Source organism: Phascolarctos cinereus, unplaced genomic scaffold (genome assembly GCF_003287225.1).
Source record: "Phascolarctos cinereus isolate Bilbo 61053 unplaced genomic scaffold, phaCin_HiC Scaffold_5;HRSCAF=322, whole genome shotgun sequence".
In the NCBI taxonomy this organism is placed as follows: Eukaryota; Metazoa; Chordata; class Mammalia; order Diprotodontia; family Phascolarctidae; genus Phascolarctos; species Phascolarctos cinereus.
In genome coordinates, this window is record NW_027555958.1 from 20,110,030 (window position 1) to 20,247,987 (window position 137,958).

The window sequence follows — 137,958 nt, forward strand, 5'->3', positions numbered from 1 at the left end:
AGATGTTCTGGGGAAACCTTAGTCTCCATCCATTCAGTGGCTATTTATTAAGCATCTTCCACATGCTAAAATTGTGGCAATGCCAGACAAATGTAAGATATGCCCCCCGCTTTCAAGGGCTCCACTCTCTGAGGGAGGAGATGCCAGATGCACGTGGGATACAGATCAGAGCATTGGTGGGACGCAGGACCCCCAGGGCCAAGCTCAGCTCCGGCACTGTCTTGCTGTGTGACTCTCAAAAGCCACCCTCAGTTTGTATTAACAGGAGGAGCATCGGCTCATTCATGAATTCACTCAAGAACATCTATTAAGCTTCTGTGGCGAGCAGAGCACTGTCCTAGACTTCAGGGCTGCAGGAACAAAAACAGAACAGCCCCTGCACCCAATGACTTTTCCTGCTACTGGTCCACGAGCTTCACTTTAAAAAACTTTTTGATAACTGTATCTATATCAAGACATTTGTTTTCTTTGTCATCCTTCATACTTTATCTTACGAATTTAAAAACATGTTTCTGAGAAAGGGGCCATCAGCTTCAGGGGGAGGCAACTATGTGCAACGAGCCATACACAGAATAGGTCAGAAATCATCAAGGAAGGGACGGGGCGCAAAAGGAGATCAGGAGATGCTTCTTGCAGAAAACGGGATTTTAACTGAGATTTGGAGGAATCCTAGGGATGGAGATGAGGAAGGAGAACGTTCCAGGCATGAGGGACAGCCAATGGGAATGTCTGGAGTTGGGAGGTGGAGGGTTTTGTTTGGGGCACAGAGAGGAGGCAGTGTCACTGGCTCTCAGAGCATGTGTGGGATGGAAGGTGTGTGAGCCGGTAACGGGGGCCGGGGACAGGCTAGGAAGGACTTTAAAAGCCAGATGGAGGGCTCTGCATTTGATGCTGGAGATAATAGGGAGCCAGCGGAGTCAACTGCATAGGGAGGCGGCGCGGGTAGACCTATGCTGTGTTTTAGGAGGATTAATCTGGTGGCTGATTGAAAGGTGGGCTGGAGTGGGGAGAGATTTGAAGCAAAGTCGTCTTGGCGCGAAGCGCTAAGGGCCTGTGCCAGGGCGGTGGCCATGGGAGAGGAGGGCAGATTTAGGAGAGAAGTTACAAAGGCAGAATCCACAGGACTCGAGAGGGATTGATAGAGGAGGAGGGAGGAGAAAGAGGGGGAGTCAAAGACGGCACCCAGCCCAGGTGATCGGGAGGAGGACGGGGCCCTGAACAGTAAGAGGGAGGCTAGGAGGACAATAGGGCCTGGGGGGCAAAGATCGTCAATCCACATTGGACACGTTGAGTTTAAGGTGTCTACGGGACGTTCAGTTCAAGATGGCCAGTAGGCAGTTGGAGAGGCAAACCTGGAAGTCAGGAGCAAGGTGAGGGCTGGATAAGTAGATCTGAGAAGAATGGAAATGATCATGGAATCCATGACAGCTGATGGGACCACCAAGAGAAAGAGTATAGAGGGAGAGGAGAAGAGAGCCCAGGACAGAGCCTTGGAGGGCACCCACATCGCGAAGATCCATTCAGGAGCCCGAGATGGAGGGGTCAGGCCAGGAAGAAGATAACCAGGAAAGAGCAGCCTCCCAAAAACCTGGAAGGTGATTGACAGTGACCCAGGCCAAGAGGTCAAGAAGAATGGGAACTGAGAAAAGGTCATCAAGAGCTTGTTGGTAGCTTTGGGAAGGGCAGTTTCAGTTCAGTGATGAGGTCCTAAGCCAGACTGCAGAGAGTGGGAGGAAAGGAGGCCCAAGCACTGGCCCGAGATAGCCTTCTGGAGTTTAGTCCAGAAAAGGCGGATTGATTCAGGACCACAGCATGGATGGACAGCTCAGATGGAGCTTCTTGAGAATGGCAGAGCCATGGGCATGTTTGTAGGCAGGGAGGCCAGAGGGGGCAATTCAATGGAGAGGATGGGATGGAATGGAGACAGTGACCCCAGAATCAGAGCACCCCGCCTCTGACGTCTAATACCTTTATGATCTTGGGCAAGTAACTTTCCATCCTCGGCTTCATCTTCTCACATGAAAGGTCCTTTCGTGCTCTATGACACCAGCCTTGCTGCAAAACGGGATTTGTGCTGGAGAAAAGTTCAAATGACATCACTAATAATTGTGATTGTTATACTGGCTCACATTTACCTAGTTCTTCACATTGCTCCTTACTTTCTGCCTTACAAGCATGCCTAGGTCTCAACAACCTACCTTTGAAGGGATGCAACTTAATGGATGGATTAGAGTCAGATGAGATCAATATGGTTGGTTCCTTGGAAGGGAGTTGAGTTTTGAGCTAGCTTCGCAGAGTAGCGTGTGCAAGGGCCCAGAGGCAAGAATAAGCCAGCTGTGGAGGGTTACACACGGCTGCCATGCCTGGCAGACAGAGGGACAGCAACAACATTCCAGATGTGGGTGTGTGAACAGGGCTGTCCCTTGGCCCTCAGTCAAGCCTTTGCAGCCCTTATCAGCAGGAAGTGTGACAAGCCCCAGAGTCCCTCCAGGGAGGTCTGGAGGACTTCAGCCTCTGTGTTTGGGTTCTAGGAGCTCAGACCCAGAGGCCTGGACATTAGGCAGGAGGAGCTGGGAGACTTGGTGGACAAGGAGATGGCTGCCACCTCAGCTGCCATTGAAACGGCCACAGCCAGGATCGAGGTAAGTCATTTACTGGCTGGGCCCAAGATTCAGAGGGAGAGGTCTTGCCCTATCAAGACATGGGGCCTTGGCCATTAGAGGAAAGTACCTAGAGACCACAGGGCAAGAGCCCTACCAAACCAAGGCCAAGATCCCTTTGATTACCTGAGGGCCAGAAAGTACACAGAAGTTATCCAGGGACAGCACATCTAGGAGAAGCCTGGATACAGGTTAGAAATGAGTCCTTTGGTGTAAAGGACATTGCCCATTTGGCATGGATACCCAGAGGCCAATCTGCCTCTCTTGTCTTGGGCAATGGAATGTGCTGATTCATGTGCTAGAGGTCTGGGTACTCTTTGGTTTTTTTGTTTTGTTTTGTTTTGTTTTCGGTGAGGCAATTGGGGTTAAGTGACTTGCCCAGCTAGTGAGCATTAGGTGTCTGACGCCAGCTTTGAACTCAGGTCCTCCTGACTCCAAGGCTGGTGCTCTATCTGCTGTGCCACCTAGCTGCCCCACGGGTACTATTTGTTACAGAAGGAGAAGCATCCTGTCACTAGTGAACAGCTATGCAAACAATTGGGCTGGATCCTCTTCCTGACAGTCCCAAGGGCTTGGTGGGGCACCTTGGAGGAAGGACCTTTCTGGGGCTGGGTTTCTCCTTGGCCACTCTCCATGGGATAGACACTAGAGGTTTACCCCTTCCAGCACCCACCCTGCTTCCAAACTGTGAGCTAACCCCTTCCCTCTTCCTCTTTGTTAACAGGAGATGCTCAATAAGTCCCGAGCTGGAGACACAGGGGTCAAACTAGAGGTGAATGAAAGGTCAGTATGACCAGTGCTCTGACTCCAAGGTAGCCAGGGCAGGCCCCTGAACCCTTGGTGGTGGATTTCAGTTTATGCTCACCTTGTTCTCCTGGCCTCCTCTTGTGCTTTATCATGGAGCAGAGGCGACTCTGGGCTCTCAAAAGCTGTCCAGCCTGGTGTCAGCTCAAGCAGGCAATGCGCCGATGGCAGGGCTCAGAGTATGGTCCCAATGATGAGCTGGCTCTTGCCATAAGTCCAGCCTAGCTAAGCTTAGAGGTTCAGCCACAGTTTGGCCACAGAGGGGCGACTCTTGAAGATCATCAGCAAAGATAGTTTGTTGAGGTTTCAGTGGAGTCATGCCAACAATAGTAAGAAACTCTAAGGCCCCGAAGTTTGGAAGCCTGCTTTAGGCTCTTTCAGGTAGGAGTTGGGTCTGCGTCGTCCCCCTTGTGCAGTTAGTAGAGGATTCCTCGGGATACTCGCATGACAGTGGAGGACAAATAGAAAAGAACATCCCACTCACAGGGAATGTGACCGCTGGCTGACCCATCTCAGGAGGCAGCCCATCAGCACTGTCTCATTGGGAGGACCTGTGATCAAGATGCCTCGCCACCCCAGCTTCTCCTCAGAGGTCTCTCTCTGGAATCCTTCCAGAAGAATCCAGTTCATTCCTAGCTCTCCAGTCCCTCAAACGCTCTGGACTTGGCTTCGCTGTTGAGGGGATGATCATCAGTGGGGCTTTGTTTTGCAGGATCCTGGGCTCCTGTACCAGCCTGATGCAGGCAATTCAGGTCCTCATTATGGCCTCCAAAGACCTTCAGAAGGAGATAGTGGAGAGTGGCCGGGTGAGTGTGGAGATGGGCTGGCAGAAAGCGCCAAGAGGGACAGTCTGTGGCTTCCTGGTTCCTTGAGTCCTTTGACAAGGCCAAGAGCAGCCTGTCTCACACAGAGACACCGTTAACACTCATGACAGTCTCCCCCCATCTCTGCCTGGACACTCTCTCTTCCCTGAGGTTTTACTCAACCTGTCTGGCCACTCCCCTTCTCAGTCTCCTTTGCTGCCCTGGCCCCCAAAGCTCTATGTCCTGGGCCCTCTTCTCCTTCACTCTCTCAGTGATTTCATCAGTTCCGACAGAGTTCCTTATCCTCTCTCCACAGGTAACTCCCAGATCCATGTATCAAGCCCTGGTCTCTCTCCTGAACACCAACCTTACCTCACCTTGCCTAGTGGGCATTAAATGTCCTTTGAGCATCTCAGACTCAACAGGCCCAGAGCAGAACTCATTATGTTCCCACACGCTCCCAATCCCATCCATATTCTACCTCCAATTTCTCTGTCTTTGTTGGGACTAGTCTCCTTCCAGCCTGCCAAGTTCACAGCCTCATGGTTATCCTCACCTCTCGCCCCTCCCTCAGTCAGTTGCCAAGTCTTGATTCTACCCCACAACACATGTCCCATTTGTTCACTTCTCTACTCACCCAGCCACCATCACGGCTCAGAATCTCAGAACTTCTGCCCCCTGCCTCCGTCTTTCCCCTCTCCAGTGCATCCTCCACAATAAAATAATCTCCCTAATGCCGAAGTCTGACCATGTTAGTCCTCTTCCTAAGAATTGTCTGTGGCTCCCTATCGCCTACGTGATCATAGAGGAATCCACAAGGTGGTTGGCCTGGTGCTCAAAGCCCTTCACAAGCGCTGCAGCCCACCCTTCTGGGTTCATTGCACGTCACTCCCCTTCACCTGGGCCTTCCTGCTGTTCTCCAAGCTACACACACTCCTGCCTTCCCTGCCTGGAACATCCTCCCTCCTCACCTCCACCTCTTAGAATCGCCAGCTCCCTGTAAAGTTCAGCTCCTGGGCTGACTTTCCCGAGAGGTCCCCTCACCTTGTTACTGCCTGCTCTTCCCCCTAAACCATCAAAAACAGGGTGTCCCGCGAGTCTTAGTGCCGTGCTAAGCGATAGAAGCCTGTGAGTGCACTAAGACTTTTGAGATGCCCTGCATAGGCTTCTCTGCCTGGCTGTTGTCCCTTCCCCCTCCCTCATCTCTGCCTGAAGTGGTCTCTTCTCCATCCATCAGCCTGAGCAGGGAGGAGGAAGCTCTGGAGCTGCTCCTCAGGGGCTTGGCACATTTGTCCCAAATCATGAGAATATCAAATATTCCCAAACTAAAATGCAGCTTCTAGAAGTGCCTTAAATCCTAATACAGTTTTTTTAAAATGATCCGCCCGTTGCATAACGTTACTGGCGTGGATATCAGTCTGGATTGTCTAAATTGTAAACTATCTAGGACACAGGTTGGCCAATCTTATTACTGTCTCTGATTTCTTGTGGGGTTTTTTTGTTTTTGTTTTTTGCAAGGCAATTGGGGTTAAGGGACTTGCCCAAGGTAACACAGCTAGTAAAAGCAAGTGTCTGGTCTGAGGCTGGATTTGAACTCAGGTCCTCCTGACTTCAGGGCCAGTGCTCTATCCACTGTGCCACCTAGCTGCCCCTTATTACTGCCTCTGCTAAGAGAACAAATAAAGGTTTGCTCCTTGCCTCTCAGCGGACACCTTAGTGCAGAGCTGAGCCTGGAGTCAGGAAGACCTGAGTTCAAATCCAGGTCAGACACTTACTAGCTGTGTGACCTTGGGCAAGTCCCTTCACCTCTGTCTACCTCAAGTTCCTCAGCTATAAAATAGAGATAATAACAGCATCTCCCTCCCATGATTGTTGTGACAATCAAATCGGATAATTACAAAGTACTTAGCACAGTGCCTGACACATGGCAGGTGCTATGGAAATGCCAGCTAGTATTATGCCTACTTATTATGTTATTATTACTATTACTCTCCAGGGTGCAGCCTCCCCAAAAGAGTTCTATGCCAAGAATTCCCGATGGACAGAAGGACTGATCTCGGCCTCCAAAGCTGTTGGTTGGGGAGCCACAGTCATGGTGTAAGTAGCCGCCAACTCCTGGCTCCTCCAGAGCCCCAAGACCACAGGAAGCTGGCCCAGAGCATTTAAGAATTTTGTCCAGCCTCGGGGAGCAGACCCTTGGCCAAAGAACTCTACAAATAGGAGAGGGAACGGGGGCTTTCTGCAGGTGGTGTAACAGTAGGTAGCATTTGTCAGGGAAGTTTTTGCTTCTTTTTCACCCAGTCCTATAGGGAGTAGCCTGTAAGCCTCTGGGGGTCTGAGTTGTAAGAGACAGACCTTCTTTTTCTTTCCTGCTCATCAGGGATGCAGCGGATCTGGTATTTCAAGGGAAAGGGAAGTTTGAGGAGCTGATGGTGTGTTCCCGTGAAATTGCAGCCAGCACAGCACAGCTGGTGGCTGCTTCCAAGGTAGGATGCCCCAGGATATGAAGAGCTTGGGTGGCTTAGGAGGGCCATAACTACCTTCTCTCCAGGTTTCCAGAACAGATGTTTTCTTCAGGATCCAGATGGGATAATTCAGATGTTTAGGTCTCTAAAGTCAAAGCCACCCTATTCCCCAGGAGTCACAATGCAGAGCTCCTAGGGCAGCCTGCTGGTTTATCCAACGTCCCCCCAGAAGTCTTTCTCCCTGCCCCCCATCTCGATTCTCCCGTGCCCTCACTTCTTGCCTCCCAGCATGGAGAAGTTTCTCCCTGAGTGTTCCTGACGCGTCAGACCGACTTGCAGCTAACGCTCAGATTGAGGCACGCTTGGCACGGAGGTCACGGAGAGCAGGCTTCCTGCCCGGTCTGACCCAGCATGAGTGGCACAGCTGGCGCCAGCCCTTGCTTAAGCATCAGCACGGTCCCTTTACTCAGAATCGATCCTTTGCTTCGCTCTGGGCTTCGCCACCTCATGTTTCGGTTCCACTTTTCATTGCTGCTGCAGATGCACAGACTGGCAGCTTCCCGATCCCCCGGGAGATTTCACTGCGTAACCCACTTACTGGTGCCTCAGGTAGAACTTGTTGGCATAGCGTTGGCTGCTAAAGTCATGATGCGGATCTGCAGCCCCACGGTCAGGAAGGCTTTTCAGGAACAAGAAGCAAGCCAAGAGTGAAAGTGCGGAGGGCAGCTTCTGCCACTGGAAAACCACGTGGTAGTGTTCCAGTCCCTCAGAGGGCAAGTGTGCCCAGACCAACCTATTTCAGGCTGCATGCTGTGTGAATCTGAATCCACTTTGGCCTCACCTAGGTGAAAGCGGACAAGGACAGCGCAAACCTCGCTCAGCTGCAGCAGGCCTCTCGGGGGGTGAACCAGGCGACAGCAGAGGTGGTGGCGTCAACCATGGCAGGGAAGTCGCAGACTGAGGAGACAGGTAGTCTTCCCTCCCCCTCCTGCACAGACGTCCTTTCCATTCTCCCTCTGTCTCCCTTTTCTACAAACTCCTTTACCCTGCTTTTGCCTAAATATTCTTTCTCTTATGTTTCATCTTCTCCTGCCCACGTTCATCTCACCCACAGGTTGGACCACCAAGCTAGGCAGGTTCATCAGCATGTAAGCAGAGTCTTCATGGACTGTGGGTCACCGCTCTTCCTTTTCGTAAAATGGGCCTATGATTTCATTGGTTTAGAGGAAGCCTTTCCTGTACCAAAGCAGATTGATACCTGCTTCACAGGAGTCTATGTCTTAGAGAGTTGCCTGGGGTACTCAGAGACTAAGTGCCTTGTGCAGGATGTATCGGGGCATGACTTGAACACAGGTCTTCCTGACTCTGAGGCCAGGTCCTTATCCCTTAAGCCACATTGCCCTTGCCCACAGAAACTACAGAAAGCCCCTGGGCAAGTTCCCAGTGGTCCCGGGCAGGGGCTGCTCCAGGCCATTCTATGCCTCCATCATCCCTGGTTGCTTTCAAGCAGTGTGCTGGCACTGGAGAGATTCGGCCAGGGATACTTTGACAAGGTCTTCTTGTTTGCCTCATTCCAGAAAACATGGACTTCTCCAGCCTGACGCTGACCCAGATCAAACGGCAAGAGATGGACTCCCAGGTACAGGTGTAGTCTGTCTGTGTGTGGTTGCTGAGATGCGCCCCTCAGAGTCCCTCTGGTGCAGGGAAACGCCTGGCAGGGAGAAGAGCACGTGATGCATCTGCCATCCAAATGTTAGGAAACTTGGAAATCCTGGTGCAGGGATGACCAGGGAGGGGCAGAATCTTAGCCATCAGCCAGAAATGGACAGTGAGTCTAGAGGCAGGTGACCTGGGGAAGCCGTGGTGCCCCAGCAGCCGCTCTCCTGGGCTAGTACCGAGGTCTGTATTCCTGGCATGAGTTAATTACCCGTTCAGGAAAGTGAATAAAAACTAGGCATCAGGCATCGGTCACGTTGGCATCTCAGGTCCACAGGACCATTCTTCCTGCTATTTCAGGTGAGTTTATTTTGTGGAGAACAGTAAAAGGGTCTCCGTAGAAAAAGTTCTAGCTAGCAAGAGAACTGCTAGGGGGCGCCACAGTGCACAGAGCCGTGGTCCTGAAATCAAGAAGATTCACCTTCCTAAGTTCAAATCTGGCTTCAGCCAGTGACCCTGGGCAAGTCACCTAATCCTGTTTGCCTCAGTTTCCTCATCTGTAAAATGTGCTGGAGAAGGAAATGGCAAACCATTCCAGGGTCTCTGCCAAGAAAACCCCAAATGGGGTCACAGAGGGTCAGACACGACCAAAAAGTCATAAGAAGCTGTTCTCTCTCGGGGCCGGCCTGGCAAACGCTGGAGGCTGGCCCCGCGGTGCCGGACTCTGTGGCCAGAGGCTGACCAGCTGTACAGAAGCAGCCCCTGGGCCCTCCACCAGCTTCCACCGCTGCTTAGGCTCCCAGGAAGTGCGCAGGAGAAAGCAAGAGGCTCAGGATGCACCGTTCTCGGTGATCTGAAAGCGAGAGGGCTGGTCTCCTTTGGTGGTTCACCAGAGAAATACAAAGTAGGCACTTCCTCTTGCGGTTTCCTTAGGTTCACAAAGCAGCCACCTCCCGTGGAGTATCACGCTGGTTGGGAGACAGTTGGGCTTGAAGGGTGAATGAAAGAGAAGACGGTAACACAGGGGACCGTAGGATTGTAGGCTTAGCACTGAAAGGGCCTGGCAGGCCAGCTCCCTGAGGCCCAGGGAGGTAGTAAGGTAAGAAGGGATCTGACTCCAGAGTCAGTGTTGTTCCCACTACACCCCTGCCCTCATGCAAGAGGAGGAGACAGCCTAGTATAGCGGGAAGAATGTTGGCTTTGGGGCCAGAGGACCTGGGTTCAAATCCCAGCCCTGCCTGACTGCCTGGGTGACCTTAGACAAGTCCCTTCACCTCCCTGGGTCTCAGTTTCCTCATCTGTAAATTGAGAGGCATCGCCTTTTAGGTTTTTTCAAACTTTAGATCCTGCAAACCTATGAAAATGGCCAGTACGACAGTGTTAGTTTTTAATGGAGGAATCACAGCAAGGAAGAGGAATGAGAGTGGGAACTGAAAGCGGGATTTTTGGAAATGGAAAGTGAAGGAAGTAGAGAACAAGGAGGAATGGATGCAAAGCTAAATGAGACCAAAATGAATCCAAGTCCAAATGAGACCATCCTTGAGTCCGTGATGAAGCAAAGCTCCACTTATTCCCCCCACAGGTAAAAGTGTTGGAACTGGAAAATCAGCTGGAGAAGGAGCGGCAGAAGCTGGGCTACCTTCGGAAGAAGCACTACGAGCTGGCCGGCGTCGCCGAGGGCTGGGAGGACGGTAAGCAAGCCGCAGAGGGGGCAGCAGAGCGTGGCTGCATCCACTGAGCCACGCTCCCTGCCAGAGCACAGCCTGACGCTCAGGCTGGCGGCCGTCTGTCCAGCCTAGCGAGAAGAGAGGGAAGGCAGAGCGCAGGCCTGCACCCAGGCCTCGGCCAGCCAAGCTGCCCACACCTGTGGTCATCGCTTAAGGCTTTGTCAGGGACGATGGAGGTGACGGCTGCCGCCGCAGCCAAGACGCTGGGCCCTGCAGGGATAGCCTAAGTCTGGGGCCTGCAAACACACCGGGCCATAACTCCCTCTTGACCTTTAGGCAGCAGCTGTCCCTGGATCCCAACACTGGTCCCATGACTGCAGACATAATTTGCTTACCAAAGCTTTAGGAGAACAATCGAGTGAAAAAGAATTCTGGGCTTGGAGACAGGAGAAACCTGGGTTCCGATTGTGCCTGACGTTTGTTAGCTGTGTGGCCCAAACCTCTGTGAGCTCAGTTTCCTCATTTGTAAAAGAGAGTTAATAATGCCCCCAGCGCCTCCCTCACAGAGCTGTTGTGAGGGCTGAATGAGACACTGTAAGTGACTCGCATTGAAAGCAGGGCTTCTTAAAGGGGCAGTGTGGATGCCAGCCGCTGTATTGTCTATGATTGTTTTTTAAATTGTTTGTTAGAGCCCGGAGCATCTGCAGCTGCTGTGCCAGAAGCCGAGTCAGAGAAGGACTAGAGCCCGGCCCTCGCCCCAGACACCAGACTGTAAACGCTCATAACTCGTCTCTGTGCTTGTCGTGCGGCCGCTCCACTGTCCACCTGCCCGTGCTGCAGACTCACCACCTCCCCCGGGGGTCAGCCCCCCACGGAGCCCCGCCCCACGGGCCACACTTTGATGACCCTCACTTCCCATTGCCTGCTTGAGATGCCGGCAGGCCTTTGCTAGCCATTCTGGCCCCCAGGGAGCTTGTAGGGAACACGTCTTGGCCACGTGACTCACTTCATCTCCATGCTCATTTCCTCGGGCTTGTTTGCCCAGGGTTGGGGGCCAGGATTGCAGGGAGAGGCCAAGAGAGAGACTTCATCAGTACCCTTTCCCTTTCCTCCTCAGTCTTGTCTGTTCCATTATTTGCACAAACTGGAGAGCATCCGAGGTGGATCCAGGCCGAGAAGCTCTCCTGGATCTGTCCACAGGAGGGTCCTGCCCGAGAAGGCCCCGGGCAGTTCTTCCCCCTCCTCGGCAGTCTCATGGACTCCCCACTGCTTCTTAGGGTGGCTGGGTTTTTGTTTTTGTTTTTTGGAAAGTCAATTCCTATAGCCAACTTTCCTCAAGGGAGCCCCTCTAGAGCTCCTGGGACACAACTGGGTCCCGGTACCATAGTGGTTAAACAATTAATGGTGCTGCTCAGGCTTTGCCCTCGGTGCTCCACATTCGCCACATCACTGGAGTGCGGCATCGTCACGTCCACTTCCTAGAAGGGAATAGCTTCCTCCTTAGGGGAAGGCAGGTCGAGTGCCTTGTGTTACTGTACCTGGACCCCGGCTGACCCCCAACAATTCACCTCCACACGCGTGGGGACCACAGAAGAGGGGGGGAGGGAAGGGTCCGGCCCAGGTCCTCGAGGAACCATCATCTGCGGCAACAGCTCGTGATCAGACTCCAGAAACCCCGTGGTGCCCTCCTTGGGTGGGGATGCTGAGAGCAGCAACAGGTCCTTCCCTGGCCACCACCCTCCATTCCTGACCAGGGTACCAAGAAGGGGAAGATGAGGGAAATCTCGATGGCTTTCACCAAGTAGTCAGCCTTGTCACCTACCTGAACTGAAGGTGGCTAACTCATTAAGAAGCCCTGGTCAGAGAGAATCAAGCAAGCCGTGTCCCCAAAAAGAGTGGAGGCTCGTAGCTGGTGTCCATCTCCTCCCGTCCCTCTTACAGTGCCCTGTGCTATTTATAACTGACTGGCCACAAGCAGCAACACCCTACGAAGAAATGCTTGGAGCAGTCAGTGTCGGAGGAGGCTGCGTCTGACTGCTGCTCTCCACCCAACAAGCTTCATGAACATGAAAGAAAAGGCAAGGATACCATCTTTGGACTCCTCACCAAAGAGGCTCCTCAATTAGATTAGATGTGGATGGTTCTGCCCAGATTTCCCAATCCTCCACCTGAAACGTAATTAGGCCTGTGACTTTAGACCCAAAGCTGGAATGGCCATGTGTTGACCCAAGCTGCTCCTCTTGGAATTGTTTCAGCTGCCAAACTGAGCACTTGGCTTCGGAGGAATAAGTACCATGTTGGCCATGCCAGTTACCACTGGCCTTTCTAACTTCCAGGCCAGAGAAACGCTTACCTCCTGGCCAGCACCTACACCCACGAGAGCCCAGTGAATCTGCCCTGCCTGATCTTCACCATGCTTTGTTGCCATTACCTTTCCAAATCAATCAGAAAGGACTTGCTGCTGATTAAGCCTTTGGTTCCCACATCGGCCTTCCAGCGGAGGCCTCTCCAGCCCGGTTGTCTCCAACCCCTCTAAAGCCCACACTGCCTGTTGCAGAGAGCGATATAACACTGGGGTCTGCCGGATTCTTTGTCTCTCACACAAACCCAGCAAATCTTTCCAGCTATTTGCTGAGGACTTCCATTATTTCCCAGGTCCAAACCAACTGTAATACCACCACGCACTGATGTGGTACGCTGCCTTTCACCCCAGGAGCCAAAGCAATACAGAAGATCTATTGGTTACTGCTGGGCCCAGTGCTGAGAGCAGAGTAGCCACATGTCCAGACCCACTGTCTTTCAGGTGACCCTTAACTACCTCAGGTTTGAAGGCCCTAGACTAAGCAGGTTACTACTCAAGGGACAAACCGAGGGGGTTCAGATAAATCTTGGTGATAACTCAATTTTTGTCTCGATCCTATAACTTTTTCTCGTCTATTTTGGTTTGGGGGAGACGGGAATTTTTTTTTCTTTAATTTTTTAACCTTTACCCAGATGTCCATTAGAAGTATTCCTGTAAATTAAGTTGATTTATCACTCTGAGTGCCTACCTTCCCAGGGCAGGTGGCCACTGACATTTGGTTTCTTTCCAACAAGACTTTTGATTATTATAGTATTAAGATCTTTCTTTGTATAATATGTTGTATGTGTGTTTTCAATTTTTAAAATAAATATTTCAACCCAGCAGGAAAGCATCTTCATCTTTTTCCTACGGGATAAGAATGGGCTGCCTTTTTCCCAAGGGCAGCCCAGGAAATGATGATGTTGATAATAGGATTGACCAATGGGGTCTTGATCAAGGATGGGTTACATCTAATGAGGATTTCTAAATTGACAATGGAGATGAAAAGAGAGCCCTGCTAACTTATGTCTGCCCAGCTAGATACTACAGAGAATAGCAGTTAAACTATAAAAATGTTCATAGAAAAGGACCCGTAATGTATAGGTTAATGGTGTCCAAGAAGAAAGTAAGCAATAAAATCCCTGGTTTCAGATGTCTACATACAGATGCATGAATTTCGACTAACCAAAAAAGGTGATCTTAAAGAGATCTTAAAGCCAGGAGGTCAATCTGACCTTACTAAGGCATCACTGAGATTTGGGAGGATAGAACCACTGACTAAAATGTTGCTATAGATGGGTCTACTTTGTTCAAAGTAAAGAGGGCGAAGCAGTGGTGTGGTATTGTATTTGAAGAGGACATGATCCCATAAAGAGGAAGGAAATGCTTTGGATTTGGGGTGAGAATAAAGGAAGGTAAGGGCCAGCAAGCCGACCAGTCAAAGGGAGGGAAGAGACGAGTTCACAAAACATCACGATCCCTGCACCAAGGTGTGCCATAGAAGTGATAGAGGACTCCAACTGCCCCATGTCTGCGAGAGTTTTCTTTCCACCCAAAGCACAGCAGCTGATAAATTCATGACTTCTCTTAAGGATAATTTCATTCTTCAAAGACTGAGGGACTATGATAAAAGGAGAACGGTGATTCTGAAGCTAATTCTGACCAATAAGGAAGGACCAGCTGCTGAAATAGAAATAATGCCCCTTGGGGAAAGCGGTCAACTAAGATTTTGTGATCAATTAATCAACAAGCATTTATTAAGCACCTACTGTGCGCCAAGAGCTGGGAACACAGACAAAAGCAAAAGGAGTGTGCATTCTGTTAGGGGAGGCTGTGTATACAAAATAACATATACCCAAAAAAGCAAGGTAAAGTTAATAAACTAGTAAAGGAATAACTACATTTATATGGAACTTTAAAGGTTATAAAATGTTTTCTTTACAAGAGCCTTGTGAGGCAAGGAATGTAAGTATTATTGTATGTATACCCACTTTATAGATGAGAAAGCAAGTTCCGAAAGATGAAGAGATTTACATAAGATCATAAAGCCAGTCAGTGTCAGAGCCTGTATTCAAACCTGGGTCTTCTGGCTCTCAGACCAGTGTCCCATATCACAGCTCACCACTGCTGTTGAAGACGCCCTGTCCTTCACAGTCATCTAGCTGTGTAACTGGGATATCACCCTCGAGTCCTCATGCTTCTTCACTTCACGTTTCCCATCGGTTACCAAATCCTGCCATTTCTCCCTGCATCACCTTGGCGTTCACCCAATTACTCCAACTGATCTTCCAACTCCGAGTCTCTCTCCACTCTAGTCCGTACTATGCACACCGCTGCCAAAGCGATTTTCCTTAAGTGCACAGCTGACCATGTTTCTCCCCTCATTCGGTCAAGTGGTTGAAGTGGTTCCTCTGTGTCTTTTTGGATGAAATATAACCAGCTCTGTTCAGCTTTTCTAAATGTCTTTACAGCTTGGCCCCAAACTATCTTCACAAAGTGGCCCCAACCTATCTTTCCAATTACCAAACGTCCAGAATAAAACCAAACTTGCCTCCTCTCCTTCACACCAGACCCTCCGTTTTCATTGCCTGTGTACTGGGCATCCTTAATTCCTAGAGGACACTCTCTCTTCACCTCTGCCTCAAGGAATCCCTCCCTTCCTTCCAGGTACAACTCCACCTTGTCCACGAGGCTTTTTTCTGAATCTCTCCCTCCCTCCAACTCAAGGTTCTCTCCCTCCTAAATCCATGGTACTTATTTGTACTGATATGTGGTCCTTCCGTAAGGGTCATTTCACTCATTGTACTTTTGTCCCCAGTGTCTGTCACTGTGTAGGCACCGGAGGGGAAAATCAGGGCATTTAATTTGAAAGCAAGGGAGGGGTTGGGGGAAATAAGGAGTTTCATTTTGAATGTTCATTTCACACCAGGCCCATTTCCTCTGTTTGGAGGGTAGAGAACCCCCCAGGATCCATGTAAGGAGTGCCAGGCTGCATTCCTTTGGACTTTCTACTTCCCCCAATCTAATTCCAGCACTCCATGTTACGACACACATGGATCTCTGATCTCCTCAGTTCTGAGATCACCGTGACAGTAGATTGCAACCCTTCCTTGTCTATTCATCCTGTATGCCTCTGCCTTCTGCACCTACTGTGCTTGGGTGGGGTTGAGGGGTAGTGGTGGTCTTCACTTTCTCCAGAAAATTGTGAGGATGGCAGTAGAGCACTTTGGATTATCTTTCCTCTTGTGTAATTCTCAGCACAACTCATTATCCATTTATTCTGTGCATACAGGTGGGAAGTGTTACATATTTGTGTGTTCAACCTGGACTAGCACCTCTGTTGTGAGAGCTGCCAAACCTTTTTCAGGCCTGCTCATCCACCTTTGATATGCACCTGCCCCCCAGCTCTCACCTGTGGTTCCAAGAAGTCGTGGCATGTGTAGCGGCCACACCCCAGTAAAACCAACTCACTAAATGGGCTAAACCAGGCTGAGGGTAGCTGACAAGCCAATGCTCTGTCAGTGAGGTAGGGGGAAGTCTCCCCAAGCACATAAAGACTTCCCCCACTGGGATGGGCCGATGAGAACAATTTGTTCCAACAGCCCTGAAGGCGGCTCAAGCAGGTGCTGTGGAGCTCTTAGAGCTTGGGCAGGCAGTGAAGATGCCAAGGTCATCCACTGCATCCAGCACCATCACCAGTTCTGTTTTGCCACTGGATGTTGGTGATTATAAAAGAGAGGGTGAGGCCGATGACTCACTTAAATCCAGATCACACACAAGCCACGACATCACCCCGTGATGTCATAGGTCTTCTTCAAAAATGAAGGATGAACAGCATCACGGCTCCCTCTCAGACCACAGGCGAATTTGTGACATTCACCTTGGAATCCGGGAGAGAGGATTTCACAGTTCAGAGGCAGGATCCCATGGCTTCCCCCCATCATCCCCAAAAAGAGGAAAGACTCTCAGGATGAAATTCTGAGGACAAATTATCCCACAAAAAAAGTGTGAGCGGTCTTGAGACACCAACATGGCTACACTGGGAATTCAATGAACAATATATATTTTTAAAAGCCACGAAGAGAAGATGGAAGCAAAGTTAGGTAATTGGGGATCAGTATAATACTATATGGCACAGCAAACATTGATGTAGTATCCAAAGCAAGGCACTATTTGTGAATGATACAGTCCCATAAGAATTGGAAAGGTTGTTATGTGGAAGAAGGATGACAAGCTTTGTTCTGTTTATATCCACAGCATTGGACTAGGAGCAGCGAAAAGAGGTTGCAAAGAGAATGATGAAGGCTTGGAATAAGGAAAAGTTTCCTAACAAATCAGGCTCTCCAAGAGTGTAGTGAAGCTGCCTTGGGAAGTAGTGAGTTCCCTCTCCTCCCTAGAGTATAACCACTTACTTACTGGGCGTGTCATAAAAGAGACGAGTAGAAGAGGCCCGGGGTAGGCTGGGCAGCCTCGAAGAACTTCCAATTCTGAGCTCCTGGGGTTCTGTCAGGAGCACGAAAGCTCCAAATGGGCTAGAGCCAGCGAGGAATGCCAAGGACAAGAAGAGAGCTTCTTTGGCTATCTTGGGGCTCGAGGGAAACCAAAGAGGAGCTAACCACTCAGTAGGCTCAGCGGGCCCTGATGGAGGGACTGAAGGCAGATGGCAGAACTTTTCTACTCCTCCTTGGTCTGTTTCCTTTGTCAGAGGAGGACCTTCAGACTAGGAAAGGTAGGTCTAATATGGACAACAGGTGGAAAAGCCAGCAGAATACCTAACACCCTTGGTAGTGTCCTGCACCATATTTGGGCTGCACCCAGGGCACTGAAAAAAGCAGCAAACGTGACCACTGAATGGGAGAAATTGATGTCTCCATTTTTTGAAAAAGGGAGAAGAGGATTGTTCAAACTATAAAACAGTGAGCCTGACTTCAATTCCTGGAAAACCACTAGAATGTATTACTAAAGGGATGGTTTGCACACATTTAAAAAGGGAGGTAGTTATGACCAAAAAATGGCTTGGGGCTCTCAAGAACAGGTTATGCCCAACAACCTCATTTCTAGATCAAAAAAGAATGCTGTAGATAAAATACAATAGGATTTCAGAAAGTTGTTTAACAGTCCCTCATGCTAACCTTGTGAACAACAGAAAAGCGAAGTGGGCCAGACACTGGACGCCAGGACCAGTTGGGTGGCTTTGAGAACTAGCTGAATGACTGACTGCAAACAGCTACTGAGGTTAGTCAGGGGGAGAAAGAGGCAGCAACTTTTTGCCCAATGCCATGGGGGCTCACAGCTGCCCAGAGTGATTTATTATTTCTAGGGATAAACGAATAAGTAGAACATTCTGACAGCGGCCTTCACTAGAGCAGCAAGTTAGGAACCAAGCCTTGGGGGTCTGGATAGAGAGTATTGAAAACACTTTTCAAGTGTGCCCAGGACAGAGTGGATGTTTAATTTGCACAATTAATAGTGTGAGTTAGTGAGAAAGATTGATTACGAAGAAGGGAGACTGAGAAGATAAGTGAGTACACAGTTTGAGTTGTGCGAGCATCATCCAGACTGCAGCCAGGCGCCCGGTCTGAAATTAGGGCATGCCGATCCCCAAACAGTAAGCAGTGATGACATGGATCTACATCTGACCGGCCCAGTTCTGAGCCCCCAATACTCAGCCCAAAGACACAAGTGGACCTTGAGCCAGGGAATGAGGCTGGCTGAGTGCCACAGTGAGGAGAGTCAAAATGGTGGGTGACAAATTCAAAATCCAAAATGATATCTACAGGCTCAGTGGGCCAAAAATAAGGCAGATCTCATGGAGATAAAGATAAATATTCTCCACATAGATCCAAATAAATTAACTGCATACGTACAGAACAGTAGAGTCAACAGTTCATGTGAAAACTATCTGAGGGCCTTCAATGACAGCCAGCTCCATGTGAGTCAACAGAGGAACACAGCAGCCAAAAATGATAGAGGTCCAGAACGAGGGTAGTGACAGCCTCATTTTCATCGAGGTATCGACAGACTGGAGCACACCCACAGAAGGGAACTGGGATAGTCAGGGAAGCGAGACCCAGGCTGTATGAGGACCAGCTGAAGGACTAGCCTGGAGAAGAGAAGCCTTGGGAGCAACCTAGCATTTGTCTTCACTCATCTGAAGAGCTGCCTGTGGAAAATGGATCAGACTTGCTCCACTTGTCCCTTGAGCGCAGAACTAAGAGGAATGGGTAGAAGTTGTAGCTTGGGCACAAGAAAGGGAGAAACTTCCAAATAACCAGATTGTGTGATTCTGACTCAAGTATCTGAAGAGCTGCCAAGGGAGAGGAGGGACTGGTTTGTTTGGTCCTGGGACAGGCATGCGCACGCGCGTGTGCACGCACATGCACACACACACACACACACACTCCCTTCTCTTCCCCTCACCCAGCTACCACCTCAGCTCATGTCCTCACTTCCTACTCCCCCGGATCATGGCATTAGTATTTTCATTGATGAGTCTCCAAGTACCAAGCCAACCTCCACACAGCTGTCAACATTATGTCTTCAAAGGAAGGTTTAACCACGTCATCCCTACCCCCCAACCTCATTCAGTAATCCCACCTAGGACCAAGTATAGACTTCTCTGCATACACTGTTTGAGGACCACCAGCCTTGCTGAGCAGGAAGAGGCTCATTGCCGGGTTTGCCATAGGGCGATGAATCTTTTGGGTAAGGTAACTCTTGAAGAGTAGAACTTGTGACGGTTGGTGGAGCGGCTACCCACCCCATGAAACCATGGATGCCACTGATGTCAAAGAAACGTAATTGTGATCAATGGGAGGGAGAGGAAAGGAGGTGAGTGCAGGAGACAGTATGCTGTGTCTACGTGGGCCTCGTTTGCTGGGTGGTGAGGGTTAGAAATGGAATCGATCAGCGCTCTCCGTTTGCTCTGTAACGTCTGGTGTGCAACATGTAAGACGTGTGTGTTGTGTGTGTGCTAGGATTGCTGTAACACGGAGGTGTGTTACGTGATGTGTATAGCATGTATGCTGTGTGTAAGTGTTGGAGGTGTGAACGCAGTAAGGGATACGTGTGCCGTCTGTCTGCCAAGCATGGTCTCCATCCCCTGCGAGGCCTTTCCTGATCCCCTAGATGCTAGGGCCTCCCCCCTCCAAAAACCAACAACAATTACCTTGTGTCTGGTACATATTTACAATGTGTGACCCTAGGCAAGTCCCAGCCTCTCAGCACTCCAGGCAGCTTCTGATCTGTGTCCTACCTAGAAAGAAAACCGCAAGTCAGTCCCCATCTTTATATTTGGTAAATGTTTATACACATATGTCCGTCGAACCTGGGTTCAAAATTCAGGTCCTGTCCCTTATATAGGATGTGCTCATATATTCTGATAGAATATAAACAATTTAGGGGCAGGAACCAGTTCACTTTTACGTGTGTGTCTCCAACACCTGGCACACAGCAGGTGCTGAGTCCGTCTTCGTTTGGCGCGCCTAAGCGTGGGCATGCGCACAGGAAGTTTTCAGGGTTGGATTTTTATGTGGGCTGTGTATGTTTACGGTGTGGTGTGTGTTCCCTTCGTGGGGCTCTGTGGACAGAGCCCTGGGCCTGGAGTTAGACAGCCAGAGCTCAGATCTGGCCTCGGACGTGGACTAGTTAGTTGTGTGACTCTGAGCGAGTCCCTTGATCCTGTTTGCCTCAGTTTCCTCATCTGTGAAATGGAGCCTCACAGACTTGTTGTGTCAAAGGAGACAATAATCGTAAAGCACTCAGCACACTGCCCGGCCCATAGCAAGCACTACACAAACGGTAGCTGTTGTCGTCGTCCTGACGTGTGACTTCTTTTGTGTGTGTGACGTGTGCTCCCTGCGTCGGTAAAGTCTGATGTGTGTGATGGGGAGGCCTGGCTGTCGGTGTGAGATCTGTTTGGGGTCTGTGTCTGCTGTGCATCCGTGTCTGTTGTGTGTGCGTTCTAATACACAGTTATTACACGCGTGATGTGCCGTGTGTGATGGGATGTATGTGTATGGGAGCGTGAGCGTGGGGTGCTGTATATACGGTGTGTGTGGTATGTGTGCCTCGTGTATGTGCGGTGAGTGTGTGACGTGTTACATGGTGTGTGTATGATGTGTGTGCCGTGTGGCATGTGTGAGCTAAGCGTGTATATTGCATGTAGTGTGTGGTGAGTGTAGTATGATGTGGTGAGCATGGCGTGTGTGTTCAGTGTGGTGTGTGAGGACTGCATATGTGTACGTGTGGTGACTGTGCGAGGTATATGGTGTAAGAGCATAATAGCGTGTGTGAGCATAAGTATGGTGTATAGAGTACGTATGTGGGTGGTGTGTATGATGGAGTGAGTGTGGGCTGTGTTGTCTGAACGCGCTGAGTGTGGTGTCTGTGGGCGGGTGAGTGTGTGTGTGCGCGCGCGCGCGCGCGCGTTTAAGGTTGAGCGCTAGGAGCGGGGGTGGGGAACGCCAGACAGAGACTGGGTGGCCAGGGGGTCCGTGTGCGCGTGCGCGGAGCTTGGTGGGCTCTAAGGTGTGGAGCTCCTACCCCCTGGAAGGGGCCGCCCTTCTCCGGTGCAAACGAGGCGCTCCTCCGCGGCCCCCGCGCAGTTGCCTAGCAACGGGTCGGCGCCTGGCCCGTCACCGTTCGCCGCCAGTACAGGGGTGGGGGCCGGGCGTCGGCAGGAGTCGCGCACGCCGTGACGCTCCGCGCCGGCGCGGTGCACGCTGGGATATTTAAGCCCTCCCCGCGGCGCGGAGCCGCGATGTCTCCGGCTGCGGCGGCTGCGGCGGCGGCGGCGGCGGCGGCGGCCGGGGCTGGGGCCGGGATCAGGACCGGGACCGGCACCGAGCGGAACGAGCGGCGGCGGCGGGCCGCGGCGTCCGGGAGCTCCCGGAGCCCCTGGGTGCGGGGCCGGCCGGGCGGCGCGGCGACGCTGCTGGGCCTGTCGCTGCTGGGCCTCGTGCTGTACCTGGTGCCGGCGGCGGCGGCGCTGGCCTGGCTGGGCGTGGGGGCCGCCGCGGCCTGGTGGGGCCTGAGCCCCCGGGAGCCGGCCCGGGGTCCGCGCTGCAACCCGCCGCTTTCCTCCGCCTCCCAGGCACGGGCCCGCCGCCTACCGCCGCCCGCCAAGGCCGCGGTCAACGGGGCCCCGCTGCAGCCGCCGTCCCGGGGCCCCGGGCCCGCCGGGCAGCCGCTGCTCATGGGCGGTTACTTAGGCAAGCCGGGCCCGCCGGAACCCCCGCGGCGGGAGCGGCAGCCCCAGGCGCCCTCGCCGCAGCTGCTGAGCCCGGCCGCAGGCTCCAGCTCAGGTAAGGCCAGGCCTCGGGGTCCCGTCCGGAAAGGGGGGCTGGGACCGGGGTTTCCCCCAGAGAGGACCCTTCCTGGCCTGCCCCTGGACCCTGGGAGCCCTCCCCGAAGCGTCGCCCCATAGCCTGGGGGGGCGGCTGCGAGAGAGACCCCAGCTCACGAAGGCGGGGCAGATCCCTGGCGGGGGCTGGGGGTCCCACCTCTGGGAAGCGGGAGGGCAGATTCGAACTCAGGGCTCCACTCTCATCCCCCACCACACACGCCGCCTGCCCCCCATGTAGCGAGAGGTTCAAGGGCGTTGATGGGGGCTTGTCTACGGCCGATGTGAGCCTTAGAGAAGGATGTCCGGGGGGAGCAGAGGCTTCAGACTGGGGGGACGCTTCGTAGTCAGGATCAGTGTGCTTGGTAAGGCCCAGATCAGGCGTCGTGTGTCCCCTGTAATATACGGTGGGGCTCCCCATTTAGGGAGCGGGCAGGTGGTGGCGGTGGGAAGGATGAAGGACTTCCCTCAGCTTACAGTCACTCTGGTCTCCCCAGTTTGGGAGGGAAGGACAGGGATGCCAAAGGGATAAAGCTATCTCTTCCTAGAACCCCACCCCCCACTGCTAATTCATTCTATGGCATCTCTGCTTCCCAGTGTCTAGAGCAGGGGTGGGGAACCAGCAGCCTCAAGGCCACAAGTGGCCTTTAGACCAAGTCCAATTTTTACAGAACAAATCCTTTTATTAAGGGGATTTGTTCATCGAGGTTTGGATTCAGTCAAAGGGCCGCACCCCAGGACACAGAGGGCCACATGTGGCCTCGATGCTGCAGGTTCCCCACCCCTGGTCTAGAGCAAGAAAAAAATAAATCATGAGCCACTGAAAATAACTCTTAACCTTTTTTTTTTAAAGTTAACTCTTGTTGAGATCATTATCTTCTTACCTTGTGACTTAACACATGAATTCTTGAAAATTTATTAGAGTTTTACAAAGAGAAATGATAAGTATGAAAACAGGTATTGATACTGTAAAATAGCCTAACTTATACACACACACACACACACACACACACACACACACACACACACAGAGTTTGGTTTTTAAATTCTTATTTTCCAGAAGAGATATAAAAAAAAACATGTTAAAAAGAGGTTTGTGAATGAAGTTAGTTCTGAAATGCTACGGGCATGGTCCTTGGTAACTTTCTGAAATTTGAATTTAAGAGGCTTTACTAACAGCTACATTCTTTCCCTATCCCACAGTAGCGCCACAGATCTTTTGTTTCTCTCAGACTGTGACAGATGTCAGGCTGCTGTCGCACTCCACCATGAAGTTGTGACTCCACAGCTCAGCCTCCTTGAGGGTTGGTGTCTTTGTTGATTGCTGCCTTTGGTATAACGGCACATTTCCCCTGCTCTGTCCAGGGACCACCTGACTCCTCCAAACCGATTCTCATTAGCTCCACGGAGAAGATATCCAATTCAGCAGGCCCAGTACTCCGCACTGGGGACGCTTCCCACAGTGTGTTGGGAAGGCCACCAGAGGAAAAACGTACTCTCTGCCCGAAACTCCCACATGGTGTCAAGCCCTGTGACCGTGAGAATTGCTCGCCCAGATCTACCCCGTTCCCCGTGAGTATGCGTTTTATGACTTGATGTTTTTCAGAGGGGAAACTCACTTTGTATTCCTGGCAGAAGTGACCAAAAAACATGTCAGTAGAGAAAGGATAACAGCCTTGATCCAAAGATCCCAAAGCATCCTTCATAGGATGGAAAGAACACCAGCTTTTTGTGAGTCAGAGGACCCAGCTTGGAGCCCTGCCTCTGCCACTTAGTACATATGGGACCTTGTCTCATAATTTTACTGATCTCGCTTTCCTTTTCTCCCAGTTGAGGTGGATAGAGTAAGAACAGACAGCGTCTGAGGACCTCTCTAGCTCTAGAGCTATGATCGTTTTTTCATTTGGCCTCGAGGGCATCATTAATTGCCAGTGGCTGTTCTGTGAATGGACAGATGATAGGTATCTCTGCTTCTGTATAACCAGGGGGAGGACTTTGGAGACTTCTCAGTAGATTGTGATGATCTCTGTCTACACGGAGTAACAGTATTGGTCTCTCAGTGGCACTGGACTTCCTCTTCCCATTGCAGCCTGGAGCAGGTTGTGAATTCAGCCATGCCCTCACCATCCAGTAATGCCCCAGACCCGTGTGCAAAGGAAACTGTGATGAACGCACTCAAAGAGAGCCGGAAAAGGGTGGTGGAGGAGGATGATCAGATATTCTGTGATGCCCAGGAAAACAAGCGAAGGTAACAGCCTGGTGGGACCAAGCAGCTGGTTCTCGTGGGGTCCTGAGAGCTGGCTCCTCTTAATGAGGCTTAATTACTCCTTGATTGCAGCCTTCCCTTAAGGGTGGCACGCAGTAACACAAGCCTTAAGCCTTCCGTGAGATGGCATGAGAAAGGAGTTTTTCTATAACTTGCTGCTTTCCCCAAAGTACCGAGAATTATAACGCCAACGACCCTGAAGCGTTTTATTGGCAGTGTGCACGTTCTTCATCCCCTGGCCCTTGAATTTTATCCTAAGAAGAGCTGACTGTGGCGAGGCCATCTCTCGGTGCCCAAAGTAACACAGGAGGATTAGCGTGTGCTCAAGTAGTCACATAGTGGGTACGAGCCTCGGCAAAGAACGCTGAACCTGAAAGAACCGTCAGAGGCAGCGTGAGTCATTCTTGAGTTTGTGTGATAAGGTCTTGGAAGTGAAGAAGATTCCTGCCCGTGTGCAGAGCACGGGTGGGAGTGAGGAGCAGACGTACCAGAGCTCAGCCAGCTTCTCCAAGGAGTCCTTTCAGGTTCCCTGCTTTCCCCTCTTGGCCTTGCCAAGATAGCGTGTCCCAGACAGCACAAAGCCAGGCGTTTGACACTATCCCGGTGTGTCATCCAGGAGCCTGCCTGCAGCTGTGGCTTGTCTGCAGCGAGTGGTCATTCACAGCACCATAATTTAGAGTAGGTTTGGACAGGTAGGACAGGAATGAGGAAGTCCTTCCCAGTGAGGTTTCCAGGCTGCTTCTGTTGGCACATGAGCCTGGGCTCCCTGCACACTGGCCAGCTCGCAGCTCAGTTGCCTCTTGTGTGCATCTTTTCTAGAAGGGGAGCTCAGGGCTGTGCGGTCAGTGCCATGTTGGAGGGAGGGGCCTGGGGGAAGTTTGGCTTTGTGTTTTGTGGAGACAGCCACGTTCTGCCCTTAGGGACTGAAGTGAAGCAGGCGGGATCAAGCGTCTTTGGGATCCCCAGTTCTCTGTCCTTGGTTGAGCCTTTATAAATGCAGAGCTGGATTCAGTTTTATTCTGATAAGAACAGCAGTCACAGAAATGAGCGCCTTGGATGAGATCTCCACGCTGCTTGCCAGGTGTTCAAGAAACTCAGCTTCCCAACTGAGAATGAAGTAAATGTTTCTTGATGGTGTTGTAAAGGTCCTGAAGTCACGGCAATATTGTCGATGCCATCTTCCCAGTCTGCCCTCTATGCCACCGCCCCCCCCCAAAAAAAATCCGTTTCACTGTGGATTGTTTGTCATTGCAGGCGCCACGACAGTAGTGGCAGTGGACACTCAGCATTTGAACCCCTGGTCGCAAATGGAGCCCCGGCATCTCTGGTTCCCAAGTAAGTAATAGTTCCCTTAATAGAACGTTTAGCAAAGAGGTAAACAGCCTGTGTCTAAGTGCTTCTGCCCAGGCCTGCCCTCGTTAAGAACATCACACCTAATGAGTGACCCAGTAACTGTTACTCTTGGCTTATCGTGTTGGTTCAGCCTTAAGCAGGGTTAAAGTTCAGATACTGAGATCTTCCTCATGTTCCCAGTTTGTTTTCATAACTGCCTAGCTGAACTGTTACCAGTTACATTCACATAACTCCTCCTGGGTTACATGAAGAAAGAAACCATGGCCAAGTTAGATGTAGCCCTGAGAAATCTGTGTTCCTTCCATTAGGCCTGGATCTCTGAAGAGAAGCCTCACTTCACAGTGCACAGAGGACGGCTCGAATAAGAGATCTCGAACCTCTTCCACCAGCTCTCTGCCCAGCACCTCCCCGGGGGGCATCCCCAGCTCCATCCGCAATGCCATCACCAGCTCCTATAGCTCCACGAGGGGTTTCTCACAGGTACTGCCTTGAGGGTGATAGATCACTTGTGGGGTTGAGGTTGGTGACAAGAATGGCAACTGTCTTAATGCATCTGCTCCATGCTGTTCAGCTTCTGGGGTGCTGAAAGATGAGTCTGTCCCTTCTATGAACTCCTGATTTCAGAACTGAGAGACCAAGAAATTGTTCATAGGGGAAAGGTTTTCTCTACGGTCCAGTGTGGGGACATATAATTAGAGTCTTGTTCTAGAAAGCGGCACAGGTGACTTAGTTTCCCATTAATCTCAAAAAGCAAAAGGACTAGTAGAAGGTAAATATGAGTGGCTTATCTTGTTACTCAGATTTAATTATTGGAGTGGTCTTTTGAAGTAGTTTAGAGTGTAATCTCCCTGTCACAATGACCCTGAAAATAGACCAGGCATGAAATGCATCCCTGGACTTGAGTGATCTTCGACCTTTTCTGGCTTATTAATTCTATTCCACTATCACTCTGTTTAATTTCCAAGCCCCTAGGAAGCTGTCTGGATAGGCCCAGTCAGTGAACCCTAACCCTAAGCCAGATCTCACCTGGGGAGGGCAGTCTGGGAGGACCCTGCAAAACACCACCTCTGTGGCTCACAGAAATTCCCATTAGAATCCTAGGCAGGTTAGTTTTTCAAAACCATCCCCTTTGTTAGCTTCTGTCCACTCTCAAGTCTCTGTCCCAGTCACCAACGTACTACACCAGTCTGCCTCCTCCTCTTCCTCTTTCCCTCTCCTCCTGCTCCATTACTCATGGAGTGTTTCTAATTTCTCTATCCTTGGTGTCTAGTCTAAGTAAATTTGAGCACATCCTTGAGTGTTTTCTCAAAAGTTTCTTGTCCCTCCTTGCATTAACTTGAAAAGGCGGCTTTCTTCTGAGGAAACAAATCCTTTCTAACACTCTCCACTAGAAACCATTCCATTTTTCCCTGACTCTTAATTCACAGGGCTGGGGAGAAGAGCTGGCCCATTCAGGCTTCCATTGCTGCTTCTAGACTGTTCTGCCACCATCTCTTACTTTATTTTTTCTTCCAAGTTCCCCTTGCTCAGTGACCTCAGCATCTGATGTGAAGTTTTCCTCCTCCATCTCAATCCCCAGAATAATACATGGCAATAATAATGGTAATTCACACATAGAGCCCCTTTCCCGCTTACTGAAGCCCGTTTCCTCGGGACAGCTGTGAAAGATTGGGGAGGAGGGGGAGTACTTTTATCCTCATTTTCAGAATTTGAGAGGTGGGGGAAGGACCTGAGCAGTCATTTAATTGAAATCACACAGACAGGAATCCTCATTGTAACATACTCAGTATTGGTCCTCTAGTGGTCATCCATTAAGATGTTTAGGGAGAATGAAGCAAAAGGGAATCCTTTCATAATGAGACTGATCTTTGAAAGGAAATTTAAAAAAAGATAATGAATGGTAAATAGTCCCACTGATTGTAGGTGACAGACAGCTCTTTTTTGCTCTAAGTAGTGATTTGCAAATGGTCTTAATTGTAGCTTTTTCTGACTTAGACTGAGAGGCTGAGGAAGACTAGGAAACGTTTTAGTTCTGCAGAAGTCCTAATTAAGCAAATTGCTATTTTCATTTAGCCTTAAAATACCAATGTTCTTTCCCACCTCCTTCTCAACTTGATGACTTCCTAAAATGTATGTTGGAGCATCATTATCAATGATGAAACCCTGCTAAGCGGATGTGTATTTGGTGGTGGGATGCTATTTCTTAAAAGATTTGACTTTTTCTAAACCCACGCCAGTGTCACAACCTTGAAACCAAGACATTTGGTGTCTTACCTTAGAATCATCTCTCAACATCCTGTTTTGTTTTGTTTTGGGGTTAAACAATGGGGTTAAGTGACTTGCCCAGAGTCACACAGCTCTTACGTGTTATATATCTGAGGCTGGATTTGAACTCACCTCCTCCTGAATCCAGGGCCGGTGCTCTATCCACTGCACCACCTAGCTGCCCCAATGTCCTGTTTTTAAAAAGCAAAAAATAAATAATTTTGACAGCACTAATCTTCGTGGATTTTTTTGGAGGCCAAACCTACTCCCAAGAACATCCTCCTTGACTCAATTATAATTACGCTACATAAAAAACAATGTAGTGAGGAGACATTTATTCCATAACATCCCTTTTCTAGCAGCAGTCTCAGTAGCCTACCTTTTTCCTGTTAGGGAATTTTTCATAAGATATTTTGGGGGTGAGAGTTGAGTAGGATGCTTTTGAAAGTTTGAGATGAGGTAATAGTCAGCAGCAGTTGTGTGATTACACAGATATACATGTAAGGGAAATGTCTGTATGTTTAATCACTTTCCACACTAATGTCACTTGACTTTCAAAATAACCTTGTGATGTAGTGGCATGGTATATAATCTTATAAATTAGGTTGCTCTTAAGCATCACTTTATTCCTCTCCACAACATAAGTGCTTGAATTTGAAATTTAAAAAAAAATGATAGGTTCATTGTTCGCATGTGGTCAGGCACTGGCTGTTTTGTAGGCCTTCTGTTCTAACCTGCACCTAATCAAGGAAAACCCTCCACAGCCTCCCTGACAAGTGGTCAGCAAGCTTTTTCTTGAAGACCTCTACTAAAGGGACACTCACCACGTCCATCTCTGTCAAGAATTGGGTAGCATGTTCCATCATGAAGTCATTCAGAACGTGGTTGGTCCTGACACTGACCAGAGTTCCTCAGTCTTACAGTATTGTTACCATCGTATAACTTGTTCTCCTGATGCTGCTTACTTTCCTCTGCATCCGTTCATACAGGTCCTCCAGGTTTCTCTGAAACAAACCCCATCATCATTTTTTACACACAGTAGCATTCCACCACCCTCATAGACATGACTTGTTCAGTCATTCCCCGGTTAATAGGCATCCCCTCAGTTTCCAGTTCTTTGCCATCACAAACATTGCTGCTGTAAAAAGTTTTGTGTGTCCTTAGCGTTTGTTTTGCCTAGAACTGATCTGCCCTCCCTCTAATTTGCCCTTCTCCCTCTTGCTTCCTTGTGGAGTGAAATTCACCTCTGTGGCCAGTGTACAGGTACAGTGCTCTTCCCTCTTTTGAGAGTGAGGTTCAGGGGTCACCCAGTGCCCACCTCCCTTCTTTGTGTAGACTTGCGTACCCTGCTTATGAGAGATGATTTTCCCTAACATTCTTTCTCTTTGCTTCCTAGTGTATCCCTCTTCCGCTTCCTTTCCTTTTTTCTCTCAAAATCATCAAAATGTAATAGGATCATTCCTAGGCCTTTGACAAACTATGGACTTTCGCCCTCCTCCTGTTTTTTATGGCTCCGCCGATGAAGAATGGTTTGTACATTTTTAAAGATGATAAAACTTTATTTAGAAATATAAAATCCATTCTTAGCATGTGAGTCACAGTTTGCAGACCTCTGCTGTAACTGGATTCTCTTTGTGGCCCCTGGTGACAGGCTTCTGAGGGGACACAGGTGTCCTCTCCCATATTAGAATGTAAACAGTTTGCCCTTGTTTAGCCCCTTATGATTATTCGTTCGTGTTTACTCTTTTACATTTCTCTTCACGCCTGGGTTTGCACTTCACTGTTTCTGAGCAGCTCTGGCATTTTGATTAGGCGTTCTTGGAAGTCTGTTTCCTTAGAGTTCCATTTTTTTCCCCTCCAGGATTATACTCAGTTCTTCTAGGTAGGTGATCCTTGCTTATGAGCCTAGATCCTTTGCCTTCTAGAATACCACGTTCCTGGCTGGTAGCTGCTGCAGTGTTTTTTCTTTGACCTGGAAGCTCTGGCTTTGGGCTACGCCATTCATGAGAGTTTTCATCATGGGGCTTCTTTCCCGATGTGATCATAGGATTCTCCCTGTTTCCACTCTGTCCTCTGGTCCTAAGAAATCTGGGCAGTTTTCTTATAATATTTGGAATAGTTTCCCTAGGCTCTTTGTCTGGTCGTGGCTTCCAGGCAGTCCAGTGGTTCTTAAGATTTTTCCTCCTAGATTTGTTGTGCTGGTCAGTTGCTTTTGCTTGGAGGTTTCTTTTTTCCTATTTTTTCAGTCTTTTGACTTTGGTTTAACATTTCTTGCTTCATGGAGTCTTGGCTTCTTTGTGGTCCATTCTAATTTTGGGGAAGTTTGTTGCTTGGGGTAGGTCTTGTACCTCTTGTGCTCAGCTGTTAATTCCCATTCCTGTTCTTTCTCCCGCAGCTCTCGTTTCTTTTCCAGTCTTTCCTCAGCTTGCTGTCATTCTGTTTACACTAACATTTTTAACTTCTTGCTCTGTCTCATTCAGGAAATCTAGTTGGATTTTGCTGTGTTTTTCTTTGAGGTTTGCTTGGAGTCATTCTCTTCCGGGTTTGAATCTTGAAGGTCCCTGGCACTGTAATAGCTGTTTATGCTGGAATTCTTTTTTCTTTGTTGGCTTCCTTATTCTTCCACACTGCCCTTTGGAGGGGCAGATCCTGTGCACTTCTGGAGGAGAGGTCTGTGCCAGTCCAGCTGCTTCTCTAGGTATTGAGTGTTGCATTATTTCAGGATCTCAGGGACAGCTCAGCAACAGGGCAAATTCTCATAGCTGCCTTCCTGGTTGGTCCCAGCTTCAGATGTGGGTTTGGGGCTGAGCAGCAGGTCTGCAGGCTTGCCCTGTTTGTAGTGTCAGTAGACTGTGGCGGGAGTCACCTGGGAAGCTCTGCTCTTTTGAGTGGCAGAGTATAGTCTTCCTTTTGGTCTGGGTTTCCTTCCCAGCTTAATTTACTCTGCAGTTTTTCAGACTGGGCTAGGGGCTAGATCTTGAGACCCTGCTTTGCTCCTGGGATCTGAGCCACATGGCTGCTGCTGCTTCCAAATTCACTTCTTGCTCAGAACAGAGTTCAGGGCCTACATCTGTTGCTTGCCTTGGAACACCATCCCCTCCTCCATCAGCTGTGGACCTGCATCCAGGAGCTCGGTTGTGAGCAGCAGAACTGCCCCCTCTTCCTGCCACCCGTGCAGGTGTAGACTGTACCTCTGCTAGACTCTGGACTCATGGGCTCGGGGCGCACGGCCTCTCCAGGTGCTGTCGCCCCAGGGTCAGCGGGCCTCTCACTGTCTCCCTTTGACTGCCTAGGCTGAAAACAGCCCCGCTAGGATCTGGGTCAGTGTTTTTTCCAGCTCTCTTTGGAGGAGTTTGGGGAAGGGAAGGGAGGAGGTCACTGTACTTCTTCCTGATGCTCTGCCAGCTTGGCCCACCTGCAAACCTTCCACTCCTTGAAGATAGGCCTTTGAACTGTGTTGTTTCTTACCCAGTTTTGCTTTGCATTCAGCCCGAATCTGCCTCTTTGTAACTTGTGCTATCGTTCTCAGCTCTGTCCTCTGTTACTTGTCAACAGGCTTCATGACATCTTCCCCCATGATGTGAACTATAAGTTGCTCTAATTTTGGGAGAATATTAACATTGACTTTGTTTGGATTTCAGTTGTGGAAGAGGAGTGGCCCTAGTACCTCGCCTCTCTCTAGCCCTGCCTCATCTCGCTCCCAGACCCCGGAGAGGCCTATGAAGAAAGCACGGTAACTGCTTGGAGTGAGGCCCATGTGCATGATCCCGAGGGATCTGAGAGTCCTTTTGGGCAAGGGAAGGAAGAACAAAGTGAAAGGTAGTCAGAGTCCCCCCAGAGGTGCAGAGTGGTGAGAGGTCAGGGCCTAGAGAAAGAACTCACAGGCTAAAGTAAATTCTCATGACCCATACCTTTCTGTCCTGGAACAATATCGACAGAATTATCAGGTGCCCAAAACACCAGGTTTAGAGCTGAAAAGTCCCCTTAGAAATCAAGGTCCGCGTTTTTTTATAGAAAACAGGCCTAGCAAGGGGAAGGATCTTGTGGTGGGGAGCAGAGGAGGGGTGCGGGTGAGGGCGCACGCTCTCGTGCTGTCTCCTTCCTCTTCCTCTGCCCACAGACCTGATGGCATGGGGGCGGTGTGATGCACTAGACCTGGCTGGGAGTCCAGATTCTTGGACTGGTGTGACCTGAACTCTGTGAACCTCAGGTTCCTCATGTAAAATGTGGGGGTGATGAATTCTAGTGCCTCGCAGGGCGGTTGTGTGTGTCAGGTGCTGAGGAGGCTCTGCAGAGGCAGCTGTTGGGTTCTGAATAATGGTCACGCCGGTGTCGAGGATGAATGGGCCGGGAGGGCAGCAGACCCTCCGTCAGGAGGCAGACTGGGGTCTGGTGCATTCAATGCCAGCTGTGTCCCTTCTGTAAGACAGGGTAAACGCTTCATATTGGCTTCTCCTTATCTCCTTTTTTCCGGTCTAAGTGCTAAGTTAAGATGTTTGCCCAGAGTGAAGCATTTCCTGTGGCCACTTATGATAAGAATTTAAAATAGAATGTTGAATGAGTAAGTTTGGCAGCTAGCAGGGGACGAAGATCTGTTGGGAACAGTGACCACAGACACATAGGATCATGGCCTTATTCTAGGTTTAGGGATCGTTGGCTCAGTGACATTGCAGCCCAGTGTCTTTATCTTTGTCCAGGAAGTCTTGCGAAGTTTGAGTCTGACTTTTTTTTCCCCCCACAGGGAAGAAGAGTCTCATCAGTCTAGCCGTTTGACCCCCATGACCTCAGACAAGGAATCTCAGGCAGAGAAGGGTCAGTTGGTGAGGGAGGGAGGTTTTTCAGTGGGAGGAGTCAGGAGAGCTCTCAGTACAGCAGGGCACAGGAGCCTAGTTTTGAAGGGGGAAGGGGGACATCAAGCAACTTCTGGCAGCTGTGGTTAATCAAATTAGAACAGGCCTGAGTGTCCACTCCTAGCCTTTGGAGACCTTCCAAGAGGTGTGAAGGATGTGACACCCAGGCTTTGCAAAGGGAAGACCTGGGCAGAGGTACAAAACAGTGCTGCCTGGGGATAGAAGGTGGACTGTGCCCGAGCTATTCCTTTAAACTCCACTGTCTCTCTTTTAGTGACGGATACCCCCACTTGGAAGAAACAGAGCTCCTGGAGCACCCCACCTACCTCTGGGAGCGGGGGGAAGCGCAAACGCAAAGTTCAGTTATTGGCTTCTCGGCGAGGGGACCAGCTCACCCTGGTACAATGTCTTTCGTGGAGTTCCCCTGGCCTTTTCTCCCACAAGCCTCTAGCCTTAGCTATCTATTTTGGTGCTCCTAGAGAAGGCCCAGCCTGGCCTCCGAGACATTCTCTTTTAACCTGTGTACATAGACCAGAAGGGTCTGCACCTCTGTTCTCCAGGTTTCGAGGTCTCCCTAGAACCCCCTTCTCTCAAACATCTTACCCAGGCCAGCAGCCCCCATAGTGCACCAGGGTGTCCTTACTGGTTTCCCCTTCTGATAGGCTTGACTGTCTCTTTGTCTCTGACAGCCTCCACCTCCCCAGCTCGGTTACTCGATCACTGCTGAAGACCTAGACTTGGAAAAGAAGGCTGCATTGCAGTGGTTTAACAAAGTCTTGGAAGAGAAGACAGGTGAGGGACTCAGGTAGCATCCCACACACCCATGAGAAAGAGTTCCCTTCTGAATCTGAAGGTCATTCTTTTCCCAGAGGGAGGGGGACCAGAAACTTCCAGTTGACTTTTGGAATTGAGTCTCATCTGAGATGCTAACCTGGGTTCTTCTTGTCTCGTTTTCCCCTGAAACCTGGAGAGCACTGGATACTAGGCTTCCTTAGCACAGAGAGGACAGCCACTAATGTGTCTCTCTCTCTCTCTCTCTCTCTCTCTCTCTCTCTCTCTCTCTCTCTCTCTCTCTCTCTCTCTCTCTCTCTCTCTCTCTCTCTCTCTCTCTCTCTCTCTCTCCCTCTCTCCCCCTCCCTCCCTCTCTCCCTCTTTCTCTCTTTTTCATTCTCACTCTCACTCATATATATATGAGTTAGGAGATAATAGACTTGGAGAACCCATAACATGGAAGGCCCAGGAATGCTTAGGGGCCCTGTGATTTATAGCCTTTATTTGTTTGGAGCTCTGTGACTTTCACAGGAGACCTGTTTCTAAACATTTTCCTCTCTTGTAGATCCCCCTGCTGTTTCTGTCGCAGAGACCTCCCCCGCCCCTCGACCTCTTTCCTTCACTTTACCATCCCCAGAGACAACTTCTTCCTCACCAGCTGCCCCTCCAGTTTCCAGTGCCAACCCCTTGCTGGACAGTCTGAAGAAGATGCAGAATTCCCCGAGCCCAGCCACCCTCGCAGGTTAGAGAGGACTTGCTGCAGGCTTCTGGGCCTCTCCCTGTTAGGAGGAGCGAGCTGAGGCCCGGCAGAGATGAACCCCAACCATGATAAACCTGCTGTAGTGCTCGGGTCTCTAAACGTGGTCTGATTACTTAGCACGAAAAGCTGGAATCTGGAGCTTTCAGTGCTGCTTTTCCAAGTGTCCTCTGTTCCCAGTGTCCATCTGTCCTGGCTAAATGCATCTGGAGACGAACAGGGTCCAAACGAGGGTACCCCCTTGACGGCTGGGGCCCTGCTTTTGAGGTTTATGCCAGCATGCTGCTTGACTGGGCCCAGGGTCTTTCTCTTTTTGAAGTTCTAGAATAACTGACATTTGTGAGACTGCTCTGGGCAGAGCACATTTTTCTGGGACAGTGGGGTCCTGTCTGCTCCTGACATGTCCCTCTCTTGTCTTTCACAGACCCAGACGGAGCAGCCAGTGCTGGGGCGCCTTCCCCGCTGAAGCCGGCCAGCCCGCCCGCTGCCACAGGGCCCACAGAGCCAGGGCCCCCTGCTGCCGCCTCTTCGTCCTCCAAGCCCATCCCAACCTTCTCCTTGTTGACCTCTTCTGCCACGCTCCCCGTCGCTACCAGCAGCCAGGCCTCCCCAGCGCCTGCATCAGACAGCTCTCCCAAGCCACCCCCCACTGCTGCCTCCAAACCAAGCATTCTCTTTGGGATGCTGAGTACCCCGCCTCTAAGTTCCACAGCTCCCGCTGCTCCCACTCCTGCGGCTGCTTCGGCTCCTCCTCCCACCACTCCCATGTTCAAACCCATTTTTGGGGTTCCCCCTAAAATGGAGAGTGGGGCTTCTTTGCCAGCTGCCCCCTCTGCCACAGCTGCTGTGTCTGGTGGCTCTGTCCTACCCCTAGCCCCCAGCACCTCCACCTCGACCTTTAAGCCCATCTTTGGTAGCATGGGCCCCCCCCAATCTGTGCCCTTGGCCTCAGCTTCCCCTTTCTTAAAGCAGCCCTTTTCCGTAGCCCCCACCACAGCCGTTACCAGCGCCGTCCTGGCACCCCTTTTTAGTGGCCTCCCTGGCGTCCAGCCCACCACGGCTACTGCCACCATGACCACCGCCACAGCCACTTCCAGTGGGACCACTGACTCGGGCTCCAAGCCCACCTTTGGCTTTGGGTTGAGCGGCTTGGCCAGCACCACGGCCAGTGCTCCCGCTACCACTGCAGGCGCTGCCACCACTACCACCCCCTCCCTAGCACAGCCTTTCCTCTTTGGGGCAGCTCCTGCCTCTGGGGCCAGCTTCACCCCGTCCACTAGTTCCATGTTCCAGTTTAACAAACCTGCTGCCACTGTTGCAGCCACCACCTCTGCAGCAGTACCCACCACGACCTTTGGTGCCGCGCACACGGCCCCCAGCAGCACTGCTGGCTTTGCGTTTGGCGGGACCGTCACCACGGCAGCCCTGCCAGCCACCAGCCAAGTGACGCTGACGTTTGGCCCCGCCGCCGCCACCACCTCCACCACTACCACCACCACTGCCGCATTCAGCAACCCCTTCGGTTCCAGCGTCAAGACGATGCCACCCCCACCCTACCCTGGCGCTGCCCCTCAGTCTGCCTTTGGGACTGCTGATGCGCAGCAGCAGCAGGGGACCACCAAAGCGGGCCCCATAACAAGCTTCAGTAGCACGTTCAGCTTTGGGGGCTCGGCAGCCCCGGGCCCCGCCCTCCCCCAGCCCACCTTTGGCAGCGCTGCTCAGCCAGCCTTTGGCGGAGTGAAGCCCCCCACCTCCTTTGGCACCCCTGCCAGCACTCAGCCGGCCTTCAGCAGCGCCAACACAGTTTTCTCTTTTGGCACAACCATCACCTCTAGCTTTGGGGCCACCACGCAGACCACCAGCAGTGGCACCAGCAGCTCCATGTTTAGCAGTATGAGCATGGCCCCCTTCACGTTTGGGAGCTCCACACCTGCGGCCAGCAGCGGGGGCTTTGGGGCCAGCACAGCCGTCCCGGGAACCAGCTCGAGTACTGTGGCATTCAGCTTCGGAGCAAGCCAGAGTGGGGCAGCCAGTGCCACTGCCCCCTTTGGGGGCACCTTGAACCAGAACCCCCTGGGCGCCCCAAGTCAGAGCACACCCTTTGCCTTCAGCGTGGCCAACACCACCGAGAACAAGCCTGTGTTTGGAGGTAAGTTGGGAGGGGGGAGGTCTCTGGTGGCCCTCATTCAGGAAGCAGCCTTTGAGCCCCCTTTGGGGGGACTTTAGAGATTCCCTAGTTCAACCCCCTCCTTTGACGGGGGCCCAGAGACTGGCCAAAGATTGTCCTGAGTCTTGACACGCCAAACCAGGCTAGCCGGGATTTTGGACCTGCTCTCCGATCTCTGCATGTGGCCCTCAGGGTTCTGTCCTGGGTCTGTACCATTGTGGGCTCACCATTGTCTGTGGCCTCAGGGGCGGCCTGCGCCGACCCAGTCACCCATCCCTCCAGTGACTGCCAGGCAGGGCTTGGGAGTGTCACGAAGTTTGTGCCAACAGACTCCATGCAGAGTTTTCAGCTGTCTCCTCTTCCTAGGCACGAGCTCCGTGGGCAGTAGCCTTTCCTTTGGGACGCCAACCACGCCAGCCCAGGGCTTTGTGGGAGCAGGGCCATCTTTCGGTGAGTACCTCTGGCTGAGGGGGGTTGAGAGGGGAGGAGGGGTCCCTAGAGGTTCCTGGCCTCGGTGGGTCCCCCGTCTTCTGCATACCCGCACTTGTCCAGGTGTGGAGCGGGTCGGCCACTTCGCATTGTTTGCAGTTGGGAGGCTCCGATGAGTTCTGGGGAGGGACGTGGGCAACAAGGCACCTTTCTCAAGAGAACCTAGCCTGATGACTGTGTTGGATCCATCCCTAGGACCAGCGACCCCTTCGTTTTCCATCGGTGCTGGATCCAAGACCCCTGGGGCCAGGCAGCGACTGCAGGCCCGGAGACAGCACACCCGAAAGAAATAACCTGCCCTGCCCCCCCCCCCTCGGCTCCTGCTGTGAAGAGCCTCGGCCCTGTCCCTGTTTTTGTACAGCAAGCCCACCCCACCCCACCCCCCACTCCTCTAGCAGCAGCTGCCCTGGCAGTGGCAGGGTGGAAACAAACCCTTTTTACTTGAACAGTTCCACTGCTGAAACTGGAGAAGCTTGTGTACATATCGTCAGCCTTGCCTCGCCTCTCCTGACTTGTCTCCTTGTGTGTGTGTGTGTGTGTGTGTGTGTGTGTGTGTGTGTGTGTGTGTGTGTGTGTGTGTGTGTGTCTGTCTGTCTGTCTGTCTGTCTGTCTGTCTGTCAGCTTGGCCAAGGAGCCCCTTTCCTGCGCTCGGCCTGGCCACGCGGAGGGCTCGGCCTGAGCCTCCCAGCTCTCCTCCTGCTCCACGTGGCCGCAAGGGCAGGTTTCGTGCTGCTTTTGCCTTGGGTCTTGGCTTCTGCTCCTTGGACTTTGTCCCCCCAGAAAGCATTCCTCTTCGTGGTGTTGGTCTGGCTTGGGTTTGCCTTGGGGAAGCCTCCAGGAATTGGGAGAAGTCTCCGTGAAGGCTACTCCTGATGCACCATCCTTTCTTCCCCTGGAGAAAGAGGAAGGCTGTAGCCTCAGTCTTCCCTTTGGGAGCATAGCCCTTAAGACCTCAGAGGTTGCAGTTAGCCAACAGAAGAGGAAAGCACCTTTCCCCAGACCCCCTGCTGGCCAGCAAAGGAGCAGGCCAGACACTGCACCACTGCTCCTGGCTTCTCTCCCTTTCCTCCCCAGTGCCGTTTTTGTTTTCTGGGTTTGTCCATATAAAGCCGTGTCCTGTCAGTGTTGCTCTGTCTGATGCTCATTGAATCGAGTTTGGAGGAAAATCTGATGTGTGTGAGTGGCGGCATGTTGGTAGTGCCGGACTTGGTGTTAAAAGCTTTTTGGGGTCCAGGAGTTTCCCACAGAAACCAGACCCACTCAATTGGATGTGGAATGTGGCCGTGAGAGGCTGCACGTGCTGAATGACTCCTGAATTTTCAAACAGTGTTTTGACTTGAAGGGATGGCAGCCCAGGAAGGAATAAGGCCCAAGGGACAGGGTGCTGTGAATGTAAGCAGATAAGACTCCCCACCTTGCTTTGGGCTCCCCTACACACATACACACATCTTTGTGATCTCACAGTAGGGCAGGGTATCCCTAAATTAGTGGGTAATCTTATTTTACTGCCGGGTTGCATGCTTTTTTTGGGTTTGGGGGAAAAGGGAGGGTAAGGAAGGTCACCGTGGAGGAGCCCCGCCTCAGTAAGGAAAACCCTGGGTAAGGTAGCTTCCTTCTGGTTCCTTTGAGCCAAGAAGGAAAGCCCCGTTACACAATAGGTGAGCTCCACACCCACCTTCCAGATACCACTTGTTAATGATTAGGGCTGTCCTCTGAATACCAACTCGGCCCAGAGCCCCCTCTCCCTGGCCCAGGAGCCTTGCTGCTCTGCCATCACTTTTGGGAAAAGTGTGAATGTGTGTGGGTGATTTGCCTAAGTCTAAATTTAAGAAAAAGAAAAAAAAGAAATATTTAAGCATTTTTTTAACAAAATAAAATTTATTTTTATATTTAAGCTAAATTGCCTTTTGAATTCCTTCAAGCTTGGTTCATTGAGGCTGTGAAAGTACAAAGCTGTTGTCCAGAAATTAGATGAGCAGTGAAAGCTGGGGGAGGAGGGAGCCTGATGTTGCCTGGGGGAGGAAGGGCTCACTCAGACTCCCTTTTCACCCAGGGAATCATTCTGTAAAATGTACTTATTTCTTTTATAATAATGTGATGTATGTGAATGTGGCTAGGGCGAGGTTCCCCCCCTGTGATAGCAGCTCTGGTGGTTGTAGTTTTGGAGGTGGGAGAGGGGCATCGGAAGGTCTCTAGAGCTCCATCTTAAGCCTGTGTCTCAGCCACTGCTCAGTCCACGAGGACCCTGGGGAAAGCGGAATCAGGTCAAACCAGCCTTTCCACGGCAGTGGTGGCAGCAACAAGCCTGCTAGTTACCAGAACAGCCCAGAGATCTGCCCACGCCCACCCAACTCAGCCTCGGCCCCGTGCAGTACATGCACAAGACCGAACAGGAACAGCAGACAAAGCTTTCCTTAAGACGCTGTTCCTGTTGAGTCTGGTGGGAATTTAGTGTGAATGTGCAATTTTTTTTTCCTTGCTTCTTATAATGTCATTGATTTTAAAAATAAACAAAACTGTGATCTCCAGTGGACCCAGCCTGTCTTTTTTTTCCCATGGGAGGTAAGGGCAGACTTGGACTTTGCACACAGAAATAAAGGACTGCTCCGTCTCCCTGCCTTAGGAAGCGGAGCAGTGAGAAGTGCCCCTTGAGGCTCAGGCAAGAACTGATCCCAAGAAGCTAACTGCCTGCTGCTCCCAGATGCCAAGGAGACCCAGCCCAGGGCAGAGGAGGGAGGAGCACAGTCCACGTTCACGTAGTTGATGCGTTTTGCCGGCATCGTTTCTTCTTCTTGGGAGCCACGCTGGGCACGGCTTTTCCAGCCAGCAGCTGTGGTTCTGGACTTGAGCTAGAGGGAGAAGAGAAAATCAGACCTAGACAGAGCACTCTAACTCTTCAGCCATGAGAGCCAAACACTCACCTTTGCCCATCTGCCCGTTCCAGTACAGCGACAAAGAAGCCTCCCGTGAGCGTGGCTTCCGGAGATGCCCGGATACAGTGTTCTGCACCTGGGAAGGTGCCAAGACCTCTCTGGGGCCACAGAGGTAACGCATGCACAAGCCTGGGAGAAGGGGTAGAGATCAGAGACACCGCAGCACACCTACCCCACCCCTAAAGGGAGGCCACGCCACACAGCAGGCTCCGTCCTAGAATACCTAAAGGCGCCCCCGTCCTGCTCCAGGATATCTTGGACCACATCCTCATTCTCCTCCCGGCACACGGAACAGGTCGAATAGACGACGCGCTGCAGGGCCGGGAAGGAGAGTGCATGGCTCAGGGCACGGCGCTGGAACCCGGCCAGAGCGTGTAAGCGCTCCTGACTGGGGGTACCTGCACCAGGCTCCTCTAGCTGCCTCGACGCCATGCCTGGGGGAAGAGAGATGCATTTATCAAGCGTCTGTGCTTGGGACTAGCCATCCCAAGCCTCCAAGAGCTAGAAGAAACAACCTGTCCACAAATAAGTAAAAACAAAGTAGTTGTTTTGGGTTGGGTTGGGTTTTGTTTTTTGGTGAGGCAGCCGGGGCTCAATGACTTGTCTAGGGTCAGACAGCTAGTCAGGTGTCTGAGGCCAGATTTGAACTCTGGTCCTCCTGACTGCAGGCCAATACTCTATCCACTGTGCCAATACAAAGTAAGTTCTTGCAGAAGGTGGCACCTGAGCTGAGCTCTACACATAACTAGAGATTCCAGAAGCTGGAGCTTCCAGGGATGGGCCTTTCTGGCCCCTAGGGGCAGCCTGTATAAAGCCACAGAATAGAATCAGGCAACAGCAGGGAAGCCATCAATAGGAAATCCCATGTCAGAGCCATAAGTCAGGACAAACTAAGCCTCCTGAGACTCCCCAGAACCCCTCAGCATCACCTTTACCCATCTGTTCAGAGAGTTCCCTGAGGTTCTCCCCATCTCACCAGAACCACTGCAAGAAGGGTCCAGCAAGATGTACTGGACCCGGCAGTACCGTGGGTCAGAGGGAGATACAGACAGAAAGTCCTCATTGGCTATCTCACAGCAAGAGACTCCAGCCCTGGTCAGCAGTGTGGCCATGGTGGCCAGCCGCCCAGCATCCAGGTCAAAAGCAAAGATCTTCCTAGAGAAGAAATCAGTGAGTGAGCTCCCCAAGCACAAAGCACTTGGCGGGGAGAGGGTGGGCACACAGGACATGAAGAGAAAATGCAACTTCCTGCCAACAGGGAGCAGCTTGTAGTCTGGCTGGGGAAGGAGGGAAGACAGGGCACAAATCAATGAAACCACCAGAAAACCCTCAGGGAAAGGTTCTTTCTAAAGGAGCCTAAGGGATCAGAAGAGACTTGACGCTTACTAGCTCTGTGTGTGAGACCATTTCAGCTGAGCCTCAGTTTCCTCATCCTGTCACCAGCTATCCCCTCAACCTCACAATCCTCACCCTACAACTAGAAGGAATCCTCAAAGTCACCTGGTCCAACCCCTCACTCGACAGAGAAGATCCAGGCCCAGAGAGATGAGGTACCTTCTCCAACCTCACAAAGCCAAAATGTATGCAGCGAGATTTGAACTCATGCCTTCTTGACTCTGGGTCCAATGTCCCTTTCACTAGAACATGACACCTCTCAAATGAGGCATAAAGAAAGGCAAAGGCATTAACAATGCCTGGATTCCTATCCCTGGAATTTCCCATCCAACATCCTGCCATTTGGACCCCCACAAATGAGGGGTGCAAACCCAAAAGTCCCTAGCTCCGAATGAGGTTTTTAAAGGAAACTGTCACCCAGGGCACCATCAATCTCTATTCACCAGATTTCCTTCCCTGTCAGGAGACAGTCTAGACTGGATGCCACACGATTCTCCCCACCCCGACCCCTTCCCTCCTGCCTCACCCTTGGTTTTTCAGCAGAGCAGCGAGGTGGCTCGTCTTATTGCCTGGGGCAGCACACGCATCAATGACATGGGAGCCAGGTGGAGGGGCAAGCAGCATTGCTGGGAGGCAGCTCGCCTGGCAGGGGCAAGACATCAGAACTGAGTGAACCGCCCCCCACCCAGGGCCTCTTCTCCCCATCTGTCCCCCACCCCCCTTCAGCACGGCCCTTCCTCCTGACCTTGTCTTGCAGGATGAGATGGCCAGCCTGGTACAGCGGGTGCTTATGGAGGTCAGTGCCCGAAGAGAATACAAGTAGCTCAGGAAGCAGTGAGTCTAGGAAAAAAAGTTTCCCCTCTAAGGCCCGTAGCTCGTCCAGTCTGTCAGGGAAGAGAAGGAAGAAGGCAGCCTGAGAACAGGCTAGAGACCACCCCCCCCCCATCCAACTGCCCAGGAACCAGGAGGCTGCTCTCACCCAGAAGCACGGCCCTGGTAGGAGTAGCCCTCACGCTTCAAGTAATCAATGGTGTCGTCGAGGTTGGTCTTGAGCGTGTTCACTCGCACAAAGCGAGGGAGCTGCAACTCTGCAGACAAAGGGAGAGGCACTGAGACTCCCCTCCACGGCCTTCCCAGCCACTCCCCAGGGCTCCCACTCACCCTGCACGGCCCCAGGAGTCGACTCCAGGAGGTCTTCATTGCGGCTCACACAACGCTTCACCTTGAGCCGGGCAAACTCGGCCTGCAGCCTCGCCTTGTGCCGGGACAGCACAGGCTTCCATCGGCCTCCACCCCGTAAGCCCCGGCCCAGCAGCAGCTCATACACCAGGACCTGAGAAGGGACTGACGGTCTGAGCTGAGCCACCCCGGCATCACACCCAACCACCTTCAACCTGGGGCTAATCTCATCTGTAAGATGGAGGAACTGGACCAGAGGGCCTCAGAGGGCCCTTCTGGGTCTACATCCATGACTCTCTGACCTCTTCTAATGAGCCAGGCTCCAGAGGGTAAGTCGAGTCAAGAACCATTTACTGGACATCTAAGAAGAGCCTCTGGCAGCATCTGTAATCCACTCTTTCTACTCAATAACTGTTTGCTGAGCACCTACTACATGTCAGGCACTATAGGAGAGCCCTGAGGAGACAAAGACAAAATGAAACTGTCTCTGCCCTCAGAGAGCTTCATTCTATCTGCGAAGCAGCATGTCTGTGAACACAGTCATAATAAATACAAGGTAATTTAGGGGTGAAGGCGTTAATTAGGGTGGGAGGGAGATCAGGTGGGGTTCCCTGTGGGAGAGCTTGAGTTCTGGGTCCTCTGGCCCCAAAACTATTGATCCAGAGACTTTCCAGGTAAGCTATGGATCCCACATTCATCCCTTCCCGGACTAACAAGAACATGACTTTGGGTGGGTATGTGAAAAAGTCTCCCTTAAAATAAGAAATATAGGAAATGGGGTACAGAAGTCTGTCCTGCCCTATAGGAAAACAGAAGGGGAAGGAGATAAGAGAAGGGGAGAGAGATAGAAGAGAGGACAGACTAGGGGAAGGGATATTCAGCATGCATGACATCTTGGGGTGGGGAGAGATGGGGTGAAAATTTGGAACTCAAAAACTTGTGGAAGTGAATGTTGAAAACTAAAAATAAATAAATTTATATTAAAAAAAGAAAAAAAAAGAAAAAAAAAGCCTCCCTTAACAGCCTCCTTTGGGTAGGGCGTGGGGTCCGGGCTCGGTGCCGACCTAACCCTCTCCACGCCCTTCTCTCCCAGAAGCCTCACCTTGGCAAGGTGGGGCTTCAGCTTCTTCTCCGCCTCTAGGAGCCGGGCGCTGCCGATCACCGCGTCCAGCACGGCCGAATAGCGCTGCGTCTCGCAGACCAGAGCGTACAGCTGCCGGACGTTCTGGGGCCCAGGTGCGTGGTGGAGACGCGGGCATCAGGCGCACGCCCCCCCCTGACCTGGACACCCCGTCCCTGACCCCCGGACGCCCGGCCCCCGACCCCGGGCACTCCACCCCCGGCCTCTGACACCCGGACATCCGACCTGCACACCTCGTCCCCGACCCTCGGACATCCCACCCCGGAGACCCCGTCCCTGACCTCCGGACACCCTGCCCCCGACCCCGGACACCCAAGCCCCCGGCCTTGGACACCCCCAGCCCCGGACGACCGGCCCAAGGCTGACCACACTCCGGTCCTGCTCCCTCGCCGCAGTACCTGGAAGCGGCTGCCATAGACCAGGCTCTTGAGGGAGCCCTGGTGCGCCTCTAGCCCCGAGAGCACGGCGGCCGCAGCCCCGTACAGCGCCATGAGCCTCCTCCGACTCCTGGCTCCAGTTCCGGCCCCGCGGCGCCCCACGTGGCTGCCCCAACCACTGCGCAGGCGCGCCACGCCGTCTCGTCCGGATTTGGCCCGCCGGCCTGTGGCTCCGCCCCCTTCTGGTCAATTCCACCCCCGCTCCTCATTGGCCAAGCATTTCCTGGCACCGCCCTCGCATCCTTAGAGTAGCTGGGTCAGAGCTTTAGAGGCGGAATCGTTCTTAGGAGTTAGCCTTCGTTTTACGACAAAGCTGGAGCGCGTAAATAGAGAAGTGTTTCACTTAAGGTGACACAAGTAGCGTCTGTGGCGTGTTTTGAACCCAGACCTTCCTAACTCCAAATTGCAAGCAAGGCAGCGAGCATTTATTAAGTGCCAGCTGTGTGCCAGGCTCTGTGCTAAGCTCTGGAAATCCAAAGGCAAAACCAGTGCCTACCCTCAAGGTACAAACCCGTACTATGAACCCGATATAGGCATTTCTTCTGTATATAGCTTGCTTTGTATAAGTGTTGGCTCTCCTATTAGAGTGTAAGCTCCTTCAGGGCAAGGGCTGTCTTTTGCCTCTCTTTGTATCCCCAGGGCTTAGCACCGTACCTGGCATATAGTAGGTCCTTATTAGATGATTGATTACCCTATACCAAGATGAAGTCAAAGTGGGTACGGGATTTAGGTATAAAACTGATACTATAAGCAAAGTAAGTTTACCTGTCAGATCGATGGAGAAGGGAAGAATTTATGACCAAACAACAGATACGAGAACATAATGAAATGCAAAATGGATAATTTTGATTACATTAAATTGAAAAGTTTTTGCACAAACAAAGCCAGTGCATCCAAGATTAGGAGAGAAGCAGAAAACTGGGAATTTTTACAACCAGTGTCTCTGATAAAGGCCTCGTTCCTAAAATATATAGAGAACTAAGTAAAATTTATAAGAATATGAGTCATTCCCCAATTGATAAATGGTCAAAGGATATGAACAGGCAGTTTTCAGAGGAAGAAACTAAAGCTATCTATAGTCATACGCAAAAATGTCCTAAATCACTGCGAATCAAAACAACTCTGAGGTACCACGTCACACCTATCAGATTGGCTAACATGACAAAACAAGAAAATGATAAATGTTGGAGAAGATATGAGAAAATGGGAACACTAATGCATTGTTGGTGGAGTTGTGAACTGATGCAACCATTCTGGAGAGCCATTTGGTACTATGCACAAAGGGCTATAAAATCGTGGGTACCCTTTGACCCAGGAATGACACTTCTAGAGCTGTATCCCAAAGAGATCATAATAAAGGGAAAAGGACCCACATGTACAAAAATATTTATAGCAGCTCTTTCTGTGGTGGCAAAGAATTAGAAATTGAGGAGATGGATGCCCATCCATTGGGGAATGGCTGAACAAGTTGTATATGAATGTAATGCAATACTACTGTGCGATAAGAAATGATGAGCAGGCAGACTTCAAAAAAAATAAAATAACCTGGAAAGACTTACATGAACTGATGCTGAGCAAAGTGAGCAGAACCAGGAGAAGAACATTGTACACAGTAACAGCCACATTGTGTAATGACTGGCTTTGATAGACCTGGCTCTTCACAGCAATGCAAGGATCTGAGACATTTCCAAAAGACTCACAATGGAAATTGCCATCCACATCCAGAGAAACAACTACGAAATCTGAATGCAGATGGAAGCAGACTATTTGCTCTCCTTTTCCTTTGTTGTTTTGTTTCGTTGCTTCATTCTTGTGGTTCCTCCCATTAATTCTAATTATTCTTACATCACGACTAATGGGAAAATATGCTTAATATGAGTGTGTAAGTAGAGCCTATATCAGATTGCATGCAATCTTGGGGGGGGGAGTAGGAGGGGGAGAAAATTTAAAACTCAAAATCTTATAGAAGTGAATGTTGAAAACTAAAAATAAGTAAATTATAAAAAAAAAAAAAAAATAGATGATTGATTAATTGTTAGGCAGGATAAAAAAAATTGTTAGGCAGCATAAGTTGGAGATAATCAACAGAGGGAAAGCACTGGGTTAAGGAGGACTGGGAAAGGCTTCTTGTAGGATGTGGGGATGTGAAGGACGCCAGGATGTGGAGATCAATAGTGAGAGCATTCCTGAAATGGGGACAAATCAATGAAAATGCACAGGGATCAGGAGATGGAGCAGCCAGGGGGGCAGTGCCTTATACATCAGGGCATGTGTGGGGACAAGTCAGCGTAAGGAGACTGGGAAGGTCGGAGGTGGGGCCGGGTTAGGAAGGACTTTGATGCCGGAGGAGTTTCCTGGAAATGATAGGTGTGGAGTTTGTTGAATAAGACGGTGGGGGGTGGAGGTGACACAGTGAGACCTGCCCTTTAGGAAGATCAATTGGCAGCTGAGTGGAGGATGGGCTGCAGTGGGAAGAGACTGGAAGCAGGCAGACCCCCCCCCCCCAGCCACTGTACTAGTCCAGATGGAAGGTGATAGGTCCTGGGAGGCGGGGCAGCAGCATCCAAGGAGAGGAAGGGGACTTATTCTAGAGATGTTGCAGAGGTGAAGTCAACAGGAACTGACAACAGATTGAATCTAGCTCGAGGGCACTGAGGATGCCCCCAGGTGGGAAGTCTAGAATCTGGAAGACTTATTCCCATGGGCACGGGGAAGATGCCCTTCATGTCTTGGGTCATCCCTCCTGAATCTTCTCACTCCCCCTTCTGCCATTTTTTGACCCAAAAGGTCATGTGATCATAGATCTACAAGCCCCCTTGTCCCATCTTACAGGTGAGAAAACTGAGACCCAGAGTGGTGGATGAACTTGCCCAAGGTCATAGAAGCAGACAACGATGGGCTTTGACTCAGGGTTCTCTAGTCTAGTGCTCCTTCCACTGCTGAAGATAGAACTGGTATCTCAGTGGTTAGAGCACTAGGGGGATGGGCAGGGGAGGGTCAGCTCAGATGCCATGGCCATCCTGTCCTCCCTCCCCCATAAATGAATAAGTGAAGGATTTTTTAAAAGCCTTTATTAAGCACCTACTATGTACTCACAGTACTAAGAGCTGGAGGATACAAGTAGAAAAGACAGACCTTGTTCTTTCATATTTGAATAGCTGCAAGAAGCCCAGGGCACTTAGCAGTGCTGTCCCCAGGCCAGGCTTGCTCAAGCTTCTGGGGCTAACTTGCCTGTTCCTCAGGACCAAGGCCAAGTGCCAGCTTTTCCTGGAGGCCTTCCCTGAGGATGCCAGCCCCCCCTGAGGCTCACAGTGCTTACAGTGCTCACCTCAGAGGATGGGGCTTTAAAAACTGCAGGAGAGAGATCTTTTTATTAAATGAGAAAGGTGGGTAGAGGATGATAAGCATGGCCTGCATTATACTGAATAGAGAAGAGCAGCCGTTGGGGGCGTCTATGACCCCACTCTTTCCTGGAACGTCTTCCTACTTTATCGGTCAACAAGCATTTCTTAAGCACCTGCTGTGTGTCAGGCGCTCTGCTGGGCTCTGGGGATACAAGGAAACAGGCTTTGCCTTCAGGAAGCTTACATTTTATCAGGGAAAGCTTTGAATCATGTCATTTTGACAGATGCAGGAGTAAGTCAAGAAATCTGGTTTGGAAGATCAGTCTCTAGGGACGATGGCACTTCAGTGCCCGTAAGCCAAGGGCCTGAGGATGCCTATCCCCTGCCCACCTGCCATGGGCATGTAGGGAGGGTAGGAGGACCAAACGTCTACAGTTTGGTGTGCTCCAGGGTGGGCAGGTGGCCAGGTCCCGGAGGTTGAGGCAGAACCATGGGAAGGGAATTGTTGCCCCGCTCATTCCAGCAGGTGTCCAGGATGGGGTAAAGTTTGCCTTGGAAGTCAGCCTGGAAAGTGTACAGGGGCTGGAGGCCCTCGGGGCGGTCTGCGTCAAAGAAAGTGAGCTCCCCCTGTTCATAGTGGAGATACACACCGATGCGATGAGGGTGGCCGGCCACAGGCAGCAGCACTCGTGGGCACTGGAAGGCCTCATACCCCCGGCCCTCCTTGAGCCCGATCAGCCACAGCCCATGCTCGGGGGACTTGATCAGCTTGCCTTTCCGGTTGGCGGTGCCCTTGATGACCCCCAGCCGCCAGTGACTCTTGCTGCCCACCACCACCTCCCAGTAGTGACGGCCGCAGGAGAAACCTTGACTGGCGAGGACACAGGTGTTGTAGTCAAAGCCGTCAGGGTGGCCGACACTCCGCTGAGACAGGAGGCCACACTCTACCACTGTGTTCCCTTTGGAGAGCTGGAGGAGCGGGTGGGCCGTAGCTGGGTCCAATTTCAGAGTCTCCATGGCTGAGGAAGGAGAAGCCAAAAAGGCCTGCTCAGGCCACAGCAAGACCAGGTTTCTCCCTGTCTCCAGGCTATGGTCCACATGGCTGCCAAAGGGATATTCCTGCAGCCTGGATCTGACCCCGTCACTCCCATGCTCAGTAAACTCCACTGGCTTCCGATGACCTCCAGAGTTAACTACAGACTGCTCTATGCGAAATCTCAATTACCAGGATCCTACGTGCCTTTCTTGCATTATTATATGTTATATGATGTCATACATTTTACAAATTATATATATATATATATACATATATATATATATATAAATATAAAAATAAATAAATTATATACATATATATTATTCCCCATGACACAGTGTTCTAACCAGCCTGGCCTTCTTCTTGTTCCTCACCCATGATACTCAATCTCCCACCTCCTTGCCTTTACACAGGCTGACATACACTGCCCCTCACCATGCCTGAAATGCACTCCACTCCTTACATAGGCCTTGTTGAATCCTGGAAGCTTCCATGAGGCCTTTCCTGATTCCCTAAGCTTTTCTCTCCCCGCCCCCAAGATTCCTTTGTATACATCTCACATATATATACCTGTTGCCTTCTTTGTCAGCTTTGCATCTCTGGTGCCCATGACAGTTCCTGGCACCTAAGTGAGCACCAAATAAACTCTGGCTGGGCATGCTGGTACCCAGCAGTGCCCAGGCTGGGGCTGCTCTCCTGCAGTGACTCACCTGGCAGAACCTTGCGGAACAGCCGCTTCCACACGGTCATTTTGAGATTGGCTGGGTGGAAGCCAGGCTTGAAAGAGACGGCGTTGAAGGTTCCCTCCAGCGGCAGAGTCTGCTGGAGCTTTGTGCTGGGAAGAACGTGGTTGGACAGATCCCGGAGACCGGTGTGAGTGAGTGGTGGTAGTACCGCTTCCCTTTGCTGGGGCCAGCAAACTGAGCCATAACCGAGGATTTGGATTTGGGTGCCCAGGGCAAGTAGGGAGGGGCTGGGGGGGGGCCCTCCAAGCTGGACGATCCCAAGATCCTAAAGTGAGAGCTGGCAGGGACCAAGTCCCACCCCCTCATCTCACAGATAAAGAGACTGAGGCCAAGGAGGTCAAGTGACCTGAATCGAGTCACACAGGCAGGTAAGCATCAGAGGTGGGCTCTGAAGCCAGGTCCTGTGACTCCTGTGACAATCCCCCTGCCCAGGATGCCAGGAGGCTACTCCACTCCTGAAGGCCTGACTGCTGATGGGAAAATGGGGAGCAGGGACTGGAGGAGCCAGGGATCAGGAAGAAGGGCGCCCCAGCCCATGCTATTGGCACCCTCTGAATGTGAGCACACTAGATCAAAGACCCCACCAATCTGCCCTAGTTAAATCTCTGGGTACAACTTCTCCCCCACCTAAACTCACACAGTCCTGCCATCTACCATAGGATTCTACCCTGAGACCCATTCCTGGCTGAATTCACAGCCCTGGGGATGGAGATTTGTGCAAGCAAAAGCCACATAACTGAGGAAAAGACATAGGTGTGTGTGTGTGTATGTATGTATGGCTATATATTTCTGTGTGTATGTGTGTATATATACAGGCATATATGTGTGTGTATATCCATGCATATATATGTGTATATATAAATATATAAATCATATAAATTCTCTGTGTGTGTATATATATACACATATATATACACACACATGTGTGTGTGTATATACATATATATATAAATCATAATTTCCCTCCCACCAACTTGGATTTCACCCCTGGGTCCCCAAGCTCAGACAGGTCAGCTTTCTTTTCCAAGGTCCTTCAGACTGCTCTCATAACATGCCAGCTTACTGCCCCTTCCATTAGAATGGAGCCTCCTTGTATTACATCCCCAATGCTTAGCAGGCTGATGGGCACATGGTAAAACCTGAATAAATGCTTTATCGGGCTCCCTATTGAAAGAGGTCATACTTCATACATCCACATATATTTATATGTGCACATATGTGTTATATGTATATAGGCGTGTATATCTATGTTCCCAAAGGCCATTACAAGTGGGGCTGGAATCCTGACTTAGCCCCATTTGGAAGACGGCTCTAGCTGGTTGAGAGGCCCATGCCATTTCCCAGGCTTCCTCTCCATCCCTCCTCTGTGTGTTCTGCCAGATCCAAAAGGCCTGACTCCCTCTCTCCCCACCAGGGTACTTACCTGGAGGCCATGGCATGGTATTTCTATAAGAAAAGAGAAACAAGGTGATTAAGACATTGGAAGGCTCCTTCAGAAGCCAGGAGTGACGGGGTTTGCTGGGCAGGAACTGTGGTTGGTGATAGAGGGAAGGTGCCTCAGAGGAGGGGCATTGGCTGGCTAGATGTCCCAAGGCCAAAGGTCACCCTTTGGTCCAATGGAAGCACAATGCTCACTTTAAGGAACATTTATTAGACGCCTACTACGCAGCAGACATTGTGTATACGGTGGGCATACAAAGACAAACCCAACACCTGCCCTCGAGGGACCGCCCTCCTGGTCATTCTGTACTGTTCTGTTTATACTGCACATGCACATGTCTCCTCCATTAGAATGCAAGCTCCACGAGGGCAGGCACCCTTGCATCTTTATACTTGGACACCTGTGTGTACAGCCACGTAGTAGACACTTAAATGATGTCAAAGGAGACAATGTCCATAAAGTGTTGTGCAAACCTAAAAGTGTCATATCAATGCTAGATATTGTGATAATTATTCAATACTTTTTAAACTGAATTGAACGTCATGTTCTTCTCCACCCCCCCGAATGTAAGCTTCTTGAGGGCAGGGACCATTGCATTTTTGTCTTCCTGTCCTCAGCTTGGCACTTAGTAAGTACCTAATGAACGTCGTGGATTGACTGACCGGTTGTTCCTTTCCCTGGCTCACCTGGATGAAGTCAAGGTGGCTCTCCTCACTCAGCTGCTCCAAGACTCCCTCCGCCTGGTCCAGCCGCTCCCGGGCGCCCTGGGCCTGCTCCAGCTGGATGTCCATGGAGGCCAGGAGGCCCCGCTTGTGACACTCGATACCCTCCAGACAGCGGGCCTCCTCCTCGTCCACCAGGCGGTGGAGCTCCTGGAACTCTCTCCGGATCACCCAGCTGAAGACGTCGGACTCGTTCTGGGGGAGGGAGCAAAGCCCGTCTCGGCCCAACCCTTACTTTGGTTTGGGCCAGGAGAGAGCAGCTCATAGAGGGAGGGTGGGGCAGATCCAGGCTGGCCTGGAAGGGCCTTCGGAGTCATCTGGTCCGACCCCCTTATTTTACGGAGATGGAGACGCCCCCTCAGCTCACAGGGTCTTGGACTCGGCCTGGAGAGGGGTTTAGACGTCATCCGGGGCCGGGCCCACCCCCTTGTTTTCTATAAGAGAATAGTGAGCCCCGAGGAAGTTAAGTGATTTGCCCAAGGTCACAATGAGGGGCAGAGGGAAGATGTGAACCCAGGATTCTGCCTCCACTGCTCTTTCCCCTGTGCCATGCTGCTTCCTTTGGCACACAGGCACAGCCTATATAAACTATATACACTAGACCCGAACTCCCCCTCCCTCTGCACACCCTCCCCAGACACGCAGGACCCACACATGGGCTGGAGATGCACGTTCTGTTCTTCGTTCTGACCTTTCTTTTACCCAGACCATGGAGGGATCCAGGACACCACCATCGTCCCTCTAGGCCAAGGACGTGTTGTAAGAGGTGACACAGCAGTTGACCGATCAACCAACAAGCATTGCTTAAGCACCTACTGAGTTCCAGGCACTGGGCCAAGAACAGAGTGGCTGTGGCTTCTCTGAGAACCTAAAGTCGTGCCAGCACCCCCCCCCCCAGTGTGGGCCAGTCCTGGCGCTGCCTCTGCAGGGCTCCCCCACCCCAACGTGACTCAAGCACCGGAAGGAGCTATAGCCAGGCTGACCAGAAGGTGGCACAAGATGGTCATTCCAAACCCCTTCGTGGAGGAGGACTACAGGGTTTACCAAGGCCCTGGGGCCCACCCCTCCACTGGAAGGCAATGGGACCCCAGATGCAGAGTGGGAGAGACCCGAGAGGGGAGGCGGGGTCATGCACAGGTGTGGGGTCAGAGGGCCTGCTTTCTAGTGTGTGACCTTGGGGAGGTCCCTTTACCTCCCTTGGCCTCAAACTTCCTCATCTTTAAAATGGGGAGGGGGAGTGTCTAGGAAGTGCTATTCCCCTCATTTTATGAAAAAGGAAGCTAAGGCCTCTGGCAGCGAAGTGATTTATATCCAAGGTCACACCAGTATTACAAGCCAGGGATGGGTTTGGAATCCAGTGCTCCAAGGGAAGATGCAGACCCCCACACCTCTCCTAGGCCTGCTCTGGATCTTAATTTTACTTTTGTGACACCAGGAGGAGTGCCCGTTCCCGGGGGCAGGGAGGCGAGGGCATGGGGCACAATATGGGCGCTGGCTCACAGCAATCCGGGTCCTGTTGTTCCCTAGTCTGGTGACCTGTTCCTCCAGTTTTTCCCGCTGTTGTTTCAGGTCCGAGATGAGGCCCGAGAGCTCCTCCTGGGGAAGGAAGCCAAAGCAGAACCCATGAATCCCAGGGAAACCATCCTTTCCCCCCTCCCCAGGCCTCTGGTGTCTGGACCATACAGGCCATGGAATCTGGTCCTTTCATTTTACAGAGGAGAAAGCTGAGGCCCGGGGAAGTGAACTGTGCCCATGTTAAAAGTGGGATTTGAACCCAGGCCTTTCTGATTCCACGCCAGCACCCAAAGTCTCCCATCAGAATCAGGGTAGAGTTGAAGTGATTCAGATTTCCTTAGCCTCCACCTTGTGTGTAGATACAGTCCTAAATCCAAGCCAAACAAGTCCCAGACGCGTTTCATAGGCAGACCCACCTGGTGGTTGGTGGGTCCCAATCCTCTCAATAACTCTATAATTATTTGGTGTGTTTCTCGTGTTTCCTCAGACTCAGAGGATCAGAGACAGAGTGATAGAAAGGACTTCAGAGGCCATCCGGCCCAACCCTCTCATTTTACAGAAGAGGAAACTGAGGCCAGAGAGATTAAATTAAGTTGCCCAAGGTCACACAGGTGGGAATCTACTCGATTCATGTCAGGCCAACGAGCATTTCTTAAGTGCCCATTACGTGCCACGCACTGGTGATACCAGTACTAAGGATGAAACGATTTCAGGTGGGCAAAAATGAGGAGGTGGGAGAAAGGAACCAATACTGAGCAGGGAGGGTCCTCTTCAGGATGGAGCTCTGGCCACGGGGAGGAAAGCCATGCTGTCAGTCAGTTCTGGCAAATATCCTCACAAAAAATGACCAACAGCTGGAGGGAGAGGGCTTCCTGTCCACCCGCCCCGCCACGTCCCCAGAACTTTCTCTGGTCACTAGAGATAAGCGGGAGCTCAGAAATGGGCTTCATCTTAGCTCCCCACGTTCATATGATGGCTTCGAGGCGATGCATGTGGCCACAGAACTCCCCCGCCCTCTGCACACCCTCCCATGGACACCGAGGACCCACACACGGGCTGGAGATGCACATTCTGTCCTTCTCTTACCCAGACTACTGAGGGATCCTGGACATCACCAGGCCCTTGCAGGCACTCTTCCTGGCATCCCCTTTTGCCTCTTCAGCTTCCTTCCATGGACCCACGAATGGTTTGTATAGTAATGAGGGGCCAGAACTCCCCCCTACCTCACGGGTGCCCTCTCTGGCTCCCCTGCCTCACATCTGCTTTGGTCTCATTCAAAAATGCAAGATACCCCAGTAGATGAAATCTTCATCAAAAGCCTTGAGCAAATGTTAACCTAGTTACTGGATTCTTTAAAGTTTGGAGACTGGCTGGAAAAAGTTAAGGATTTACTTAGGTACTCATTAGGCCAGAGAGACTTCATGACCCCCTTTTTGTTTGTTTTTCATTGTGTGGTGGCTAGTCGCTACTTTTGTATTCCTGCCCCTGGTAAGTCCCCTTGCCCAAACCGTAGAGGAGCTATGATTATAGAAATAATCATGACCATCTGTGCCAAAGTGTGGGCCCTTAGCTCAGGGAAGGCGTAGAAAGGGGAATTTCCCAGAGCCCAGCCCAAGCAAGGCCTCAGTAACATAAATGGCCACGCATTTCAGGCTGGAGTCGAGGCCACACTGAGCCCAGTTCCGTCAGGGTCTGATGTGGCCCACAACCAGACAGTACACCAAACGGAGAGGCGTGAAATAAGACATGAAGTGGGACCAGGCGGAGCAGAAAACTGACTCAGTTTATTCATCTGAGGGTACAGGATAGATAGAGAAAATCTAGCCTAACTTCAAAGAGTCCTCCCCTTGAGACACTCCCCAAAACATCTGCTGAGGACATGACAACATACATTTCCTCGTCATCAGGGTTCCTAGATTGGGTTGTATTTTCCAAGGTTTTCCCAGGCGCCTTGGAGCCACCTGCATAGAGGAGCGAATGTGTAAATCTAAGATTCAAAGGTTGAGAAGGAATGTCTCCGGAGCCTCCCTTGCAAGACGAGATTTGGAGAGCCCTGCTTCCTAAATGATTGAGCCCTGTGGGTTAAGCCTGGACAAGAGTCAAATTCTGTCCTGGATCTTAAACCCAGATTGGACTCTTAGAGCCAACCCTCAACAGTCTGAGGACTTGGTTCATCCAGGATTGACATATCCACGGGTGCCGGACGCTAAACGTCCCCTGATGACTGCTCATCTCTTGGCTCTCCCTGCCTGCTAACTGCTTATTTTAACTTCCTCACTCCAAAGCTCATCCTCATTGAAAAGGAAACCCTGCCCTGCTCCCCATCATCTCCCCCCAGCATCCATTGTGTTAAGTCGCCTGACCTCTGCTCTGGGCATGGGTGGGAGTCCCTGCAGGCTCAGGCGCACAGTCAACCCCCTTGGCCTGCCTTCTCAGCCTTCAACAGAGAATCTGTGGCTGATCTGGTGCCCAGACCCTGGTTTTTCTGGCTAGGGAGGTAAGCAGCTTCCTACCTTCATGCGGCTGTACACAGTGGAGACAGGTATGACCTGGTGCTGCTTGTGGGAGCCCAGAAGGCCACAGAGGCCGCAGATGAGCTCTCTGTCCCTCTCACAGAACAGGCTGAGTGGGTTTTGGTGATGGGTACAGACACTCAGCTCCTGCTCGCCTGGGACATGCAGAGCTTCAATCACCTGGGCCAGGGAAACATTGGGCGGGGAGCTGCTGCCATCGGGTACCACTTGCCGGCACACGGGGCAGAAGAGCTGGTTTCCCAGGTGGTGGGTTAAGGAGTTCAGACAATCTTTGCAGTAAGAATGACCACACTGCAGCATGAGGGGCTCCTTAAAGACCTCCAGACAAACAGGACATTGAAGCCCATTTGCCAAATCAGGGGCCGTCACCTGCAACGCCATCCAAACTTTCCAGGCTGAAAAACAAGATCAGAAGTGACTCCTGTCACAGTTCACTCCCAGAGCTGGGATTAGGGCTAGGCCAGCAGGGCAGTTAACCAGAAGCACAACACAGAAAGAGGGAGGCATGCACACGCTTTTCTAGTACTTCTTTCGAAACTTACTTTCTATTTTAATATACTTTCAATACTTACTTTATACTGTGTGTAGTAGAGCCCTGGATTTGGAGTCAGGAAGAGCCGAGTTCAAATCCTACCTCAGACATTTACTATAGTATGATTCTGGGTCAAGCCATATAACCTCTTTTATTTGCTGCCCAAGGCCTAACCTAGCTAAGTTTAAAGAGGGTTGTTTCACTATTTTTTAATTGTACTATTTACAATTTATTTTACTATTTCACTTTCATTGTTATCTCCCCTGCCTCAGTTTCAACATCTGTAAAATGGGGCTAATCCCAGCACCTAGCTCCCAGAGCTATTATGAGGATCAAATGAGATATTTGTAAAAATGCTTTGTAAACCTTAAGGAGCCATAGACATGCGTGCTATTATTATTTTTATTTCATCAATGTGAATGCTTTTTGCATAGTTTCTCCTCTACCTTGGTTAGCAACCCCTCTACAGCTTAATGTTCAAAAGTGTCTGTGGCCAAAAACTGACATCACCCCGTTATCAAACGCAGCTGGGCTGGTCCCTGGGCAGCAAACAAAAGTCTTTTGAAGGCTTTCCAGCTGCTGCATAAGACAGCTCATGTCACTGCACCCAGGAGGGCAACGTGGGGTTCTGGGGTTTGAAGAGGCCAGAGCAGAGGCCAGGGCCTTCAGGCCCCGTGGGGAAGGAGGCCATTTTCAGATGCAGGTGCCGGCATTCCTGCTGCACGTTTTCATTCCTCATTGTTTACTTTGCTTCCTACTTTAAAGAAATGTCCTTGTTTCTTGATGCCGTGTGGATTTACCACATTTTATGATAGATTTAAAGATGAAAGGAGCCTAGAGTACATCTATTAAACCCCTGCCCATTTCATAGATGAAGAAACTGAGGCCTGGAGAGGTTAAGTAATTTGCTCAAGGTCACCCAGGCATGTGAACCCCAGTCCCACTGACCCCGTACTGCTGCTCCCTGTCAAATCTCCTGGTCTGCCAGTCACAGCTTTTAAGAACCAAAAGTCAGCTCCATATGGCTTCTGGCCCTGCTGCTGCTCCCCAGGCCACAATGAAAACCACAAAGAATTGAGCAAAAAGTCATCTGGCAATGGAAACACCATCCTCCCCTACTCATCTCTTCCCTTTGCTGAGAGGACGAGGGTTCTATTTCATTGCGTGCCCCCTAGGGACGGGTCTTGGGTTTTCTATTACTCAGAATTCAGCTCCCTTTCAGGGATGTTTTCATGAATTCTGTTTCTATTTCTCCATCAGTTCATCCAAATCTTCCTATGTTTCTCTGAATTCCTCATAGCCATCCTTTCTTACAGTGTAGCAGTATTCTTTTTCTTAGCTTTACATACCATACTTTGTTTAGTCATTCGCCAATCAGCGTGGTCTTGAAGAGGGGTCAACTTTGTTGTCTATTTATTTAAATATGTTTAGTGCCAGAATCTTCTGCTACTGATGCCACGTATTTCTAGATTTTGCAATAAGCCAACAAGGCACAGATGAGGCTCAAAGCTTTGGGGAAACAGTAACACCCAACATGAGGGCCTGGGGGAGAGAGTGATTTTCAAGCCTGACCTAGAATGTTCAAATACCTTGTCCTGGCTCTGCTCCCTCCCTAGTTTCTCACCCTGATCCTTTAATAGTCCCAAGGGTTAGAGGATGTTTTAGAAGGAAGGATGCCCATTCACAGTGTATCGTTGAGTCATTTTTTAGTCACGTCCAACTCTGTGACTCCCATTTGGGGTTTTCTTAGCAAAGATACTGGAATGGTCTACCATTTTCTTCTCCAGCTCATTTGACTGATGAGGAAACTGAGGCAAATGGGGTTCAAGTGACTTGTCCAGGGTCACAGAGCTAATAAGTGTCAAAGATCAGATTTGAACCCATGAAGATGAGTCTTTGTGACTGTAGGCCTAGCACTCTATGCACCATGGTGCCACCTAAGTGCTCATTTAGAATGTAGACAAGAGTCTTGGGCTGGGAGACGGGGACATGAATTCGAGTCCTAGCTGGAGCTCTACTATCTCTCTGACATTGGGTATCCAAGAACACCAGATTTCAAGTTAGACAAGATTTCAAGAGCCATACCCCCCCAAAACACCTTGCCTATCACATCTAGCCCCTGCCGTAGGCCTTCCAAGAAGTAGATCCCACAACCTCCTGCTCTTGGATAGTTCTTTTTTTTTTTAGGCAATTGGGGTTAAGTGACTTGCCCAGGGTCACACAGCTAGTAAGTATCACGGTCTGAGGCCACATTTGAACTCAAGTCCTCCTGACTTCAGGGCCCGTGCTCTATCCACTGCACCACCTCACTGCCCCAAATAGTTCTGATGATCAAGTTTCTCCTTACTTTCTTCCCAACCAGAGCTTATCTCCTTGTGACTTCCAGTAATCACTCCTCTTCCCAGTCCCTCTGGGGCCAAACAAAAGTCTATTCCCTCCTCCACACACATGACAGCCCTTCAGTTCCCTGAGCACCACTATCACCTTCTTCCTGTGGCTTCTCCTCTCCAGGCTGAACATTCCCAGTTCCTCCAAGTGATCCTCCCATGGAGTAAATTTCAGGTTCTCCACCATCTTGGTTTTTCTCCTCTGGACGCTTTCCAACTCAACAGTGTCCTTCCCACACTGAATATGAGACTCTCGATGTGGTCTGACTGAGGCAGAGGATGATGGGGACTCTCGTCCCCTTATTTCTGGGAGCCCTTTGGCCTCTCTTGACGCAGCCTTAAACCACCTTAGCCTTCTTGGCTCCCATACTTAAACAGAGCTTGAAGAACCCCAAGAGCTTCAGAACCCCCTTGCTGGGGTTCAGCTTCTTTGTCTGTAAAATGAATGGGGTTCATTCAATTGATCTCTAAGATTCCTCCTAGTTCTATGACCCCATGATGAGCATTCTGAAGGTCCCTTCTAGATCTGGGATTCTAGATCAGCCCAAGAAGGAAACAAGAAAAGAACCAGAAAGGAGGAGCCATCCTGGATGCTGATGAAGTTGATTTTGCCCACCAACCAGGCTCTCTGAGCTCTTCACGGCAGAAACAAGCTGGGACTATGGTTTTAAGAAGCAAAATTCAAGAGCCAAGTCCAATGCCTGTGTGCTAGCCATCCTCCACACTAAGACAACACTTTCTGGTGCCTGGAAGAGCTAGCTGTCCCTAATAATAATAGCATTCAGAGGGGTGTTATTATGTGAGGCAGCATGGCACATTGGAGAGGGGGAAGGGAATATAAGCACTTATATAGCACCTACTGTGTGTCAGGCATGTGCTAAGCACTTTCCAAATATCTCATTTGGACCTCACAACAACACTGGGAGATAGGTGCTGGTATTGTCCCCATTTTGCAGTTGAGGAAACTGAGGCAAACAGGTGAAGTGACTTAGATTACACAGGTAGGAAATGTCTCAGGTGGGATTTAGACTCACTTCCTAACCCCTGGTCTGGTGCTCTACCCACTGGGCCACCAACTAGAGCCAACTTTGAAATCTGGAAGATCTGGGTTCCAGGCCAGCCTCTGACACATATTGGCTCTGTGACTGTGGGCAAGTCATTTAACCTCTTGGTGCTCTAGGAAACTTCCTAAGACTGTCAATCGAAGATAAAGTGCTAACCTGCCTTGGTGCAGGGAGTGTCCTCACCTGGGAGTTCCTTAGACTAGTGAAATTAGGAGTCCAGTCCCTAGGACTATTTAAACAGTGCTTCGAGGCTAGCGCTTTGCCTGCATTATCTCATTTGGTGACAAACAGCCTCGTGAAGTAATATGCTCACAGGCATTATTATCCCCATTTTAGAGATGAGTAAACTGAGGCCCAGGTACAAGGGTCACTTACCTTTGTCAGAGGTGGAATCTGAACCCAGGTCTTAAGGCTCCAAATCCAGCATTCTTTCCCTTCCAGCCTGCTACCTTTCAGTCTAATCCTAGCATGTTCCCAAGACCCCCAGGCGACAACAAGAGCAGAGAGGAAGGCAATCTGGGACACCTGAAGGGCTCTCCCTAGGCCCTCCAAGCCAGCGTTCCTGACCTCTCTGGCCACCACAGCCTCTTCTTTCCAGAGGGACCGGGGACTGCAAGAAAAAACGGTGGGCGCACCCTCACCCACCTAATCTTTGTCGCTTTCTTTCTTCTCGGGCAACTCCCCCTTCCCACCCCAAAGCGAGGGCAAAGTCACCAGTCTGGTCACAGGACCGAGCCGCCTGCCACCGCCGTCCCCGCTTTGATAGCAGCGTTCAGGTGGTTGCTTGGATTGAAGAGGGGGGATGGGTGGGGCTCTGGGGAGGGCTCCCCCGCCCCTGCTCCTTAGCAACACTGGAAGCCTGGGGGATGGAAGACTTGGCGGTGGACGGGATGTCCTCCGTCAGCGCATCCTCAGTCCTCGTGTTACAGAGGTTTGGAAAGCTCAGCATGCCGTATACGTATGTGAGGCTGTGATTGAAAAGGATGGACTAGCCACGGGTCGCGACAGAGGGATGAGGATGGGGACCCCCAGGACAACCCCCCTCGAGGACCAGAGCCATGCAGGATGGGGACCCCTGGGGGAGCTGTGATCTGCGCCAGGGAAGGAGGATCCATCCGAAACCAGAGAGTCATAAAGCCCCCCAGGCTGTGGCTGAGCCGAGGAGGGATAACTGCCCAAGGTCAGCCAGTGAGCCAGGGCAGGATTCCAGCCCAGCCCCCTGCACCAAACTGCCTCTTCTACAAACTGATGACAACAGCACAATAATTATACAGCCCTACTATGTGCACTTTCCCATTATTGTCTCATTTGATCCTTGCAACAGCCCTAGGAAGGAGGCGCTATTATAATCATCTCCATTTTACCGATGAGGAAACAGGTTAAGTGACTTGCCCAAGATCTCATAGCTAGTAAGTATCTGAGGGAGAATTTGAATTCCTGTCTTCTTAACTCCAGATCCAGTGACCTATCCACGGCCCACCTGCCCTGGGCAACTCTCTAAGATTATGTAAATTGCAGAGAAGGTGCCAACAGTCTTTGACAGAGGGAGTTTTCCCACGTGGCAGTCTTGTGTACCAATGACATCACAGAACTGCTGGGTCTGGGTTTTCCCCATCGCAGGGCCCGGTTACATTCTTGTTGAAGGACAGACCTGCCCCAGTAACTAGCTCCAGCCCCAGCACCCCGCCCAGAACTAGTGGGCGGCTAATCAATGCTGGTGGTTGATTGACTGCTTGTTACTCCAGCTGTTGGGGCTGAGAGAGTCGGGAGGAGAGCGGGGGCGGGGGCTGGGGGGGGGAGAGGAGGCGGGGGAGGGGCAAGAGAAACGGACAACGCTCTTCTGGGCCTGAGAAAACACGTGCCTTCCAATCTACCCAGCCCTGGGCGATGATTGGTGGAGAGGCTCACACTTGACCGCAAGTGGGCGACGGCTGATTGGTTGGGCGGGGCACGTGTGGGCGGGAGCTTGGGGCCGGTCTCAAGCGCCTGGCCCCGCGCATGCGCTCTCTGGGCCACCGCCGTGGTCGTGCCGTGGGAGGACAAGATGGTGGAGCCCCTGGTGACGCCTCCGAACGACTTGATGCCGGCCCTGGACCGTGAAGGCACGGGAGAGCTGGTGCGCGCGGAGGGGACACTGCATGATGGGGGCTTCGTCTGGTCGTTTGTCTGTCGGAACCCCCATTTTATAGAGGGGGAGACTGAGGCACAGAGGGGTCACGTGACTTGTCCTGGCAGCCCGTAGTAGAGGGCGGAAAGAGCTCCGGAAATTCGGAGTTGGAGGAGACGGATCACTTAACCTCCCCCCAGGCCTCAGTTTCCTCTGCTGTAAAATTGGTGGGGGGAGTGTAGGGGGGCTGTGGGCCTTTCTGGCCCTAATTGTGATATTAAGTCACTCCCCCCCTTCCTGCCTCATTTTCCTTCTCTGTAAAATGGAGGTTCTGGCCTTTGCCAGATATTATTCTCTGATATTAACTCACTGCCCCCCAGTTCCCTTCTCTGTAAAATTGGGGGTGTAGGGGGGCTCTGGGCCCTTCCGACCCTGTGATCCTGTGATATTAAGTCACTTCCCTCTGCCTCAGTTTCCTTCTCTGTAAATTGAGGGGGAGGGTAGAGGGGCTCTGACCCCTCTCAGCTCTCTATCTTACACTTTTAGGTCCTGATTCGGTTGCTTCCTCTGTGCCTTTCCCTGGGCCTCAGTTTCCCCCCCTATAAAGTGGGCGCTGGGGAATCCATGACCTCTTTGGAGCTCTGACTGTCTGTGACATTATTTGTCCTTATTAGCCAGGAGGGGAATCCAGAGGCAAATCCCAAAGCCAAAGAAAGAGGATTTTCGCGAGTGTTTGCCCTGATACCTGTGACCCGGAGTGGGCTTTGAGATCTGGGAGTTTCCCAGAGGCCCCTGCTGCTCCTCGGGGGGGGGGGGGGGGGGTCTCGGAGTAATGATCTCTTCTCTTCTGACTGCCCCGTACCAGTCTCCCTACCAGAGATTGAGCCAGCGAATGCAGGACGTCACTGGAGACAGGGGGGTGTTAAAGGAGGTCATCCGTGAAGGAGCCGGAGACTTGGTGATGCCCGATGCCTCTGTGTTGGGTATGGCCGCCCCCTGGGTTCTGGCAGAGGGGTCAGAGCAGTAGAGATGTTTGAAGGGGGAAAGACGGGGTTTTGCTTGTGCTCTAGAGCCTCAGACACTAGGGGAGGCCTAGTAGTAAGATCGGGGCGCCCTGTACACGAATTGGGGATGTGGCTTAAGGCCAGCAGTGCAGACATTTTAAGAAGAGCCTGGGCCTCGAAGGTCTTGGGATAAATGTGGCCTGTCGGACTCGCTGGCTGAGGGTCTGCCAGAGACCACCTTTCCTCGCTGTCTGGTTTCTTTGGAAGCAGTAGCTGATGGCTAGTCTCCTGGCTGGTGATGTAGGGTAGCTGCAGCTGGTTCTGGTTCGGGGCCAGCTTCTCTCGTGGATCTGGTTCCATGTGAATTTTGAAGGCTTTCTCTCACAATTCCTTCAGTGAAATACTCTGGGTATCTGGAGCACATGGACAAGCCCTTTGACACCAACTGCTTTAGGAAGATCCCTCGACTAATGAAACTTGGAGAAGGTGAGTCAGGCCTGGCCTGAGGCTAGACTGGTGTTTTTAAGTTAAGTGGCACTTTTGACCCACAGACCCACTGTATGTCCACGTGTTCTTTGTGTTGGCTTTTCCGATAAGGAGTGATGGTTTGGGTGGAGCCACGTGTACTTTCCTTCTCCCATTTCACCTTGTGACCGAGAAATTTATGAAGTGGGCAGCCAGGCTGGGCCATGATCTAAGATCATGTAATTACTTTCAGTCCACGCAGCCCCTATTCAGTACTTTCTCCACACCAGGCTAACTGTGCCAGGTGCTAGGAGAGACAGACACAATGAAAGCACCCCCGTCCTGAGCAGCCACAAGGATATGTCCTTGGATGTCCCTGGAGGAGGGAGGCAGGGAGCACCCGGGTCACAGGGGATCGAGAGAGGCTTTCCAGGGGACTCGCTGCAGAGGTGCGGAGGAAGGACGTGCCTAGGAGGGGGGAGGGAGAGCTGGGCAGCCAGGGAGGCTGGATTGCAGAGTAAATACGTACAGGGAGGAACGGGCAGCTAGGTAACGTGCTAAGCATTGTGCTGTCTAGAAGACGTGTATATGTAAATGTAGATAGAATCAGTCTTCTTTTTGAGGGGAGGAGAGCATTTGCAGGTGGAGGAAAGGGTCAGAAAAGGAATTTTGAAGGAAAGAAGGGCTTCTGTGTTTTGTTTTGTTTTGTTTTGGGGGGGCGGGGTTTGGCTAGGTAATGGGGTTAAGTGACTTGCCCAGGGTCACACAGCTAGTAAGTGTTGTGTCTGAGGCCAGATTTGGACTCGGTCCTCCTGAATCCAGGGCCGGTGCTCTACCCACTGCCCCACCTAGCTGCCCCAAGATGAGGTGGGATTGTGGGCCAGACAAGTTGCCAGATGAAAGGTTGAGAGTGTTGTGTGTGAGAAACAGCGAACAGTGTAGTTTGACTGGTCTGTGTCAGATGGGAAAGGGATCACTGTCGAATCAGGTTGCAAAGATCAGTTGGGGCCAGATTGGAGAAAGTGTTTAAAAGACAGGTCGTTTATATTTGATTCTAGAGGCAGTAGGAAGCCAGCTGAATTGAATAGGAGAGTGTGAATGATTTTTAAAACTTTTGTTTCACTTAAAATGTTTTTCTCCCTCCCACTTCTTCCTCTCCTCCTCCCCACATTGGGGGGAAAAGAAAAGAAAAAAGAAATTCTTATAACAAATGTGCTGAGTCAAGCCAAACAAATTCCTGCATTGGCCCTCTCCAACAGCGTGCGTTTCATCTGCACCCTAAGTCCGTTGCTTCTCTGCAGGCGTTGTCCTCAGGCCTCTGCAGCTGTGGTCTGTCAGTACACTGGCCAGGATCCTTTAGTCTTTCAAAGTCATTTACAGTGTTGTCCTTACTGGGCCTGGTGCATGAAAGTCCTCCCAGGTTTCTCCCAAACTGCCCCTTTGGTCATGTCTTGTGGCAGAGGAGACTTCGTTCCGTCCACATCCTGTAATGTGATCAGCCATTCCCTGTTGATGGGCACCCCTTTGTGTCTAGTTCTTTGCCACTACAAAAAGAGCTGCTCTAAATCATGTTGTGCATATGGGCCTTTTCCTCCTATCTCCTCAGGGTGTATGCCCAGTGTAGTGACTTGGGGCATAGTCCCAAATAGTTTCCACGATGACTGATAGGTAATCATTTAGGTACCGGTGTGGAGTGGGGGGGGGGGGTCAGGGAGGCAGGGAGATTGGAAGCAGCCTCCAGTTAGGAGTCAACAATGTTATATTGGTTGAGGTAAGGGAGCCCATGACAGACCACTGGGGGGAACTGTGGTTATCAGCTAGAACAGGGATTCTGATGCATGGCCTCAATTCATTGGTATTAGCCTCTGATACCCAGAGTGAACCTTACAGAACAGTGATTTGATGTCTAACCAGTAGTTTTGCTGTAACTCTTTCATTTCCTTTTTCCTCCTTTGGAAAGCTGGAAATAGGCAGGCTTAAATCAAGCCTCTGTCTCTTCTGTTCTAGAGATAACCCTGTGGGGAATGGAGGTGGGCCTGTTAACGATGCGCAAAGGCGAATTGGCCCGATTTCTCTTCAAACCTCGCTATGCCTACGGGGCTCTGGGCTGTCCACCCTTGATTCCGCCCAACACCACGGTCCTGTTTGAATTGGAGCTGCTGGACTTCCTGGACTCTGCCGAGTCAGACAAATTCTTCGCCTTAACTGCTGTAAGTCCTTGAGAGCAGACTGGACATCTTTAGATGCGCTCTCTGTGGCCTCAGTATCCTGCATAATGGCATTTGTTTCTTCATGTTTGTCTGACCTTTCTGATTCTCCTTTCTCCCACTTCCATTTTGAAGCCTTTGCCGGTGCTGAAGGCAACCTCTCAACTTAATGTATTTTGTGTTTTTAATAAATCAGATAAGATAATGGATGTGAAAAGGTCTTCACAAACGTTATAGTGGTGGTAGTGATGGTGTTCACTAAGTTGGGTAGATTCATTTATTTAACAGTTTACCCCAATTACTAACCTTGCTTCCCAAATTGTCTTTGTCAGACGATGGTGTATTTGTTTACCCACATGAAGTTGTTTTAAAAATCAGTGTAATTTTTGTAGCCGTCTAATTACACCTTCTCTTGTTTTAAATTCCCTCATCACCCATTTATCATCTTTAAACAGAATCTGTGTTGGAAGGGACTTGGAAACCATTTAGGACAACTCTGCTTGGCCAAGGATTCCACCTGTGGCATCCCCTGCAAGGGATCATAGAGCATTCACCTGAAAACCTGCTTGGGTTCTTAACGTTTATCCTTTCAGAATTCATCTTTCTGGGGGCAGCTAGGTGGGGGCAGTGGATAGAGCACCGGCCCTGGATTCAGGAGGACCTGAGTTCAAATCCGGCCTCAGACACATAACACTTACTAGCTGTGTGACCCTGGGCAAGTCACTTAACCCCATTGCCTAACCCCACCCCACCCCCAAAAAAATTTGTCTTCCTCGATTTTACCCATTTTAGCTCATTGCCAATTTGCAAGATCCTGACTGTCTCATCTGATGCATTGGCCATCATGGCTTTGTGTCATCTGGCCAGTTTGACAGTCTCGCCCTCTGTGCTTTCTTCCAGTTCATAGAAAGAAACTTTGACCTGCACAGAGGCAAGGAAAGACCCCCCCGAGGCAGTCTCTTAAGAGATCCCTCCTCAAGGAGACATTGACTCTGGTTCTGGTCATTCACCCAGTTCCGTAGTCCACATCTTTCTATCCTGTCCACAAGGAAACCATGATGGATTTTGTCAAATACTTGGCAGAAATATAGGTCTTCTACTTGTCTGGTATTCCCCTAATATGTAAGTGTAACTGCTTTGTCAAGGAAAAAAAGGTGGGGGTTAGTTTGGCATGACTCATTCTGAATGCAGCTGCACGGCCTCTTATGGGTTGTAGATCACCGTGCTAACTGTTGATAAGCCATTCCCTTTGCACTGCAATTTGTAAGAGTAAGAGCCATTCCCAGACTGACAAATGGTCAAAGGCTGTGAGCAGGCAGTTTTCTGAGAGAAATCCAAGCTATCAACAGCCACGTGAAAACTGCTCCAAGTCACTGATAACGAGGGAAATGGGATTAAAGCATCTCTGAAGATCTCCTTCACACACATGGTGACAAAGGAGATGACTGAACAGATGACGGTATGAGAATACGAATGCATTACTGTTGTGCCATTAGAGATGATGAAGGGAATACGAATAGAATCTCGGAAAGACTCATTTGAGCTGATGATAGAGTGAAGTGGCGATTTGTAGAATAAAGTGTTCCAAAGACGACTTGGAAAGCCTTCAGAACTCTTCTCAGTGCTGGTGGCCAGCTGCGGTTCCAGAGGTCTCATTGGCTTCCTGAGAATGGGGATAGACTCGGGGTGCAGACTGAGATACATTTTTAATTTTTCCTTTTTAGACACAGCCAGTGCTGGAATTTGTTTGACTGTGACTAGTCATTACAAAGGCTTTGTTGGGGAGGAGAAATCGATTTTTCTTGATTGACAAAAATTATATTTTTAAAGATACAAAACCTAAATTACATCTGGAGTTTTGCCAGGAATAAAATGAAGCTCACTGATGTGTAGTGTGCAGAATCCCCCCCCCCACTTCCTGTTTTTTATAAAATTGGGGTAGGCTTTGTCCTTTTTGAGACCTGTGACGTTTCTTCTGTGCTGGGCATCCTTCACGGACTGTGGCTCAGCATTCTCATCAGCACACGTGTTCAGGCCTCGGTGGTTCCGGACATCCTCAACTCACTGGGGCATCTTGATGCTTTCTTACCGCCTCCTTATCTTGAATTTCAGCACTCTGGTCCACTGCTTTCTAGCTCCTCACTCCAAAATGCATTCCCCTTCATTCAGAGAGAAAATGGAAACTAAATACAAGTCGAATTGCTTTGGCTTCTCGCGTTCCTTCTCTATCGGCCTGTCTGTCCTGAGCCTCAGTCCTTTTTTTCTTCCTCAGAGTTTCCTTCTGCCCTCAGTGTAACACAAAGAAACGTTAATGTTCTTTATGTTCCTTATCAACCTCCGTGTGTTGTGAACCTTGATGTTCCTGATGTTTTTTTACAGGACTGTGTTTGGGGTTTTTTTGTGCCACCATTACCTGCCCCCGCTTTCACATTTTATACACATGATCACGTTGGCCCCTTATTAGAGAGCTTTCGCTTTTCATCCTTTTTAAAGAAACATTTCCATGGTTATCTGTAGTTTCGTTGTTGGGCTTCTTCCAGCAATTTGGGGCTCCCTTCCTCAGGGGTATTTTAGGTCATTGGATCTAGCCTCTCTTTTCTCCAGTCGCTTTTTTGAAGCCCACCTTCCTCAGGTCAGAGGTGACGTCAGTAGTCCCTCTTCCTCAGTTCGCATGTTCTGGGATGGAAATGTCACTCTGTCCTGCTGCTGTTTCAGCAGCCAGTTTCCTTTGAAGGGGGAAGAAAGAGAGGCCAGGATGTGACAGGTCATGAAGTAAGAAAGCTGGGATGCGTGGAGTCCTTGGTGGTTGGGCTTAAGGAGAATATGAAGAAGAATACGAAGGGAGGGATGGAAGGTTATGGATGGTGTGAGAGAGGAAGTTCAGAGTAGGGCAGGGCCTTCCCTATGTGTGGCTGAGGTTGAGTGAAGGTGCAGATCCCAGTGGCTGAGGAGGTTATGAGCTGGGAGGCCAGAGACTTTGGGCGGGGTAGTGGTATAGGCTTCCCCTCCCCTTCGTCCCAACTTGCAGTCCCAGGCCAAGTCTCCCAGAGGGATCTCCTAAAAGTAGAGGAGCTACAGAGCATTTCCCTGTAAGCCTTGTGTGCCCTCTTTTACCAATCCAAGTGGTGTCAATGGGAGGAACAGACGCACACATGGAGTAGGTGGAGAGGTGCGCGCTCAGAGGGCACGCTTGCCTCTGCCACTGCAGGCTGGGGCGGTCTCTCTCTTCTGGTGGTATCTTCATGTTCCTCTGGGCAGAGTAACTGCTGCTAGATTGGGCTCCCTGGGTCCACTTCTTCCTCAAGCTCGACCCCAAACTATCCGAGCCATTTCTCTTCATAAGACAGCTGACTCTTTTCTTTGCTCAAGGCTGTCTCCCACCTTGACTCTTGGAACAGCTTCCTCCTGGATTTGGGGGTCTCCTGCTGGGCAAGTAGGCCCACTGCAGAGTGGAGGGATCCCCTTCTTGCAGCTCTCTGGGGAGAGGCAAGGAGCAATTCTCTGTCAAGGCTTGGGGTCTTTCTTCCCTGCTGCCACGGCTCAGATTCCTCAAGGCTGTCTCCCATCCTGACTGTTGTAAAGAGACACTCTGGAGGCAGTGGCGAGCCACCCTCTTTCATGGGGCCTAACCAGTGAACTTCCCTGTACTTGGCTGTCTCTGTTCTGTACCCTCTTGGACTTTGTGATTTCATGAAATGGGCTGAGGTGAGTCATGTGGGGGAGTCAGTTGATTGAGGCCTCTTCTGAGCAACTCCCCAACTAAGGACACCCAGGTATGAGGACGGAGATTAAGGTGGAAAGGAAGACAGTGAGACAGAAGGAAGAATGGTCTGGACTCTAGTAGATGATAGCCACCAACATCTGGAGAGATTGCTGTTGAGAGATGCATGTGAGCATCCAGGAAGATGGCAGCGGAGAAGAGGGCTGGGAGTGATGACAAGGAGTGAAGGAGCATGCCTACCACTCCTCCTGGCTTGGTGCATCAGAACTGAGAATAGAGAAGGAGGAGGGTGGTGTCCCAGTGCTGGTGCGAGGAGCCCAGTGTGGCGTCTTGGGGGAGGGCTGCCCTCCATGGGTGCAGGTGGATAGAAAGGAGGCCAGAGGGAAGGGTCTGATAGGAAGAGCAGTTTAAGAAGGCGGGGGGGGGGGGCGCGCCTGAGGTGACTGCCAGTTGTGGGGGGGTGGAGCAGCCTGAGCCACAGGTGTTTGAAGAGGAGACACCTGCAAGCCAGCTGTGGGACAGTGGATTTTCATACCCTTCCCAGCCACAGGTGGCCCCAGCTGGGATATCAGAGTCTGAAGGTAAGACTTGGGGCCTGAAGTCTTGCTGGTTACACAAGGCCATGTCACCTTCGCTTTGCTGGGTCACCTCAGATGCCTCTGTTTTTGATCCCTCAGAAGCAGCAGGACGTGTTTCCTCTCGAGAAGGTGCTGAAGGTGGCTGGCACAGAGCGTGAATTTGGCAACTACCTCTTTCGCCAGAATCGCTTTCACGATGCCAAGGAGAGATACAAAAGGGTAAGAGATCCTGCAGGCAGGCTTCCCAGCTGCCTCTTCTGTCCCTAAGGGAAGGGCATCACAGTCTCGCCTTGAGTAAGTAGTGTACCAGGCTGGCAAGTCCTTGCTGCTAGGTGGGCTGGGTGTGGCGGTGGCTGCTGGGTAATTTGCATCTGCAGGCTGGATCCCTCTCTGGTTCCTTTGTCTCCCTCTTGTTAGCAGGTTCCTCGGCGTATCACCTGGGACTCACACCCACGCTTGGGTGAGCCAGGGCCAGTTAATACGAGGACCCTTCACGTCATCGCTTGCTTATCAGCCTACGTGATCAGTCTCTGTTCTAGTTTTTCTCTTTTGGTCAGTTCTCCTGACTTTGTGCATCATATATAGCTTTTCCTGCCTTGCTTTGTCAGGCATTGCTGTGGCTTTTTCTCCTGGGGCCCATATTCACATTTGTTTTTTATTGTTAATTCACTTGCGTGTGTGGTATGTTGGAGAGGCACTCCTTTTTTCTACCCACCAGATTAGCTGTATAAAAAGTTATCATGGAACAGCAACAGATTTATTAAGGGCCACAGCTTGCTTGGGAATGGAGAGGATGACACTCTGTTGATCGCATCTTTCCTAACTCTGAGCTGACCTCCTGTGTCAAGAGCCGGCCCCTTTGGCCTTTCCATCCTGTCCAAAGTTGTCACTCTCATGTCACACGCCCGCACGTGGTCTCAGACCCTCATCCCCGATAGGAGGGGATGAATTAGAGACCACTCCAAGATTTCTTGCCTGTGAAGCTGGTGGTGTCCTTGAAGAAACTGGACATTGGGGAGGAAAAATTTATTTTAGGGATGAAGAAATGTCCTGTCCCAGAGAGGAATGAGCTGGCTTGGGAAGCAAAGGGATTCCTTCTCTTTGGAGATCTTCAAACAGGCTGGACCACATTGTGTGGCGATATCATTCCCTTTGGGGGATTCCCTTTGCTAGACTCGGTGGGCCCAGAGAGCTTTTCCTGTTCACTGAGTTTTGTTTTAGATGTGAATGTCTTGCCATTGCCACCTCAAACTCAACTCTTCTCTCTTGTTGTTAAGTCTTTTTTCAGTCGTGTCCAAATCTTCATGACACCATTTGGGGTTTTCTGGACAAAGGTACTGGAGTGGTTTGCCATTTTCTTCTCCAGCTCATTTGACAGATGAGGAAACTGAGCAAACAGGGTTAAGTGACTTGCCTAGGGCCACACAGCTGGTACTGTCACTTGTGGGGACTGTGGAGGTCTAGTGACCATACTAGTATGAGGGAAGCTTCAACTCTAGGGTAATACTCTAAGTCTGGAGGATGACAAAGGAGAAGGTGGGGCTGTCTGACGCATCCCTGAGTGCTTTCTTCTAATGAGGGCAAGTCAAACTCAAGGTCTGCTGACAGTCTGGAGTACTAGCTCTCTAGGTCCCTAGGAGGTAACAGTTTAGCAGAGGGGGAAGGACAGTTGTCTTGGTTGATCATAGGGTCAGGTTCATGTCCTTTGTAGGTCCTTGGTTTTGGCCTTGTGTGCAGTATGGGGCAGCTAGCACGGTGGATGGAGCACTGAGCCTGGAGTCAGATCAGAATTCAGACACTTACTGGCTGTGTGACCCTGGGTAAGTCACTTAATCCATGCTTCCATAAAACTGGACAAGGAAATGGCAAACCTCTCCAGTGTTTTTGCCAAGAAACCCCCAAGAACAGTGGGTCCACAGGGTCACGAAGACGTGGACGCAGCACGTTCAGTATGTTGCTACCCGAGCGGGCCTGTGAGGAAGCTTTTCACCTTTTTGTGGCTACCTAGATGTAAACCGCATGCTGATGTTCCCAGGAGAAAGCCAAAAAAGAAGCTGTAAAGTGATCCCAAGTTTCAGCTTCATCTGCGTACACTTCACAGCTGTAGCTGTGGGCCCTCACAAGCGTTCTGTGTTTCTCTGTGTTCTTCATATTTGTGATTTTTAAGCACAGCAATATTCCCTTGCACTAATATTACAATTCATTCAGCCATTCTCAAATCGTTAGACTTACGGGCCTCTAGCCTTTACGGTTAAAGCCTTTAGGAGTGTTTTTGTAGGGTTTTGTTTCCCCTCCATAATGTTGTGTATATGGAAGTGGCTGTGGAAGCCTAGAGGTGGGAGGTTTTCTGAGATTAGTAACTCCTTGTTGTATGATGCTGCATTGTTCCAGAGTGCCCCGCTTCCCAGATCTAGCCCCTCGGGCTGACTGCTTCCTCACAGCCAAGTTGATAGTGAATTTTATCATTGTTGTCTCTCTTTGCCAGTTTGGGACCTCAGAGTTGTTTTAATTTCCACTTCTGAATTTTTGAAGTTTAAACAGTTTTTCAAGTGGTTATTGATAACTTTAATAAACACGTGCTGGATCATATATTTAACCATGTGTGTTGGGGAATAGATATTACTGTAGTAAATTCATGGTAATTTCTGATGTATTTTATATATCAAAATTTTATCAGATGCATGTACTGTAAAGTTTTTCCTCAATTTTTCTATCAGATATGTTGCTTTTGTTATGTAAAACTGCTTTTATTTTTATATAATCAAGTCCATCTATTTTCTCTCCTACGATCTTTCCCATTTATTCAACAGATAAATTTTTTTCTCTCCAGTTACAATTAACATACCATTAATTTGTCTCATTTTTTCTGATCATTGGCATAATTATAACTTACTGTAGTTTGTCGTGATGGCATCTACTACCACATTTCTCTATATGACCATCCAATTTTTACGATAGTTTTATTGATTAATTATATTCCTTAATGTTTTGCAATCTTGGGTTTAGCAAACATTAATCTATCATATGTCTTTGTAACTATAGTTTTTATCTGGTACAGGATGTTTTGAGAATCACCAATTTATACTATGATTACAGATCCATGAACGGGTGTTGTGTTTTATATGTTGATGTAATTCTACTAGCTTTATAGTTTCATATAATTTTTATACTCATTGTTTTCAAAATTTTCAGACATCTTTATTTTCTTGGTATAGCTTGTGTGACAGTTACACACACACACACATACACACATGCATGCATGCGCGCACACACACACATGTTTGTGTCCGATGAGACAGACCAGGCTTTGAAAGCCGAGCAGAGTAGTCTGTGTTTCATCTTTGGGACAATAGGGAGCTTCTGTAGGGGAGTGATGGGGTCAGTGGTTAATTAAAGGAAATCACTTTGGCATTGTGGAGGGTAGAGCCAGGAGACCAGGGAGGAGGCTGTCATCTGGGTGGGAGAAGCTGAGGGTCTCACCTAGGGTGTCAGCTGTGTGGTAGAGAGAAGGGATTGGATGTAAGGCTGTCATGGAGGTAGAAATGGCGGTGAGAGGGGTGACTGAGCATGATTTGAGAGAGTGTGAGGAGTAGTGTGCTGAGATGATGAAGTTGCAGGTTGGAAGAACAGTGTGGTCCCTTTGACAGGAAGAGGAGAGAGTTTGTGGAGAACAAGGTCAGTTTTAGACTGCTCGAGTTTGAGACGTCTGAAACATCCAGGTCAGAGGGGCCACTGGGCAGTGGGGGATGCAGGACTGAAGTTTGGGGGAAGACCAGCTGGCTGCTGAAACCCCAGGAAGCCACACGACTTAGCCAGGGTCACCCAGGGAGGATACATCTGCATCAGCGGCAAGGGTGAACAAGTAAGAAACCTAGATGGGGACGCTTGCACGTGGCCAGGCCGCATCCCGTGTGGTGCCACGTGGGCCTTCCGGTGACGTCTTGGCCCTGCTCCCCCTGGTCTCTGCTGGCCTCTGCCCCATTGGTGGGTCATTTTGTCAGCTGTTCCAGGCGTGGCTCCTAGGCCCAGGCCCTGGAGCCTCTCTGCGTCTGGCTGCCGTGTTCTTTCATTTACTTCAAGGCCAGAGTCTTCTCCCTGTAAAAGCTTCCTCCTCATGTGCCGGGCTACCTTGTCCCTTCTGAGACTTGGCACATGGCAGGGCTCCGTGTCTCCAACAGGAGAGCTTCTGTTGGAGAGGAGGAGCCCTTCAGGACAGAGTGCCAAGTGGTGGGCAGCTGTTTCCCTGAGGCCTCTGACGTTGTGAGCTTCACTTCCTCCTGGGCCTGGGGCTCCAGAGGGCAGCTCACTCTGTCTGCCCCATGATGAGCCTTCTTGAGGCTCTCCTGGCTCTGCAAATGCCTCTGGTTATTGCCTGTCCCCACAGCACTTTCATTTCCCTATATTTCCCTCCTCGTCTGCACAGTGAGCAAACAAAGACCGAAAAAAGCAGTCCAGCCAACTGAAGCATCATCTCAGGCAAGTTTGACTTTTAGCTCCCCCCCCCCCCCCCCCCGGAAGGAGTTTGTATCTGAAGCTCGAGTCTCTCCTGGTCATCCATGGAAGGGCTTTTTGCCCAGTGGCTGCCAGATGCGCTGCAGTCCTCTCAACTCTTTTGTTCTCCTCTAGAGAAGGCTGGTGGGGAGGCCCGAGTGTCGTAGGACAGGCCTGACTCAGGCCAGTCTGATAGTTCAGGATTGAGGTTGAAATGAAATGAGACATTCGTAGACCATCTATTGGTTTCCAGAAAGAGTTTTCCTTAGCTGTGGCGTGGAAAGGACTCTCAGCCAAGCTGCAGTACTAGTTCAGGTAGGTGTGTGCCCTCTGAGGGGTGTGTGGGGACTTGGGACGTCCATCAAGTCGGAGGAAGGCCGACTCCCCTCCCCCTCATGCCTGCCTCATTTGTGACCTTAGGGGGCTGGGAATCCTCATCAGGGCCTTGAGCCTGAGCTTGCTCTGCTAGTCAGGGCTCAGGAACAGCTTCCTCAGCCTTTTACGGGAAGAAGCTAGCTGAGCCGACGTTGCTTCTGTCACACAGAGGCAACCCAGGAAGGCAAGGTAATGGTCTGTGCTGCCTTCTTGCCTGCATGTCTGGCCTTTCAGATAGGGGGTGTCCCAGCCTTACGGCTCTTCGAGCTCAAAGCTGCACCAAGACCCTTGGGACATGCTGGCTGGACCTGCCCAGTCACAGCTAGTGAGCCTGTGAGCTCATCCGCACAATTGCGTTTGAAAACTTTCAGAAGTGGCATTTTTCCCCTACTGGTTTTACTGCTGATTTTTTTTTTGTCTCAAAATGAGCAAAACTTTATTCTGTTCCATTCTTTCATTATTAACAGAAAATCGGAGAAAGCAAAAAGTGTTTTTTTTTAACAAAGATAAACACAGCCTCATCTCTCAGAGCAGATCATAACTTCAAAACGGAAGGGGAAGACAAGGGGTACAGAGCACCCCCCACTCCCACCGAGCAGGCCCAGTCATCCCTGGCCATATTTTTTTATGTTCCTCCTTTTTTTTTTTTTTTTGTGAGGCTATTGGGGTTAAGTGACTTGCCCAGAGTCACACAGCTAGTGAGTGTTTATGTGTCTGAGGCCCGAGTTGAACTCGGGTCCTTCTGAATCCAGGGCCTCTGCTCTATCCACTGCACCACCTAGCTGTCCCACCTAACTGCCCCTTATGTTCCTCTTAAGCCCTGTGTTTGAACTTTGGAGTTTTTACACAGCTCTGGTCTTTTTCATCAGGAGTGCTTGGAAGCATTATACTATACTCAGTTTTGTTGTGTGAGTGATCCTTGGTTATAACCTGAAATCCTTTGCCTTCTGGAATATTGTATTCCAAGCGTTCCACTGCATTGTTAGTGTGGCTGCTAAATCAGGTGTGATCCTGACTGTGACATTTCAGTACTGAATTCTTTCTTTCTGGCTGCTGCAGTATTTTTTCTTTGACCTACAAATTGGAGTTAGGCTATGATGTTCCTGGAAGTTTTCGTTTTAGAGTTTTTCTGTCAGGACTTGACCAGTGGATTCTTTCTACTTCTGCTTCACCCTCTGGCTCTAAAAAGTCTTGGAAAGTTTTTTCGTAAGATTTCTCAAAATAGGGTGTCTAGACTTTTTTTTTTTAGTTATAGTGTTCAGATAGTCCATTGATTATTAAACTTTTTTCTCTTGATATTTTTTCTCAGTCAATTGTTTGAGATACCAATACTTTGAGATATCTTAGGGTTTTCTCTTATGTTTTTTCAGTCTTCTGACTTTGGCTTAATATTCTTATTGTCTCATGAAGTCATTGATGTCTGTTTGGTCCATTCTGATTTTCAGGGAGTTAGTTGCGTGGGCACATTTTGTACCTCTTGTGCCAAGCTGTGAATTACCTTTTTGATTCTCTATTCCTTGGCTCTCATTTCTTTTCCAACTTTTTTCTCTAGCACTCTCATTTCGTTTATAAAAGCTGTTTTAAGATTCTGCTTTTACGTTCATGCTGTATCTTGTCCAGTTTTACCCGAGCTCTTTTTCTTTGAGGTTTTGGTTGTAGATATTTTGGAATCAGTATCTTCTGGATTTGTGTCCTGAGCATCCCGGTCACCATCACGGCTCCTTACGGAGAGAGGAATTCTTTTTGTGTCTGCTCTTTCTTTCAGTCTGCTTTCTGACATCAGAATTGATATTAGTATCAGTCACTGTGCATATCTTTTTTTTAACATCATTTTCTATTTTTATTATTACCATGTATTTTACTAATTTTATCATTTTTCTAATTACTCGTAAAAACAATTTCCAACATTCATGTTTTAAAATTTTGAATTCCAGGTTCTCTTGCTATCTCTCCTATCCCCTCCCTGAGATACAAATAGTATGATATAGGTTATACATGTGAAGTCATGCAAAACATATTGTCATATTAATCATGTTGTGAAAGAAAACACAGACCAACAAAACCAAAAAAAAAATAAAGTTTAAAAACAAGTGTGCTTTGATTTGCATTCACACTCCATCAGGTCTTTCTCTGGAGGTGGGCAGCATTTTTTGTTACGAGTACTTCAGAATTGTCTAAGATGATTGTACTGCTGAGAATGGCTTTCACTTCACTTCACATCAAGTTCATTTGAGTCTTTCTAGGTTTTTCTGAAAGCATCCCCTTCATCATTTTTTGTAGAGCAGTAGTATTCCATCACAGTCATATATGGTGACAACTTGTTCAGCCATTCCCCAGTTGATGGGCATCCCCTCAATTTCCAATCTTTTTCCACCACAGAAAGCTGCCATAAACATTTTTGTATATGTTGTTCATTTTCCTTTTTTAAAAAATACCTTTGGGTTACACAATAGTGCTGGTGCTGCATGAAAGGATATGCACAGCTTTAGAGCCCTTGGGGCATAGTTCCAAATTGCTCTCCAGAATGGTTGGATCAGTTCACAACTCTACCAGCAGTGCATTAGTGTCCCAATTTTCCCAGATCCCCTCCAACATTTGTCATTTTCCTTTTCTGTCATATTAGCCAATCTGATAGATGTGAGGTGGTACCTTGTTTTAATTTGCATTTCTCTAACCAATAGTTATTTAGAGCATTTTTTCTTATAGCTATAGATTTCTTTTTATGGCTTTGATTTCATCATCCGAAAACTGCGTGTTCATATCCTTTGGCCATTTATCAATTAGGGAATGACTTGTATTTTTATAAATTTGACTCATTTCTCTGTAAAAGAGCAGACAACACCAACAATAGAACCCTGAGCTTCCCATCTCCTCTTCTCACCTTTGTGGTTCTTGTGGGGCTGTCTCAGTCAATCTTCAGGATTTACTCCATCTCAGTTGTCTTGATTTTTCAGCCTATATTCCAGAAAGATCTCTTGCAACTTGGCTTTCCCTAGGGGAAAGAATGTGATGGGCAGTATCAAAAAGCCTTGAAGACAAAGACCAGCCCTTATCTAAAATGGCCATTTCTGGTCATCACACCCCAGAAGGATGTGTAGCTGTACTGTCTCATTTACCCTTCTAGCCCCTCCCTGTAAATGAGTGGGCTTGACTGGATGCTTTTCTTTCTGCATTTTAAGGTAGAGGATCAGGGAACTAGCTGCCCAGAGGAAGCTAGAGCAACCACTATGTGAATTACGTACGGTAGCTGGGGCTTGGGGCTGTCGGACCATGGCAGATGCAGGCTGGGACGCACGGCCTACCTTGAAACCAGGCTTCCCTCTCAGTTCAAGGAGCAGAGGCTGTTGCTGCTTGGCCCTTGGAGCTAAGGACTTCTAGGGAAGACCATGCTGGCAGCCATCCCTACTGCCTCCCGAGAGAGCTTGGACCGAGAAGAGAGTAGTTAATAGGGACAAGACCGTGAAGAGGCGAGTCCAGCTCAGCTCCTAGAGGGATGCTTGGGGCCTAGTGAGAAAGGCAGGAGACCCTTCACCCCAGGCCCTCCTGTGCACACAGAGCGCCCCCGCATTGGACTCCAATCTCACAGTCCATTCCCTCGTTTTTTTCCCATAACCTCCTAGGTCAGAGGAAGGTGAATACCCTGGAACTGTCGGCTGATGTCCAGAGAGAGAACACTAGGAGGAGCTACTTGGCAGGCTTCTTTGCGATCTTTTATGTTAATAAAAACCATGTGGCAACAGAAAGGTGATCGCCTGGGTATGGAGGGGGCCTCTAGGGCTATAGATATGGCTGTTTATGGGCATCCCAAGGAGTATTGAATGTTAACCCTTAGCCTACAGTTGAGAGGGTTTCACGCTTTCCTAGTCCTTTTGAAGTTGTGCAGCTTGGTGGGAAAAGTGGTATGTGCATGAGCATAGAAAAAAATCCGATGGGGAGGGAAGGGTGAGGCACACAGGACACGTGCACATGCACGCTGGTCGCTTGAGCATAGCACCACCTGGTGGGGAAATTACATATCACACACTAATTGTAGTGACTGCCTTGTAGGCTTAGGGAGGGAGGATGCTGGTCTGTGGGCTCTCACTGTAGCTGACTCGAGCATCAGTCAACAAGTAATTATTAGGTGCTTACTGTATGCCAGGTGCTTGGCTAGTTACTGGGGATACAAGTACACACCCTCCACCACTCACAAATACAATGGACGTGGCTTTATCACCTTGCTGTGTTTTTTCTAGGGCAAATCACTGCTTTTCTTTGTGTAATATTTCCCCCTTTGTTAAACGAGGACTATGCAACTTGCCAAGAGCTGCCATTGTGGGTCAGACCCCATAGGTCCATTTAGCCATGAAAATTGTTGCCAGCAGAGACTCCTTTGCTCCTTTATTTTGTCTAGTTGGATTTCGTGTCATCTGTCTGTTTTCCCTTGTGTGATTTCAAGCTTTAATTTTCCAACTTGCTAAGGAATATTATGTGTTTACAAGAGGGAGTTATTTCCTTATGGTAGTAATGAGGTTCCCTTAAAAGCAAAGGACTTAACTCTTTGGACTCAGAAGTGGAAAAGCATTTGCTCTTCCGGGGGCGACGTTTTCTCTTCTCTTCCTAACTTGTATTGTTGGACTTTATTGTGTTTCTAGCTGCTGTGTGCAGGGGGATACACAGGCAGAGATGAGCAGGCCCTGCCCTCGGGCTCTTACGGGGTCAAGCATTCTGGCCCTGGTTGTGGCTGCTCACTCCCTGCGATTTCGGACTTTTCTGTCCACTGCTTTGTTCCCCTACAGGCCTCCTCGATTCTTTGCCGAAGGCCTTTTCACCCTGGGGAACAGGGTCAAATAGAGAGCGCCAAGCTCCTCGTCTTCCTTAACCTGTCCTTCACTTACCTCAAGTTGGAACGACCCACCCGGGCCCTGGTCTATGGAGAGCAAGCCTTGGCTATCGATCAGAAGAATGCTAAGGCCCTCTTCAGATGTGGACAGGTGAGTGTGGAACTGGCCTTTTGTCGGGAAGAGATTCAGGAAGTGCTGTCCCTAACACAGAAACCTTCTCAAGGACCATGTTCTTCCAGTGTCCACGTCCTGGCCAGCCAGATCTCCAGAGTGTGGCCTCTCCATCTCCCCTCGGGGCTCAAGCAGAAGCCCAGGGGCTTGGAGGTGGCCTTCTAATACTGTGACTCAGGAGCCTCCACCAAGGGGCTTCTCCTGCCCGTGATACTGTCCATTCACAGCAGTTAGCCGACCAGATTTAATTCGCTTCTATCAAGGAGTATTTGCTGAGGGAGTAGAGTAAAAATAATTGACGCAAAACATCGACGAAAAGTCTGGGACGTCCTCCCCCCAGTACGTACCTAGTCCAGGAGAACCCCTTCTGGCTGCTAGAAGTCCTTTTCTCCTCTTTGTGAGACCACTCCTGGAGCACCTTCTCCAGCTCCTCAGAGAGTCCTGAGGACGCCTTTCCCCCGTGCATCTAATTTGTCCTTGGCTTCTAATGCAGACTTAGCAGCATCTGCTGTTCCAGGAATGATGCTTGGACTAGGTCACCAGAATCCTCTGGTCCTCCCCTGGCCAGTGTGGGATGGGAAATCAAGACTTAGCCCAAGCTGGCACTCTTACTCTCCCCATGCCAAGCTTGGCATGGCTGGGTAGCTTCCTCCACTGAGCAGCTAAATGGCGTCAATTCAATGCCAGCTCACTCTCAAGCCCCAGAGGGTGTGACCAAGTCCCCCCATCAGTCCTCCAAACAGACTTTCTGTTGCAACCTAGTTGAAATGTCTTTGATTGGCTGATTGTGGGGGGGATGGCATGAGGATCCAGACCTTGTTCACACCTTTTATTCAGTTGAGATATATGCTCACCTAACAAAGATCTTAGAGTTTATCTCTTATCCTTTCTTTAAGGGAAGTTAGGTGATTTGATTAACTCAGTTGACCCCCTTCCCTTACTAAAATGGATTACTTCAAGAATTTTACTTCTCCCAGTTTGTTTTTCTTTTCCCAAACACGCAGTGCTGTAATTCTCACCATCTTTATGGCAGGCTTGTCTCATCATGACTGAATACAAGAGAGCCCGGGATTTCCTCGTCCGAGCCCAGAGAGAACAGCCTTTAAATCATGACATCAACAAGGAGCTGAAGAAGCTAGCCAGGCAAGTGCCCCTCCTTCTGACTTGTCACGGACCTGTGGACTGGTGGACATGTCGCCTCTGGGTCTCCTTGTCATGAGGAAATATTGGGAGGCTTGCTCCTGGAGTGCTCATTGTGCCCAGGGATGGAGGTAAAGGTAGGATTTCAGTCTCACTGTGCTTCAGGGTTGCAGAGGAATCCCCAAAATTGCTAAAAATTTGGGGACATTCTAGATATTTCCTTTCTGATGTTGAAAAATAACTGTCTCAGGTCAGGGATGCTAGGTGATGACTCTTTACACGAAAGTTTCCTAGCACAAGCCATTGCGTTCAAGGGCTGTTAAGCCGTGGAACCTATAGGCTGGTGAAGAAAGGCACCTTCTCCACCTAGGGTCTGTGAACTTGAAGAAAATCTGTCTTGACGACGATGTCACAGTAGTTGGTTTCTTTTGTAGCCATGTTAATTGTTTTGTGCATTTAAAAGAAGGTGTCCTTCGGCTCGCCCCTCGGTGACAGCCTCGGATGAGCCTCCTCTGGGCCCTTCAGGCTGCCCTGTTCAGAAGGCCCAGGTATGCTGGCGGCCCTGTAGCTCAGGTCCTGCCCAGTGGCGGTTGGCCTGAGTGTTAGAGAAGGACAGAGCCCGGCAGGAACCATTCCCAAAGCTCCTGCCCTGTACTCAGTGACAGAAAGGGCAGAGTCTTTGCTCTGGGAGTTCGTCTGTGTCATTGCCTACAGACAGGCCTTTTAGAAACGTTTTGTTCTCTCTTCCAAAAGCTGTTACAGACACTACATGGACAAAGAGAAGGAAATGTGCTGCCGAATATTTTCTCCTCTCCATTCCTCTGCTGTGCAACAGAACTGAAGGTAAGTTGAGAGCCAGAAGAGGGTGAGGGGCAGGAGCTCCTCAAGCTGAGGGAGGGCTTGGCCTGAGGACTAAGGATAGATTAGGGGATGTGGCAGACCTGGATGGGAGAGAGTAGGTCACTGTTGACCATGCTGTTTGGAGCCAGGGGCCAGATGTGGGGGGGGGCACTCCTGAAGTCTGAGGTCCCAAGGAGCTGGGTCTGTATTAACACTTCTCCCTCTAAAGCCTTGGGGGGCATAGTAAACACTCACTTGTACAGAACAGCCCCTTCCTCTCAGTCTCCCGGGGAGACAGTGATGACAAGGGTCCTCAGCCCTTTCTACAGATGGAGAAACTGAAGCCCTGGGCATTTAAGGGATTTGACTGTTACGCAGCCGTGAGTTACGCAGCTGCAGCTGGATTCCAAACAAGAGCTTGCTGTGTTACACCTAGGACTCTGTTGGTCGCTCCCACTGCATTGACCTCCCGTAAACTGTGGGTAACAGAAAAATGACCAATGCAGTTGACCCGAGAGCTCAGAGAGCTGCAGCTCTCTAGCTCTGGTTTGTGCGAGGACCCAGATCTTTTCACCTTCCTGTGCTACAACCATCTTGAATGGGAGCTATTCGCCTCTGAAACCTGAGCCTTGTCTTGGGGGAGGTTTCTCCGTGGGCTTTCCTGCTTGTCCCCCCAGCCCTGGGACACATGGGAAGTCTTTAATAAAAGCATTTCCGTCCCATTCCACGTCAGAGCTCCTGGAGAACTAAATCCAGCACAGTTCCCACCATTAAGATTTCCCTGAGTGCACAGAAGAATAATGCACTTGCTCAGTCAACTGTTACTTAATCCATGGAAAAAACCCACCTGCCTTAAACACCTGCTCCACCACATAGATAAGTCTGTTCTCCTGAGGGAAATTAAACAAGAAAGCGGCTAACAATAGCTGCTGAATGGACCAGCAGTGATAAACCTTGGCTTTTTGGAGGCCTCCAGCGTCCATGCATGGCAGAGAGGCCACTGTCAAAGGGCTCATTCATGGTAGGGCCGTTCAGAGGGGCTTGGGAGCTGCGGCTCCCTGCCTGCTCAGGTGCGTCAGGTTGGGGCCAGCGGCAAGCGCCCCTGTCCTCGTCCTCTCCCTCGCCCCACTGACTCAAGGGACCCAAGAATGGAGAGATTTGCCGATATCTGAACTGGGAAACTGCTTGACACCTCCACCCTGTTCAGCTCTTCTCAGCATTGTTATACCCCAGTGGGGACAGCGTCTTTCTGAGCATTCTGAACCCCGTGACGGGTTCACCTTTTCTTACCCAGGAGCAAATTCGGTGTGCCTGAGTCCAGCTGGGAACTTGATTTTCCTGCAGGTACTAGGCCTCAAGGCTCCCAGCTCTAAAGCCTCTGACCTAGGCGTACAGTGGTTAGAGCAGTGGCATCGAGAGACCTGAGTTCAGGTGCGGCCTCGGATCCTTACTAGATCTGTGACCCTGGGCAAGTCACCTAAACTCTGCCTCCATTTCCTCAACCGTAAATGGAGATAATAACAGCATCTTCCTCCCAGGGTTGTCGTGAGGGTCAAGTGAGATAATATTTTTGAAGTGCTTAGTTTAATGCTCGGCCCATAGTAAGTGTTTAATCAGTGCTTGTCCATGCCTCTCCCCCACCCCATCCCTGGGCCCCAGTGTGAAAAACTCAGTTTGGGGGGAGCCTAAAAAGGGGAGGTGGTAGGTGGGCATTGTCCGCAGGGGGCGGCTGCAGCCACAGTAACCTCTGCCTCAGAGCATCTTGTGACGCAGCTTTGGTGACTGAATCACCCTCCTCCCTTGTGGATCTTTTCTCTGCATCTGGGCTTTCTCCAGGAGGCGTTGTAATGAGATTCTAGCTTGCCCACCCTCACATGGGCTTGGGCTGCTGCTAATGGGTGAGGAATCAGGGTCTGAGCTTTTGAGAAGGCCCCCGTGGTCATGTAGCTAACAGGCCTGCAACAGGAACCAGGACTTTCTGACTCTCGCCACGAGAGACCCACTTCTCCTCTAAAAGGCACATTTTTAGTGCTTCTTACAGAGCCCTGTGTCATCAGAAGTACAAGTGTGATTATTCAGAAGGCTGTGTGTGAAAATGAATGTAAGAAAACAAAAGGGTTTGCCTACAGGGCGCTTCCTCTCATCTGACAGTAGCCTCCTTTTATGGTAGATGGAGAGCAGATCAGTTTTGGGAAGGTTTTGGACGAGGTTTTTCCCAGTAGCCTCATGGACAAGACAGGAAGGCATGGGCTGGATGTTAGCCCAGTTAGGTGAGTTCATAGGTCATTGTTCAGAAGTACCCAAGAATACTGATGGAGGATGGCTTCCAGCTGGGCCCCTATGGAGTAGGAAGCAGGTAATGCCTGGTCTGTGAAAGCGTTAGTTATAACTGAACCTGGTTCGGTTGGCCACACTCTGGGGTTGTGGGCCACCTGCAGCCCTGGCCCAGGTCTGATACCATTGCTGACACGTCCTTCACAGAAAATTTCCAAAAGCCGGAACATGCTGCCAGCTCTGACTTGTGCTTCTGCAGCTTTGTCTAAGTCGACCTCTTTGGACAAAAGAGGAAACTGAGGCGCAGGTTCTCCTGCCTGATGCTCTCAGATTTGTCCTTGATCCCCTTCATCATCACCTTGCTCTCATCCGGAGCCCAGGGTGGAAGGGTCAGGCTTAGTGCTAGCTTTGCTCTTCCCAGTCAACCCTGGCTTTCCATTTTCTTCTCTTAAAAAAAAAAAGTGTATGATCTGAGTGATCTCTGAGATCCTTTGCAGCTCAAAATCCTAACACTTGTAGCCTGTGGCCTGGTCTAAACCTAAAAAGTTTCCTCAGTGACGGGTGAGCACTCCCTCTAGAGCTCTTGGGGATAGGGCTGGGGGACAGGGACATGGCCTGTTTGGTGATAGAATTCTCCCATGTTTTCTGATCACGCTTACCAAAACTCTGGAATGTGGAATAGTCACGGTCACTGACTCAGTTTCAAACTCAAGCGCTGATCAGGACCCTAAAGGTTTCAGATGCATGGTTTTTAAACAATCATTTTGTGAATTTTCCCTCTTGGGGTGCTGCTAGTTTCTATCTTTCTGCTAGCATTTGTTTAGGGATTTTTCCCTCTCCTTCCTCGCACAGAAGAGAATTTTAAACCTTGGAGAATTGTATTAAGTGATTAAACCACACTGCCTGGCCTGTCCAACTTAAGGGAAAGAATATCTTAATTTTTTGGGAAGAGCAGTGGCAGGTCCCCAGGAGCTCCATGGTGATGGGGAGCTCAGGCTGGCGCAGGTTGGCGGATTGGGTGGCTGGTTTGGCCCTGTCCCCTAAATCTAGCACAGGAGGAGCAGGCCATGCAGAGAATGGCCAACAGCAACAGGCAGGCCAGCGCGGCAGGAAGCTTTCTCGCATTTCTGAGCCTGGTAGTTCATCTCAGAGCAAGTCTTTGCCTCCAGTTCCAGGGCTTGGAGCGAGGCAAAGACCTGGCGTGACCGACCCCAGAGCTCGAAGAGGAGACACGGAGCAGGGGTGAAGCATCCCCAGAGCGTACTTGATGACCCAGGTCTGGCCTGGCTTCGAATGCCAAACAAACGGACTCGTGCAAACTGCTGGCTCCTCCACTGCCCTCCTCTCCACCTCCCTTGAAAAGTACCACATGCACCCTTTCCAAGGCACCTCCTGCCAGGCCTGCATTTTCTTGTAAGGCATGTCTGGTGTCATTTTCTGGGCATCTGCTGCGTATAGGATCCTGACCTTGGAGTGGCTGTGGAATACCTTCCCTCCCTCTGTGCCTCAGAATCGAGAGATGCCAGTGAAATGGCCCTTTGTTGTGTAACTATATATAACCCCACTTGGGTTAGTACGTTTTCATTAACACCCCTCCCTTGGAAAACATTTCCCCTGGTTCAGTTTCTTTGGCTCCCTTGTCTCTCACCACATCCTCTCTTGGCTGCTGCCACAGCCTCTCTGTTCCTGATTCACGCTCCAGCTTGCTTCCGGCCCCCGGGAAGCACAGAGATGGGCTTCGTGACATTCCATGCTCCTGGTGTGCGACTTACCAATGGGGGAAGCCTGGCAAAGCACCAGAGCTCCACTGGTTCTGGGATGACTCCCCCCCATCTTGGAAAAGAAGGGCCAGAGCAGGGATCTCACTTTCAGATGCTCACTGGAACCTAGGAATTCTAGACTTGGCTCTTCAATGCTCTTGGCATGGGACTCGGGAAAAGTCACTTTAAAACTGTTTGGGCCATCAGCCTCTTCACAAAATGAGGGCGTCGAGTTAGATGGTCTCTTTGGCCCCTTCCAGGACCACTGAGCACCCATTTAGCTTTGTAGTTATCTTGGTCTGTGTCAGGGACACAGCCTTTCTCTCAGGAAGCTTATAGCTTAGTTATTTGTTCCACATTTTTTAAAGAAAATAGTTAAGTGCTTTCTGTACTGCCCAGACAGGCTTTATACTTGGGGGGGTTTTAGTATTTTTATGTTGTTGTTGTTTTCAACATTCACTTCCATGAGATTTTAAGTTCTAAATTTTCTCCCCCTTCCCAAGACCATGTGCAATTTCACATAGGCTCTACATATACATGATATTAAACATATTTTCACATTAGTCAGTGTCGTAAAGAAGAATTAGAACCAATGGGAGAAACTGTGAGAAAGAAGAAATTAAAAAAAAGAGAGCAAATAGTCTGCTTCGATCTGCATTCAGACTCCATAGTTCTTTCTTTGGATGTGGACAGCATCATGAGACCTTTGGAGATGGCTTAGATCCTGGCATTGCTGAGAAGGGCTAAGTCTATCAATGTTAGTCATTGCACAACATGGCTGTTATGGTGTACAAAGTCCTCTTGGTTCTGCTCACTTCACTCAGCATCAGACCATACAAGTCTTTCCAGGTTTTTCTGAAGTCAGCCTGCTCATCATTTCTTGTAGCACAATGGTATTCCATTACATTCATGTACCACAACTTGTTCAGCCATTCCTCAGCTGATGGGCATCCCCTCAATTTCCATTTCTTTGCCACCACGAAAAGAACTGCTGTAAGTATTTTTGTACATGTGGGTCTTTTTCCCTTTTTTATGATCTCTTTGGGCTACAGACTTAGAAGTGGCATTTCTGGGTCAAAGAGTATGCACGTTTTATAGCCCTTTGGGCATAGTTCCAAATTGCTCTCCAGAATGGTTGGATCAGTTCATAACTCCACCAACAATGCATTAGTGTTCCAATTTTCCCACATCTCCATCATTTATCCTTTTCCTTTTCTGTCATATTAGCCAATCTGATAGATGTGAGGTGGTACCTCAGTTGTTTTAATTTGCATTTTCCTAATTAGTAGTGATTGAGAGCATTTTTTCATGTGACTTGATAGCTTTGATTTTGTCTTCTGAACACTGATTGTTCATATCCTTTGACCATTTGTCAATTGGAAAATGGGTCTTATTTTTATAAATTTGGCTCGATTCCCTACATATTTGAGAAATGAGGCCTCTTTTTATTTTTCTGTAAAAAATATTCCCCCTACTTCCTACTTCTCATTTTGACTGCATTGGCTTTGTTCAAAGCCTTTTTAATTTAATGTAATAGAAATTATCCATCTTCTTGTGAGCCTCTCTCTTGTTTGGTCAAAAACTATTCTATTATCCATAGATCTGACAGATAATTTTTTCCACACTCCCCTAATTTGCTGATATCACCTTTTATGTCTTAATCATGTACCCATTTTGACCTTATCTTAGTATATGTATAGTATGAAATGTTGGTCTGTACCTAGTTTCTGCCCAACTATTCTCCACTTTGCCCAGAAATTTTAGTTCTTGACCTAAAAGTGTGAATCTTTGAATTTATCAAATACTAGATTACTGTGGTCATTTACTGTTGGGTTTTGTGTGTCTAATCTATTCCACTGATCTTCCACTCTATATCTTAGTACCAGAATGTTTTGATGATTACCACTTTGTAATACAGTTGAAGATCTGGTAATGCTAGGCCACATTGCTTCACATTTTTTTCATTGATTCCCTTGATATTCTTGACTCTTGCTTTTTTCAAATACGTTTTACTATTTTTTCTAGCTCTATAAAATAATTCTTTGGTTTTTTTGGCACTGAAAAAGTCAATTAATTTAGGGTTATTATCATATTGGTTTCACCTGCCTACAAGCAGTGAATACTTCTCCAGTCGTTTAGATCTGTATTTGTGTGAAAATTGTTTTGTAATTGTGTTTATGTGTTTCCTGGGTTTGTCTTGGCAGGGAGGCTCCCAAGTCTTATATTGTCTGCAGTTATTTTAAATGGAATTTCTCTTTCTTTCTTTTTCCTGAGGTTTTTTTTTTTTGGTAACTAATAGAAATGCTGACTATTTGTGTGGGTTTATTTTATATCCTGCAACTTTGCTGAATTGTTCATCGTTTCAACTACTTTTGTCATTGATTCCCTAGGGTTCTCTAAGATTACGGTTATATCATCAGCAGAGACTGATAGTTTCGTTTCCTTGCTGCCTGGTCTGCCTCGTTCAGTTTCTTCTTCTTCCTTGTTGCTGTAGCCAGCCCTCCTCGTACGGTTCTAAGAACCGTAGTGATGGTGATGGGCGTCCGCCACCCCTGTTCTTCTTGGGAAGGCGTCAAGTTGATCGCAGAGGATGTTTGCTCTTGGGTTCAGATGGCTTACAACTTGTCATCCCAGGGCTTCTTAATAGTGCAGAAGTCTGCTGAAGGAAAAGCAATGCAGTGTCTTACCAAAAAAGAAAATCAAGCATGTCCTCAACTTTAACATGACCAATTAAACATTCGCTTATAGCTTTTTTAACAGCAGTAATAAGAGCTAGCATTTGTTTCCTGCTTTAAGGGGCTTTACAGAGGGCTTCACCAGTGTCTGATCCTCCCAACAACCCTGGGAGGTAGGTGCTGTTCTTACCCCTGTTTTTGCAGAAGTGGAAACTGAGGCAGGCAGAGGTTAAGTGACTTAGCCAGGTTCACACAGCTTGTAAGTGTCTGAGGCTGCATTTGAACTCAGGTCTTCCTGACTCCAGAGTCAGTGGTTTGTTCCTTTCTATTCACTGCTTGTCCATTTATCTCTACATTTACATTTATCTTTTTCCTTTGGATTTTGATGCTATCGTCTGGTTCTTCTGGTTTAGCTTTCTTCATTTCAGATTTCCCATATCTGTCCACATTTCCTCATGGTCATCATCTTTGCCTTTTTTAATGTCATTGATTTGCCACTGATTATGCCCCAGTTGGGGGCCACTAGGTGGTGCCACACACTTCCTAGCTGCAGTGACCCTGGGCGAGTCACTTCACCCTGTTTGCCTCAGTTTCCACATCTGTCAAATGAGCTGGAGAAGGAATCGGCAAACCCCTCCAGGACCTGCCAAGCAAACCTCACAGGGGGTCAGGGAGAGGCGGCCGTGACTGAAGAACACTGAACAAGGACCCTGATTCGTGCAGCCATTACATGTTTAGAAGCTTTCCAGTTCTTTGCAGTTATGCACACTTTGGTTATTCATTGGGCATACCCTCCACTCCAGCGCCACCCCCTCCAGGAAGCCGGTGCCGCCTCCCCTCTCCTCCCTGGAAGTGTCTGGGGGTCTGCTTCCTGGTGGGCTCTTCTGTGTTCCTGTGGTTTCCCTCTAAAAGTAGCCGTATGCCCCCTTACAGCGGGGACTGGCTTCGTTTGGTCTTAGTAGCCCCGTCAGCTAGCATTGTGCCTAGCAGGTTGTGGGTACTTCATGTAGGCTTTTACTGACTACCCTGGCAAGCTGTGCATTCCACAAAAGCAGGTGCTGTTTTGTGTGAACTTTGTACCTTTCCTGGTGCCTAGCTCAGCGTTCTGTACCTTGTAGTGGATGATAACTATTTAATTACACTGAATTGTATTAAGAGAATACAGACTAGAATAAAGGATTATATAAATATGCAATAGAATTTCAGTTGAACAGGACCTAAAGAGCCATGTAGGCCAACCCCTCCCCCACCCCCCATAAAAGAGTCCTTACTTCAGCATCCCTAACGAAAGGTCACACAGCTCTGGCTCAGAGATCTGCAGCTAGGGCAAAGCCAGGCCTTCCTGAGGCAGGCCAGTCTGAATTCTGAGAAAGTTTCCCCTTGATAATTCTAGATTCGCCTCTTCACTCGTCTCCCGTTGTTTCCAGGTTTGCCCTCTGGGGACAGAACTGCCCTGCAGGCATCCTCCCTCTCCTCTGCGTGAAGGTCAGCAAACTGAACCAGGTTCTCCACACAGAGAGTTGTCTTCTGCTGGCAAACCACTCTCCTTTCCTTCAGCTTTTCCTCAGCTGACGTGGAGGCCCTTTACCATTCTACTGGCCATGTTCAGCACGACCCAGCTGCCTTGCCCAGCCCTGAGCCCAGTCCCTCAGCTGGGGGCTGACCAGGCCCGCAAGAGAAGGGCCTTCTCCTTCCTCTAAGACGCTAGGCCTCAATTCAGCCAAGGTTACGCCAAGTGTTTTGGCTGCCAGCTCACGTTGTTGACCCATGTTTAGGCTATGATTGGCTAAAACTCGGCTCTTTTTCAAACAAATTGCTATCCAGCCATGCCTCCCCTATCTTGTACGAGGTCAGTTTTTAAAAAAAATTCAAATGTAAAAGTTCACGTTCGTCCTTATTGAATTTTGTCAAGGGAATTCACATTCTTTATTAGGACAGGATGTATTCTTGGTGAAGCCATATTGGTTCTTTGTGACCAGCTTCCTTTTCTAATTGTTCTCTAAACATCTCTTCGCTATGTGGTCTAGAATTTTGCAAGGAATTGAATTGTTATTGACCCTAGAGTATTCAGACTCTCTTCTCTTCTTGTCCTGTTTGTACTTGCCAACTGCTGGGTCACTCCTGTTCACCATCATCTTTCACATATGAGGGGTCAGCCAGAGAGCTGCTGGTTCTTCCAGTGGCTGAGGATGTAGTTCAAGTGAGCTTAGAAGATGAGATTCATCAAATACAAACTTTTCTGTTGGTCACTGAAAGGGATTTACAGCCTGGCTTCTGCTGACCTTTCTGACCCCATATATGTTACCTTTATGCACAGGCTGTGACCCAGGCCCCATCATTCCTGCCTCCTAGAATCTCTAGTTACCTTCAGAACTTGGCTCAAACACTACCTGACGGAAGTTCTTTCCTGTCCCCAGCCGGGTGTGCCTCCTTGCTCCCCTGCTGCTGGTGCCTTCCGTCATGTCCCAGCGCTCACTGCATGACAGGTGCTGCCTGTGGACACTGGATGGCTCTGGTAGGTAACTCGGGATCTGCATGTCGTCTCTCCTGTTAGGTGGGAGCTCCTTGAAGGCAGAGCCACTGGCTTTCCCTCTCTTTGAATCCCAGTGCTAAGCATAGTACCCAGCACTTCACAAATGCTTGCCAGTTGATGGCCCAGCTGCTACCACCTCTCCCTCCTCATACTTGTTCAGTTAAAGGTTGTCAGGAAAGGGATGGAGTTGATGAAGCCACCGAGCTAGGAAGAGATCTGAGTACTGAATCTTAAAATTTTTTTTTAAATTTTTTTTAACAACTTAAGTTTTTATTTAATATTTCTTTTCCCCAATTACGTGTAAAAACTAATTTTGACAGTTTTTCTTCAAATTTTGAATTCCAAATTCTCTTCTCCCTCATTAGAAGGCAAGCAATTTGAAATAGGTTATACATGTGTAGTCATGTAAAACATTTCTATATCAGTCACATTGTGAAAGAAAACATAGACCAAAAAATACAAAACAAAAATGAAATCTAAAACGTCTGCTTCAGTCTGCATTCAGACTCCATCAGTTCTTTCTCTGGGGATGGGTAGCATTTTTCATCATAGTCCTTCAGAGTTGTCTTGGATCGTTGCCTTGCTAAGAACAGCTGTCATCTGAAGCTGATCATTTGTAGCAGTACTATCTTACCATGTACGTTGTTCTCCTGGTTCTGCTCACTGTGTATCAGTTCAGAAGTACATCTTTCCAGGTTTTCTGAGAATATGTCCTGCTCATCATATTCCATTACAATCATATACCACAGTTTGTTCAATCATTCTTCAGTTAATGGGCATTTTCTCAATTTCCAATTCTTAGCTATCACAAAAAGAGCTACTATAAACGTTTTTGTACATATAGATCCTTCTCTTTTTTTGTTTTTTATCTCTTTGGGATACAGACCTCTTGGTGATATTTCAGGGTCAAAGGAAAGGCATGGTTTTTTATAGCCCTTTGGGCATAGTTCCAAATTGCTCTCCAGAATGGTTGAATAGGTTCACACCTCCCAATAGTGCCTTAGGGTTTCAGTTTTCCCACATTGCCTTCTGTGCTTGTCATTTTCCTTTTCTGTCATGTCGGCCCGGTCTGAGAGGCGTGAGGTGGTGCCTCAGAGTTGTTTTGATTTGTGTTTCTCTGACCAGTGGTGATTTAGAGCATTTTTTTCATATGACTACAGTTAGCTTTGATTACTTCATCTGAAAACTGCCTGTTTATATCCTTTGACCATTTGTTTTTGGGGAATGGCTTTTTTATAAATTTGACTCAGTTCTCTATAGAATTGAGAAATGAGAAACTTGCTGTAAAAATTTTTTTTATAGTTATAATTAGTGTATTTCCCTCCATCTTATTTTTCCTCCTATTTATCCTACTCTCTCTCCTTTCATCCTGTCCATCCTCAGAGGTTTTTGTTTCTGACTACCGCCTACCCTAATCCACTCTCCCTTATATCAGCACCCACTTTCTCTTATCCTCTTCCCCTCCGATTTTCCTGTAGGGTAAGATAGATTTCTGTACCCAACTGAATGCATACATTATTCCTAACTCTGAGCCAGTTCTGATGAGAGCAAAGTTCAAGGGTTATCCACCCCACTTCCATCTTCTCCATTGTAAAGGTTCTTTTGCACCTCTTTTATGTGAGACAGTTTACCCCACCCATGCTACCTCTCCTTTTCCCCTTCTCCTGGTGCGTCCTTCTTTCTCACCCCTTAATTCCTATGCCTCTCTTTCCACCTTCCAGATACATTCTGCTGTTTACTACCCAGAGAGGCCTCCACCCTGAGGCTGAACCCCTAGGGCTGTTGATAACCTTCTTGATGATTTTTCGATGATTAACAAACTCCACCCAATCATCCCCTCTTCATCCTGAACCACCCCCACTCCCAGTCACTCATGCCCTATCCCTCTTCTCTGTCTGCTCACTCAACTCCAGGGGCTCCCTCCCGGATCAAATATATGGCTTTGTAACCTGGACCTTTCTTACCTCTCTCTTTTCTTCCCGTCCCCAGCTGTGATTCCCCAACATTCACCTCTTTGCTGCCCCTCAAATGAGACCTCCCATCTGTCTGTCTGCTCCAGGTATTTTCATGACTTTACCCCTGGCCTGGAATGCTCTCCCTTTACAGCTCCCCCTCTTGGCTTCCCAGCTAAAATCCCACCTCCTACAAGAAGCCTTCTCTGGTTCCCCCTAAGGCTAGTGCCTTCCTTTTATGATTTTTTCTTCAGCTTACCCTCTCTATTCCTTATTTGCTCATAGTTATTCATGCTTTCTCTACCATTAGACTGTGAGCCCCTTGAGAAAAGAGATGGTCTTTGACATGTCTTTGCAGCCCAGCACTTAGTATCATACCTGGCACACAGCAGGTACTTAATAGATGCTTGTTGACTGACTGTATGTGGCAGGCCCTTTCCTGAGAATGTAGCCTTACTATTTTCTTCTTTTCGCTTAATTAGCAGGCGGAGAATGTACTCTGCTTAACTGAGGGGGAGTTGCCAGCAGGGTCTTTATAGAATAGGACATTGGGCCAGATCATGGCTTCTGCTAACAGATTTGACCTGGTACAGAGCAGATCAAACCCCCCTCCCCCAGATCCGAGAAGCAGACTAATCAATATATAATCTGAGGAAGGGACTGGCTTAGTGTCAAGACCCCTCCACATTATACAAATGCCTTTCCATCTTCCCTTTTCAAACAGTGCCTGTCTGTGCTCGAAGGAAACTGGCCAGGATTGTTCCTGTTGGGCCGCCGTGGGAATGATGCTCCCTTGATGCCGTTTTCCCAGTCCTCGTCTCTGTTCTCACATTTCCAAAGCAGAGTTCCAGACGCCGTCGTCCCTGCTCGCTGCTTCTGGGTTACCTCCCTCCCTATCGTCTCTGTTACATTTTCACACTCTTCTTTGATTACTGGACATTATTTCTGCACAATTGCTGCTGCCCATTGATTGTATCATTGCTCGGGTTTCTGTTTCACATTGATGATGTCTTTTTCCTGAAGCAGCGTTCTTTTACCTCTGAGGGAGCTTGTTTGGCAGGACTCTGTTCGTGAGTCTCTCCCTTGCTGGACCTTGTTCTTCCGCCCTGCCCATCCTTTGCAGAATTCTCTTGTCTCTTCAGGCTTCCTGGTTTTGTCTCTGTGATGCTTTTCTCTTTCGCTGTGTCAGCACGTGCTCTGTTTAGCAGGTTTCCTCCTTGGGCTTGAAAGTGAGTTGTGAACTGTCTTGTGTATTTTAGGAGAAACTTAAATCTTGCTCATGTGCTACAGTGTTACAATCTGTTTATTGTGAAGTAGATGTCTGTCCAGTGCAGCTCAGTGGGCCTTTGTTGTAGAGTTACTTCTGTTGTGGGGGGTGCATAAGGTGTTCAGGGAGGCCTAGCACCTCTGGTGTGAGAGCTTGCCAAGCACTTTTCAAGGCTGCTTTCCACCTTTGATGTCCACCTGCCACCCAACTTCGCCTGTGGTTTCAAAAAGCTGTAACATGCACAGTGGTCGTACCCAATAAAACCGTCTGGGCAGATGGCCTAAACCACACTGGGTGAGGTAGGAGTGTGTCTACCCCAAACATATAAAGACTTTCCCAGTGAAATGGCGGGTGAAAACCATTTGTTCCAGTGGCAGTGAGCGTGGCTGCAACAGGTGCTGTGAAGTGCTTAGAGTTTGGTCAGGCATCAAAGATGCCACGGTCATCTGCTATGTCCCGGGCCATTGCCAGTCAGCCTGACTCGTGTCCTGCCACTGGACTGTGATGACTCTGGGAGAGAGAGTGAGGCTGACAACTTTGTGCAACTTTGTCTCCCTTGAGTCCCATTCACTCGCACGTCACGACATCACCCCGTGATGTCATTGATCTTCTTCAGAAATGAAGAACAAATAGCAAACTTTTGGAGGGTCTTCCTGTGGCCTAGATTTAGCTGCAAAGGGCAGTGATGTTTACTTGATGTGTGTAAAGGACCTTGTCCATCTGGATTGGTAAGCTCAGCCAGATGCTGAGCAGGGCTCATGTAGCCAGGGTCTTAAAGTGAGATTTTCTTTGGATAAACAAGTTAATTTTGTGTAAAAAAACTTAGAGCTCTCAGGATTTTACCCTTGCCATAGACTGCCCATCCGTATGATTGCATACCGTGCTTCCTAACGGAGAATCCTCAACCAGCATTTGGTAAGTGCACTGTGCTTGGTGCCAGGCATACAATACAAAGAATCAAGGCCTCCCTGCCCTCAAGGAGCTTACCTTTTAGTACAGTCTTGCTATGGTGAATCAGTCTAGCATCAACTCATCAGAAGGGCCTGACTGACCAGCTACCATCAGGTAGAATGATGGAGTGTGGAGAACACTAGGCTGGGAATCGAAAGACCCAAGCTGAATTTTTCTCTGCTGTCTGATACTTGGGTGACCTTGACAAGTCACTGCCCTCCTCTGGGCCTTGGTTCCCTTATCTTTAAGGGACTGGACTAAGTGATCTAGGGTTTCTCACAGCTCCACATTTTTCATGAAAATCTAATATTAATAGAGTAACGATAAAGATTAGATGAGACAATGTGTTTTGTCACCAAAGGTTTGAGTCAGTTCAGCAGACATTTAGCATCTGCTACACGTAAGGTGAAAATGAATGTGTTTGGGATGGCCACTTACTGGCCAGTGACAAGGATCTCATGTTTAGGCGCCAACAGCTAAGTTCTTCCTTATCTGTGTCTCTGATGCAGCCCATGCCACACCTAGGTAGCATCTCATCCACAGCACCCTCCACAGGTGCTTGAAGGTGAGCTCACTTCCTCTTAAGCGCCATCATTTCTACTTTGGGATAGTTCTAATTGTCCAGTTGAAAACGTTTCTTGCTGTAACTTCCATCTATTTCTCCTTCTGCCCTGTGAAGCCAAGCAAAACTAATCTGATCCTCTTCCAACTACGAGGCCTCCATCTTCTTCAGGCCAGATGTTCCAAACGCTGTTAACGTTCCAGTTTTCTGTCCGTTTGCTCTCCTGGTGCCTTCCTCCAGACTTGCTCTGTGTCAGTGTTGTTCCTCAGTGTGGTGCCTAGATGTGAATACACAGTGGAATGACGGCCTTCCTCCTTGTGGATGTTCTGTGATCCGTGTGTAATCTCAGTTGTGTATTTGGCCTCTGTGCATCGAGCTTGTGGTCCATTCCAACCACCAGCTTTTTTTTTTTAAACATGGATCATTCTTCAGCTACCTCTCTCACATCCTGTATTTGTCTTAGCTGATTTTCTTTAAACCCGACTATAGATTTTATGCTTATCCTTACTCTATTTAATTTTATTGATATCAGCCCATCATTTTAGCCAATTGAGATCTTTTTTCTTTTCTTAATTTAAAAAAAAGATTATTTCATTTTCTCCAGTTACATGTAAAAACAATTTTTGACCTTTGTTTTTGAAAATTTGATTTCCAAATTCTCTCCCAATCCCCTTCCCCCTCCCCCATCCTTGAGAAGGCAAGCAGTTTGATAAAGGTTATACATGTGAGATGATACAAAACATATTTCCATATTAGTCATATTGTGAAAGAACAAAAACCACAACCCAACAAGAAAAATAAGGTGAAAAACTATTAGGCTTCAATCTGCATGCTGGATAGCATTTTTTTTTTTATCAAAGGTCAGTCAGAATTGTCTTTGATTGTTATATTGCTGGAAATAGTTAACTCATTCACTTGATCCTTGTACAGTGCTGTTGCTGTTGTATACAGTGTTCTCCTATTTCTGTGCACTTCCTTTTTCCATTAGTTCATTTAAGGCTTTCCCAGTTTTTTTCTGAAAGCCTACTCATCATTTCTCATAGCACAGTAGCACTCTATCACAATTATGTACCACAACTTGGTCAGCTATCCCCCTGTTGATGGGCATGCCCTCAATTTTCAGTGCTTTGCTGCCAGGAAAAGAGCCGCTATAAATTTTCTTTTTACACATAGGTCTTTTTTCTTTTTTTATCTCTTTGGGATGTAGACTCAGTAGTGGTATTGCTAGGTCAAAGGGAAATTGCTCTCCAGAAGAGTTAAATCCACCAACAATGTATTAGTGTTTCAGTTTTCCCACATCTCCAACATGTGTCATTTCCCTTTTCTTTCATATTAGCCAATCTGATAGGTATGAGGTCCTACCTCAGAGTTGTTTTAGTTTGCATTTCTCTAGTCAATACCGATTTAGAACATTTTTTTCATATGACTATAGATAGCTTTGATTTCTTCATCTAAAAACTGCCTGTTCAAAACCTTTGACCATTTATCATTTGGGGAATGACATGTATTCTTATAAATTTGACTGGGTTCTCTACATATTTGGGAAATGAGGCCTGGGATTCTCCAAGTATGCCATTGTATAGTCTGCAAAGTATGATCGTTTTGTTTTCAGTGATTAAGACTTAATAAAATGAGCAAAGAATGGCCTCTTTTAAAAAACAGACCGTTGAAGACCTTAGCTTGAGAAGACCAAGATCCCCCACTGCATCCTGGGCCATCTCTAGGTGTTCTTATCCATGTCTGGCCACTGGACCCGGATGGTTCTGGAGGAGAAAGTCTCTCACTTGAATCCAGTTCACTTGGGTGTCACAGCATCACCTCCCTGATGTCATGGCCCTTTTCGAGAACAAAGGACAACAACATGTACCTTTGGTTTCCTTGTTGTCTAGTCTAATTCCTTCTATGTCTTATTGCTGTAGCTGACATTGTTAGTACAGTATTAAATAATAGTGGGTATAATGGTCATCCTTGCTTCATACTCTGACCAGTTCTGTTACAGATAATACTTGCTGTTGGTTTCAGATAAGAGCTACTTATCATTTTAAGACAAGCTACATTTATTCCTATATTTTCTAGAGTGTTGTATTTTGGCAAAAGTTTTTTCTGCATCTGTTGAGATAATCATGATTTTATTGGCTTTGCTATTGATATGATCAATTATGCTGATACTTTTCTGAATATTGAACCAGCCCTGCATTCCTGATATAAATTCCACCTGTTCCAGTCTCCTTGCTAGTGTTTTATTTAATTTGTTTGCACCAGTATTCACGAGGGAAATTGTTGTATTCTTTCTCTGTTTTTGCTCTTCCTGGTTTAGGAATCAGCACCATTTTTGTGTCATAAAAGGAGTTTGGTAGGACTCACTTGCCTGTTTTTGCAAATATTTTAGGTAGTATGAGAATTAATTTTTCTTTAAATATTAGGTAGAATTTAATTGTGAATTCATCCAGTCCTGGGGTTTTTTTCTTAGGAAGCTCACTGATGACTTATTAAATTTCTTTTTCAAAAATAGGGTGATTTAAGTATTCTACTTCCTCTTCTGTTCATCTAAACTTGTGTTTTTACACCTACTTATCCAGTTCATTTAGATTATCAGATTGATTGGGCAGAAAAGCTCCTAATAATTGCTATAATTTTCTCTTCATTAATAAATTCACCATTTTCATTTTTGATACTGGTAATTTGGTTTTCTTTCTTTATTAAAAGTATTAATCAGTAGCATATCTATTTTATTGGGTTTTTTTCCCATAAAACCAGCTCCTAGTTTTATTTATTAGTTTAATGGTTTTCTTTTAATTTTATTAATCTCTCCTTTGGTTTTCGGGATTTCCAATTTGGTTTTTGGGGATTTTTAATTTGTTCTATTTCTAGTGTGTTTTTTTTTTAAGTTGCATGCCCAATTTATTGATCTGTTCATTCTCTATTTTATTTGTGTAAACATTTAGAGATATAAATTTTCCACTAAGTACTGCTTTGGCCATATCCCATAAATTTTGGTATGTTATCTCATTGTCATTCTCTTTAATTAAATTATTGATTATTTCTATGATTTGTTCTTTGAACCACTCATACTTAAAATTAGATAATTTAGTTTCCAGTTAATTTTTTATCTATGTTTCCAGAGCTCTTTGTTAAGTGTTATTTTTATTACATTAAAATCTGAAAAGGATGTATTTAATATTTCTAATTTTCTGTATTTGGTTGTGAGGTTTTTATACCTAATACATAGTCAGTTTTTGTGTAGGTGTCATGTACTGCTGAGGAAAGGGTATATTCCTTTCCATTCCTATTCAGTTTTCTCCAGAGGTTAATCACATCTAACTTTTCTAAAATTCTACTTATCTCCTTAACTTCTTTCTTGCTTATTTTTTAGTTAGATTTATCTAATTCTGAGAGAGAAAAGTTTTGAGGTCCCCCACTAGTATAGTTTTATTGTCTATTTCTTCCTATAACTCATTTCACTTTTCCTTTAAGAATTTAGCTGCTATACCATTTGGTACATATATGTTTCGTATTGATATTACTTCATTGTCTATGGTACCTGTTAGCGAGATGTAGTTTCCTTGCTTATCTCTTTTACTTAGATCTATTTTTGGTTTTGCTCTGAGGCCATGATTACTATCCCTGCTTTTTTTTACTTCAGCTGAAGCATAATAGATTCTGCTCTAGCCCCCCTCACTTTTACTCTGTGTGTGTCTCTCTGCTTCACATGTGTTTTTTGTAGGGATTCTGATTTTTTGGGTTTTTTTTTTTTAGGCAGTTGGGGTTAAGTGACTTGCCCAGGGTCACACAGCTAGTAAGTATCAAGTGTTTGGTCTGAGGCCAGATTTGAACTCAGGTCCTCCTGACTTCAGGGCTGGTACTCTATCCACTGCACTACCTAGCTGCCCTGGGATTCTGATTTTTAATCAACTTTGCTGTCCGCTTCTGTTTTATGGGTAAATTCATCCCATTCACATTCACAGTTATGATTACTACACAGTTATGATTTGCTCATTTTTCAAGTATATCTCTTGACTTTTAACTTTATGTTGAAGTTGGATTCTTCTCCAGGGGTGGAGGAGGGGCACTGTCCGAATCTTCAGGTTTTTTGTTCTGTTGTTTTCAGAGCTAGTTTGGGGGGGGGGGGGGGAGGGGGTCTGTAAGTTTTCAGTTCTTCCAGGGTGGTATGATCTAAGGAGAGGTACGGTCACTGCCGTCCTGGCCTATACTCTGGTCTTTGAGCAACCATAACTACTGTTTTCTACCCTGGAACTATGACCAGGGCCACTGCACCCCTGCTCCCCTGCAGCCAGAAACTCTAGTGTGGTAGTGTTCTTCCTCACCTGAGGCCTGCCACCCAGAACTGAGTGTGGGCAACACAGCAGGGTCCTGCATCCAGTGCTAGCAAAGAGGCCCCCGTAATCTTTTTCACCAGTTGTCTAAACTGTTTGCTTGCAGGCTGAGAGCTCTGGAAGTCGCCCCTGCCACTGGCTTGTGCCGGCCTTGGCTGCCTTGTTTGTGAGTTTAGGGCCTCACTACTGCCTTGTGCCTGGATTCAGGACCTCGCTGCTGGTTTCCTGGGTACAGTGTGTACCGGGCTGCACTCCCTTCTTCTCCCAGTTAGGCTTTTCCTTTGACCTTCTGAGTGTTCTTGAGCTGGAAAATTGTTTCACCTCATCCTTTTGTTGGTTTTGCTGTTCCAAAGCAGTATTTTGAGGTGTTATTTTAACGTTGTTTAGAGGGAAGTTTGGGAGAGGTTGAGTAAGTCCCTGCCTCTAATCTGCCATCTTGGCTCTGGCTTCCAGGTTTTACTCCAGTTGAGATCTTTTCAATCCCAATCCTGTCACCTCTCATATTAGCCCAGCCTCAGACATTCCACAGGTTAGATGAGCGTCTGTGCTATCACCCGTTTCATTGACAAATGCTGAGTGAGCAGGGCTAAGGAGAGTCTCGTAGGACTCCCTCCCAGGGTCCCTCTGAGTCAGTATTGAACAACATTCATTCATTCTAAGTCCACTTAACTATGTTCTCATTGATTCCCCCACACTCCTGACTGTCACAAAGATATCTTAAGAGTTTGCCTTATTGGAATCTGAGATGGCTATGGCCATCATAACCTGTCCAAAAAGAAAGCCGAGTTGTTGTGACATGACTTATTCTTGGTAGTGCAGGTGGCCCTGCTCCCCTTTTTCCTAAGTGTTTATAAACTCTTTTAAAAATACTATGTTCAGCAGCGAGAGAGTCAGGAAGACCCGAGTTCAAATCCGGTTTCAGACCAGACACTTTGACACATACTAGCTCTGTGACCCTGGACAAGTCACTGAACCCCGATTGCCTCACCAAAAAGCAAAAAAAAAAAAAAGACCACTCTAAAAATACTGTGTTCTAGAATTCTTCCAGGATCGAAGTCAAGCTTTCTAGCCCGTGACTTGAAGCATCTACGTCCCTCTTACTTAAAAACAAAAAGCAGTGTGGACTCTTGGACTCTACTTGTCCCTGACTCCTTTCCTGTCATTTTTTCCCCTAATGAATGCTGTTGACTATCATTTTTTAAACTGATTTCATCTATATGCAAGTGTGATATATGGGAGGAAGGTGGTGGTGTTGGATCTTTTCAGTTATGTCCAACTCCTTGTGACCCCGTTTGGGGTTTTCTTGGCAGAGATAGTGGAGTGGTTTGCCATTTCCTTCTCCAGGTCATTTGACAGATGAGGAAACTGAGGCAAGCAGGGTTAGGTGACTTGACTAGGATCACACAGCCAGTAAGTGTCTGAGGCCAGATTTGAACTCCAGTCTTTCTGACTCGAGGCCTGGTGGGCTAACACTCTATCCAGTGCACCACCTAGCACTGTGATTTCTGTCCTAGTCCCATATCCTCCCTACCTGCTATGAACAGCTTTTATACCAACTTCAAATAGGTGGTTATATGATAAAAATTGAATGGATGTTAAAAAAAAAGTGTTCTAAGCCAGCTGTTTGAAACCAAGATGTTTTTCACATAGAAATAGTCCACATAATATAAAATACACAATGTATGTCAGCCATAGTACTGTTAGCCTTGGTGATGCAGTTCTTAATCTCAGAACCTGGCACTGTGTCTCTCACATGGTAGCTGCTAAACCAGTATTTGCTGGATTGAGCTGAATGTTTTCTGTCAGGCTCTTTTTAGAGATCAAGAAATGGGGGGACTCATTGGCCTGAAGTGTGATGGGGTCCTCTGTGCCATGCTACCAGGCTGCCAGATTTGTGTGAGGCCCGGCCTTCATTCACATGAGGCATATGGGGAATATCCTGTTCTTATGTCTCTGCTGTGAGGCTTGGACCCAGGTCTCCTGGACTGACTCCGGGGACAAGAGCTGACTCTGTCCTCTCTGCCATGCTCACTGCTGGTGTTTGTTAATTAGCCACGTTTCTGGGAAACAGCCCATCACCAGGAGTTCTGTTCCCCACATCCAAGAGGAATGTTGTAGGATTCAGGGCCCACGGAGGCCTCTGTCACAGAGGAGGTGAAGAGGGCTGGTCTGCAGGCACAGAGGACGTGGGAGCTGCAGCTGAGGCTGGAACTCAGGTTCTCCACACTTCCAGGTCTATCCACAAACAGGCAATTATTAAGCATCCATTGTATACTCTGGTATCTTACTCTAAGAAGCATTGGCATTGTAAAGACACAAGGAGATGTCCACACAGAATGTACATCTGTGTTTGTATAAAATAAATTCAAGGTCCTTTATTTTACATGTACTTCTATCAGAAAAGTCTTTATGTGGGGAGTGGCCTTTTCAGCTGGATTTTGAAGGAGACAAGAGCTGCTTAGAAACAAAGATGAGGCAGGAGGACTTTTAGGCTCGCGACAGTGCAGTTGTGATGAGCAGAGACACAGTGCCTTACAGGAGGGGCGAAGACATCCAGTTTGGCCGGACCTGGGAGTTCTCGATGGAGAGTCCACTTCAGAGCTGTGCGACTGCACTAAGGCTTTTGGGACACCCTGCATCCTCAGCTCGGAATGGTGGTAGGCCAGGCCTGGATTGTGAAGAGCTTTGAACGCCCAACACAGGAGGGAATGGGGATTGACATGACAGGGCTTAGCACAAAAAGTCTGGGACTTTTGGTTTAAAGTATTTGAGGTCCAAAAGTGCCTGGATAAGGTAAATGAGTAAAGTGCTAATTATGTTTAGGAACCAACAGTATTTTCCTCTCTGCTTGAGTCTGCCCACTTGTAAAATGGGTTGTGTCTGTACCTTACACTGATTGTCCCTCTTTTCCCCCCACAGCATGTCTAGGCTTCCTTGTGCCCAGCCTGGTCAGGGTTGGCAGAGGACCAGAACTATCTCCAAGATGGCATTTCAGGGACAGAGGGGGACAAAAAGAGCCCCACACGTCCCCGGGGCAGAGAAGGAAGGAGGCCATGTCCATGTCTCTGAGCTCAAAGCACCTACAGTTTCACACCAAACTTCCGGGGCTTAACAAGCTGGGAACATTCCTGGTAGCTGCTCTAGTTTCCAGCTCTCTGTACAAAGGAGGCAGGAGCTAGGCAGCCTGAATGCTCAGGAATGTGGAGCCTTTTTTTAAACACCCTTAGAAGGATGCCTCTGTTTGAGTGGGGTTTGGGGAAGCAGGGTGGGCTGGATGGTTTCCCGGCCTGTGTCCCACTGCCTGCTGTTGTGACCGGGGCCTGCTTTCTCAGGTGCCGTCCCTGTCTTAGGTTTTCTTCTTCCAGTCTTGAGGGACCAGGGCGGCTCTGTAACATTGCCAGCACTGCCAATTGGAGAAGCACTTTTTTCTTTTTCTGCCCCGTGAGGTTAAAGGAGGGGGTGGGGGGGTGCTTGTGGAGAGGGGGGGAGTTGTTTTGTTTGTTTAATGGAAGCTGTTGTTGGCTTTTCTCTCAACACCCTGCCCCAGCTGCTGAAGTGCTTATGTAAATAGTTACACATAAAGTTGGCTGTATGTGTTTACAGAGGCCTTGTTGTTTTAAAGGAGAGAATTATGTTCAGAATTTTGTTATTGTTGTGAAGAAATAAAAAAAAATTCTCCTGTCCTTGGGAATCAGTTCCAGCCAAACCTGGTGCCAATTCGTTGTGCAAGGATGATTAAGCTTTCAAAGTGAGTAGGCGGGATGAAGGGGCAGCCATTTGCCAAGGCGGATTAGCTCGCCAGTGCAAGCGCTGGGCTCTGGTTTTAAACCTAACAGCGGCTCCTTTTTCTTAATGATGGAAGGGAGTGGGTTAAAGCCAAAGCAGAACGGGCTGGCCTTTGTGGCCAGAGCTTTCCAGACAGCCCTCTGCTCAGTCACCAGTCCCAGCCCACTCAATGGGTGGTGCTCAGGTCTCTGCTCCCCCCAAGGGTGCAAGGTCATCAAGGCCTCTGTCCCCAAGCTGTAGTGACCCTGGCATGCTTAAAGCAAGGATGGGAGGCCAAGAGACCCTGGGGGGAGAAGGGTTCATCCATAAAGGGAGATGAGTAAGAAGGTACTGACAGGCAGGGGGATGGTGCATACAAGAGCCTAGAAAATGGCAGGAAAACTCTAGACAGAGTGGAGAACCCCAAGTCCCAGGCCAGCCAGAGTTGAGGGTGCAAGGATAGCCAGCTAGGAGAAAGAAGGAAGAATGGTAGAAATACCTGGCAGTGGTGAGGGCTTTGGCCTTGGAGCTGCTGCTCTCTTTGATGGCCTTCCCCTGATAAACCAGTGGAATGGATAGAACCCCATAATTGTGGTTGGTTAACATAGGAAAGGGGAGTAATGTCGGAAAAGTGGCCAAAGGCATCTCCTCTGCCCACCGGACTCAGGGACAGCGGCAACAAGAAATGGACCCTGCGGCTGACTGGAGCGCCGGGGTGGTCAGATAATCGGCCCCACTGTGTCCATCCCGGCCTCCGCCCCAGCCTCACTGGGTCAGCCTCATCCCATGACCAAGGCCAGCACTGTGTGGAATAGAAGGGTTTGGAGATAGCGATCGGAAATCCAAACCCGGCCCTGGCGAGGCTGGAGGGACTTGGGACCTCTCCTTTCACCGTCGGGCATTGCCTTTCAAGGGGAGTTGGTGTGAATAGCCTGGCCAGCAGAAAGGGAGGGTGAGGCTTTGTTTGATCTCCCTGGGGAGAGGGCCATCTCTTAGGGTTACCAGTAAGCACATCTTCCTTCTGTCTTTTGTTGTCAAGGGTGTTTCTACAGCCCAAAGAGATTGCTCTCTGTTTGCCTACTCTCAGGTTACAGCCTTCCAGAATGGGAGTCACATCTCCCGCCCTCGTGGTCTGGGTGCTTGGCTTCCTTCAGGACCCAAGCTTGTTGATCAGTTAGCCGTAGGCCTGTGGAAGATGGGCTGTCCAGACCTCCCCACATTGCCAGAGAATTTGTGCACCGTGGGTACCTTGCCACTTAACAGCTAATTACGTCCTGATCTCTTCCAGCCAATGACACCTCGTCCTGACTTCCCAATGGTGTTGGTGGGAACCGGCTCACTGCTTGTGCCTTTGAAAAGGAAAGCCCATGAGTGGTTTGGCCAGAGATGCTTGGATTTATATGGTGTTTCTCAACCCACATTTACTCTCATGGGTGTAAGGGAGGCTAAGTAGCAATTATTGGCCCCCTCTGACGGATGGAGAAACTTAAGGAAGTGAGTGATTGGGTCATGCAGCGAAGACCCCAGGCTTTGGCCCCTGGACACCCCGCTCCCCTCAGAGCTGAAGAACAGCAGCCTTCTCCCCTCAGAGGCAGAAGGTGAGCTCTTCTTTTGCTCCTGTTAGACAGTAAGCTTCATGAGGACAAGGGCTATGTTTTAGCTAAATTTTGTATCTCCCCTGCCAGTACCACAGTGCTTTGCACACAGTAAAAAATGTCTGTTCAACTGAATCTCTCCAGCTGACCAAGGATTAAAAAAATGGCTCTGCTTTGACCCTTGTGTGAAATGAGTGGGCACTAGATGGCGACAGGTCTCTCTTTGCACTTCTCTGATGGTCCCAGATGTGGGTGGAATGGTCACCTGAGTTTTGCCATGTCTTCTGTGCTAAGTGCCTGGATTGGCCACAGCTTTCTCTCCCAGACCTGCCACAGGAGAGAGAGCCTTTGGAGGAGAAGAAGCCATGACCTGGCCACTGTCAGTCAGCAAATACAACAGGCCCCTGCCTAGTCACTGGGGGCTTCGGGGGCAAAAATGAAATACTGACTGAGAGGAGTGATGTCATTTTTGGGGAGAAACCCCACAAATACGTAAGATGCCGAGTATATGCAGCAGAAACTGAAGGGTGGGGGAGGATCAGGGAAGGCCTCCTGGAGGCGGTGGTGTGGGAGCTGAATCTTCAGGGCACAAGGGCTGGTGTGAAGTGCTGTTGAGGAGTGAGGGCAGGAAGGCATTGCAGGTCCTGAGGGAGATCAGCTCTGCTATAGCCCCCACAGCTCCGCAGCATGCTGAGGGAGCATTCCTCTATTACAGTAAGAGCTGGCATCTATGCGGCGCTGGGAGGAGCATGCTATTATACCCATTTCATAGATGATGAAATGGAGACAGGTTAAGTGACTTGCCCTGAGTCACGTAGCCAGTAAGTGTGTTAGGATTTGAACTTGAGTCTTCCTGATTCCAAATCCACTGTACCACCAAGGTGTCTCCAATTACAATTTGGACCGTAGACATTATTTTCCAGAAGCACAGACCGAGGCCGCGTCCGAGCTGCCCTCTGGCCTCACAAAGGTCCTCCGACTTCCACACCAGCCCTCCGCACATGGAGCAGACCAGCTGTTGTTCCTTTGCATTTTAATGGAGGCGTCTTTGGGAATTCAAACTCTTCCAACCAAATGATGACGTTGCATTTTAAAGTTCTCAGGAGCTGGGAATCACTAAGTTCCTTGTCTTGCCTGCTCTGCTGAGCTTCTTCCTGTCCCCTGATGCCCAGGGCTGAGGGGAACGTACCAGGCCAAGGAATCGACAGAGTTTCACTCTGAGCTCTATCCTCTGGCTGGCTCTCACCTTTTTTTCCCTCTCATCATCCGCCTCCCCTTCAGGGGTGAGGCGAGGAAAACTAGTGCTTTCCTAATGAGGCTGTGGAGAAGAAGAGGCCAGAGAACTGCGGGGGTCAGTCAGTCATCAAGGAGCGAGAAAGTTAACGGGGTGTTGCAAGAGTGTGGGAGGGGGACACATCAGGACAAGTACCTAACAACATGCCTGTCAGTGGGTAGCCATGGGAAGGGAGAAGATCCTGGGCATAGGAGTTCTTCACAATTTGAAGAAGGGTGCTGTAGGGAGACCCCACCTTAGGAGTTCTGGTTTGGAGTCTGGGCTCCCTATAAATGCCTCCTCTCAGTAATCCCCCTGCCTCATTGCCCTACACGTGCACCCAGAAGACCACAGTGCTAGGGGCTCCACTTAGAAGAGTGATTAGGGCTGTCTGAGCGATTGTTCCCAGGCTCTCAACCCCTGGGCTAGTCAGCTTGTAGGGCCCCACCAAGGTTTTACTGCAAATCATCTCCAAAAATCAAAACTGTTGCAGTTTTCCCTTCATACCTGTGAGAGGCTCCTGGTCTGGTCTGGTCTGGTCTGGTAATGAGGGAGCTGGCCAACAAAGCTGATGCCAAGTCCCAGTCTAAAGCTCACGTGGTACCATTGCTAGAGCATTGCTGTGACTGTTGACATGTAGCTCTCCCACAGGGGAGCATCCTCTAGATGTAGGAACCCCAGGAGACCTTCTGCCCTCCTTCCAGGAGTCTGGACTTTGCTGCCTCCCATCAGAAATGATCTGTAGCAAACATCCAGCCCCCGTGAAACTTCTCCTAACTTCTCCCTTACTCGGATCACTTGAAATAGGCAGCTGGTACTACGTTAATGTGTTCATTCATGTTTCTGAAGGGTGGGGGGTGATTTTTGTTTGTTTTCTTCTCTCTCAGAAACCGGAGTTGGGGGGGACCTCCTGGTTGCTCCCACCAACACCTACTTCAAGGGTCTTCCTTCAGAGGGTTCACTGAAATGGATCGCCCACAGCTGGGTTTTAAGCTCTAGGTGGACCTTACCTGTTGACTGACTGACCGCTGCAGCACTTTGGACTGTCCTGAACCTTTCAGAGAGCCAATGCCTCCTTGTCTCAGAGAAGCCAAGGCCACTTTATTCCCTGCCCATTACTTTCCATGCCGTTGGAGGGAGGGTGTCATCCATTGAAGATGCATCTGTCTGAGATGAAGAACCAGAGGAATTGACGAGTGGACAGAAGAGGGAAGTGACAGATTCCCGCAGCCTGCGTGCCCATGATGAGTCAGTGGTTAGGACCACAGAGAGTTCCAAGTGTCCCCATTCCAAGGCTAGCAACCTCATCCCTCCTTCCTACAGACCAGTTCAGCCCCTGGGGCCGGGGCTTCAGCTGAGCCGGTTGCGAGACCGTGCTATAGATGCTGAAGGGGGTCCGAAGCACGATAATTAATAGATGTTTACTGTCTGGTAGGGGAGATGAGAGTCACAGGTGCTATTTAGCAGTTTAGGAAGTGAGCCACGGAAGACAGTAAAAAGTGGGCTGTGAGCTCGGCTTGGAAGGGTGAGGGGAAGCCTAGTGGTCTCTGCCCCCCAAACATGTGTGAATCCCTGGCCAGGGCCACCATTTCTTGAGTCACTCAGGGCGTGACTCCTGCCCCAATCCTTGTTCTAGGATGAACTTCTGTGCCTTCCTTGAGAACAGCCTAACTACTCCCCTTCCTGCCATCCCCCCACAAGCTGCCCATTGGATATTGTCTTCTCTCTCGGGAATGTGAACTCCCAGAATCGGACTCTCTTTTTGCTTTGTATTCACATACCCGGTGTCTGACACATTTATATGTTATCTCTCCAGTGAAGTGAGTGTAGAAGGTGAGGGAAGGTCTGCACATGAAGACCATTGACTTGGACTGGAGGGCTTATGAGGGAGATGTGGAAGGTAATTGGGAGCAGTTGGGTCCTGGGATCTGGAGCTGGATAAGATCTTAGAGATGTGCAAGAGCCCAAGGTCACACAAGAAGCAAACAACAGAGCCAGGATTCAAACCCAGATCTTACGACTGGGAGCTAAGCCCCGAGTCAGAAAGACTTGAGTTCAGATGTGACCACAGGCACTTACTAGCTGTGTGACTCATGTATAACTGAGATCATATTGCTTGCCTTCTCAAGAGTGGGGGAGGGGCAGAAAGGAGGCAGAGAATCTAGAACTCAATTTTAGAAAAATATTTAATATATTTTTGAGAAAAGAATAGCGGTGTGACCCTGGGCACACTTAACCTCTGCCTATCTCTGTTCCTCACGTCTAATAATAGTATAACTATAATAATATAATAAATAAATATAAATAGAATATAGAATATATAGACTATAGAATAATAATATCTCTTATCTCCCAGGGTTTTATGAGGGTCAAATGAGACATTTGTAAATGGCTTGCACAGTGCCTGGCATGTAGTAGGTACTTAATAAATGCTTATTTCTTTCCTTCTGACTCCAGATCGAAGGCTTTTTTACTTCTTAACAATGTTGTCTCATTTTTGCCTTACTTATTGATATCTTTTGCTTTTATACCCATTCATTTCTAAATCCGTCCCTCCCCCCTTCCCTACCCAGTAAGCAGCCCTTTTAACAAAGATGAAAAAAGAAAGGGGGGGGGAGCACATCAGCAAAACCATCACATTGACCGTCTCCAACAGTGCATGCTCATTCCCCCTTAGACCTTGTATAGCTGCAGCAGGCATTGAATGCCGTGTTAATAAGAAATTTGGACTTTCCCATTGTGAGCAGGAGAGTGACGTAAAAGCAACACGTGAGGAAGGTGCATCTGCCCTGCTCTTCCAGATGGACCAGAGCGTCTCTCCTGGGAGGCAGGGAGACCAGGCCTGAAGTGATTGTGATGACGGTCATTGGGTTGGAAAGGAAGGCCTAGGCCTAGGCAGGTGACACACCCACTCTTTTTTTTTTTTTTTGGCTAGGCAATTGGGGTTAAGTGACTTGCCCAGGGTCACACAGGGAAGAGCTTTGATAAGCCTGAGAGTGTTGAAAGGAGGGTGGTCATAATGGTGTCTGCCAACCCTAGAGAACAAGCAGCCTCACCTGTGCTCAAGTATCAGAAAGTCCCGTGCTGCTTGGCCCGGAGGGCAGAGCCAGGACCCTCGGGGTGAAAGGCCCCCTGAGGCCAGGAGTGAGAGCTGGGCAGCCCGCTGCCCCTCAGGAGGGGCCTCGAGCCAAGCCCAGACAACCCCTCCTCAGGTGGGATGTCAATGACTCTCGGGGGCTCATAGGAGACCCCCAGGGCCCTTCCAAACTCTGACATCTCCTGGGAAGGATCAGGTTTGAGATCTCAGCCTTTAAGCAACAGGGCAGGCCCTGGGCCTGGTGTTTATGGATGTTCTGAAGTACTTTCCCGAATATTCTCTTCTATTAACAGCCCTGTGCTGTGGGTAAGATTCGTTCCACTGCTTGTAGGTGACAGGTGACAAGGGAGCGCAGAAAGGTTGACTCCTGTGCTCGGGATCCATGCCAGACAGCTGAGGAAACGGAGAGAGACAAGCCTGGCCTCCTATACCCAGGGACTACAGACTGGCTGTCGGCTAAGACACGTGCCTGGAATCACACAGCACTAAGGGAGTTGGGTTTTTTCTCCCCTGCTCTGGTCTCTGCCAGGTCAGGTTGTGCCCTCAAGGGGACGAGGCTAGATGCTGTTACAACGATGTCACTCCTTTCCTTTCATGGCAGATTTCTATAATCAGGGCAGGTGAGCGGAAGAAGTTCTGTGAATACAATTCTAATTTTATTAATTAATGCACTGACACCGAAACATCTCAGAGTTACTATAATAGGATGCAAGTGTGAAAAATCTGCATTTGTGGTCAATTTCTAATATTAGGGATGATATCCTCCTGAAGGGGGAATTAAACAAAGTAATAAGACAAAGATATAATGTAAACATTTTCTAATTAAATGGAATGGTAAATTTTGAGAAAGCACCAGCATTAGACTGCTTTCTCTAACAATAATATGTATGTATGTGTGTGTGTGTGTGTGTGTGTGTATGTATGTATGTGGTTGCCTTCCAAATGTATGGAAATTCAGGCTTTTAGTTATAAGTTCTCAAAATTGGGTTAAGGATTTTACATATAAAATTGTATTGATAATTATAAAGAAAGTGAAATTATCTTCCCATTTTTAAAGTATCTGATCATTTTTAAAAGACAGTTCATTTTGCAATTAGACCTTCAGGAATTTTTTTTAAGATTCTTTTATCAGGTACAGGATTTAGGTAAAGATCAAAATGGCAAATAACCTATCAAAATTGAAATTCTCTGGTTTCAAGATTGGAGAACCAAATTTAAGAGATTGTGCTAACTGATATTAAGTCTTGGTTACTAGCAGTTTTTATCAGAGTTACCTAGGAACCTCTACAAGTGGTTTGGAACTATAGAAACAGAGCTTCAGAGCCGTCTGGAGAATGAGGGCTCTTTCAGAAGGTTCGAGGAACCAGATGATTACAAGAGATATCTGGGACTCAAGATGCGCTCGGTGAATGGACTTGGGGAGTGAGTTCTGAGGATAAAGGGAGATTTGATGTTAGTTAATATCAATGATCATTATTATATTGCTTTGGCCTTTTGTTTCATGATGTTTGAATTTTTATATTTATGTTTGAATTTTGGTTACCTTGGTGATGTGTAAATCTGCCTTCCCAAAATTAGTCCATTGTGATTTGATTTGTAACCTGACTTATGTAATTCTGATTATGAATATATGGAAAAAAAAAAACCTCACTGACTGGCTTAGGGAGAAGTGATCCATGGGAGGAGAGTGCTTCCAACTCAAAAATAAAAAGGGGAAATTGAGGAAATTGAGAGAATTGAGGGGATTCGGGCAGCAAACGGTTGTGGGAATTGATTGAACCACACAGACTCCATCTTGTGACTCAATTCTGGAGCTAGCTCAGTTTCTGTTCAGCTATGGGTACAGTCCAATTTCTGTCCTGCGAAAAACTTTATTCAGTTGTGGGCATTGTTTGAACCTAGCCCTGAGTGGCTGGGAAGCTGGACCGCCTCTCCCTGCTGCTTAGAGACCCTCAACTAAGGACACAGGTTATGCTGACCAGAAACCCGGTCAGATCTGAAGCTCGATGCAGGGGGTTTTCTCACAATTATGCATCTCAGGCAACCTGTACATCTTGTCTGAAAAGTGGCTCCCTGCTCCTTGATTGTTCACAGACCCCTGGGGGGAGCGGGACACCTCCTTTTCTGAATTCAGGGAATTGTACCTGTTTGCTCTGCCCCTCCCAACTTGGAAAGTCCCTAATCTTTCCTCCAATCAGAAATCAGATGACCTAAAGTAGCCTGGTTAATAGGTTTTTTTTTTAATCAATCGGCCTCATTTGATTGTTTTTTATGTATAAAAATCTGCCTCCTTCTGTATTTGGGGTCCAGGCCCACACTGAGGAAAGGCCCTGGTCTGGATTTGTTGGGCATCGGCATGCATTGCTTAATAAGTCCATAAGCTTGGAATATTAAACCTTTGGTTTCCTCAGTCATTTCATCTTTCACCTGCCCCGCAGCTAAGCCCCAAACTCAGCTCCCCCACCTCCTGTAGACTTGGAGCAGTAAAGGACTTCTGGGGCTAATCCAATCCAACCTCCTCATCTTACAGATGAGGAAACTGAGGCCCAGAGATGGGATGTGTCTGACCCAAGGTCACACAGGCGGGAATGGGCAGAGCCCCTTTACATGGAGCCCACATCTTCTGACGCCAAATACAACCCTGTTTCCACCAGATGGAAAGGGCAGGGCAGACTTTCCCAGAAAGGAATGAAATGGTGGCTTGGGGTGGGGGCAACCTGTCCCACGGGATGGGGGAAGCAGGGAGAAAAAGGGCAGCCACAGCAGCCTGGTCCTGAAAGCCTCCCTCTGGGGGCAGCTTGCTTGGCTCTCTGGCCACAGTGAAGGCAGCTCCCCCCATCTTTCACCACCCCCAGGCTGCTGGTGGGCAAGCGGGCGGGAGCCTCAGCCTTTGGATTTCCGTTGCCATTTTCGGGGAGTCAGCAGAGCGGAAACAGCATCCAGGCGCCAGCACCAGGGCTGCCGTGAAGCCCAGGCCTGGCACCTCCAGTTCTGCTGTTTGCTTCCCATGTTCTGACCTCCCCCCCCACACACGTTTGTGTTGGCAGCCGCCCGCAGAGCAGAGCCAAGCTGAGCAGGCCGGATTTAATTGGCCGCTGCCTCTGCGGCCTGGGTGTTATGAAAGGCTTTCTGTCTGTCTCACAAAGTCACCCTGACTCTTGTTTTCATACTGAATATAATATTCACTTCATTTTTAACAGAATAAAGGTTCTTTGGTCTTTTTTTTTTCAACCCTTCTTCCAAATATATACGCATATTACACACATATATATTTTTAAAGTCCCTTCATGCGGCTGCATTATAAAGGTTGGAATTGTCCTGGAGAAGGCAAGTAAGAAACCTGATGCTGAATGTGATTTAGACAGAAATTCCTTTCTTTCCCTGTGTCAGGACACCGGGCTGGGGTGTGGAGAGGGGGGCTGTGGGCAGAGAAAGGTCTCCTCGTGTCGTCCTTGCCCAGGGTTTTCTTGCTTTTTTGTTTGTTTGTTTTCAAACTGAGCCCCGCAGAGCAGGGTTTGGACTGGGGAGGTCAGTCGGAAACCTGTGAGAGGCAGCCTGGGATTGGGTGGGATGGGGCTGGGGGTCCCGATGGTTGCTCCAGCAGCTTTCACCACACTCCTCCGTTCCCATAGCTCTCTGGGGCTGCTGCTAATGAACAAGCTAGTGAGTGAGCCCGTTCACAGAGTTCAGAAGCTCATCGAAGTGGGAGGGCCTGGACCAGGATCTCTAATTTCATTGACGTTTGGGAATTCTCAAGATGGACCCTCCCTCTGAAGATCATTAGGTAGTAGATTGAAAACTGGAAGAGACCTTAGCGTCTAACCCCTAAGGCCGGGAAAAGTTCGACAGCTTCCTCAAGGTCCCACGGGGCTGGGATTGGAACAAAGTGTTTGGAGTAGGCTCCCCTGCCCTGGGGGCTAATTGGAAATTCATTGGGAAGGTGGAGGGTTCAAGTGCCAGGTTTCCACTTATTCCCCAAATGACCTTTGACAAGCCCTGTCCCCTGTCTGGGTCCATTTCCTCCCCAGGACGACTAGGGATGACCTCTGAAATCTCCCCCTGATCTAGAATCCTGTCATTCAGATTCTCCACCAAGCGCTGGCCTCAGCATCCGATGAGGCAGATGTTGCAAGTGTTATCACCTAGAAAAAGCCATCCATGCCCCTTGCATCCACTTCCCCTCCTCACTCCTCTGCCATTTTGCAGTCGGGCTGGAACTTTACCACCTTAGCCAAAACTGCTCTCTCTGAAGTTACCAACAAACCGGGAGATGCCAAATCTAAGATCTTCTCCAGCCCTCATCCTTCTAGACTGATCTGCAGACCTCGCCCGCCCCCTCCCCCCCCCACACACACACGCCTTGCTTCTTGGACGCTCTCAGTTGGACTTCTCTCTGTTCTTTCCCTCCCAGTCTAAGCCTCCCTTGGTCTCCTTGGCTGGCTCATTCTCCACATCACACCCCTTCCCTAGGGCGACTTTTCTCCAGTCCCTTTCCTAAGCCCCGTCTCTTCCTTCACTCTCTTGCTTAACTCAGTAGTTCACATGGGTTTGATTATTATTGTCTCTACGTCAGGAACTCCTAAATCTGTATCTAGCCCATCTTTGCCGAGAGCTTAATTATCTATTGGGTATTTCAAGCTGGCTGCTGTCTCAGAAACATCTCAAACTTGACGCAGCCAAAACCGGACTCATTCTACTTCCCCTCATGCAAACTTACCTGTTTCTGTCAACAGCACCCAAGTTCTCCCCGTTGGCCTCGTCCTAGGCTCCTCCTGGTTCCTCCATCCAGCCGGTCAGTTGCTCAATCTCGCCGTTTCTGCTGCCGCATTTCTCACATCTAGCTCCTTTCTAGGAACACAACCTCATCCGTCCCTTTACTTCAGTCACTGCTATTTCCACTGTCCTCTCTTATATCCCAAACATGGCCCTAAACAGGAATCCTCTTTATGGCGTTCCAGGCATGTGGATACCCAGCTAAAAGACATCCAGTGACAGGGATGCCTCTCAAGGCAGCCTGGGCCAGCTCAGACAACTCTAATGTTCATCGGGTTTTCCTTACAACGGGGCTAATTTGTTTTGTTTTCATCATTGTTTTTGCCATTTTCATCTTTTGTTACTAATATTCATCGTTGCTACTAGTTCTGTCCACTGGGGCTAAGCAAAGCACGCCTGGGCCATCCTCCAAATGACTGCCTACCACATACATGAAGACCACTGCCATGTTCCTTCTGAGCCTCTTAGCTAAGCTGAGTTCATGCAGCATGGTCTTCTGTCTTCTTCCCATCTTGTTATCCCTCCTCTGATCAATTTTGTTTCCTAAGATGCGGTGAACAGGACTGAATACAACCCTCTAGCTGTTGTCTGACCAGGACCCAGGGTCCTCTGCTCCCTTGTTCTTGACATGGTGCTTCTGCGTGTCTCAGTGGATCTATGATCTCAGTGAAGCCGTTGTTCCCTTCATCGGTGTGGGTAGCAACCCATCACACCTTCTCATCCCGTGTGATTCTTATACACACCCTCCCATAATCCTCAAAAAGGCATCCAGCAAAAAGTCTGTTGACTGGCCCTTAGAGCCATATAACTTGGGTGACTCATCTTCCAATCATGTATACCTGAATGATGCCTGGACTCTGCCATTTTGGGCCTGCAAGTCATTATGGTGTATTAACCATAATGCAAATCACTTCCCTGCACCACATGGCTCCGCAGTCACCCTCTGGTATGCCCACAGGACTGGGTGGTGACTGCATTGTGCCTCTCACTGCAGAGTGAGATGATGCTCCTTTTAGGCTACCATGTCTCAGTATTGACTCAGCTCCGCAGCCCTTTAAGACCCTGGAATAGCTTGACAGGAGTTGTGGAAATGGCTTCCCTACCTTGTACTTGTGGAGGGTCCAGGACATTACATTCATCCCTATTCCATTTCATCCTAATTATATTTGGTGCGTGGTTCTAATTTGTGGGGAGCTTTTTGGACCCTGCGTCATCCCATGCAATAGCTCTCCCTCCCAACCCCATGTCCTCTTCACATTTGATAAGCACATTCTTAGGCCTTAATTCAAGGGCCAGGAAATGCTACAAAACCCCTCAGAGTACAATCATATAATAAGAGAATATTTTCCTTAGAGTACATTTTTGTTATTCAATCACTTTTTAGTTATGTCCTACTCTTAGTGACCCTGTTTAGGGTTTTCTTGGCAGAAATACTGGAGTGGTTTGTCATTTAACAGATAAGGAGACTGAGGCAAGCAGGGTGAAATGACTTGCCCAGAGTCACACAGCTACTAAGTGTCTGGAGCCGGATTGGAACTTAGGAAGATGAGTCTTCCTGACTTCAGGCCCAGTGCTTTATTCACTGCACCATCTAGCTACCCCAACAGTGCATTTTAATGCTTATTTATTATGAGGAAAAGAAAGGGGAGATTTCTAAGGAGACCAGTAGGGATGCACAGAAAACTCACTGACCAGCTTAGACTTCCAAAAGACCAGTACAGAAAGTGGAAGCCAAATCAGGTAACAGAGGGGGAATACAGAAGCTTGGCCAAGTCCTGTGATGAGGGTCAACAGGGCTAAAGCTCAGACTGAGCTTCACCTGGTGAGAGAGGCCAAGAATAACCAAAGGGAGGGGAAAGGGGAAGGATGCAAGAAGCAACAGGACCTGGCTTAGAGTGGACAGGATGATGACAATGAAGAACTGAGAGAAGGTGGGACCTCTCAACTCTGCATCACTTTTCTTTGCCCAAGAGGAGAATCCTCCACCTTTGTACTAGAAACGATGGAACCAAAATGGCTACCCTGAAGTTGATAGCCAAGATCAATGAGAGAATACGTGCCCTCTGACCCAGATGAACCCCCTGAAATGACTGGCCGGCGTGGTTGACTGAGCCATTGTCAGTGAGCTCTGAAAGAAGGGGTGGGACAAGAGAGGGACCGAAGGATTTCAAAGAATTAAGAGCATTGAGTCTGCAAAGATGCGTCAGTGTACTTGACTTCCATGGCTGGAAAATTCAAAGGCCCATGCTCTTAAAAGGGTGGCTAGTGAACATCTAGAAAAGGAAGCAGTGATAAAAAGTGAGGCATGCCACCCATCCTTCTTCCCCTGGTTGTTCAGGAGGACATCCAGGTGGTGCCATGGTGGGGAGAGCACCAGGCCTGGAGTCAGGAAGACTCATCTTCCTGAGTTCAAATCTGGCCTCAGACACTAGCTATGTGACCCTGGGCAAGTCCCTTAATCCTGTTTGCCTCAGTTTCCTCATCTGTCAAATGAGCTAGAGAAGGAAATGGCAAACCACTCCAGCAGTTTTACCAAGAAAACTCCAAGTGGGGTCACAAAGAGTTGGATATAACTGAAAGCGACTGAATAACAAGAAGGTCAGGGGAACATTATCTATGGTTAACCTAGATGTGGGCAAAGCTTTTGACAATCTCTCACGTTCTTGTGGACAAGATAGCAAGAGGAAGGTTACATTCGTTTAATTGGATTCAAACCTAGTTCCATGACCAGACCCCAAAAGTAGTTATTAATGAATGGCTCAATGTCAGCTTAGAAGGAGGTCACATGAGGAGTCTCCTAAGGATTTATGTTTGTCCATGAGCAGGTCAACATTTTTATCAGTGACTTGGATATCCATTTTGTAAATGACGTAAAACTAGAAGAAATAACTAGCATGTCGGATGACAGTCAGAATTCAGAAATCTTGGGCTATCAAAGTGAGCTGAATCTAATAGGATGAACTTTAATATTTAAATACAAATATGTGATAGATGTATTTAATATATAATAGTAGATTTAAATATATATACATAATTTAATAGAGATAAATCTAAAATCTTACAGTTGGATTAAAAGAATCAAATTCCTAACTACCAAATGGAGGCAAAACTAGACAACAACAGGTTTGAAGGGGATTTGGGGGTTTTAACGGGCTAACAGTGTGACGTGACGTCCAGGAAAGTGAATGCAGTCTTACGCTAAATTGAGAGAGGCATGGTGCCTGGGAATAAAGAGCTGGTGATCCCAATATACTCTGTCTTGATCAGACCATATGTAACATACTGGGTTCAGTGCTGGGTACTCATCCAAGGATCATTGATTAACTAGAGAGCATCCAGAGAAGGGGAACCAGAGTGAGTAAGGGTCTTAAGCCCATGCCATATGGAGATCAGCTAAGGAAATGAGATTGTTTAACTTTGAGGAAGACTCAAGGGGGCATATGACAGCTGTCCTCAAGTAATAGCGGTGTCATCATGTCGGGGAGGACTTGTTCAGAAGTGGAATGGGCTACCTTCCAAGATGGTAGAACCTTTCTCAATGCCCATGTTTTTCAAGATCTCTCTGTTCATAAAGATTAAGCTGAGTGGAGCCTTAACTGGCACCTAGGGGTGGCCAGAACAAAGTGCCTTTGGGCATCTGGAATGCCAAGCCCATTAAAGTGGTCACTCACTAGATCGCTTTTGGAAAGCAGTTACTCACCTGTTAGTGGGCCCAGGTTACCCGTAAACAGACAACACAGGGTCATATGGAAATGGCAGAGGCTGTGGAGTGAGTCCATCACCAATCTGGACATGGAGGTCATAACGCCATATTGTGGTGGGCATGGGACTATATGATCTCCATAACTGAGGATGAAGCAGCCACTCTTTGTGCCAATTGAAGCCCCCACCCCTGAAAGCCCAGTGTGTCATAATCTTCCATCATTTGATATCCAGCTGTCAAATTTACAACATTAATTTCCTTCCCCCATCTCAGGTCAAGAGCACTGCAGTTGATACTATTTCAGGCTGTAGCATTAGTGTGTCTGTCAAGACCTCCACCATGGCAGCCACCATCTCCATTACGGTCCCGTCGGCACCATCATTGGCTCTCGTTGAGGTACCTGCTTGGCCAAGATCTGACCCAGAGCCCATCACCACATCTGTGAGGCTTTCCATATTCCATGGGTGCCATGAATGCTGAAATGAACTCCTGAACCAACCAATGCCCCTTGACTATCATAGTTAGATGATGCCCCGCCTCGCAGAAGCTGTGTCTTAGACAAATGGATGTCACCTAATCAAGCAGAATGTGCAGACTAACACAGCACTAACAGCTGGGGAATCAGGAATGGCTTTCAGGAAGAGGGGGAGCTTTGTCTGAGCTATGAAGGTGTTCAAAGAGTGATAGGAAATCAGCCTGAAAAGGTAAGCTGCAGTCAGATCCCCAAGGGCTTGGAAGGCCCGATAGACAGGGCTGCATTTTATCCTGGAGACAGTAGGAAGCCACTGGCCCCTTTGGAGTGACATGGGCGTACCTGTGCTTTGGGAGTATCCCTTCAGCCTAGCCCTCTCATTTTACAGAGGGAACAGCTGGAATGATGTGTCCAGGGTCACCCAGGCGCTAAGTGGCTGAGCGAGCCTTGGACACCAAATACACTGCCTTGGAATCCAGGGCTCTGTCCCCACGCTGCTCTCCATGGGAACCAAAGGGAGGTACCCTGACACTCTCCCTGGAATCCCTCCCAGCGTTGGCTGCACGTCCATGGTGGAGAATGCCGGGTGTTTAGGAGACCCCTCCCACCCAGCATGCAGAAAGCAGAGATGCCCAGAGAGAGGAGTGGGGGAGGGAGCCGGTAGACTGCAGCTAGGAGAGGACTATGTAATCATGCCCCAAACAGGCCACTTTTCCACCAAGTCATTTTTTCCTGCTGCTGATGACCCAGGACAGCTGGAAATCTGGCAGGACTGGAGAGAGAGGGAATGAGAGGGAGGAGACTTTGACCCCACCCCCCCTTCTAAACATCAGTGCCCCTTGCCTCTCCACCTCTCTTGAATGGGATCAGTGAAGGGAGAGTCCCTGGGGTCCCATGGGAGGGTGCTGTTCAGAGCTGTTGCTAAGGCCCTGTCTAGGCTTCAGTCTGGTGATCAATGACCTTTTCAAGGTTGTCTTCCCAGCGTCAACTGTTTTTTCATGTGAAACAGCCCTCCTAATCCCCCTGCAACATACACATAACCTGTGCTTTCATTTCCCCAGGCGTCAGACACAATCAGACAATCACAGGCCACCGGATCCTGACGTAGACCTATGAAAGTAGGATATGACTTCTCTCCCCTGACCCGTGACCCACAGTGCCCCTATTCCACTCCAACCCTGGGTGTTCGTGGAAAGCCTGAGACTGGGAGAAGTATTCAGCCGTGCCTCAGCCTCCCAAGGTCTGGGTTTCCCCGGCTGCCCCTTGGGGGAAGAAGGCTGGTAGAGGTTGCCCAGTACATGGCATAGCTGTGCTAGGGTGGAGGTGGGATGGGGGAGTGTTCCCTGCAGGGCAGTGTGAGCAATCCCCTCTGCAGACGTCAAGCTGCCCAGGGTGGGGAGAGTGAGATGGAAACTATTCTCCGGGAGTCTTTGGTGGGAGGGGAGGGAGAGGGAGAAGCGGCCATAATGGATCGGGAGAGGGAAGGGAGGTACGAGGTCAAGCTGTTCCATACATAAGCGGGTGCAGGATGCCACGAGGCTATTTTTACCCCTGCCAAGGAAATAATGTGATTTATGTGAGGCCCTATCTGCTCCCTGCCACCTCCCCAGCCCACCCCCAAGGGCTGTGTTATAAATATATCCAGTGCATTTGCCTGGATAGAAATACACATGGTGGCCTGGGGGGAGGGGGGGTCTCAGAAATATCTTCGTGAGCCCTTCCCAATGTTTTCCCTTGCTCTACCATCTCAGGGACTCTTCAGGGCTGGAAGGCAGGGGGTTGAACAGGGTCAAGAACATCCTCATAGACTCTTGGGGCCTGATGAGGCAGGAAAAAAGGAATTGTGTGGGTTTTGCTATGAAGCGGTGGGTCCGAGGTGTGTGTGTGTGTGTGTGTGTGTGTGTGTGTGTGTGTGTGTGTGTGTGTGTGTGTGTGTGTGTGTGTGTGCATGCGCGCCCAAAGGACGAGAGAAGGGCTGCTGGAGAAGACAAGCCACCAGGAAAACAGGCAGGGTGGGGATGAGGAATGCGAGCCGGCGGCTGGAGATGAAAGCGGCAGCTGCTACTGAGCGAGGGGCAATGGGTTCTTGATCCTCGCCAGGGCTTCAGTCGGAAATGTGGAATCCCCAGGACTCCCAGCCCTCGACGCTGGGCCCCCTAACCTGGCTGGGGGCATCTGGAAAATGTGCTGAATTGAAGCTCTGTTCGCCCTCCTTCTCCACCCCGGCCTTCACTAGACTGTCTGCTTCTGGAGGGCAAAGACCGGCTCTTATTCCACTTAGATTTCCTGTGGTGTCCAGCCCTGGGCCAGACTCACAGGAGGCATTCAGGAAATAGTGAAGTGAGTAAGAGTAGAGATAATGAAGGCTCAGGAGAAATCTCCACCTACTTAACTGTGTCATCATCGGAGCCATGAACACAGCGCTCCAGATTCAGAGCTGAAGAGACATACGGGGTTCTCTTCTCCACTCCCACTCCCACCCTTATACATGGAGAAACTGAGGCCCAAAGAAGGGACACGGACTAGCCCGGGGGCGCACAGGTAGTAAATGGCTTGAAATCCAGCCCTGTCTGCTGCCCTGACACCACTGGTGTGTAGCTCACGGCTCTGACCACGCCACGCTCAGCCAGACCAGGCAGGCATCTCTACAGACTTCCTTTAGAGATACGCAGTCTTCAAGGACTCCCTCCAGGTGCCGAGGGACGACTCCTTTTTCCAGAAACTCTCCCACCCTCTGAAGACTTGTCGGAGGCACACTGGACTTCTTCATCACCTTCATAATCATCTCTGACTTTTGCTTTTCACTCCCATTATATCTTCTCCAGCAAACCTTTAATATTCTTAAGCCCTGGTCCATTGCCTCACAGCAGAGATCATGAGGTCATGAACCCTGAGAGGGTCTCCTGATCCAACCCTTTCATACTTTGACAAATGAGGAAACCGAGATCCTGAGAGGGGAAGGGGAGGAACCCAAGGTCACAAAGGCAGCAGTAGTAAATCTAGGTCCTCCTGACCCCAAGTCTAGTGGACTTTCCTCTACCATACCAATCTCAAATGCTACTTTATTAAGATTCACTTCAATAAATCACTTTTGAAAAAGCATTTATTAAGCACCTACTATGGACAACACTCCTCCAGGTGCTGGGAGATACACAAAGTTTAGATAAGACACAGTCCCTTTGCTCCTGGACCTCATAGTCTAGGAGGAAGACAAGACTCATCTATGACTATGTAACCGGTGGCTCATAACAAAGTCTCCAAGCTCATTGGGACCAGGTTCCCTCTTGAAGTCTTTTTAAAGATCATGTTCCTTGGCTTGTGCCATCGGGAAATCAGCTGGCACCTAGGTGGCCCAGTTAGAGCACCTGCCCTGGAGTCAGGAGGACCTGAGTTCAAATTCGGCCTCAGACACTTAACACTTACTAGCTGTGTGACCCTGGGCAAATCCCTTAACCTCACTGCCTAGCAAAAAAAAGGGGAAAAAAATAGTGGCTAGAGACTTAACGATAGAGACAGAGCCTCAGTGTTAGGGATCAGCGTTATGGATAGAGGCTTAGTCTGAGACAGGGGGTTCATGGCTAGTATAACAAAAGGAATTGTAGAGAGGAACTCAGCTTTGGCAACAGAAGGGCTTAATGGCAGAGATGGGAGCCCGTTGCTAGGGGCAGTGGGGAGAGGGGCTCTGAGAAGTGGGAGCTCAGTGTCCCAGAGAAGGGTCAAGATCTCAGTGGAGACACTGGGGCTCACAGCCAGGGATCAGAGCTCAGTTTTGGCCATAGGGGCTCTGTAGGGGGAAGGAGAGCTCTGAAAATGGGAGCCCCCAGGCAGGTCCTGGTCCCAGGTCCTTCTGCTGCCCTGGCTTCAGGGCAGGCACCCAGAGTTTGGCACAAGGTGTCATTCTTTAGATCGTGGGAAACGCCATCTCAACACTGCTGCTCCTTCCTGCAGCAGGGTTGAAAAAGGACCCCTCTTCTGCAGCTAGTTCTCTTCCTGAATAACAGGGCTGCCAATGCTTCCTATTATCACAGGTCAGCGTGGGCCTCCTTCTCTCCTTGGTAGCTCAAGGCTTCCCTTAGATCTTCATACCGCCTGCTCAGGACCTGTGAGGTGGCCCAGGCTTGCTGACTGAATCCAGCTAATTCACAGAGTCACATCCCCACCCCCTCCGTTGGGGACAGAGAAACAACCCCCAGCCCTCAGAGAACCACCAGGCTCATGGGGGATCAGAGGGTCACACATCCAGTGTTTGGAAGGGCTTCAGCAGCCATTCAGAACAACTTCATTCTTTTTTACAAGTGAGGAAACCCAGGCTCAGGGAGGTGGTGATTGGCCTAGGGAGAGCATTACAGGCTGGAGAAAGGCAGGGACAGAGGTAAAGAGATAGAAACGCACACGGTATGTTCCAGGATGGTTTCATGAAGGAGAACGTGGGAGATAAAGCCAAAAAAAAAAGTGTGTCATAACCAGACAGCGGAGGGTCTTGACTACCAGGCTGAGAGATTAGGAGTTAAGTGTTCTCTCCCCCCCACCTCTCCTTCGTTCTCTCTCATTTTGCCCTGTACTAGCTCTACCTGTGCAAATATAATTGGAGATATGCATAATTCTAACAATGACCCACGTGCAAGATGTAATGTAGGCCAGCAGGTTCTGCCTTCCAGTGTGTTGAAGAAGTGGGGAGGAGATGGACAAGAATCTCACAGGTGGAGAAGGCATTACTGGGCACCAGTATGCACAGAGGGGAGAAGTCTCACATCTCTGAGAGCACAGACTTCCACCCAAACCGGGTTTGCTCTTGAGATACCACTCAATAATGCCTTTAGCATTTGACCCCACCTAGGGTTTCTCCTGGGAAAATCACAATTTGCTTTTGTCGAGGTCTCAAAAAAAGAAGTGAAAAGATCTTCAAACACTCAGGCTAACGAGATATAGAATTCATGTACCACTTTGGCAAGTCTGGTGAAGTATGTGGATCTGTTCTTAAGAAGTATGCATAAAATAAAATACATGGAATTATAAAGGAAACCAATTATGTTGAAATGCAGTTGTGAAAATATTTTAAAAGACAAATTCATCAACCCCAAGGTAAAAACCCTTGGAATATAGGGGTAGGCTTTACTTCACCCAACAGAAAAGCCGAAGGGCACACACACACACACACACACACACACACACACACACGAGCCTATAAACAGTTGTGACAGCATAACTCTTCTTCCCTCCCAAGTGGATCTTCACCTGCCACAGGGACATAGACCATCTTTTAGGCTTATAATAGCCCTGGAAAGAAAAATAAGTCAGGACCTACAAAGAATTGCTCCTTCCTCCCTCCCCCGACCCAGACGGGCACAGTCCACACAACTCAGTCTGAGGTTCCTCCTCCACACTCCATGCCTCTGGCCCCTGGTCGTCCCAGATCTCCTTCACCATTTTGGCTCCGTAGCTGACTGTTGCTATTATGATAGCCGTGAGTTTTGGGGTGGGAATGAGGATAAGGGTGGATGTCTGCTGCCTGAGGACCTGCATCCACTCTCCATAATTAGCCTCTCATATCCAGCGAGCTATTCTTTCCTTGACTCCAGCTCTTACTTTTATTTTCTCTCTCTTTTTTTACGCTTCAGTAATTTCCTAGTAACAACTCCCTCATCTTGTAATTCGTATATATGTATTTAATACATATATATAGTACATATATATACACATAAAACAAAGAAAATAGCTGGACAAAATCAGTGTGTACTTCACTCTATGCAACATCCCACACCCATAATCCTTCACCTCTCTGCTGTGAGAGAAGGAAAATATGTTCCATCATCTTCCAGCCCTCCCTTAAAAAGCCAAGTCTAAGGGAATATATAGCTCAGGTGTGAACTTCATTGGCAATGAAGTGTCACTGAGCAATAAGAGACCTTGAATTTCCTCATCAAGGTGGGACTGGCTCAATTGTATCCAGGACAAGGTGAGCCCACAGCCTGTCAAAGAGCTGGCGCAGGCAAGGGTATTTTATACTCTGTTAAGTGACATTCGGAGCCAAAAGGAAGGCCCGCTCATGGGTGGCTGGCCCTTTGGCCCCTCATACAGGACTGTTTCCCATCTAGAGCTGCCTAGGCACATCCTCTATGTAATTATGGATTGTAAACATGTTGTACCCGCCCCACCCCCAATAGACTTGAAGCTCCATGAGGGCAGGCACTGTGCCTTTAAAAAAAAAATTAGGAATGGGGCAGATAGAGCACTGACCCTGGAATCAGAAGGATCTGAGTTCAAAGCCGGCCTCTGACACTTGACACTTACTAGCTGTGTGACCCTACACAGGTCACTTACCCCAATTCTCTAGCCAAAAAAAAATTAGGAATATGTGCATGTAATGATTTGTTTATAACAGACGGTTACATGATGCAATATTGTGTCACCAAAATTTCAATGCAGGAAAAACCACAAACATAATAAATTCTTAAATTTAAGATGTCTTTTTTTAAAAAACATTTATATTATTTTGAAATGATGCAAATTTTTAAAAAAACCATTAAAGGGTTAAAGGAAGTAGATTTCCAGAGGGGTCCTGAGTAATTTTTTTTTTAAACAGGGCAGTAGGCCGAATAAGTTTGGGAACCTCTGATCTAAAACATGGTGCCACAGTCTCCTTTCCAGTTAAAATGTAAGCCCATGGAGGGTAAATACTGTTTTCCATTGTCTTTTATTTTTATTTTTTATTTTTTTTTAGGCAATTGGGGTTAAGTGACTTGCCCAGGGTCACACAGCTAGTAAGTGTCACATTTGGTCTGAGGCCGGATTTGAACTCAGGTCCTCCTGATTTCAAGGCCGTTGCGCTATCCACTGCACCACCTAACTGCCCCTCCATTGTCTTTTAGCCCTAGCATCGTGGGCTTACCACATACTTGTAGAATTGAATTGAATTTAGACTAGAAAGGCAGGCATGGTGTAATGGAAAGCCTTAGAACCAGGAAGACCTGGGTTCAAGTCCAGCTTCAGACACACCCTAGCTGTGTGACCCTGCATATGTCATTTAAACTCTTAGGGCTCCAGGACTTTCTAAGACCCCACATTTCAGAGAAGATGCTTTGGTGGAGGGAATTTCCTCATCTGGGAGTTCCCAATGTCAGCAGAATTACAGGCCCAGGAGTAGCTGGGTGGTGCAATACCTAGAGCACTGGCTCTGGAATCAGGAGGACCTGAGTTCAAATCCGGTCTCAGACCAAACACTTGACACTTACTAGCTGTGTGACCCTGGGCAAGTCACTTAACCCCAACTGCCTAAAAAACAAAACAAAAAAATCACAGGTCCAGTCCCTGTCCCTTAGACCAGCGGTGACAAACTCAACCACACATAAGGAACCCTGTGGGCTGCATATTGACTTAGAAAACCACATTATCTACATCCTTTTATATTTTTATTCATTTTGTTCAGTATTTCCCAGTGACATTTTAATCTGCTTAATCTGCCAAGTGTCTGACTCTGTGCCTTTGGACTGTGAGCTGCAGGGGCAGTGACTGTGTCTTAGCTCCCCCATAGTGGGTATTTAGTAAAATATCCCTTAGATTTAATTAAATTTAAGTCACAATTTAAAAGAAATGCCACCTCCCAGAAGCCTTCCCAGATTAACCCTGCCCAGTTCTCCAAACTCACTAATGCCGTGGAAGAGGCAGCTTGTACCATGGGGAGGCACATGGCCACTGGAGGTCAGAGAGCCCAGACTCTGTGACTTCAGGCAGCTCACTGAGCCTGCCTGGGACTCAGCGTCCTCCTCTGGACACAAAGAAGGCCGGACAAGACGGCTCTGAGCCAAAGAGCCCCCTCCTCACCCTGGGTAGCAGTTGTCCTCATACTGGACTACAGACAGAGTGAGCATCTCTGGAGGGCAGCCCTCTGGGGGCAGGGGCCTCGTCCCTGCTCCCTGGTAGCCAGGGAGTGCCCACTGACAAGCTCAGCACAAAACTGATGCCGCAGGGGCTGGGAGCAGGAGCTGAAGGCTGGGCTGATGTCCGTGACCTAGAGGCTGGGGGAAGGAGGTTCTGGTCGGCAGATCCAAGGCAAAGGAGGGCCTCACCCACCCTGCCCAAAACAGGGCGTCACCCCACCCCAGGGGAGAGTGCCCTTGGAGGGGAGCCCTGCCAGGCTAGGAGCCGGCCAGAAGTCCAGGGCCCCAAGCCCACGGGCATGATTCACCCCCACGGCCATCACTTAGCCTGGCAGCGGGCGTGAGGGAGGGGATGAGGATGGGGACGGGGCAGGCATCAGAGAGGAGAGCTGTCTCCCCACCACCCCCGTTCCTCGGAGGCTGAAGGGGAGAGAGCCCCCTCACACTCTCCACACACACCCACACCCACACTCCCACCCCCGGGCCCCAACTCGACTGTATTTGTTTATTTACTTTGGAAAAGGACCGCAGCCTGGGCAGGAAATGGAGCTGATTCCATGAGGCTGCTGGTCGGGGCCGGGGAACAAGGAGCGGCATTGTAAGTCCTGGCCCTGGCCCTCCCTCCACCCTGGCCTGCCTGCAGGAGCCCCACCGAGGGGGAATCGGTGCAAGGGGATCGTCGCGGGGAGAAGGGGAAAGTGGGCCGGGCCGGGCCGGGCCGGGGCTGGAGGTGGGGGGACGTGGGGGAGGGGGCCAGGACGAGGGGCTGCCAGGGATCAGAGCCAGCCTGGGCAGAGGAGGAGAGTGGAGGAGGGAGGCGGTGAAAGGCCTTCTGTCTGTTCCCTGGGTTCCAGCACCTCCCCTCCCCCGGCCCAAGGTAGGAGTAGCGGATGAGCCCGGCATCCTCGTCTAGAGAGAAGAGAAGGCAAAGGAAGGGGGGAGAGTCACGGCCGGGCAGTGAGGACCGGGGTTCCAATCCCAGCACTGCCACCTGCCACTTGCGTCCCCTGGGCCAGTCACTGTCTGGGCTTCAGGCTCACACCGGTGATCACCAGCCAGCCCTTTAGCACTAGGGGCCAATCAAGTCTGCCATCACGCCCTGAGGCGGAGGGCTCTCTCTTCATTCGTTCCCCCGCGACTTCAAACCAAAATACCCCTCCTTGGCCACCCTCCCCCACTGGGATTGCCTCCTCCCACAAGGCAGGTCTTCACCTGGAGTCTGTGAACTTGGATGTTTGATTTTTAAAAAACGTATATTCTGATAACAGTATTTTAATATCATTCATTTCCTGTGTCATCCTGAGTACTTTAGTTTATGCGTTTAAAAACCTTATTCTGGGGCAGCTGGGTGGAGAGGACCCGAGTTCAAATCCAGCCTCAGACATTTACTGGTTGTGTGACACTGGACAAGTCATTTAACTCTGATTGCCTCCAAAAAAACCCCAAAAACAAAAAACAAAAAATGCCTCCTTCTGAGAAGGGGTCCATAGGCTTCACCAGACCATGACACACAAACAGGCCAAGAACCCTTGCCCCCTATTAGAATATAACCTTCCCTTGCTTTTACATTCATATCCCCAGTCCCTGGTACATTGCTTGGACCATAATATGCACTTAATAATAGGTGCTTTGGGGTTCATTTGTTCATTCATTCATTCATTCATTCATTTATTCATTCACTTTGAACCACCATCTGAATGGAAATTCTCTTCTACAACATTCTCACCAAATGGCAATGAACAGACACCACCACGGAGGCATTGTGGCTCAGTGGAAAGAATTCTGGATTTGGATTCAAAGGACCTGTGTTCAAATCCTGCTCTGTCACCTACTACCTGTGAGGCCTGGGACAAATCACTTGGCCCATCTTCTCTGGACTGCTGAAATTCTTCTAGCTATTTAAAATCCCCAAAGGCATGGTTAGTTTGTCTGGCTAGCCAATTAGCTATTTCCTTCTTGATCCAATTAAAGAGGTTCACATCTCATAAAGAAATAACAGGGTATCACCATCTTGTTTACCCATTTAAAACTTCAAAATTCCCTTATACTAATTAATTGAGGTGGGGGTGCGGAACTTCCTCCCTTACAGTTAAAATACTACTTGATTCGACAAGATTTTACAGAGAGTATAATGAAGTGGATAGCAAACTGGCCTCTAAGCCAGAAGGAACTGGGTTCAAGTCCTCTACCTCTTGAAACACACAAGCTGTGTGACCTTGAGAAAGTCACTTAATGTCTCAGTGCTCTAGGCAACTTTCTAAGAGTATAAAAATTGCAAAGAAGGTGCTTACCTGAATTGATGGAAGGAGTTTCCTCATCTGGGAATCCCCTATACCAGTGAAATCACAGGTCCAGTCCCTATCCTTGACAGAGGAATAACTTTTTTTGACATTTGTTGGGGTTTTTTTTAGTTCCAAATTCTCTCCCTCCCTACAGCTGCTCCTGCACCCATTGAGAAAAAAAGTAATATGATATTGATTATACATTTGAAATCATACAAAACATATTGCCACATGGCAACTAAACAGTAAGAAAAATAAAACAAAAAAAATATGCTTCAATCTCTACTCAGAGTTCATGCGCTCTCTCTCTAGAGGTGGTTAGCATTTTTCATCATGAGTCCTTTGGAATCATGGTAGATTGTTGTATTGATCATAGTAGCCAAATCTTCCACTGTTGATCATTATTACTATTTGCTATGACGGTGTACAGTGTTCTCCTGGTTCTGCTCATTTCATTTTGCATCAGTTCATATAAATTTTCCCAGGTTTTTCTGAAATGATCCCGCTTGTCATTTCTTATAGCACTATAATATTCCATCACAATCATACAGCACAATCTGTTCAATCATTCCCAAATTGATGGGTATCCCCTCAGTTTTCAATTCCATTACAAAAAGAGGTGCTATAAATATTTTTGTACCTCTGGGTCCTTTCCCTTTTTCTTAGACCTCTTTGGCATACAGACCTATAGCGTAGTGGTAATACTACCCACTCAGAAGGTATGCACCATTTTATAGTCCTTTAAGTGTGGTTCCAAATTGTTATCCAGATTCTACCAACAGTGATTTATTGTCCCTGCTTTTCCACATCCCCTCCAGCATTTGTCATTTTCCTTTTCTGTCATGAAGGCCAATCTGATAGGTGTGAGGTAGAACCTTGGGGTTGTTTCAATCAGCATTTCTCTAAGTGTTAGAAATTTGGAGGAGTTTTATTTTCATGTGACTATTGAGAGCTTTGATTTCTTCTGAATATTACTTGTTCGCATCTTTTGGCCATCTGAGAAACAGTAACGTTTAAAGGATCATATATTTCATGTAAAGTGAGGATCCCCTGGATTCTGTTTCTCTGGGCTTCACTGACTAACTCTTTTAGTTACAGAATCACAGAGTCTTTGAGCTGGAAAGAACTTTAGAGGCTGTCTAACCTAACCTGTGTCTGCATGCAAACTCTCCACCCCTATAACATCACCCACAGATAGACACCCAACCTTCACTTCACAGCCCCAAATAAGGAGCAGCCCACCACCTGCCAAGGCAGCCTATTTCACTTTGGGACAGCTCAAATTACCGGGAAGTTTTTCCCTGCATCCAGCCTAAATCTGTCTCTCTGAAATTTCCACTCATTGCTTCTTGTTCCACTTTCTATTGCCAAGCAAAACAAGTCTTCAAATACATGAAGACCAGTATCATGTCCTGGCCTAAGCCTTCTCTCTAGGCTAAGAATCCGCAGTTCCTTCAATGTCCAGGTCTCCATTCTCCTGGGCACTCTTCCCTGGAAACACTTCAGCTTCTCAGTGTCCTTCCGAAATGTGGTACCCAGAGCTGGACTCAGTGGTTCCGATGGGACCCCACTAGGGCAGAGGACTCAGGGAGACCAGCTGTAGTGCCCTTCTTTGTTAAGAATGCTGTGTGAGGCACCTTTCAGGACAGCCTAAAGTCAAGTTGGTTATCTTAGTGATGTGAATTGTTCTCCTCCTTCTGCTTTATTTGGTATCAGTTCATAAAGATCTTCACATGTTTCTCAAAAAACATCCCTTTTGTCATTTGTCTTCCAATATTGAATGTAATATTAATATATTAATTTATATATTATATTAACATAGAATATATTGATTGAGTATAATATTAATATATTAGTTTATATATTATATTAACATAGAATATATTGATTGAGTATAATATTAAAATATAATATTATAATACAATGTTATATCCCAATATATTCATATGCCATGATTTGTTCAGTTGTTCCCATGTTGACGGGTACCCCCTTATTTTCCAGCTTTTTGCTACTATCAAAGGAGTTGCTATAAATATTTGTAGATATGTGGGTACTTTTAGTCTTTCTTTGATACCATTGACATACAGTTCTAGCAGTGGTCAAAGGATATTCACAGTGTAGCCATAGTTCTTATTGCATCACAGAATGGCTCCGTCAACAATGCATTAATGTGCCTTTGTTTCTCCAGATGAATTTTGTTCTATCTTTTTTTTATTTTTATTTTTTGCTTTTTGCCAGGCAATTGGGATTAAGTGACTTGCCCAGGGTCACACAGCTAGTACATGTTGTGTGTCTGAGACCAGATTTGAACTCAGATCCTCCTAATTTCAAGGCCAGAGCTCTATCCACTGCGCCATCTAGCTGCCCCTGTTCTATCTTTTCTACAAGAATAGTATAGGGGGCATGGGCAAGCTAGGTGGTGTAATGAATAGAGCACTGGCCCTGGAGTCAGGAGGACCTGAGTTCAAATCCAGCCTCAGACTCTAGACACTTACTAGCTGTGTGACCCTGGGCAAGTCACTTAACCCCAATTGCCTCAAAAAAAAAAAAAAGAAGAAGAATATGTTGGACACTATCAAGTGCTTTACCGAGATCCAGGTTTGTTGTGCCTATGGCATCCCTCTCCCTCCTACTCTAGTATCCCTGCCAAAAAAGGAAATGAAACTAATGTGACATGACCTTTTCTTAATGAAGCCCACACAGTTCTTCCTTTATCAATGCTCACAGGCCATACCTTGACTAAGACATTCCATCATTTTGCCATAAATCAAAGTCAAGCTCACTGGGTTTAGAGTTTTATAGAATCTATCCTTTCTCTCCTTTTTCTTTTGAAAATTGGGACATTTCAGGGGGCGGAGCCAAGATGGCAAAGTGAAAGCAGTGACTTGCTTGAGCTCTCCCCCAAACCCCTCCAAATACTCATTAAAAAATGGCTCTAAACAAATTCTGAAGCAGCAGGACCCACAAAAAGACAGAGTGGAACAAATTTCCAGCCCAAGACAACCTGGATGATTGATCAGAAAGGTGTATCGTGCGGGGCTGGGAGTGCAGCACAGCGCGGCATGGGTGCGCAGGCCGCAGCAAACCTGGAGCAGGCCTCAGAGGACTGAATCGCGGGCAGCTGTGGAGGTTTCCAGATTCCTCAATCCACCAATGCCAAAGACAACTTAGAAGGTCTGTGGGAAAAGTCTGTTTCTCTAGGTGCTGAGGAAGGAAGGCGGGGTTTCAGCTCCATTCCCCAAGAACGTAGCACTGGGGGGGCAGCTGCTTCCTGAGCTTCTGGCCCACAGACTGAGGGGGAATCCAGTGGCTGATCAGAGAGGGACTGCAGGGATCTCTTTGCCAGTGCTGAGGCAGAAATCTCTTGCTTTGCCCGTGTGTGGATCTGGGTCACAGTTCTGGGCCGCAGTGCTGGGGTGAAAAGGAGCTATGGCGTGGTGGAGCTTGCAGGGCTGCGAAGAGGAACCCCTCCTCACAGTTACAGGACAGAAAGGAGTACTTGTGGTCACAGGCCAGGAAAGGAGTAAACACCTCGCCCCTTATCATACCACCTTGGAAGAACTGAAAATTTACAGGTCCCTACAAGTATCTCTGAAAACAGCTACACAAACCCCTGAAGCTTGAAGGGACAGTACACTCTCCACATTGGAAGCAGATTCTTACCTCCACAAAGAGTTTAAAACTCAGGTAATTGGCCCAGGATCATGAGCAAGCAGCGCAAAAAGAGTCAGACTATATTATCTTACTTTGGTGAAAAAGAAGACCAAAATATACAACCAGAAGGAGACAACAAAGTCAAAGCCCCTACATCCAAAGCCTCCAAGAAAAATATGAATCAGTCCCAGGCCTTGGAAGAGCTCAAAAGGGATCTTGAGAAGCAAGTGAGGGAAGTAGAGGAAAAACTGAGAGTGATGCAAGAAAATCACGAAAAACAAGTCAACAGCTTGCTAAAGGAGACCAAAAAAAAATACTGAAGAAAATAACACTTTAAAAAATAGCCTAACCCAAATGGCAAAAGAGGTCCAAAAAGCCAATGAGGAGAAAAATGCCCTAAAAAGCAAAATTGGCCAATGGAAAAGGAAGTCCAAAAGCTTACTGAAGAAAATACTTCCTTAAAAATTAGAATAGAGCAATTGGAAGATAGTGACTTTATGAGAAATCACAGCACAGTAAAATAAATCCAAAAGAATGAAAAATTAGAAAACAATGTGAAATATCTCATTGGAAAAACAACTGACTGGAAAATAGATCCAGGAGAGAATTTAAAAATTATTGGACTATCGAAAGCCATGATCAAAAAAAGAGCCTAGACATTGTCTTTCAAGAAACTATCAAGGAAAACCGCCCTGATATATTAGAACCAGAGGGCAAAATAAAAATTGAAAGAATCCACAGATCTCCTCCTGAAAGAGATCCCCAAAGGAAAACTCCCAGGAATATTATAGCCAAATTCCAGAGTTCCCAGGTCAAGGAGAAAATATTACAAGCTGCCAGAAGGAAACACTTCAAGTACTGTGGAAACACAATCAGGGTAACACAAGATTTAGCAGCTTCTACATTAAAGGACCGCAGGGCATGGAATATAATATTCCAGAGGGCAAAGGAGATAGGATCACAACCAAGAATCACCTACCCAGCAACACTGAGTATAATCCTTCAGGGGAAAAAATGGTCATTCAGTGAAATAGAGGACTTTCAAGCATTCTTGATGAAAAGACCAGAGCTGAATAGAAAATTTGACTTTCCAATACAGGACTCCCGTGGAACATGAAGAGGTAAACAGGAAAGAGAAATCACAAGAGACTTATTAAGATTGAGCTGTTTACATTCCTGCATGGAAAGATGATATTTGTAACTCATGAGACCTTTGTCAGTATCAGGGTAGTTGGAGGAAAAAAATTATATGTATGTATATGTAGATAGATAGATAGAGGGCACAGGGTGAGTTGAAGATGAAGGGGTCATATCTGGAGAATAAAATTAAGGGATGAGAGAGGATGATACTCGGAGAAGAAGAAAGGGAGAGGTAGAATGGGGTAAATTATCTCACAAAAAAAAACAGGAAAAAAAAGTCTCTTACAGTGGAGGGGAAACAGGGGAAGGTGAGAGAGAATGAGTGAATCTTATTCTCATAGGATTTGGCTTAAGGAGGGAATAACATACACATTTAATTGGGTATGGAAATCTGTCTTACCCTACAGGAAAATAGGGGGGAAAGGGGACAAGAGAGCAGGGGGATGATAGGAAGGCAGATTGGGAAAGGGGTTAATCAGAAGTAAATGTTTCTGAGGAGGGACAGGGTCAAAATAAAGAATAGAATAAATGGGAGGGCAGGATAAGATTAAGGGAAATAGAGTTAGTTTTTCACAACATGTCTACTATGGACATGTTTTGCATAACTGCACATGTACAACTTACATTGAGTTGCTTGCCTTTTCAATGAGGGTGGGTGGGGAGGGAGGAAGAGAGAAAATTTGAAACCTAAAGTTTAAAAAACATATGTTTAAAAAAAATGTTTTCACATGCTACTGGGAAATAAGAAATACAGGAAATGGGGTACAGAAGTCTATCCTGCCCTACAGGAAAATAGAAGGGGAAGGGGATAAGAGAAGGGGATAGAGATAGAAGAGAGGACAGAGTAGGGGAAGGGATATTCAGAATGCATGCCATCTTGGGGTGGGAGAAGGGGGGAGATGGGGTGAAAATATGGAACTCAAAAACTTGTGGAAGTGAATGTTGAAAACTAAAAATAAATTTACATTAAAAAAAGGAGGAGGAGGAGAAGAAGAAGGAGGAGGAGGAGAAGAAGAAGGAGGAGGAGGAGGAGAAGAAGGAGGAGGAGGAGAAGAAGAAGAAGAAGAAGAAGAAGAAGAAGAAGAAGAAGAAGAAAAAGAAGAAGAAGAAGAGGAGGAGGAGGAGGAGGAGGAGGAAAAGAGGGGAAAAAGGGGAAAAAATTGGGGCAAGGTTGGCTTGTTGGGCTAAGATAAGCCAGTTTGCCCTGTTGGTGGGCAGTTCCTGTACTCTGTCAGGGTGACGCTTCCAGCAGCTCACAGATCCCTCTTATGAAGGGAATGCTGGAAGCATCTCACAGATTCCTCTTATGAAGGTCCCAGACACTGTGGTGCCGTTACTTCTGCTGATAGAGTGCCAAAGGTACAGCAGGAGGGGTGAGATGCTCCTTTGACTTAGAGGGAAGACGTCACTGTGGTCAGGAGAGTGTTCTTGCCATCTGGCACCCAGCTTCACGCCTGTCCTCAGAGACTGAAATTCTAATGATACAGACGGACATGATTCCTTTAAAGAAAAGGGGGAGGCATAGGGAACTCATTAATTAACTTAGACTTCACACACACACACATTCAGGATCACAGGCTGATTGCTGGACCTGACCTTACAGGGCATTGAGCTCAGCCCTCATTTTTTTGTGCCGATGAGGGAACTTTACAGAGGGGGGATGACTTGCCCGCTGAGGTGGAATTGGAGCTCCAGCCTTTCTGCCTCCAAGGCCATTGTTCCACTTACTGCTCTGTGTTCCTTCATCCAGAAGGTGGGCACAAGGACCAACGAGAGTATGAACGAATATAAAAGGATGAAATGACACTTACTGTCAGAATCAATCAGGGGCACTAAAGCCCAGAATGAGCGGAGGCTGGTGATCGATGATAGAGACCAAGAGAAGACTTTTTCTAGCTATGTTGTGGGCAAGAGGCAGGTCAGAAGGACAGTGCTATTGTTTATGATAGATGGGTTGTTTGTCCTTCGTTCTCCAAGAGGACCATGACATCAGGAAGGTGATGCCACGACTTGTGAGTGAATTGGATTTAAGTGAGGCAGGGCTGTGCAAAGTCACCAGCCTCACTCTGTCCTCTGGAGCCATCTGGGTCTAGTGGCCAGATGTAAATCAGGATGACTGGAGATGGCCTTGCAGGAAGATGGGACAAAAATAATGGAAGAAGAGAGGATGGACTCAAGGGTGGAAGGAGACGTGTATTTTTTTGGACATGGCCACTGGGTGGATGTGTTTTTCTTCATTGTACATATTTGTCATAAGGGTGTTTTTTCTACTTTTAATTTGGAGGTGGGCATGGGGAGAGACAGAGGGAAGTGATGATGATGTCTCCTCCTCGCTCCCCCCTGTCAAAAAAAGAAAAAAGGAGGAAGGCCATTGAAATACTTTTTAAAAGTGCATGGAACCCAGAAGGAAGCACAGACAATCAGGATAGTTTTGAAAGTAAAACATTGAATTTGTTACATGTCTTAAAAAAAAAAAAGAAGTAGCACGGTGGAATACAGTTTTAGAGTTTCATGTACAACCTTACTTTTGTGCTCTACTTTGTATATACAGATATTTGGTGTTTTTTTTTTATTTTAAGTGTTTAAGTTGAGAATAAAAGGAAGACTGAGAAAAAGAAGATAGAACTACTTAATATTTATTCATCTCTTTTTTTCCTCTTCCAAGGAGAAGGACCTTTGTGTTGGGAAGGATGGAATAGAAATGATAACTGGTAAGTTAAAACCCAAGATACACAAGGAGACAGATAGTAAGAGAGCATCCCACCACCATCACTTGGTTCAGATGACCAAGCTTAGATATTCTATGCCTCAGGGGACTATTTATGAGATTGTTGAGCTGTTATTGGTGATCTTTGAAAAATCATGGAGACTCTGAGGCCTGGACAGGGTCAAATGTCCCAATTTTCTTTTTTTCTTTTTTTTGTTAAAAATTAAATGAACTTTTTTATTGTTTTTTTTCCTTAATATAAATTTATTTATTTTAGTTTTCAACATTCACTTCCACAAGTTTTTGAGTTCCATATTTTCACCCCATCTCCCCCCCCACCCCAAGATGGCATGCATTCTGAATATCCCTTCCCCTACTCTGTCCTCTCTTCTATCTCTATCCCCTTCTCTTATCCCCTTCCCCTTCTATTTTCCTGTAGGGCAGGATAGACTTCTGTACCCCATTTCCTGTATTTCTTATTTCCCAGTAGCATGTGAAAACATTTTTTTAAACATATGTTTTTAAAACTTTAGGTTTCAAATTTTCTCTCTTCCTCCCTCCCCACCCACCCTCATTGAAAAGGCAAGCAACTCAATATAGGTTGTACATGTGCAGTTATGCAAAACATGTCCATAGTAGACTTGTTGTGAAAAACTAACTCTATTTCCCTTAATCCTATCCTGCCCTCCCATTTATTCTATTCTTTCTTTTGACCCTGTCCCTCCTCAGAAGTATTTACTTCTGATTACCCCTTTCCCAATCTGCCCTCCTCTCTATCATCCCCCTGCTCTCTTGTCCCCTTTCCCCCTATTTTCCTGTAGGGTAAGACAGATTTCCATACCCAATTGAATGTGTATGTTATTCCCTCCTTAAGCCAAATCCTATGAGAATAAGATTCACTCATTCCCTCTCACCTTCCCCTGTTTCCCCTCCACTGTAAGATACTTTTTTTTCTGTTTTTTTTTGTGAGATAATTTACCCCATTCTACCTCTCCCTTTCTTCTTCTCCGAGTATCATCCTCTCTCATCCCTTAATTTTATTCTCCAGATATGACCCCTTAATCTTCAACTCACCCTGTGCCCTCTATCTATCTATCTACATATACATACATATAATTTTTTTCCTCAACTACCCTAATACTGACAAAGGTCTCATGAGTTATAAATATCATCTTTCCATGCAGGAATGTAAACAGTTCAATCTTAATAAGTCTCTTATGATTTCTCTTTCCTGTTTACCTCTTCATGTTCCACTTGAGTCCTGTATTTGAAAGTCAAATTTTCTATTCAGCTCTGGTCTTTTCATCAGAATGCTTGAAAGTCCTCTATTTCACTGAATGACCATTTTTTCCCCTGAAGGATTATACTCAGTTTTGCTGGGTAGGTGATTCTTGGTTGTAATCCTATCTCCTTTGCCCTCGGAATATTATATTCCATGCCCTGCGGTCCTTTAATGTAGAAGCTGCTAAATCTTGTGTTATCCTGATTGTGTTTCCACAGTACTTGAATTGTTTCCTTCTGGCAGCTTGTAATATTTTCTCCTTGACCTGGGAACTCTGGAATTTGGCTATAATATTCCTAGGAGTTTTCCTTTGGGGATCTCTTTCAGGAGGAGATCTGTGGATTCTTTCAATTTCTATTTTGCCCTCTGGTTCTAATATATCAGGGCAGTTTTCCTTGATAATTTCTTGAAAGATGATGTCTAGGCTCTTTTTTTGATCATGGCTTTCAGATAGTCCAATAATTTTTAAATTCTCTCTCCTGGATCTATTTTCCAGGTCAGTTGTTTTTCCAATGAGATATTTCACATTGTTTTCTAATTTTTCATTCTTTTGGATTTTTTTTACAGTGTCTTGATTTCTCATAAAGTCACTATCTTCCAATTGCTCTATTCTAATTTTTAAGGAAGTATTTTCTTCAGTAATCTTTTGGACTTCCTTTTCCATTTGGCCAATTTTTCTTTTTAGGGCATTTTTCTCCTCATTGGCTTTTTGGACCTCTTTTGCCATTTGGGTTAGGCTATTTTTTAAGGTGTTATTTTCTTCAGTATTTTTTTGGGTCTCCTTTAGCAAGCTGTTGACTTGTTTTTCATGATTTTCTTGCATCACTCTCAGTTTTTCCTCTACTTCCCTTACTTGCTTCTCAAAATCCCTTTTGAGCTCTTCCAAGGCCTGGGACTGATTCATATTTTTCTTGGAGGCTTTGGATGTAGGAGCTTTGACTTTGTTGTCTTCTTCTGGTTGTATATTTTGATCTTCTTTTTCACCAAAGTAAGATAATATAGTCTGACTCTTTTTGCGCTGCTTGCTCATGATCCCAGCCAATTA

General features: G+C 48.5%; 5 protein-coding genes across 15 annotated transcripts in view; 3 read left to right on the forward strand and 2 right to left on the reverse strand.

Annotated features, from left to right (window-relative positions):
* HIP1 (huntingtin interacting protein 1) overlaps positions 1–13,246 on the forward strand; it is a 124,825-nt gene extending 111,579 nt beyond the window's left edge. For 5 of the 6 annotated variants that reach the window (XM_021005829.2, XM_078154706.1, XM_021005830.2 and 2 more), the window contains 9 exons: positions 2,532–2,642; positions 3,385–3,443; positions 4,177–4,270; positions 6,264–6,364; positions 6,648–6,753; positions 7,578–7,701; positions 8,310–8,371; positions 9,971–10,079; positions 10,745–13,246. In XM_021005829.2, the coding sequence (XP_020861488.1) occupies positions 2,532–2,642; positions 3,385–3,443; positions 4,177–4,270; positions 6,264–6,364; positions 6,648–6,753; positions 7,578–7,701; positions 8,310–8,371; positions 9,971–10,079; positions 10,745–10,797 (819 nt within the window). In that variant the 3' untranslated portion in view covers positions 10,798–13,246. The other variant, XM_021005834.2, reaches the window with a different exon arrangement.
* An 8,025-nt stretch (positions 13,247–21,271) lies between these two features.
* POM121C (POM121 transmembrane nucleoporin C) lies at positions 21,272–39,185 on the forward strand. Of its 2 annotated transcripts, none has more exons than XM_021005629.2 (13): positions 21,272–21,701; positions 23,105–23,311; positions 23,829–23,987; positions 25,260–25,340; positions 25,667–25,838; positions 31,265–31,356; positions 32,365–32,435; positions 32,748–32,872; positions 33,163–33,265; positions 33,810–33,986; positions 34,426–36,150; positions 36,535–36,618; positions 36,853–39,185. In XM_021005629.2, the coding sequence occupies exons 2-13, from the start codon at positions 23,256–23,258 to the stop codon at positions 36,948–36,950; spliced, it is 2,943 nt and encodes a 980-aa protein (XP_020861288.1). In that variant the 5' UTR covers positions 21,272–21,701; positions 23,105–23,255; the 3' UTR covers positions 36,951–39,185. The 2 variants fall into 2 exon arrangements, with proteins under 2 accessions (XP_020861288.1, XP_020861289.1); XM_021005630.2 differs by lacking the exon at positions 21,272–21,701 and adding an exon at positions 23,570–23,700 and having other exon boundaries at positions 23,221–23,311.
* NSUN5 (NOP2/Sun RNA methyltransferase 5) lies at positions 38,516–43,852 on the reverse strand. 2 transcript variants are annotated; one of them, XM_021005631.2, is made up of 10 exons: positions 43,704–43,851; positions 43,267–43,389; positions 42,147–42,318; positions 41,965–42,073; positions 41,731–41,869; positions 41,512–41,627; positions 40,567–40,745; positions 39,814–40,024; positions 39,579–39,719; positions 38,516–39,506 (listed from the first exon to the last, which is right to left on the reverse strand). In XM_021005631.2, exons 1-10 carry the CDS (start codon positions 43,794–43,796, stop codon positions 39,410–39,412), a joined length of 1,380 nt encoding a protein of 459 aa, XP_020861290.1. In that variant the 5' UTR covers positions 43,797–43,851; the 3' UTR covers positions 38,516–39,409. The 2 variants fall into 2 exon arrangements, with proteins under 2 accessions (XP_020861290.1, XP_078010833.1); XM_078154707.1 differs by having other exon boundaries at positions 39,492–39,531; positions 43,704–43,852.
* A 3,663-nt stretch (positions 43,853–47,515) lies between these two features.
* On the reverse strand, positions 47,516–55,475 carry TRIM50 (tripartite motif containing 50). Its single transcript, XM_021005858.2, has 6 exons — positions 55,060–55,475; positions 52,532–52,627; positions 50,996–51,226; positions 50,292–50,314; positions 48,833–48,957; positions 47,516–48,105 (listed from the first exon to the last, which is right to left on the reverse strand). Exons 1-6 carry the CDS (start codon positions 55,459–55,461, stop codon positions 47,516–47,518), a joined length of 1,467 nt encoding a protein of 488 aa, XP_020861517.1. The 5' UTR covers positions 55,462–55,475.
* A 5,583-nt stretch (positions 55,476–61,058) lies between these two features.
* Positions 61,059–108,377, forward strand: FKBP6 (FKBP prolyl isomerase family member 6 (inactive)). Of its 4 annotated transcripts, none has more exons than XM_078154709.1 (10): positions 61,059–61,179; positions 62,036–62,153; positions 62,571–62,660; positions 64,647–64,849; positions 69,245–69,364; positions 78,790–78,984; positions 80,039–80,148; positions 80,899–80,988; positions 90,112–90,209; positions 92,904–97,631. In XM_078154709.1, exons 1-8 carry the CDS (start codon positions 61,108–61,110, stop codon positions 80,984–80,986), a joined length of 996 nt encoding a protein of 331 aa, XP_078010835.1. In that variant the 5' UTR covers positions 61,059–61,107; the 3' UTR covers positions 80,987–80,988; positions 90,112–90,209; positions 92,904–97,631. The 4 variants fall into 4 exon arrangements, with proteins under 4 accessions (XP_078010835.1, XP_020861400.1, XP_020861401.1 ...); XM_078154708.1 differs by lacking the exons at positions 90,112–90,209; positions 92,904–97,631 and adding exons at positions 102,213–104,656; positions 106,814–108,377 and having other exon boundaries at positions 61,060–61,179; XM_021005741.2 differs by lacking the exons at positions 90,112–90,209; positions 92,904–97,631 and adding an exon at positions 106,814–108,377.
* The last annotated feature ends 29,581 nt before the right edge of the window (positions 108,378–137,958 follow it).

Excerpts from the sequence above, each read along its gene's own strand:
- POM121C (XM_021005630.2), top strand. The coding sequence starts at position 23,627 with ATGATCGTTTTTTCATTTGGCCTCGAGGGCATCATTAATTGCCAGTGG. Across the intron at positions 25,839-31,264 it reads CCACGAGGGGTTTCTCACAG|TTGTGGAAGAGGAGTGGCCC; the intron begins GTACTGCCTTGA and ends TTTGGATTTCAG. Across the intron at positions 36,151-36,534 it reads GAACAAGCCTGTGTTTGGAG|GCACGAGCTCCGTGGGCAGT; the intron begins GTAAGTTGGGAG and ends TCCTCTTCCTAG.
- NSUN5 (XM_021005631.2), bottom strand. The coding sequence starts at position 43,796 with ATGGCGCTGTACGGGGCTGCGGCCGCCGTGCTCTCGGGGCTAGAGGCG. Across the intron at positions 43,390-43,703 it reads TCTATGGCAGCCGCTTCCAG|AACGTCCGGCAGCTGTACGC; the intron begins GTACTGCGGCGA and ends CCTGGGCCCCAG. Across the intron at positions 41,870-41,964 it reads TACCAGGGCCGTGCTTCTGG|ACTGGACGAGCTACGGGCCT; the intron begins GTGAGAGCAGCC and ends CTTCCCTGACAG.
- TRIM50 (XM_021005858.2), bottom strand. The coding sequence starts at position 55,461 with ATGGCGTTGCAGGTGACGGCCCCTGATTTGGCAAATGGGCTTCAATGT. Across the intron at positions 52,628-55,059 it reads CTGTGTACAGCCGCATGAAG|GAGGAGCTCTCGGGCCTCAT; the intron begins GTAGGAAGCTGC and ends TTCCTTCCCCAG. Across the intron at positions 48,106-48,832 it reads GTTCCGCAAGGTTCTGCCAG|CCATGGAGACTCTGAAATTG; the intron begins GTGAGTCACTGC and ends CTCCTTCCTCAG.
- FKBP6 (XM_021005741.2), top strand. The coding sequence starts at position 61,108 with ATGGTGGAGCCCCTGGTGACGCCTCCGAACGACTTGATGCCGGCCCTG. Across the intron at positions 62,154-62,570 it reads GCCCGATGCCTCTGTGTTGG|TGAAATACTCTGGGTATCTG; the intron begins GTATGGCCGCCC and ends CAATTCCTTCAG. Across the intron at positions 62,661-64,646 it reads ACTAATGAAACTTGGAGAAG|AGATAACCCTGTGGGGAATG; the intron begins GTGAGTCAGGCC and ends CTTCTGTTCTAG.